We start from the raw sequence: 144,179 nt of genomic DNA, 5'->3' as shown, positions 1-144,179 counted from the left end.
AACTTTCTTATATTTGATAAAGGGGCTAAAAGCATGCAATGGAGAAAGGATAGCATCTTCAACAAATGGTGCTGGGAAAATTGGAAATCCATATGCAACAAAATGAAACTGAATCCCTTTCTCTCGCCATGCACAAAAGTTAACTCAAAATGGATCAAGGAGCTAGACATCAAATCAGAGACACTGCGTCTGATGGAAGAAAAAGTTGGCTACAATCTATATACTGTGGGGTCGGGCTCCAAATTACTTAATAGGATGCCCATAGCTCAAGAGTTAATAACAAGAATAAACAAATGGGACTTACTTAAACTAAAAAGTTTTTTCTCAGCAAGAGAAACAATAAGAGAGGTAAATAGAGAGCCTACATCCTGGGAACAAATTTTTACCCCTCACACTTCAGATAGAGCCCTAATATCCAGAGTATACAGAGAACTCAAAAAATTAGACAATAAAATAACAAACAACCCAATCAACAAATGGGCCAAGGACCTGAACAGACACTTCTCAGAGGAGGACATACAATCAATCAATAAGTACATGAAAAAATGCTCACCATCTCTAGCAGTCAGAGAAATGCAAATCAAAACCACCCTAAGATACTATCTCACTCCAGTAAGATTGGCAGCCATTATGAATTCAAACAACAACAAGTGTTGGCGAGGATGTGGGGAAAAGGGTACACTTGTACACTGCTGGTGGGACTGCAAATTGGTGCAGCCAATTTGGAAAGCAGTATGGAGATTCCTGGGAAAGCTGGGAATGGATCCACCATTTGACCCAGCTATCGCCCTTCTCGGACAATTCCCTGAGGATCTTAAAAGAGCATACTATAGGGATACTGCCACATCAATGATCATAGCGGCACAATTCACAATAGCTAGACTGTGGAACCAACCTAGATGCCCTTCAATAGATGAATGGATAAAAAAAAAAATGTGACATCTATACACAATGGAGTTTTACGCAGCACTAAAAAATGACAAAATCATAGAATTTGCAGGGAAATGGATGGCATTAGAGCAGATTATGCTAAGCAAAGCTAGCCAATCCTTAAAAAACAAATGCCAAATGTCTTCTTTGATATAAGGAGAGCAACTAAGAACAGAACAGGGAGGAAGAGCATGAGGAAAAGATTAACATTAAACAAAGACGAGTGGGGGGAGAGAAAGGGCGAGAGAAGGGAAAGCATATGGAAATGGTAGGAGACCCTCAATGTTACACAAAATTACATATAAGAGGTTGTGAGGGGAAAGGGGAGGAAACAAGGGAGAGAATTGAGCAACAGCAGATGTGGTAGAGAGGGAAGATGGGAGGGGAGGGGAGGGGGGGTAGTAGGGGATAGGAAAGGTAGCAGAATACAACAGTCACTAATATGCCATTATGTAAAAATGTGAGTGTGTAACCGATGTGATTCTGCAATTTGTATTTGGGGTAAAAATGGGAGTTCATAACCCAATTGAGTCAAAAGTATGAAAGATGATATATCATGAGCTTTGTAATGTTTTGAACAACCAATAAAAAAAAACAACAACAACAACAAAAAAAAAAAACAATTAATCAAAGTCACAGAGAAACCTAAGTCAGCACAGGCATTAGAAATTAGTTCTCTCTGGCTCTAAAGTCCATTTTTACATTACAGTGTGGGATAGAAAATAAAATCTGCACTTGTACAGCTCAGAGCCTTGTTGAAATGATAATTGTTCTCTAGTTGTTTCATGTAAAAATCTTAAGACATAAATTGCCTCTGCCCCAAGGGAAGTGACACCCATATTTGCCAACTAGGAGAGAGAAGTGTAGTGATTCCGCACTCTGACTATGGAATCAGAGAGTGTTGGATGTTTCATCCATCCTTCTGTACAACCATCAGATATATGATAAGTGCTGACCATGCATTAGGAACAATACAGATATATGAACAAATATATGAAATCACAATCTCTGAGGAACTTACAGTCTGGTGGGGGAGAAAAGCAATAAATAAACCAACAAATTCAGACACTTGTATGAAATGATAGTGACTATGAACAAAAATAAAGCAGGACCAGGCAGAAGAGAGTGTTAAGAGTATGTTATATGCATGCTATTTGGTATAAGATGGTCAGGGAAAACCTCAAAACAACATGAGAGACTTGAATGATATGAAGGATTCATCCATGAAACTAAATATAAGAGAACAGAGTTCTTGGAAGAGGAAATAGCACATGTAATGACCATGAAGTGGAAACAAACTTGATCCATCTGAGGAACACCAAAAAAAGCCACTGTGACTAGGGCAGGTGAAAGACGGGGGAGGCATACTAGATGAGATTTCTGTTATAAGCAAGAGCTAATTTTCTTCTGGAAAATGAGGATAAGAGTAATATTTATAGGACTTGAGTAAGAAATAAATGAGATAATGTACGTCAAGACCTTGATATAAGTCTGGCACATGGTAAGTGCTCAAAAACTGATATATGCCATCATTGTTATTATTATCAGGCTGATCATGCCAAGTTTTGCCACACAAGTGGCAGAGTTTGAATTAGAGGCATGAGTCAGAGCAGGAGACTCTTGGTGGAGCAGGCAGAGACAAGAGCATTAGCAGAGAAGAGTCAGCCTGAAATAAGAAGCAAGATTCACATCCTTCACTGGCAGAGATAGACCAGGGTGGTATTGCAGAGTGACTGATATTAATATGGGGAGAAAGAATGGAACATTGACTTCAGGGCAGAAAACCACTAAATCATCCTTGTCACATGAGGAAGGGCATTGGTCTCAAAATTAGCAGGCTTTGTCTTCTCATTTGTAAAATAGGAGTAATAACTGCTTCAGAAAGTTGATAATATTAATGAAAGCACCTAGTGCAGAACTGGCTCAGAAGAAAGAAAACATTTTTGTTCTCTTCTTGCTTACTCTCATTCTCATGATGAAAAAAAGCTAGCTGGATATTGTTAAGAACTAGGGTGCATAAAGAAGCATCTTGTGATAGATAACTCTGTTATCCATGCCATATCTGACCCACAGATGCACATCACAGTTTCTAGATGGCATTCATGATGAATGTTTCAGACTTACTCTTTGCTCATTCTCATTTATTTGAGAATCTCACGACTCTCTACTCTGACTCCAATCCACTGAACTGACCCCACCAGAATTCAGAATTCTTACATAGTTTCTCTTCCTGCATTTTGGCCCCTGACTTGCCTAACATTTTGATTTTGCATACATCTCTGTTCCCTTGTGTTATCCTATTGTTCAGGGAGAGGAAACCTACCCTGACCCTTCCTTCCATAATAGGTCAAGGAAGGGACTGGGATGCAGGCATCTGTCCACACAGGGTCCCCACTATCAGCACAGAACCTCCATTCCCTGAATATTTGCTGCCTTTGGATCCATCCAACAAGGAGTGACTCTACACTGAGCCCCCACTCTCTATGCCTACTCCCCACACATAAATTTAATTTATTTTAAAAATTCTTCTTTGGTATTTGTTTCAAACCAAAATTTTTCTGCATTATAGGCAGTGTTCAGCCGAAATATGAAGACATTTATAGGACAAGCTATCACCCATGTTAAAAGAGTAGAGCTGAGACATGTCATTTTAAACTACTCTCTGGAAATAAGTGAGGCATAAATAATAAATAATTAGAAAGTATTTTGTATTAGGTGATTTAGTTTGTGTCTAACCTCTGATCAAACCTCCTTTTTGCCCTCCAGGTCAAAGTTAATCTGATCTTGGCTTAACATGAAACCCGTGGAAAAAGAAATTAACCAGCTGGGTCACTGGTGCTTGGGAATATATTATGACAAGAACCAGAATAATTGAGAAGAATGCATCAGCCACATCATTTTGGGAGGGCTTCCATTTGTGGTTTGAAAGTTTTATGAAAACAGTAACCAGTGGACTCTGGGCTCTGACAAACAGACTCTCAGTACATCATACAAAACTGAGGAAACTATCTAGCATTTTGAGGCTGAATAAGAAAAAGAATTTCTGTAAACTCATTTTTCTTATTTTCCTGTTCTCCACTTAGGCTGTTTATGTATAAGGTTGATGTGTGTAACTTTAGCTTGGATGGTCAAAAGTGTTTATAAGTAACGTTCACTTCGATATGGAATTCATGTCAATATGAAGCAAATGGTTGGCTATGTGTCATTTTGTGAAGAGAGACAGGACTGGAAATTCAGAAAATGATGGAATGAATGGGATTCTTAAACAAGAGGGGAAATGTAAATATAAGTGATTTTAAATTCCATTAAGAACTGACTGGAATTCAAAATACACTAGAAATCAGTCAACAGTTTCGAGTTACATATAACATAATCTGCCTAGTAATTTCAAAAAGTAACAATTCATGGTATAGCTAATACTTGGGAAAATATAAAATGCTGTCTCCTTTCCCTTGCACTATTTCTGATCCTTCCTCCAAATTTAGACCCTTTGAGTAGAAGAGTAATTTTTCCAGGTTTCAGAAGTGACTGTGATTCAAACATCTCACTTTATTACAAAGCAATATTGCCAGCACCCATTTTCTGGAAGGCAATTTTGTAATATGTAATGAAAATCTTAGCAACGATCATGGTCTTTGAACTAATAATCCCCATTTTGAAAACATATAGTAAGAAAACTTAAGAAAGATAAAGAGAACAGGAGGAAACTTTTGGGGGTGATGGGTATGTTTATGGCATTGATCGTGGTGAGAGTTTCATGGATATATACTCATCTGCAAGCTCATAAAGTTGTATACATTAAAAGTGTACAGCTTTTTGGATGTCAATCAGACTTCAATAAAGTGAAAGTAAACATTTACAAGCATGACTTTATGCATAAAATTGTTAATTACAATGGTGAAATTTATCACAGTAACATAATATACATGATCTCATTGTCTAATAATTGGACATAAATAATAATTATTTAAATAAACCATGGCATGATGAGATATACAGTCAGCTAAATGTTCACATGAAGTTTAAAACCAAAATTAGACCATTTTTCTGATGTAAGGTTAAATAAAAATTACTCCATTATAGTATGAAGTCAATAACATAAACACATTTATGTGTGAAAAACAGATCACAAGGAAACAGACATAATTGTTAATGGTGATTATTATTAATACGATTATGAATGATTTTTATTTTCTTCTTTGCTTTTTGTATATTTCAAGTATTCTATAGTGCATATATACATATGCATATATATGTGTGTGCATATATATACTGATGTTTTATATATTGATGTTTAGGAAAAATTTGTATGAGTTTTCATGTAAGTAATGAGCCATTAACATTTTCTTTTTAAAATTGGGTATGGAAAAATCTGAAATGGAAAATAGGTGTTCATAGGAAAGAAGATTCTAAAATGGAACTGGTTAATAGCTATAATCTTTCCCAATGAATGGAGACCTCAGCCTGCACATATAAGGAGGCACATATAAGGACCTGAAAACACTGGCACAAGTTGTATATGTACCACTTCAGCTTTTCCGTTGTGAAGAAGGAAGGAAAAAAAAAGACTTGTTCCTTGTGAAGTTTGAAGAAGACACAATTTAATTCATTGGTTATCTATTCTAGCTATTATGAATATGTATTAGAGGATCCATGTATCATTCAAATGAAACTCAGGTGTTTGTCCTGAGATTAAACGGCTCATGACTCATATAAGCAGTATGAGAGACTGATTTTTCTTACATGTCAAGCACCAGAGCATAAGATTTATACTATAAAGAGTCCTGATTCTGTTTTACTCTCAGAGTGAATGAACTAGAAAACTGCTGTATCCTGACCAAGTATTATAACTGGCCAAAGAATCATTGTGCCCGTGTTATGATCATGATGACCATCTTCCCCGATCCTTTTTAAAAAAAAAAAAAAATTAGCTGTCAATGGACCTTTATTTTATTTATTTATATGTAGTGCTGATAATCAAACCCAGTGTCTCATGCATGGTAGGGCAAGTGCTCTACCACTGAGCCACAACCCCAGCATCCCCCCATCCTTTTTTATAGCTAGAGCATGACTAGATAAAACAGCCTAGTCAAGTTATGGGTAGAATTTTAGCACAATCTGTTAACCATGCACCCTATGACCTTCTGGTTTTGAGCTCCATGGTCATTGCCAAAACTCAAGGTGCAATATTATCTCTGCCTATGTAAATATTTGTAGACTTCTGACCCTAAAAGAACTTTATTCATCAGACTCTAATCATTTAAGAATATATTATGCCACCTGTCCTAAAATGGAAACAGTAATAAAACAAAGATCAATAATGTTCAGATGAACATCCTTTGATGGTTGGATCAATGAACAAAATACCTCATTCCCTTAAGATCTGGGTGGGCAGGTAGGTAAATATGTTCACTTTTAAATCACATAATTGGAATGGGATGAGAAAGGAAGGTTTTCTTTTTCTGTAAACAGAAAAATACACTAATAAATAAAAAAATATAGAATTAGAAAATAACCACCACAATCACCATAGTACTAACTGCATAATCAATAGATGCTAAAATCACTGGGTGGCAGGCTATTGAAAAAGTTAGTTATACAACCTTAAATTACATATTATTTATTAATTATATATGGGGTGGGAGAAGAAGAAGGACATGGTGAATACAACCATAAGGTACAATTCTGTGAATTCTAAGAGGACCTCTAATGCCTCTTGCCTTTGTTTAATGCCTTCTCCTTATGTGAGGGAAGAGTCTATGAATAATATGAGACAGAATTATGTTACTGCCAAATGATATGGTAATTTCACCTGTAGGCATATATCTAAAAGAAATAAAAATCAGTATGTGAAATAGATATCTGCACTCCCATGTTCACAGCAACACTATTCACAATAGCCAATAAAGGGAATCAACTTACATGCCCATAAATAGATAAAATAATACAAATTATGGTGCATGTATACACAATGAAATATGTTCAGCCTTTAAAAGAGAGAGAAAATCCTGTTGTTTAAAACAATATGGAGGGCTGGGGTTGTGGCTCAGTGGTAGAGCGCTTGTCTCGCATGCGTGAGGCACTGGATTCAATCCTCAGCACCACATAAATAAATAAAATAAAGGTATTGTGCCCATCTACAACTAAAAAAAGTCCTCAAAACAATATGGATAAATTTGGAGGATGTTATATTAAGTGAAATTAGCTCAACACACAAAGACAAATGATAACATGGTATCACTTATATGCAAAATCTAAAAGAGTCAAATTCATAGAAGCAGAAAGTAGGATGGTGTTTCTCAGGGGTCAGGGGTGGATACTGGGAAGATGTTTCTCAAAGGTTTCAGCATTTCTATTAGGAAAAGTAAGTTCAAGAAAGCTATTGTACAACTTGGCTATTAAAACTAATAACAATGTATTGTAAACTTGAAAGTTGCTTAACAGTAGATGTTAAGTGTTCTCACTACAAATAATTGATGAGTATTTGAATTAATGCATATGGTAATAAGCAGAATCTAGCCATTCAACAATGTGTACACAATTCAAAGCATCATGTTGTACAACGTAACTATATACATTTTAAATTACTGTTTTAAAAATAAGAAATATTAAACATTGCTACTAATATAATCTCATGAATATATTATGTTTTTATCAATATAAGTAATATCTCAAATCAGTTGATTCTTAGTTATTCAAAAGGGACATTATTCTCAGTGGGCTTACCATAATTAAGAGAGCTCTATCAAAGTAGGAAATATGAATAGGATGTGGGTCAGTTATGTTTGAGTTTGAAAAACAAAACATAACAGACCCTTAGTTCTAATGAACTGCAGGTGAGAGCTTGTCACATTCAGGAGAGTCATGAGGGCACAGTGCTTGCAGATAGACAGGCATCTGGCAGAAACCCAGGTATGACAGTGAAAGAAGAATTACAGGAGGAAAACAACCGTAGCTGCAAACAGAACATCCATCCTGCAGGGAATGAGCCTAAATTTGATTTCTTACTCTTCTATACACATGCTGTATGACCTTAGGTACATGAAGCAACCCGTCTCAGCCTGTGTTCTCATCTTTAAATTGACACAATAATGCCTGTCCTAATTAATTCACAGGATAATGTGACCAGTCTAGATTAGAATGAAATGCTAACAAAATACTATACAATATTTTAAAAAGTAGCAAGTGTTCTTCTTTGTTTTTGGAGGAAGAAACAAACCCCTTTCATGTGAATGGCTTAAGGAAAGGAAGCTTTGTGTACACATAATAAGAATAGGACATCTGCTTTGCTGAACATTGAGGACTCATTGCTTAGGGCTATGTTACAGAAATATTATAGCCTTTGACATTCCAACTCCAACTACCCCTGTCCATAAATCATCCATCATGTCCCCTGAACCATCAAGTCCTTGTCTTTAACCTCAAAGAATTGTGCCCAGCCCTACCAACACAAAATGGAACAGTAGAGTACAAAGTATATTCCTTTCCATTTCTATCATTTCCTCAGTTCCTGATTCTTGGTTTCTATATGCCAGATCTAAAACTAGACTAGCCTTCTTCAGTTTTATATAACTCTTGGACCCTGATATTCCTACAATCTTTTGGCTTTGGTCACATCTTCACTTGTTATTTCTAATTTTATTCACTTTTATTTATATGAGGAACATATTAATTAATTTGTGTTATGTTTTGGATAATGCAAGTCTCCCCAAAAGCTTATGTTAATGCAGAAATATTCAGGGTAAAATTATTATATTGTGAAAGCTGTTACCTAATCATTCCATCCAGGTTTAAATGGACTGATTGGGTTGGAAGTGCAGGCAGGTGAGGTAAGGTTGAAGGAGGTAGGTCACTGGGGTATGCCTTGGAAGGGTTGTTCTTCCACGTGGTCCTTTCTCCCCTACCTTTCTGACCAGTCACAGAGACGAAAAAGCTGACTAAAACACCTTCATTTAAAAAATTCAAACATTTAAAATATACTCCTCTTTAACCACCAACTCAATGCCAGTCCCCTCTCCAGAAAATAATACTATAACACTTAAGAAATGTAAATATTTGGCAAGAGTCCTTCCAGACCTCTCTCTGTGCATTTACATGCATGCATACACACATACCCACTCTCCTTGTTTCTCATGGAAAATTTGTAATTGTGTAAATATTTATATAAATGGCAGCATTCTCAACATATTGCTTTTCAACTTTTCTATTATCCTCCTTACTATGTCTTACTACAGGCACTACACATTACTTTTATATTTTCCATAGGTCCCAGAATATGAATGTACCAAAGTTTGTTTAGCCTTTTTATCATCTATGAACATTTAGATTGTTTTTACTTTTTCATTATTTCAAACGTGTTATAGTGAAAGAACATCCACATCGACATCTCATTGTGTACATCTTTTAGTTATGCTCTAGGGAAGATATTAAGAACTGAATCTAATCTGTCACAGAGAATATTACTTAAAATACTAATAGACAATGCTGAACTGTTTCCCCAAATATGGCTATAGCAATTTTTATACTCACCATAGTGTATCAGAGTATGTATTCCCAGACTCTTCCTTTACATAATATTGTCAAACTTTAAAAATTTTTTCAGCTATGAATAAAGATTGGTATCTTATTTTAGCCTTTATTACTCTTAATATTAGTGAGGTTGGATATATTTTCAAATGTTTATTAGGCTTCTTTATTTCCCCTTCTCTGAATTATCTATTCATTTCATTTGTATTGTTACTATCTGTTTGTAAATTTGCTGATTTGTTGATAAAGAGTTAAACATTGGTATAACAATGTTTCTAATTTCCAGCAACATTGAACCATATATATATGATGGTGGTTCCATAATATAGTATCACCTAGTGATGCAGTAGCCATTTTAGTTTGTGAAAGTGAACTCTATGATGTTCTCATGACAACAAAATCACTTAACAATGTATGTATATGAAGCAGATCATCTCCCTGTGGTTAAATGATGCATGACTGTCTCTCTGTGTGTAATATATATAATACACATACATGTATGCATATTATGAGCATTAATATTTAATATTTTATGTTTGCTGAAGATACTTTTCCTAGTCTGTTATTTGTCACTTGTATTTTATATTCATTTATGGTGCATTATTATTTTTGTTTGCAGTATTGGAGATCAAATCCAGAATTTGCTAAAAAATTCTGAACCACATGTCCAGTCCTTTATAAAAACACTTTGAGACAGGGTCTTGCCTAGTTACCCAAGTTGGCCTAGAACTTGTAACCCTCCTGATTACTGGTGTGCACCACCACGCACAGCTGCTTATGGTGTCATTAAACACACATGACTTTAATGATCATTTATATAATCAAGAGTTGGGAATGTGTATATACACAATGGAGTTTTATCCAGCCACAAAGAAAATTGAAATTATGTCATTTGCCGGAAAATGGATGGAACCAAGAACATTATATTAAGTGAAATAAACCACATTCAGAAGGTCCAGGGTCATATGTTTTCTCTTATAGGTGTAAGCTAGAGAGGAAAAAGAAAAGTGGGGGGATCTTATGAAAATTGAAGGGAGATCAGTAAAATAGACAAAAGGGACGGGGGGGGGTGGAGGAGGGAAGGGAAGGGGAGCAATATTAACCAAATTATATTGTTATATTGTGTGCATGTATAAATGTGTAACAACAGATTCCACCATTGTGTACAACTATAATGCACCAATAAATATATGTGGAAAAACTAAAAAAAAAAAGAGTTGGGTGTCGGGCGGGGGTTGTGACTCAGTGGTAGAGAGCTTGCCTAGCATGTGTGAGGCACTGTGTTAGATTCTTGGCACCACATATAAACAAACAAATAAATAAAGGTCCATCGATAACTAATAAAAATATTTTAAAAAAGAGTTGGATGTGGTCAAATTGGTGGCTTATCCCAGACCAGTAATGGGGCTGAATCCCATTCTTTCCTCAGCTACCCCTGCGGGGTTCTGCACCTTCTCCCTGAAGAGGTGGAACAAGGGTACACTCCTCTCTTTTCCTTGGGTGGGTAAGTCTGGTTTGTTAGAACCTTTGGGTCCTAGTCACCACAGCTAATGGCTGTAAGGGATTGAGAGAGGATATCAGAAAGAAATTCAAGTACTTAATGAAGTCACAAGACATCAGCCAAGGTCCACTTTAGTTATGGGAATCCAACAAAGAAACAGACAAATCAGAGAATTATGAGAAGAGAAAAAATAATGCATACATCCCTGAAAGAATATCAGTGTTCCTTAGAACTTACAATAAAAGGGTATCAAGAAAAAATATTTAGATGCTAGGGTTATATTTCAGTGGTAGAGCGCTTGCCTAGCACACAAGATGCGCTGGGTTTGATCCCCAGCAACACATTAAAAAAAAACAACAACAACAAAAAAAGAAAACTAAACAAAAAAGTAAAGGTATTATTATTTTTATTTAAAAAAAGAACAAATGTTTAGATTTTTCATGGCTAGCAATAAAGATGATCTCGGTATAGTAATGAAACTAAAGGAGCAGCAATCCAAGAAGTTATAAACATATGTTGACCAGATAACTGAAATGACAGCAGTCATAAGGAAAGTTATTGAAATTGATGAAAGTGATTCTCAAGTTATTCGAAGAATCTCTTTCCAGTCTTTGTTTTCTTGTAGAAATATTTGTTCCTTTTCCATGTAATCCATTATCCCAACTTCGAAATATAAGTTTTTCCCATGGTTTTCGGAATGGAAGATCCTCAGACTGCATTTAATCCTTCCTGTTTGGTGTCAGTCTTAACAAATAGCTTATATAATACAAGACTTCAGTTTTCGAGATTGCCTACTTTCCCACTAATTTAAAATTTTTGTCAAAGAAATTCTACAAAGAGGAACAGTAGAAATATTTTAAGTGCATGACCACAAATAAAGGAAACAATTTAAGTATAGTTAACTTATCATAACAGATACTTAGTTCACAATTGTTAATAATTTGCTAAAGTGTATGTTGTATCATTTCAGAAATGAAAGAGAAGGAATATTACTTTCTAATAAAGATCTTATAATAGACATATTTAGTAGGTTCAAGTACTCCTCTGAAAGAACAAATTTTTGTTCTCAGCCAATAATTAAAACTTTTTTCTCTTTTTCCAGTTGATATTTAAGGATATCATATACTTTATTTAGCTAATAGAGCTGAAAAGTTTGATATAGTAAGATAGGTATGATAACTCTTTTTTTGGGGGGGAGGGAGGTATCAGGGATTGAACTCAGGGGCACTCAACCTCTGAGCCACATCCCTAGTGCTATTTTGTATTTTATTAGAGATAGGGTCTTGCTGAGTTTCTTAGTGCCTCACTAAATTTCTGAGGCTGGCTTTGAACTGATGATCCTCCTGCCTCCACCTCCTGAGCCACTGGGATTACATTTTCAAGTAAATTAAAAATTCCTCTGGCTTATATAACTCTGTTTTTAAGCAATTACTCTCGAGGTGTGAAAAAAGTAGACTCAAATTTCAAAAAAAAAAAATTCTGTATCTATTTTTAAGCTCCATCTGGTCTTCATAACCTGAAAGATTTTTCTTATTACCTTTAATTTGGACAAGGGCTTGGAAATATAGAGATTTATAAGTACTAGGTTTTTTAATATTAAATAAATAATACATAAATTTTCCAAAAGCCACCAGATAGAGAAATTAACTTTACAACCTATTGAAACCTATTTTTCTTATTTTGTAGTGATTATAGACTAACAGGAGAAGAGTTTCAGATATGATTAAATGTATTATACTCATTTACATTAAATAAACATTATATATAGCATACATAGAAATTCGTACTCTCTCTCTCTTTTTTTTTTTTTTTTTTTTTGGTACCAGGATTGAACTCAGGGGCACTTGACCACTAAGCTACATCCTCAGCCCTATTTTTTTTTTGTATTTTATTTAGAGACAGGGTCTCACTGAGTTGTTTAGTGTCTCAATTTTGCTGAGGCTGACTTTGAACTCATGATCCACCTGCCTCAGCCTCCCAAGCCACTGCGATTACAGATATGTGTGACTGTGTCTGGCTTCGTGGAGTAATTTTTATGTATAATTCCATATATTGGTAATAGTAAAAACTACTTTTCACTTCAGAAATTTTCTTCCTTAAGTTAGAGGGTGAATGAAGCTGATTAGAAAAGGGCTATTGGCCCAAAACATTAAATAGATTTCATCAGAGGCCTTAATTGATATTTTATAAGTAAATGGTATATTTTTACTTTTTAATTTTTCTATGGTTTTATGAAATTAGACCTTCCTTCAATGGCACATTCATTCAAATATTTATGTACAACCACAAGAATGGGATCCTAATTAGAATAAGTTATACACCATGTATGTATAATATGTCAAAATAGACTTTACTGTCATGTATATCTAAAAAGAAAAAGAAAAAAAATACAAAATAAGCTACATAATTGAGATTAAGTCTGAGGCAATTCATTCAGTATTTCTAATTATAAAACAGTACTTGATAAATATTTTTGTAAACAAAAAATTGAGTAAATTCATTCTTGGTCTTCTTGTTTGGATAAAATTTTAAGGTTTTAGGTATTGTAAAACATTATTTTTTTTAATGGCAGCCCCCTCTCCAATTTTTAAGAACTTTAAGTTTATGTCTGAGAGTACATATTGCATAGGAGACTATTTTATCAATAAAGATAAGTGATTAAAGTTGGAAAAATATTTATATAATCAAATTTCTCAATCTTTTCACCTATTACTTTTTGTGTTTGTTCCTTATGAAATTCTTCTCTACTCCAAACTTATAAATATGTTATAATATATATTCTATCAGTATTTTATAAGTTTTAATTTTTACATTTGTGGTGCATATGTAGTTTATTTTTGTGAATGATATGAGGGGGAGAGGGAGAGATTGAACTCTTTTTTCCTAATATAGATGATCAATTGTCTCAACAAAATTTAATGAAGTGGAAAATATACACTAAGTCATATAATTAATAAAATCAAATATTATTATTATTATTATTATTATTATAAAATCCTGTTTTATACAGGCTATCTTTTCTTCATTGATTTGAACTTCCATCTTATTCTAATTGTCTAGAAACACATGGATCTATATCTTGACTTTGTATTCTGTTTCCTAACACATTAAAAAATCTCCTTTGTGTTTGTACCCATGTCTATCTAGTATGTTGTTACAAATTCTGTTTATCTCTATCTTCTCCTTTTATTTCTTGAACATTCCTGTCAGAGCCTTGTGTATTTTAAAATTTTTTAATTTGTTCTTTTTAGTTATACATGACAGTTGAATATATTTTTTTATATTTTCAGTTGTAGATGGACACAATATCTTTATTTTGTTTATTTAGTTTTATGTGGGGCTGGGGACTGAACCCAAGGCTTTACATGTGTTAGGCAAGTGCTCTACCACTGAGCTACAACCCCAGCCCGAGCCTTGTGTATTTTGTTAGTCTGTTAAAAATGCAACTCTCTTAGACTTTTTGTGCTGCTATAGTGGAATATCACAGATAGGGAAATTAGTAATGAGTAGGAATTTATGTTTCACAGTTCTGGATCTAGAAAGTCCAAGATTAAGGCACTGTTATCTGATGAGGGCCTTTGTGCTGTGTCATTCCATAGCATAAGGATGAAAAGAGAACAGAAGAGGGTTGGATGCTAGGTAACAGGAATAAAGGACCCAAACTAATCCTAAAGAACTTACTCCTATGATAACACCATTAGTCCAATTATGAGGGCAGAGCTCTCTTGGCCTAATCACCACTTAAAAAGCTCATTTTTAAATACTGTTACAATGGCAATTAAATTTTATATGATTTTGGGAGGTGACAAACACTTGAGCAATAATAATAACGTTTAATTTTAATAATTGTATGACTTAATGTATGCTTTTAAATTCATTAATTTCTGCCAAATATAATTCTTCTTTTGTTCTTTTATCCTCATTCAGTTTTTAAAATTTCCTGTTACATAGGGTTAATAGTCCCTGTTCCCAAACCTAAATTCAATAAAACTCTCTCTCAAAAGCAGGAAAAATCAAATAAATGCTGTAACATTTCAAAACTATTGGCAGGCTTTTAGTAGTTGAGTGATATACTCAATTCTTGGAAAGCCATACATTATCTACCAAAATATCTAACTCATAAATTAACAGAAGGTTGTTGAGGAGACACCAAGACAAAAATTATTTTTGAAAGAACATGATGTTCAGGGTTCATTTTCCATTGCAGCTAGATTTGAGTTAGAAGAATCTGTAGGCCCCAATATCTCCTGTACTGTAGGTTCTGTGGTGGAAAATTATGGGGTTAAGAGAAAAGGAAAAAGTTCAAGGAGCTGCAGATCATGAAGAAGATTACAGATGTGTTATAAAGTCAATATGTCCCCTCTGTGAGACTCTTCTCTATCTGATAAATAAATTATTTTTTTCTATTCTCAAGTAGAGGTAAGGTATAAGCTCCCAAAGGGAAATAATAACTTGTCTGCTAAATAAGTGTCTTATCAATTATTTATAGTATATTGGCTGGCACACAATAAGTTTTCAATGATTAACTACTTAATGAATGAATAAATGAAATACTTGTTGAGATGATACAACAGTATGAAAAAAAAAAACCAGTATGGTGATGAGGGAAAACAATTAGACTTTATATCCCTTATAAAACCTAGTAGTGTGCCTGACACATCATAGGATCCTAACAAATTTGTTGATTGAGTGAATTAGTGAATTAATTATAAAAGATTCAGGACAATAATTCACATTTCCTGGTTCCAATATTTTAATGATAACAACATTGGGAAATTCAAATTCGATAGTTCTCCCCCCAACCCTGCTCCGTACAAACACACAATGCATACACAGTGTAATACTATTCCTTATGGTCATTTTAGATATAATGTAGTTCATTTAATTTGGACACTAACACTCTCCATAAACACAATTACATTTGGAATATAATAGAATTGTCCATAAAAATAAATAAGTACACAATGAAAGGAAAATGTGGCCTTCTTAGATCTTGGACTTTTCAACTGGTATGTGGAGTGTTTGGAAGCTGGAATGCTTTAATGGGGGTAGATTTAGGAGAAACAGGACAATGTAGTATTTGACCTTGTAGGACATAAGGATAGGTAGTGTAATGGTTAATTTTAGCTTTCTACTTGACTGCATTAAGAACACCTAGAAAATTGGTAAAGCAGTATGTTGAGGTATATCTATGAGTTTTTTTTTTTTTCAGGTGAGATTAGCATATAAGTGGAGTGTGTTGGGAAGATGAACCCTCAATCTGCAGGCATCATCAAATCAATAAGGGGCCCAGGGATAACAAAACAGAGGAAGGAAAAATATGTTTAGATGTCTCCTGAAGTGGGAAACACTTATTCTTCTGAATATTGAAATCAGAACATAAGGCTTGTCAGCCTTTAAATTCCAGGAATTACACCAGAATCTCCATGAGTTCTCATGCCTTTGACTATGGACTAACAGTTAAATCACTGACTTCCCTAGTTCTGAGGCCTTCAGACATAGACTGAGCCACGATACTGGTATTTTAGGGTCTCCAGCTTGTGCGGGACTTCTCAACTTCCATAATGGTGGATGTCATGTCCCTTAATAAATCTCTTCTCCTATACCTATATCTGTTGTTTTGATTCTCTTTGGACAACCTTGACTAATACAAATGGTGAATATCACTCTAGAAAAATTGGTATTTAACTCCAGAAGGAGGACGGTTTCACAGAGTTTAGGGAAATCTTAGGTGCTTTAGGGAAACTAAAAGCACTGGAAGTGGCACCTGTCTCTGGTGAGACAGCAGGAGACAAGAGGCTAATGAGAGAAAGGATGAGAAAAGGGGAAGAGACTTTAGAATTCCTCTCTGATGGGATGTGGCTCAAGCGGTAACGCGCTTGCCTGGTATGTGCGGAGCGCTGGGTTCGATCCTCAGCACCACATAAAAATAAAATAAAGATGTTGTGTCCACTGAAAACAAAAAAAAATATTAAAAAATTCTCTCTATTTAAAAAAATTCCTCTCTGAGAATTACTATATATTATACAGTTTACCTCATTTAATTTAAATATTGATATATTTAAACTTCATAATCATTTCCTCTGTGGAAATTTTTGTGTCTTGAAAAATAGTTTTTTTTCCTTGTCAGTACACTTACTATAGGCTAAGCACAGTGTGTGGCACTCACCATCTGCTAAGGGTGACAAACATACCAGCAAATAATTACATTATAGTATATTTGATATAAATATAGAAATTTGTACAAAACACAGAAATAGTAGAGCAAGGTAATAAAATGTCTAAGGGATTTTGAAAAGTTTTTTTTTCTTTCTTTCTTATTTATTTATTTTTGTACTGAAGATTGAATCCAGGGGTGCTTTTAAAACTGAGCTAAATGCCCAGCTCTTTGTATGTTTTATTTTGAGACAGGATCTCACTGAGTTGCTTAGTGCCTCACTAAATTGTTGAGGCTGGCTTTGAACTCGCCATCCTCCTGTCTCAGTCTCCTGAGTCACTGGGATTACAGGCTTGCGGCACTGTGTCCAGCTTGAAAATGTTTCAAAAAGGAGGTGATGGCCTGAAAAGGGAAGAAAAAGGAATTTATTAGGCAAACTAGGTGAGAACACGGCATTATAAGAAGAAGGAAAAAGTAGGTTGAAGGCAAATAAACAAAATAGCCTGGTGTTTTCACAGAATTGCAAAAGGCAAGGGCAGGCATGATGCTGAGAAAAGGTCCAAGAGTTAAAGATCAAGAATATTCCTACATTTTGTATTGCTATCCCTTTTGAACCTCATGTTTAGATTTAACTGTCATTATTATAGTATTAAGAGGTGGCTTTTGTGAGGTAATTAGATTATAGGAGATCACGAGGTTGGGGGACTCATGATTGCATTACTGGCTTTATAAGAAGAGGAAGAAAGACCCGAGGAAGAAAGCTTGCTCTGGATTGCCATGTGATGCCTTCAGAATGTATGGAGTCCCCAACAAATATATGTCCCTTACCAGATGTGATCCCACAACATTGGACATCCTCAACTGTGAGTTGAATAAACCTTTATTCTCTATAAACTACCCAGTTTGGGGTATTCAGTTATAGCCCAGGAAATGGGATAAAATAGGTATTGTCTTGCATATGCTGCAGAATCATTCAAAGATATAATGTAAGGGAGTTACATGGACAGGTCTGGGTTTTAGACAGACTATTCTGGCACCAGTATGAAGAATAGATCAGGAAAGGCAGATCCATAGAATCTGCAGAGAATGCTGTTACAATTGTTCAGGCAACAGCAATGAGGGCCTGAACCTATGTAGTTGCAATCAAGTCTCAGAGAAAATGATAAATTTAAGGAAGCTCATTAGAAAGTAAAATCAGGATTCCATATCTCCCTCTGAAATCTTCCATTTTTTCCTCTGGTTTTCAAACCTACAATTTTTTTTGTTAAATACTTATTTTTTAGTTATAGTTACACACAATACCTTTATTTTATTTATATATGCTGCTGAGGATCAAACCCAGGGTCCCGCACGTACTAGGCAAGCACTCTACCACTGAGCCCCAACCCAGCCCGTACACCTACAATTTTTAATAAACTATCTATACTTGGTAGATGTACTTCCCTACTTTTCATGTCCTTTTCACTTTCCTAATATGACTTTGCCTCCGAAGCATATCTAATTTCAGTTATTGAAAACTATCCAATGATTTCCATGTCAATAAAGCCACTGGACTTGTTTTTAGTCATTTTAGTTGAACAGTCTTTCTTCTTAGAATACTCCCTTCTCTTGGCTTCTGTGATATTAGACATTCCTAGATTTCTCCTATCTCTCTTCCTGCTTTTCCTCAATCTCCTTTGCCAGTTCACATCCCTCTACCGGATGTTTAAATTTGAATAATCCTCAAGTCTCAGGCCTTGGATTCCATCTCTTCTAAATCTATATTCTTTCTTTGGATAAGCTCCTGGTTTCCACAAGCAAACTTAACTAAAATTAATGTCCCATTCATTTAAATAAGCACAATTTTTATGTAGTAACAAGAAAGCAAAAAAATATTTCAATTAAATTGCAATATTTCAAATTGCATTAATCATTTCATTGCACTTCACACTTGTTCCTCTTTATAGTGTTCCAATTCAAAATAGCACTACCACCATTCACTTAATGGTTCAAGCTAGAATCCAGTAACCTGGCACAACCTTTATTGTCCACCTCACATACTTCCTACTCTTTGTATCTAATCAGTCTGTGTCCTTCTGCTTTACCTCTTAAATAACCCCTGAATATCCCCAATTCTCTGTTAGGAACCTAATAGGGGCCATAATCTCTTTCCTGATTCACTTCAAATCTATCCAAACTGGTCTAATTAGTCCTCTGATTAGATGTACAGTAGGTTGAATGATCTTTTCAATACCCAAATTTGACCAACTCATGTCCCTGATGAAAACCCTTCAGGGGGCTGGGATTGTGGCTCAGTGGTAGACCACTTGCTTAGCACATCAGAGGCCCTGGGTTCAATCCTCAGTTCCACATAAAAACAAATAAACAAAATAAAGGTATTGTGTACAACTAAAAAATAAACATTTTTTTTTTAAAAAACTCCTTCAGTAGTTCCCCATTATTTTAAATCAAAAGTCCAAATTATTGTTATGGTCTACAAATTCCTGCCCACCTCTCTAGCCTTGCCTCATGACACTGTGTTCTGTAATCTGCAAATGGCAACCACACACTGGTCTTCTTCTCCTTCCTCAAATGTGGCTGCCTCCCCACTGCTTCAGGATACTCTGCACATACTGTCTCCTTTGCCAGGGCTCTTCTATTTCTCATTATTTGGTTATTTCCCATTAAATCCTCAGCCCTTAACTTAAACATTACCTCCTGAGAGAAGCCTTCCATGATTCCAAAGAAGGTCAAAGTCTCTGCTATTAGTTATATCATAGCACACTACTTTTATCATTTTTAGAATTTTAAATTGTAATTAATTAGCCCAAGAAATTGCATATTAAAACAACAATGAGATCCTACTACAAACTTGGTAGAACGGAAAAAAGCCCCAAACAGTGACAATAGAAAATGCTGATGAGGATGTGGAACAAAAAGAACCTTCACTTCTCATTTGATGTGAAAAGGCATACCCCACACAGAAATGACATATCTGGGGAATATAGTTTGGAAGTCTCTTAAAAAACTAAACATTGTCTTATCACATAATCCAGCAATCATGTTATTAGATATTTACCCAAACGAATAAAAACCTTATGCCCACACAAAACTTTATGTGAATAAATGATTATATTTATTCACAATCACCAAAAATTGGTGGTAATCCAGATATCCTTCAATAGATGAATGTAGAAACAAGCTGATACACCCATATAAAGAAATGTTATTCACAGATGAAAGCAATGAGTTACCAAGCCACAAAAGACAATAAAACAATCTTAATTGCATATTGCTAAGTAAAATAACTCAGTTTGAAAATGCTACATATTGTATGATTCCATATATGTAACATACTGGGAAAGAGAGAACCTACACTGACTGAAAAAAGATCAGTAGTTGCCAGGGGTAGAGGGACAAATAAGTGTAACACAGGATTTTTAAGGCAACAAAACTATTCTGTATTATAATGTAATGGTAGATATGTGACATTATACATTTGGCAAATCCCATAGAACACTATAATGAAAACACATGAACCCTAATGCTTACTTAAGTTAAAATAATATATCAGAGCTGGGGTTGTGGCTCAGCAGTAGAGTGCTTGCCTAGCATGTTCGAGGCCCTGAGTTCGATCCTTAGCACCACATAAAAATATATAAATAAAATAAAGATAATGTATCCAATGACAACTAATAAATTATATATCAATTCTTATATATCAGTTATAACAAGTATACCTCAATAATGAAAGATGTTAATGATAAGAGACCTTAAAGGTATTGGGCAGGACAAGGTATATATACTGGAAGTCACTGTATCTTCTACTTAATATTTTTATAACATAAAGCTGGTCTAAAAAAAGTCTATTAATTAAAATACTATTTACAACTGAAAATGTAACTAATTTAGCATTTAATATTGGCTTGGTGCTGGGATAAAAGTTTCATGAAGGCAAGAACTGAGCTAGGGAGTGAGCTCAGTCCTGTATCTCATCACCTAGTATAATACTGAGAATAAAATAAGTTCTCAGTTAGCATTTGGTAAATAAATAGATAAATCAATGAATGATGGGATATAGGAGTTAAGGGAGAAGAAGGAATCAAGAATTAGAGTCAAGGGAGAGGGGAGGGGGAAGCACTGGGGAATGAAAATATGCCAAATTATGTTATGTCCATGTATGAATATACCAGAATGAATGTCGGTGTTCTCTCTCTCTCTCTCTCTCTCTCTCTATATATATATATATATATATATATATATATATAGAGAGAGAGAGAGTATATATATAATATATATATAGCATATATATAATATATACAGTATATATACTCTATATATTATATATGTATATATATAATCTGTATACATATCTATAACATATATATGTAATATATATGTATGTGTATGTATGTGTGTGTGTGTATATATATATATATATATATATATATATATATATATATATATCACTAAGAACAAAAAAGACAACAGATATCAGTAGAGTACAGTAAGCAGATGGAGGATGGAGGAGGAGATGGAAAGGGAAGGTACTAGGAAATGAGCTTGGTCAAATTTGCTTGTACAAATATGGCATAACGAATGCCATTATTATGTATAAGTATTATGCACCAATACAAACTTAAAATTAAAAAAATACTGCCAACTTTCAGGCTTTGTTAACTAAGTTGGATACTAGCACCTCAGATCTGAGGCAAGGGGAAAATGATAAATTCAATTTTAAGAGGAATGATAAATTCAATTTTAGGAGGAGTTAAAGGTGTTTGTGAGACATACGGTAGGCAGTTTGATATGTGGGTCTGGAGCTGGGAAAAGAAGCCTGGGCTGTGGACATAAATTTAATAGCCATTAGCTCCAGGTGTTGGTTGAAGCTGAGTGAGGGGATGAGATCATCCAGGGATTGAGTGTAACATTAGAAGGAGAGAGAGCCAAGGACATATCTTTGTAAAACATCAACACTTAAAGGATAGGCAGAGGAAAATAAACCACCGAGGGAAAGGGAGAAAGAAAGGACAGAGAAACTAAAGAAAAGTGAAAACAGTATGATACTTTAGAGGCCAAGGGTCAACAGGGTTAAAGTAATAGATGGTTCAAATAAGACAAGCACTGAATAATGTCAACTGGTTTTGTAAATAAGAGGACACACTTACAAGATTCTTGGAAGCAAGCTGATAGGAGAAGCAGAACTGAAGGTTTTGAAACCGTGAATAAACAATCCTCTTTCTCAAAGCTTGCTGAGAAGGGTAGGAGAGCAGGGCTGGATATGAATATCAGTGTTAAGGGAAAACTTTTCTTTGAACATGCAAAAAACTTGAACAAGTCTGAATGTTTACAGGGCACATCATAATGAAATTACCATTCTATAAATTGTATTGGATTGTCTCAATACACAATTTGCTCCCTGTCACATGTGTTTAAGTCCAGGCTGGATACAGAACAAACTGAGGATGTTTTTTTCTCAACTATAAAATAAGAGTCAGGGTTAGAAGACTTTAAGTTTCCATAAGTTGATTGCTCCAGTGACCCATGGTAAAATGGAAAGAGCTCTGGGCCAAGAATCTGGCAAACCTGTTTCTAGAATCCCACTTTGTCACTGAGTAGCTGGATGATTTCATAATATTTATTTAGCCTGTCTCTGCATCAACTTTCCTTATATGTAAACCAAGTTTATGAAATCATATCTAACATCAAAGCAGATAATGGATCTTAGAGTGTTTGTAACAATATGAGATATTACAATGCTGCCAAGGGTTGCTGTACTCTTTGGGAAGTCTTTAGATTATTTTTAGCTAATAAGCACTTACAATAATTTTTACTTAAACTCATTTTGTAATAACTATGTGAGGTATGAATTGCTATTATTCCCATTTTATAGATGAGGAAAGTGACTCACAGACAAGTTTGGAGACTTGCCTAACATCACATAGCTAGGGATTAGTGAAATAAAGACAGGAAACCAGATAGTATGGTTCTAGAATTCTGTACAATAAATATGCAGCATTATCCTTGGCACAAATCCCTGTCTCCTAATGTAAACAGTCATCAAATCCTTTGGGAAAAATCTGATGAACGGTATAGACTATATCTTCTCCAAAATGCACAGAAATTCTAATTCCAATGTGCGTTTTTACGTAGTATTTGAAGAAATTCATTTCCTGATATTCACCACTACCTAAAACCTTTGCCATTGGGCTCACCCAGGGATCTCAGATTAAAAATCTTATGTCTAAAGTTCAATTCCACCATCCCAAATTTCTGACTCTATTTCAAAACATTGAAAATTCTAGAAAATTGCAAGTGGCTTCCACTCTCATGCTGCCCTCTACTGCCGCCTGCTGGACTGTCCGCAGTAATGACAACAACACCGTCATACCTTTCCCTTAGACTTCTCACTTTCGGAACCACTTTCACAAGAAGGTGTTCTCATGACTCCGAGAATTGAAACCCCAAACAGCGATCACGGTAGTGACTAGCCCTAATTTCGTGCCCTAAATTTTCCCGTCATGCTCTTCGGCACAGCTTGTGGGGCGTCGCCGCCATTTTAGGTTTTTTTCCTCGGATTGTGTGAGTCACCAGAACTAGGGAGACGACAGCCTTTGGAATTCAGCAGAGGGCGTTGGAGTACATCTTTTCCTGTAAGAGGCTGTGCTCGGGGCCAAATATGCCAGACATTCAACTTTCTGACCTATTCTTTCAGGGGCACTAAACAGCGTGTTTCCTTCCTAGACTGGACACACTTGAGCATGCACGTCTTCCAACCATTTAAACATTCACTGTTCCTTGGTTTTCTAACTTTTTTTTTTTTTTTTTGGAGGGGGGGGTTTCAACTGTAAGGTTTACAAAACTTTGTCATTACACATGTAGGGTGAAAAAAGAGTCCTCCCACCCCAGTTTAAAATCCCTTCTTTTAAAACTTCAGTATTTTGCTGTTCGCATTTGCCACCTTCCCTGTAGTCCTTGCTGACCTCCTTCCAGTTCCAAACAGGGAAGTGGTAATCATAGAACTACTGGAAATCAGAACAGACCTGCATTAGATTTAAAGGTTTACCACTTTATCAGTTGTATGACAAGTTACTTTACCTCTTTGGTGGTGTCCGTCTATAAAATTAGAAAGGAGTTGGTTAATATTGGAGGATCTCTATGGGCCTTTTCTGTTTTGGTGTGCTAGAATTTTAGATGTATTTTCTTTTCTTTACAATCCACCCATAATCTAGTCCAGTATATATATTTTTTTTTTACCAGAACCATCTCTATTGGATCACACACCTTTAGTTAAATCTCATAAAGGCATCCTTTTGCCTGTAGTAAAGAGCTGAAACTCACTGTTGTGACACCAAGGACCTTCACACTCTGAGCCCCTCTTTCTCTGATCTGTACCCATGCCATTTTACTCCCAAATGCAACATAGTTTTGGTAACATAGGTCCCATCACCAAGTTAGATGGGTTAAATGCGGATTTAATCTCCATCTCTGCTTTGTCAAAAATGTACTATTAATTGTCTATTTAGTTATCTTTCTCCCAGTCTTTGCTGTGAACTGTTTGAGAGCAAAAACCACCATTGAATCTGCACTTCCTAGAAAAATGCATGGCACTTTGTCCTTGCTCAATAAATATTTTGACTGGATAAATGATTCTATGATATTGTTTTCCCAAATGCCCATCATCATGCCTGGCATATAGCATATGTTTAATAACTATTGAGTGAGTAAATAAATGTATTTGCAAAGTCTCATCAACTTCTCAAATTTGCATCCTTTCCTTCCTTCTTCAGTACTTTGCCAAATCCTGATCATTTTTATCTGAAAATTGGGAAATATCTTAAACTAGTTTTTCACACATATTATTTCTCCCATTATATCAGTTTTTCTTAAAATACAATTCTGCACTATTATTCTCTGTTCCAAAAGTGTCCAGGACTCACAATTGTCTATAGGATCAAGTCTGAACAGCTTTAGCAGGAATTTAAGACACTTCTCAAATCTGATCCTTAATTAACCTAATGTCCCAAGCAAACACATTTACTTCCTATTCCTCAATCCTTGTCCCATTCCATGTGCAAAACAACGAGATGAAATATAAGAAGGGCTAGCAGAAAGTCTGTTGTAGTGGGGATGAAGAGAAGAGGGTGGATTTCAAGGTGTACGCACTAAAAAGGTAAGTTTACTTTAGTAGTGTCTGACTCCTTCCTTTCCATAGTCATTGACAAATTTCTTTAATTCTTCTCTTAGTTCTAGAAATAATAATCCTATTCAAAATGGTTGCTTTATTCTTGTGGGAGACACATTTTTACTTAAGTGTGTTGTATGCATTGATGTATTGAATCCTCTCAATAGACTTTGGGTAGGTACTATTGTCCTCTCTTTAAAGACATACACTGAGGCACATATAGGAAGAAGTAACTTTCTCACTGTTATATAACCAGTTAAAAAAGCAGACTTAGGTAGGGCTTAACACAGGTAGACTCACCTGGGACCTGTGACTTAAATTATATAGTACATTACAGTTCCCTCTCTTGTCTACCATGATATTATTTCTACTCCTCTATTGGTTTGGTGTGATAACATTGTATAAGTTCTTCTTTATTGACTCTATTCATTCCCAAATATAGAAATCCCACAAAATTCTGTACTTTGTTTTTCTTTCTCTAGCTGTTTGAATAGGTAATATTTTTTGAGCACAGCATGTATTAGAGATAGCCTTTAACATACTTATATACTTTACTTCATTGCCTCTTTCAACATCCATTTGAGTTATGCATTTTTTTTGATTTCACAGGTGAAGAAAACAAGGCACAGAGAAGTAAGGTTACTTGAGCAATATCACACAGCTGCCAAATGGAAGAGTTTGAATTGGAACCCAGGAGGTTTGACTTAGAGGCCACACTTTGTGGTTCACTCATTTGTGCTGTTTTGTTTTGTGATTAAAAGCCAGATTCTAGAATTGGACTGCAGGGTTCAAATCCCAACTTAACTTCTTTTTATCTGTATGACCTAAGGCAAATTTCTCATTTCAGACCCTCACTTCCCTCATTTCTAAAATGGAAGAATATTAGTAAGGCTGAAGTGATGATTAAATGAATTCATTTCTGTGAAACACTTAAAATAGTGTCTGCACCAGATAAGAAGTATGTAAATATTACCGATCAACCTTTCCAGTTTCCCAAACTGTTGATGGCAAATCCAAATTCATATTTTGTTGTTGTTTTCCTTGGCTGATTTCTAAGATTACACAGGACTGTTTAATTTAAGCAGTACAGAAAAATAAAAGATGAGGCATGTAGTCTTCACTAGTTCCTCATGGCTGCCCTCTGATGCTTCCTGCTCCCCATCCCAAGTGTTCCATTATAAGACTTGACAATTTTCCTCTGATGACAAGCACCAAATAGAAGCTCACACTCATTTACAATGCTATACTGCCCCCTTCCGTGGAATGTAGGTAATAAGCTAACTATGGGCTTTACAGGCTGAACATGCGAAATACATGGTAGTGATTTTGTTATATTCCGTCCTCACCTGGATGAGGATGACTCCCAACCCTAATTGTCACCATGAGGATCTGGAACAGAAGGAATAAGTATAGTACTCAAGGACACATAGATAATGATCTATGAAAGTATGGATTTAAACCTAAGCCTTTGTAATTTTTACATTCCTAGTCTTTTTCTTTTATGCTTCTTTTTTATCCTTATGAATATGTTTAGGGAAATTACTGCCTATTGCCTACTTAAAAATCTGTTTCTCCTTCAGAAATTTCCTTGTATCCTAACATATGGTGCATTTCTAAGTTGTATATATTTTTATGTTGTTTGTTGAGGCATGTATTATCCTCCTTATGAAAGATTTAAAGTACCTAATATAAGGAATGGATTTTCCAATTCGTTATTGAATTGACTTCTAGGAAAGTTATTATTTAGTATGATCTTCTAAAATTCAAGTAATTTAGTTAAAAGGAGAGTGAAGTAGAGATCTAAGATAAATAAATCATAGTCCTGAGTAAAGAATACTTCCTAACAATAGATGTTTAAGAAAGTCAACATCTCAGGATCAGGATATGCTTTATTATAAAGCATTAGATTTTTTGCAACCTAGGTCAGAGCCTGAAGGACTCAGTAAATATTTATTGAATTACTTGCTGATGGCCTTTAGTCACTTCATCAAGTAATAATACATTCCCCTCGTATATCCAAGAAAGGAAATGTTCTACTAAGTGCAATTTGCATGTCATGAAAATTTAACCATTTCAATGCTACATGCTAAAGTGTATTTTGATATTTGCAATGAGAATTATTTACTAATTATTTATTAATAATACAGTTCCCTATGTTAATTTACTTAAAGATCTGTGTAATTTGATGTTTCTTAATAAATTTCTGATCATCTATAAGAATCACATTGTAGTATGCTGCTATAAACAAAACCAAAGTTGTTGTACATGTGTACATCATAGTGCTAATCAGATAATCAGCCTGAATTATGTAGCTTATTTCATTTTTTAAATGTTTTGCTTTAAATAAAATATACAGTATTATGTTAACTTTGTGTTCGAGTATAATACACAGTAACATGATTGCTTTTTTTGAATCTTAATGTGCAAACCAAAAGCAAAGACAGCTGTCTACAAAGTGATAATTTCATTTAGAATATCTATACTAATATCAGATGCTAAGTAGTGTAGTGAATAAAACCACTAAACTCAAAGTCAAAAGTACTCCATACCCCTCCCAGTTCAACTGCACAGTTGTGTAATACCTGACTAATTCTATGATACTCTCTGAATTTTAGTTTTCCAATTGTAAATGCAGATTATAATCGCAAACCCATAAGGTTATCATGAGAATTAATGAAGGAGTTTTGGTAAATATCCAGTGCTATACAAATTAGCAATACTGTGTTAAGGTATCATTAGTGTTCTTTTTCTCATCAGGAGTACTCCTGATGTTATCAGTTATGTTAATATCAGTAATATAAGTCACCACATTGGTCTCTTTGTCATCTTTAATCTACTCTTTAATTACATCTGCAGTAAGTTGAATAATGGGGGATGAAGGAACAATATCCTTTACCACTTCAAGGAATTGTGTCAGTATGTAGTAGAGAGTGCTCGCTCCTATCCTCCAAATTCATCTTTGTTGATGAATATCTGCAAACACTACACTGAGTCATTTATTTCACCCTATTTATATGCTTTTATCACTTTTCTCCTAACTCCACTCTTAAGTTTGGATCTTATTTTTAAATAAATGAAGAGTTACTAAAGAATTTTGAATGATTAGTGTGCTAACAGATCATTCTGGTTGCCATAAAGACATTGGTTAGGGAAAATTGAGAGCAGAGGCAAGGAAACAACATAGAAGGCTGGTGCATTAATCCAGGTAAGAAATGACAAAGTGCTGTACTATCAAAGTGGCAGTAAGAATGGTAGAACTGACCAGATATAGCAAAAGGTCAAATGTGAGGGCCATTCCCAGGTTTATGACTTTTAGTGTCATGTATTTTATCTAGTACTCACCATTTTCATATAAATGGTCTCCAGCTGTGCTTCATGTAGCTTGATAATTGAGAACCAACTTGAGGGCACATGAGTCACTCGAAGATTTCAGGTGGTTTCTCCATTTTTCTCAGCATAATTCTCCAGAGATTTATGAAAGTTATCTTGCGTACTACTAAATGATTGAAAGGAAAGTCTAGTTCATTCCTTCTTATTGCTGAGTAGTATTCCAAGGTATATGTGCACCACAGTTTGTTTAAACAATTCACCACTTGAAAAATATCTAGGCTGGGTTGGGGTTGTGGCTCAATGGTTGAGTGTTTGCCTGGCACCTGCGAGGCACTGGGTCCAACTCTCAGCACCACATAAAAATAAATTATACATTTTTTAAAAGAAAAAATATCTAGGCTATTTCCAGTTTGGGGCCATTACAAACAAAACTGATATGAACATTCATATACAAGTTTCAGCATTGGCATAAATTTTCTTTTTCCTGGGATAAAATCCTGTGAGTGCATTTAACGTCATGTGGTGTTATGGTTTGGATGTGAAGTGTCCCCCAAATGCTCACCTGTGAGATAACACAAGAAGGTTCAGAGAAGAAATGATTGGGTTGTGAGAGTCTTAACTCAATCAGTGAATTAATCCCCTGATTGGCTTAACTGAGTGGTAACTGAAGGTGGATTGGATGTGGCTGGAGGAGGTGGGTCATTGGGGACATGCCTTTGGGGTATATATTTTGTATCTGGAAAGTGGAGTCTCTCTATCTGCTTCCTGATCATCCTGTGAACCACTTTCCTCCACTATACTCTTCTGCCATGATATCCTGCCCCATCTTGAGCCCCAGGAATGGAGCCTGATGTCTGTGGACTGAGACCTGGAAACTGTGAGTCTCCAACAAACTTTTCCTCCTCTACAATTGTTCTGGTCAAGTCTTTTAGTCACAGCAGTGAAAAAAAAAACTGACTAAAACATATGGTAAGTGTATGTTTGTATTTCTAACTGTCAGACTGTTTCTAGTGGGGGTTTATCATTTCACATTCACATTGCAGTGTATAAATGATTGCTTTTTTACTTGCCAGCATGCCACTGTTATTTTTTCTTGTTTGCCTTCTGTTACGTGTGTAGTAATATCATATTTCACTTCTAATTTGTATTTACCTGTTGCCCAATTTGCTAAACATCTTTCTCTATGTTCATTTTTTTCATCTGTACATTCTCTTCATTAAAATGTCTCTTCAGGACTTTTGCCCATTTTTGAATTGGAATTATACTTTCACTGTTGAGTTTGGGGGGTACTTCATAAATACTAGTCCTTTGTTATGTATGTCATTTACAAACATTGTCTCCCAGTTTCTCTTTCAATTCTGTTCACATGATCTTACACGAAGCATAAGTTTTAAATTTTAGTGGTGTCCAATTAATCAAATTTCATTTTATGAACTGAATTATTCACATCAATATCAAAAACTCTTCCTAGTTCTAAATTCAGAAAAAAACTTTTTCTATGATATTTCTAAATGTTTTATAATTTTACATTTCCATTTCCATCCTTTATCTATTTTCAATTAATTCTTAAATAATGTGTGAATATGGGTGTAAGTTCAGGTTTAAACTATATATGTTCAGATTATTCCAGCACTATTTGTTGATTTTGTTATTTGGTTTTAATCGTCCATGAAACAGCTTTTGAATTTTCATAAAAAATCAATTTTGCATTCTTGTGCCTATTTCTAAATACTCTATTCCACTGATCCATGTGTCTGTCAACAAGTACCACACTGTTTTGACTATCGTGGATATATATTAAGCCTCTATATCAAGTGGAATGATCCTCTTACACATTTTATTTTTCATTGTCAACATTCTTAAAGTTCATTGTCACAAATCTTAATACATTGTTTTAAGTATTCTGGAACTTGTGTTTTCCTGTATACATTTTATAATAAACTTGTCTGTAAACAGAAAATCTTCCAGCGATTCTAATGCATTAAGTCTATTGATTAATTTGAAGATAACTGATATTTTTATCCATGAATACAGTATGTCTCTTGTTATTTTGGGATATGAAGTGTTCCCACAAAAATTGATGTTAGACAATGCAGGAATATTCAGAGATTAAATAATTAGTTTATGAAAGCTGTAACATCTTTAGTGTATTAATTAATGTGCTGGATTAATAATTTGAAAGAATTCCTGGGTGTTAATTGAAGACATGAGCATTATGCCTGGAGGAACTAGGTCACTGGGGGCATACCTTAGGGGATTGTGTCTTGTTCCTGGCTCCTCACTTGCTTCACATGATTTCTGGTTGCCATAAATGGAGCTGTGGTCCTCCACCACACTCTTCCACCATGATTTTCTACCTCAGCTTCAGTCCAGTGCAATGGAGTGAGTTAAACATGGACTTAACCTCTGAAACTGTGAGGTCAAAATAAATTCTTCCTCCGCTAAGTTGCTCTTGACAGTTATTTTGGTCACAGCAATTGGAAGCTGACTAACACATCCAATTATTTAGATATTCTCAGATGTCTGTCAACAGCCTTTTGCAATCTTCAGCAAACAGATTCTGTACATAAGTTGTTTAGTGTATACTGAAGTATTTTATTTTAATTAATTGAAAATGTAATTTTGCTTTTATTATCTCTTCAACCATATTTGTGAATTTGTTTCTTTTTCATTTTAGTTGTATCAATTTCGGTTTCATACATTTTGAAACCATTATTATTACATATACACTTAAAATTGCTATGGTTTCTTGGTAGTTAATCATTTTGTCATTATATTATGTGTCTCTTTTTCTCTTTTTCATTTCTCTTTTGCCTACTCTCTGGTATTAATATATTTCTTCCTACTTTATTATGATTAATGTTTGTCTGGCATACATCTTTCCATCTCTTTATTTTCAATCTACACAAATCATTATATTTAAAATTATTCTTTTGTGAAATATTGTGTTTCATGTTTTTACAAATGTTCTGCCAATCTTTGTCTTTTGAATAATGTATTTTGATCATTTACATTCAAGGAAAATATTGGTAACTTCAGATGCCATTTTAAAATTTGAGTTAATTTTTCACTGTTTTTATTAGAATTATTGTTTTTTTTAGTTCTAATACTCCCGTTTTATTCTCCTTTATATCTTATGTTTTTGCTGACAATTATTATTTTTAATTTGTTGCAAGAATGGTTTTGCCTGTGGAAATATTAAAAGGATGGCTATTTTAAAATCTTTGTCAGATAATGCTGATATCCATGTCATATTTGTGTTGGTAAATTAGTTTTCTAAAGATACCATCGATTGCTAAAATACCATATATTGAGTGGATTAAACAAAAATAATTTTCTTGCAATTTTGAAGGCTAGATCTCCAAGATTATGGTGTCAATAGATTGTTTCTTTTGAGACTTTCTCCCTTTGGGTTGCAGTTAGCCAGTATTTTCCTGTTTCCTCCCATGTTCTCCTCTTACTCTGTGTTGTCTTTGTTCTAAATAACTTTTAATTTAATAAGGACACCAGTCATATTGGACTATGGCCTACCATAAAACCTCATTTCATCTTAATTGCTACTATATATTAATAATTATTAATTAATTAATAATATATAATTAATAATATATATAATTATATATAATACTATTATATATTAGTATATAATTAATTATATATATATATATATATATATATATATATGTATATATATATATTCAAATACAGTTACATTTTGGTTTACTGGCCATCAGTAATTTAGCATATGAATTTTGGGGGAAACACAATTGAGACTAAAACAGTTAGATTATTTGGTTGCCTTTTCTCATTCTATTTAAGATTTTTGGGACAGATTTATTGAGTTACTCACATAGCATATAATTTAGCCATTTAAAGTGTACAAGTTCAATGAATTTTAGTAAAATCACAGATTTGTAAATACATAACCACCTCAATACCCTATCCTTTTTTAGCAAGTATCCCTAAATTCAACCAGCCTAAAGCAATTGCTAATCTATTTCCATCTCTATTGATTGGCCTCTTCTGGATATTTCATGTATACAATTATGTGGTCTTTTGTGATGAGTTTCTTTCATTAGGCATAATGTTTTCAAGGATCATCCTTGACTGCTTTGATTTTGTAGCCAGTTTTAAAATTGGGAAAATCCTCCATTTTTTTTTTTCAAACTTGTTTTGGATATTCTGGCTCCCTTTTATTTTCATATGAACTTTATTTTAAACTTTACTGGCATATAATTGACAAAACTGTACATTTTTTATGTATACATTTTGATGAGTTTGGGTATGTGAATATACACTTATGATATCACCATAGTTAAGGTATTAAACATATCCATCATCTCCCCCAAATTTTTGTGTTCTTTATGTTTGTGTCTGTAAGTTAAGACCTCTTAACATGAGATCTACTCTACTATGCATTTTAAAGTGTGCAATACCATATCACATAGTATAGGTACTAAATTTATAGCAGATTTCTAGAAATTATTTATAATGAATAAAACTTTGTATACACACTGAATAAAAATTTTTGTTATTGAACCTCTGTATTACATTTTGAAATTTGGTATTGTGATACCTCCAGCACTGCTCATTTTGATCAGGATTTCTTAGTCTATTCTGGGTTGTTTTGCTTCCATATGAATTTTATGATTTAAAAAATAATTTTGTAAAGAATTCCATTGGTACTTCGTTGGGATTTCATGAAGTCTGTAGATCGCTTTTGGTCAGATTACCATTTTAACAATATTAATGCTGCTAATCCATGCACATGGGAGGTCTTTCCATGTTGTAGTGGCTTCTTCAATTTCTTTCTTCTGTGTTTTTAATGTTCATTACAGTTTTCAACTCATTGATTAGGTTCACTTCTAGATATTTTATTTGATTTTAAGCTATTATGACTCTATTTGTTTTCTTTCTCAGTGGTTTGGTCATTAATGCATAAAAAAAAACAATTATTGCCTGGGATTCTGGCTTGGTGGTGCAGTGCTTGCCTAGCATGTGTGAAGCACTGGGTTTGATCCTCAGCACCACATAAAAATAAATATAAATAAAGGTATTGTATCCATCTATGGAGATCCAAGATGGCAGGTCAGAGGAAAGCAGCATTCTGTGTTGCTCTGTGACCCAGGTCTCAACTAGTGGGAATACTGCTTTTCTGAGAGTGATAGAGGACCCCTATACAGCTGCTTTCACATGGAAATCACTGGTGCTGTGGCCCTGCACAGGGCTCTGGGCCTCAGCTTTTGAGCAGGACTCCCACTTCCCGACACCCAACTCCCCAGGTTCTAGCCCACACACAGAGCTCAAGCACCATAGCAGGGTCACCTGTCAGTACCGCTGCAGATCTCTCAGATGCTGCTCCACTCCCATGCAGGGCACTCAGTTGCTACCTACCCACAGGAATTTTGGCCCCCACTCCCCTGTGGACCCTCATGTACCAATGAGGAGATTCCCCTGTTCGCCTTCATCTTGCGACTCAACTCAGCAGCTACAGCCATAGTCCTCTACAAGGTAATCTACCTGTACCTGGGAGCATCTCACAGGCTCTGGAGGCAAAGCTGCAGTGCTGAATGTTATGGAGCTCATCTCTGAACACATCACACAATGCCATCGCCTGGCTCCCCTCCCCCCTGGGTTGGAAACAGAGTGCCTCCATCTTGACTCACTTTCCACGTCATATTTGGTGGGGGCAGCTCCCAGATTGGAACTCCAGCTGGCCATGTACCTGGTTTCCAACTCCCCCCACCCCCTAGCAGCAGTAACCCAGCACAGTAACTTTTGAACACAAAACAGATCTCAGAGGGACGGGTGTGCACTGCAACTAGGGAGCCACCCATGGGAGCCCAGGGGAGAGAGGTCCCTCAATTGGGAACTGCTAAGGGAGAGGGAAATGGGGCAAAAGTTTGGGGACTAACAGAGAGACCAGAAACTGGGAAATCTTTAGGCAAGATAAGGGAGAGAGAACCGGGTGCTCAAGTCATACAAGCGGACCCAAAAAGAGAACCTTGATGTGCAGTCTCCCTTCAGGGACTGGGGGGTGCCACACCTCACTTCCAAGCACCCTGCACCAGGACCAGCCTACCCACCCTGGTTACCTTCACCAACCTGAGGGCAGAGACACCAGCTTACAACAGACAACCCCACCTATTGGATGAGAAGGGAACAAGGAAAGATACTGATCTCTAAAACTATCAATAATCCTGGTTTCTTCTTTCAAGATTTTTTTCTCTTTCTCTTCTCCCCCTGTATCCTCATGCCCTCACATCCCCAACATATGTAAAACCAAGAACTTTGCATGAATTAGGATTTTGAGGACTGGGACATCTGAATAGTATATTATAGGTGTGTTGTATATGACATTTTTTCTTTTCTTCTTCAATTTGTCTTTTCACCTCCAATTTTTACTATTTTAATATCCTTAATTTTTTTTGAATAGATTTTTGTGTTTGTTCTATGTACTCTACTGTCTTCCCACTTACTTGTATACCCAAAATTACTTCCTGTCTATTCTGTTGCTACTAACCCTCTTCATTAGATTTCTTTTTCACACTTCCTAAGATATATTAATTCTATATCCTCACATCCTACCTCCTCAGCATATCATCCTACGCCTCACCACCAGATCATTGTCCACTGCCAGAAACTGTAAACCCTTTTACAAACCTACTGATTATATTATAGATAATAATTGAATTCAACATTTCTGTACATTGTGGCCAAACTATAAATGTCTTAATAGCAATGAATTGTTCATAGATGTTATATTGTTGATATTGAGATTTGTTAACATTAACCTTTCCCACAAGAAAAGGTATTGGAACCCTACAGGAGCACTACAAACCTATAGGGTAAAAACAATTACACCCCAGGCCCACAGAGCTAGAGGAGAAGACACATGAGCAACATGAAAAGACAAGGTAAGAAAGTGCCCCAAACAAATCAAGATATCACATTATTAGAATCCATGGCAACCACAGCAGAAGAAATTACAGAGAAGGAGTTCAGGATATACATGATTAAAATGTTCTGTGAATTATAAGAGCAAATACAGGCAGCAAAAGATTATTTCGACAAGGAGCTACATAAACAAATACAGGAAGCAAAAGATCACTTTAACAGGGAGATAGAGGTTCTAAAAAATCACACAGAAATCCTATAGATGAAAATGAAAATAAACCAAATTAAAAGTTGAATTGAAAGCATCACCAACAGAGTAGACCACTTTGAAGACAGGACATCAGTCAATGAAGACAAAATATATAATCCTGAAAAGAATGTAGACCACACAGTTAAAATGGCAAGAAACCATGAGCAGAACATTCAAGAAATATGGGATAGCATAAAAAGACCAACTTTAAGAGTTATTGGGATAGAGGAAGGCATAGAGTTCCAAACCAAAGGAATGAACAATCTATTCAATGAAATAATATCAGAAAACTTTCCAAACATGAAGAATGAATTGGAAATCCAATTTCAGGAAGCCTACAGGATGCCAAATGTACAAAATCAAAACAGATCCACACCAAGGCACATTATAAGGAAAATGCCCAACATACAGAATAAGGAGAGAATATTAAAAGCCATGAGAGAAAGGAGTCAGATAACATATGGGGGAAAACAATTAGGATAATGGCAGATTTTTCAACATAGACCCTGAAAGCTCAAAGATCCTGGAACAACATATATCAAGCTCTGAAAGAAAATGGATGCCAACTAAGAATCTTATATCCAACAAAATTATACTTTACATTTGATGATGAAATAAAAACATTCCATGATAAACAAAAGTTAAAAGAATTTTTTAGCTAGAAAACCGGCACTAGAAAACATTCTTGGCAAAATATTCCATGAAGAGGAAACAAAAAACAATAATGAAAATTAGCAGAGAGGCAAAACTAAAGGCAAAACTAATCAAAGAAGAAAAGAAGTCAAGTTAAATAACAAAAATAAATAAATATGGCTGGGAACACAAACCATGTCACAATAATAACCCTAAATGTTAATGGCCTAAACTCACCAATCAAAAGACATAGGCTAGCATATTGGATTTTAAAAAAAGACCCAATAATATGCTGCTTCCAGGAGACTCATCTGATAGGAAAACACAGATAAACTGAAGGTGAAAGGTTGGTAAAAATCATACCACTCACATGGACTGCAAAAACAAGCAGAGATTTCCATCCTCATATCAAATTTAGTAGACTTCAAGCCAAAGTTAATCAAAAGGGATAAAGAAGGACATTGCATACTGCTCAAGGGAACCATACATCAACAAGACATAAAAATTATAAATTTATATGCCCCTAACAATAGAGCATCTATGTTCATCAAACAATTTTTTTTTCAAGTTCAAGAGTCAAATTGACCACAACACAATACACATGGGTGACTTTAACACACCTCTCTCATCACTGGATAGATCTTCCAAACAAAAGTTGAATAAAGAAACTGCAGATCTCAATAATACAATCAATAACTTTGACTTAACTGATATATATATAGAATATTTCATCTTTCATCAAGCAAATACACTTTCTTCTTAGCAGCACATGGATCCTTCTCTAAAATAGACCATATAATATGCCACAAAGCAACTCTTAGTAAATATCAAAAGTAGATATACTACCCTGCATTTTATCAGATCATAATGGAATGAAATTAGAAATCAATGACAAAATAAAAAATAAAAATTACTCCAACACCTGGAGACTAAACAATATGCTACTGAATGAACAATGGGTTACAAAAGGCATCAAGGAAAATATTTAAAAATTCTTAGAGGTAAATGAGAACATGGTCACAACATATGGAAATTTCTGGGACACTATGAAAGCAATACTAAGAGGAAAGTTCATTGCATGGAGTTCATTCCTTAAAAGAAGAAAAAGTCAAAAACAAATGACATAAAATTACATCTAAAAGCCTTAGAAAAAGAACAAATCAACACAAAAAGCAGAAGGCAGGACAAAATTAAAATTGGAGCTGAAGTCAATTAAATTGAAACAAAGGAAACAATTGAAAAAATTGACAGAACAAAAAGTTGGTTCTTTGAAAAAATAAATAAAATTGACAGAACTTTAGGTATACTAATAAAGAGAAGGAGAGAGAAAACTCAGATTACTAACATACATGATGAAACAAGGAATATCACAACAGACACTACAGAAATAGAATAATTACAAATTATTTTGAAAACTTGTACTCCAATAAAAGATATTGATGGCATTGACAAATTTCTTAAGACATATGATTTGCCCAAATAGAATCATGATGATATGCACAACTTAAACAGACCAATTTCAAGTGATGAAATAGAAGACAGCATCAGAAGCCTACCTACCAAGAACAGCTCAGCACTGGCTGGATACACAGCCAAGTTCTACAAGACCTTTAAATAAGAACTAATGCCAATACTCTTTAACTTATTTCAGGAAATAGAAAAAGAGGGAGCAATTCCAAACTCATTCTATGAGGCCAATATCACCCTGATTCCAAAACCAGGCAAAGACACATCAAAGAAAGAAACCTTCAGACCAATATCTCTAATGAACATAGATGCAAAAATTCTCAATAAAATTATGGCAAATCAAACACAAAACATACCAAAAAGATTGTGCACCATGATCAAGTGGGATTCATCCCAGGGATGCAAGGTTGGTTCAACATACAGAAATCAATAAATGTAATTCATCATAACAGTAGACTTAAAGATAAGAATCATATGATCATCTCAATAGATGCAGAAAAAGCATTTGACAAAATACAGCAACCATTTAATGTTCAAAACACTAGAAAAACTAGGGATAACAGGAACATATCTCAACATCGTAAAGGCTATCTACACTAAGCCTCAGGCCAACATCATTCTAAATGGAGAAAAATTGAAGGAATTCCTTCTAAAAACTGGAACAAGACAGGGATGCCCTCTTTCACCACATCTATTCAACATAGTTCTTGAAACACTGGCCAGAGCAATTAGACAGATGAAAGAAAATTAAACGGATACATATAAGAAAAGAAGAACTTAAATTAGCATTATTTGCTGATTATATGATTCTATACCCAGAAGACCCTAAAAGTTCCACCAGAAAACTTCTAGAACTAGTAAATGAATTCAGCAAAGTAGCAGGATATATAATCAACACCCATAAATCAAAGGCATTTCTGTATATCAGTGACAAGTCCTCTGAAAGGGAAATGAGAAAAACTACCCCATGTACAATAGCCTCAAAAAAAAAAAAAAAAAAAAAAAAACTTGGGAAATCAACTTAACAAAAGAAGTCAAAGATTTATACAATGTAAACTACAGAATCCTAAATAAAGAAATCAAAGAAGACATTAGAAGGTGGAAAGAATTACCTTGCTCTTGGAATGGCAGAATTAATATTATCAAAATGACCATACTACCAAAAGCACTATACAGATTTAATGCAATTCAGATTAAAATCCCAATGGCATTCCATATAGAAATAGAAAAAAGCAATCATGAAATTTATCTGGAAAAATAAGAGACCCAGAATAGCTAAAGCAATCTTAGCAAGAAGAGTGAAGCAGGTGGCATCACTATACCAGGCCTTAAACTATACTACAGAGCAATAGTAACAAAAACAGCATGGTATTGGCACCAAAACAGACTGGTAGACCAATGGTACAGAATAGAGGACACAGAGACTAAGCCACAAAATTACACTTATCTTATATTAAACAAAGGTGCCAAAAACACACATTGGAGAAAAGATAGCCTCTTCAACAAAAGATAGCCAGGAAAACTAGAAATCCATATGCAACAAAATGAAATTAAACTCCTATCTCTCACCATGCACAAAACTCAACTCAAAGTGGATCAAGGAACTAGGAATAAAACCAGAGACCATGCATCTAATAGAAGAAAAAGTAGTTCCTAATCTTCATCATGTGAGATTAGGACCCAACTTCCTTAGAAAGACTCATATAGCACAAGAATTAAATTCAAGAATCAATAAATGGGTTAGTTTCAAACTAAAATATTTGTTCTCAGCAAAAGAAACAATCTGTGAGGTGAATAGAGATCCTACATCTTTGGAGAAAAATTTTACCCCTCACACGTCAAATAGAGCACAATCTCCAAGGTATATAAAGAACTCAAAAAGCTAAACACCAATAAATAAATAAATAATAAATAAATAAAACCCAGTCAATAAATGGGACAAGGACCTGAACAGATACTTCTTAGAAGAGGATATACAATCAATCAACAAATATATGAAAAAATGTTTATCATCTCTAGCAATTAGAGTAATGCAAATCAAAACTACTCTAAGATTTCATCTCACTCCTGTCAAAATGGCAGCTATCATGAAAACAAACAACAATAAGTGTTGGCGAGGAGTTGGGGGAAAAGGTACACTCATACATTGCAAATTGGTTGGACTGCAAATTGGTGCAGCCAAAATGGAAAGCAGTATGGAGATTCTTTGGAAAGCTTGAATGGAACCACCATTTGACACAGCTATCCCATATGTTGGTCTATACCCAAAGGACTTAAAAACAGCATACTACAAGGACATAGCCACATCAATGTTTATGGCAACACAATGCACAATAGCTAAACTGTGGAACCAACCTTCATGTCCTTCAGTAGATGAATGGATAAAAAAATTAGCAAATATACACAATGGAATATTACTCAGCACTAAAAGAGATAAAATCATGTCATTTGCAGGTAAATGGATGGTGTTGGAGAAGATAATGCTAAGTGAAGTTAGCCAATCCAAAAAAACAAATGCTGAATGTTTTCTCTGATATAGGGAGGCTGATTCATAGTGGGGTAGCAAGGGGGAGCTTGGGAGGAATAGATGAACTCTAGATAGGGCGGAGGTGTGGGAGGGGAGGGGAGGGGGCAGGGATTAGAAATAATGGTGGAATGTGATGGACATCATTATCCAAAGTACATGTTTGAAGATACAATTTGGTGTCAATACACTTTGTATACAACCAGAGATATGAAAAATTAAGCTCTGTATGTGTAATAAGAATTGTAAAACATTCTGTTGTCATATATAACAAATTAACAAAAAATTTAAAAAATGTTTCCATGTACAACCAATCAAATTAAAAAAAAAAAACTATTGACCTTTTTATGTTGATTTTGTGTCATGCTACTTTGCTTAATCAGATATAAGTGTCTAAGATTATGCAAGCATGGAGTATATCTTATTCTTATTAGGACCAAATTCTTGTGGGTGAGAGTGATGATGGGATTCATTTAAGTATTGTCATATGTGTACATAGAAAAATTATGTTGACAAGATGGCCGCTGCGCATGGGGGTTGCTGAAGTGCTGAGCGTGGTGCTCAGAGCAGCGGCTTTAATCGAGTTTTCGTGCAGCATGTAAGAGTTCCTTTCACTGTTAATCTGTAGCGGACCACTTTGCCAAGCAGCAGGAAGAACAAAGAGATCGAAAAAGAGACGCTTGGCTCCCGGACGCTTTGCCGCCCAGAGCCGCGGGAGCTTTGCTCCCATCTGCTTCCGCTTTCGCTTCACTCCGGGCAGAGAAGGTGAATGTGTAATCAGCAGTGGATTGTAAGTACCCTAGGCAAAGAAAGCTCAGTGCGCCCTGCCTTTTTTTTTTTTTTTTGAATATTTTTTATACAGGGAGAGTTTGTGGATTGGGATTGTTGGCTGGGCTGTGGTTTCTGTGCCGAAAATCCACTCCGCGGGAGCCGCCATATGCTCTCAGCTTGCTGTCTTGATGGCTATGTCTACAGTGTCCGGCAGCCGCACCTAGAGGTTGGAGCTGGGCTGCGTGCCGAGCCCTGTCCTCCGAAGGCTGGACCGCAGCCTTGAGCGCCTGGGTCGCCTGTTCGCCGCTGCACCCTCGGGCAGAGCCTGCTCTGGGGTCGTTTTGCATCCCCCTGCGAGGGGACCCGTGCTCCAGAGGAGGGGGCTGGAGAGCCGCGGCGGCAGCCGCTTGGGCCCCGGGGGCCAGGCACCGGGCAGCGGCGCAGCTACGGTCGTGGATGAGCGCGGCGCCCCGAGCGTGGCCCTGGGGAAGAGGCGACGGTGGCAGGGTTTAATTTCTAGAAATCTGGACTGGAAACAGAAGCAGCAGTTTGTATAATCCCAAGAACTTGCTTATGCCAGGAAGCTGTAAGGGCAACATGAATATCATTGAGGAGATCTAACATGGCAGCGGGCGGGGAGAGATCAAGTCTCTGACCTCTTCAACTGTGCGGGCATAGGGAGCTGTAAATTGTATAAATGCTGTTTGCTCAGGATCACTAGGCAATTCTGAGCTGACGTGGATCTGGGGCGTACAGTCTGGGCCCCTCAGAACACACACACCGAGCCCGGATCGGCTGCATTCAAGCTCCAGTTCGCCTGCTTCTCGTGACTCAGCACTAACAATCCCACTGAAATAACTGGTTGGCCCTTATGAACTTACAGAGGTAAAAACTAACCGAGCCTTCATAGGCAGTGGCCACAGGATTGAAACGGGGATTGGGAAAGACAGTCAGGACCCACCCGTTGCATTGGTCACCCGGCAAAGGGAACGAACGGTCACCATTTGCATGGGATACCACCTTGGCAGAGAACTGACGTCACGGGCGGAGGAGATAACTGCATTGAAACCAGCGCGACAGGGCTCCCAGGAGCAGCAGACATGGCGTGTAGCCAGTATTGTGGTGAGCGTCACAGGTGAGAGCGGCCTGGCTTGAGGAAACACAAGAGAAGGCCCTAGGCACTCAGGATTGGAGACCCGCCCAGTCTGTGAGGAAGAGCTGCTGCACAGTGATTGGTTCCCACCTAGTGAGAGGAGAAGCTTGACCCAGTGGGCACAGCTCCACCTACTGGAAGAGAAATTAATCGAACTCTATGACTGCATTTATTATTATTATTATTGTCATTTTTTTTCTTTCATTTTCAATTTTTTGTTGTTGTTCTTTAACTTTTTTTAATGTTTTTAATTTTTTTTATTTTATTATTATTATTTTTTTGATTTTAATTTTCATTATTTTTATTATCATTATTATTTTTGTAAAAAATTGTTTCTTCTTTTCTTTCTTTCTTTATTTTCTAACTTTTTTGTGTGTGTTTTGTTTTTGTTTCTTTTGTCTTTTCATTTCTTTTCAATTTTCTTATTCCCCCTTCCTTGAATTCTACCTGCCTACTCTCATTCTCTTTAGTGACTTCTTCCCTTCCCTTCTAATATCTTTCCTCCCAAGCATCAAATAAATTTATAAGAGTAAACAGTAACTCAGCAGTCAAACAGAACAAGAAGTAACATGAGCAGCATAAAAAAGCAAGGAAGAAAAGGGGTACAAACAATGAAGGACAGCCTAAATATTCAGGAGGACCTAGGTCAGCAGAAAAATGGTCATATAAAGAACTCAAGGAATACGTTAGACAGATGGTATGGAACCTTAAAGAGGATACAAGACAGCAAATCCAAACAGTGAAAGAACACTTTGAAAATGAATTACATAAACAGACAAAAGAAGAAGTTAAGCATCTTTATCAGGAGATAGAGATTATAAAAAAAAAAATCAACAATAATTCTAGAAATGAAGGAAACGATAAACCAAATTAAAAACTCAATTGAGAGTATCACTAACAGAGTGGAGCAAGTAGAAGCCAGAACGTCAGATAATGAAGACAAAATATATCATCTTGAAAAGAGCCTAGCCAACTCAGAAAGGCTGGTTAAAAATCACGAGAGAAACATTCAAGAGATATGGGATAACATAAAAAAACCAAACCTACGAGTCATCAGGATAGAAGAAGGTACAGAGATTCAAACCAAGGGAATGAGTAGCCTGCTGAATGAAATAATTACAGAAAACTTTACAGAAATAAAAAAGGAAATGGATATACAAATTTTAGATGCATACAGGAAACCGAGCACACAAAATCACAGTAGACAAACGCCAAGACACATTGTTATGAAGATATCCAATATACAGAACAAAACTCTAGAAAAACTAGGGATAACAGGAACATACCTCAATATTGTAAAAGCAATCTATGCTAAGCCTCAGGCTAGCATCATTCTGAATGGAGAAAAACTGAAGACATTCCCTCTAAAATCTGGAACAAGACAGGGATGCCCTCTCTCTCCACTTCTGTTCAACATAGTTCTCGAAACACTGGCCAGAGCAATTAGACGAAAGAAATTAAAGGCATAAAAATAGGAAAGGAAGAACTTAAATTATCACTATTTGCAGATGATATGATTCTATACCTAGAAGACCCAAAAGGGTCTACAAAAAAATTCTAGAACTAATAAATGAATTCAGCAAAGTGGCAGGATATAAAATCAACACGCATAAATCAAAGGCATTTCTGTATATCAGCGACAAAACTTCTGAAACGGAAATGAGGAAAAACACTCCATTCACAATATCCTCAAAAAAAATAAAATACTTGGGAATCAACCTAACAAAAGAGGTGAAGGATTTATACAATGAAAACTACAAAACCCTAAAAAGAGAAGTAGAAGAAGATCTTAGAAGATGGAAAAATATACCCTGTTCATGGATAGGCAGAACTAACATCATCAAAATGGCGATATTACCAAAAGTTCTCTATAGGTTTAATGCAATGCCAAACAAAATCCCAATGGCATTTCTTGTAGAAATAGAGAAAGCAATCATGAAATTCATATGGAAAAATAAAAGACCCAGAATAGCAAAAGCAATTCTAAGCAGGAAGTGTGAATCAGGTGGTATAGCGATACCAGATTTAAAACTATATTACAGAGCAATAGTAACAAAAACAGCATGGTACTGGTACCAAAACAGGCGGGTGGACCAATGGTACAGAATAGAGGACACAGAGACTAAACCACAAAGCTACAACTATCTTATATTTGATAAAGGAGCTAAAAGCATGCAATGGAGGAAGGATAGCATCTTCAACAAATGGTGTTGGGAAAACTGGAAATCCATATGCAACAAAATTAAACTGAATCCCCTCCTCTCGCCATGCACAAAAGTTAACTCAAAGTGGATCAAGGAGCTAGATATCAAATCAGAGACTCTGCGTCTGATAGAAGAAAAAGTTGGCTCCGATCTACATATTGTGGGGTCGGGCTCCAAATTCCTTAATAGGACACCCATAGCACAAAAGTTAATAACAAGAATCAACAAATGGGACTTACTTAAACTGAAAAGTTTTTTCTCAGCAAGAGAAACAATAAGAGAGATAAATAGGGAGCCTACATCATGGGAACAAATTTTTACTCCTCACACTTCAGATAGAGCCCTAATATCCAGAGTATACAAAGAACTCAAAAAATTAAACAATAAGAAAACAAATAACCCAATCAACAAATGGGCCAAAGACCTGAACAGACACTTCTCAGAGAAGAACATACAATCAATCAACAAGTACATGAAAAAATGCTCACCATCACTAGCAGTCAGAGAAATGCAAATCAAAACCACCCTAAGATACCATCTCACTCCAGTAAGATTGGCAGCCATTATGAAGTCAAACAACAACAAGTGCTGGCGAGGATGTGGGGAAAAGGGTACTCGTGTAAATTGCTGGTGGGACTGAAAACTGGTGCGGCCAATTTGGAAAGCAGTATGGAGATTCCTGGGAAAGCTGGGAATGGAATCACCATTTGACCCAGCTATTGCACTTCTCGGACTATTCCCTGAAGACCTTAAAAGAGCGTACTACAGGGATACTGCTACATCAATGTTCATAGCAGCACAATTCACAATTGCTAAACTGTGGAACCAACACAGATGCCCTTCAATAGATGAATGGATAAAAAAATGTGGCATTTATACACAATGGAGTATTATACAGCCCTAAAAAATGACAAAATCATGGAATTTGTAGGGAAATGGATGGCACTAGAGCAGATTATGCTTAGTGAAGCTAGCCAATCCCTAAAAAACAAATACCAAATGTCTTCTTTGATATAATGAGAGCAACTAAGAACAAAGCAGGGAGGAAGAGCAGGAAGAAAAGATTAACATTAAACAGATACATGAGGTGGGAGGGAAAGGGAGAGAAAAGGGAAATTGCATGGTAATGGAGGGAGACCCGCATGGTTATACAAAATTACATATAAGAGGTTGTGAGGGGAATGGGAAAATAAACAAGGAGAGAAATGAATTACAGTAGATGGGGTAGAGAGAGAAGATGGGAGGGGAGGGGAGGGGAGATAGTGGAGGATAGGAAAGGTAGCAGAATACAACAGTTACTAATAGGGCATTATGTAAAAATGTGGATGTGTAACCGACGTGATTCTGCAATCTGTATTTGGGGTAAAATTGGGAGTTCAAAACCCACTTGAATCAAATGTATGAAATATGATATGTCAAGAGCTTTGTAATGTTTTGAACAACCAATAAAAAAAGAAGAAAAAAAATAAACAGTTTGATAAAAAAAAAAGAAAAATTATGTTGAATTATTCTACTGTCTTTCCTATTATAGTCCCTCCTTCACTTCATTCCCCTTTGTATACTCTTTATTATGCTGAGTAATATCATTTTATATTTATGTTCTTCAAGCTTTAATTATGAAAGGATGTTTAAATTTGTAGAAACCTTTTCCTGCATCTATTGAACTGACTATGTGATTTTTATGCTTGATTCTATTTATGTAGTATATATTTATTTATTTTGTATGTTGAACCATTCCTGCATTGCTAGAATGAACCAGCTTGACCATGGTATATGACCTTGTTAATGTGCTTTAAAATTTGTTTTGCAAATATTTTATTGTTTTAATATCAGTTTTCATCAGCAATATTGTTTTGTAGACTTCTGATTTTGGTTTTTTTCTTATCTGTTTTTGACGTAAAGGTAATACTGGTTTGTATTTGAAGCAATCTTTCCCTTTATTTTTCCTGGAATAGTTTGAGAAGCATTAGTGTTAATTCTTCTTTAAAAGTCTAGTAAAATTCAACAGTGTATCAGTTTGGTCCTGGGCTTTTCTTTTTGGTAGACATTTTATATGCTTGTTGTTGTTTAGCATTATAAATATCCTGTTGGCTCAACTTAGGTCTTTAGGTGTATAAATTGTCCAATTTATTGAAATATGTGTTTTCAAAATAGTCCTTAATAATTCTCTGGATTTCAATTAGTTATGCTGTAATCTCCATGTTTTTGTGTTAAATTTTTATTAATCTGGGTATTTTCTTTTGGTTATTTTTGCTGAAGTCTTATCAATCTTGTTTCATGTTTTCATGGACACAATACCTTTACTTTATTTATTTCTATGTGGTGCTGAGGATTGAACCCAGTGCCTCACATGTGCTAGACAAGCACTCTACCACTGAGCTACAATCTCGGTCCCTTATCTTTTTATGGAACCAACCATTTGTCTCATTGATCTTTTCTATAGTTCTTTTAGTTTCTATTCAATTAGTTTTAGCTCTGATTTTATTAACTTTCCTTCTATTGCTTTTGGGTGTGATTTCTTTTTGCTTTTGTTTTTTTTTTAGATATTGGAATATGTGGGTGAAGTCACCCAAGTACAATTATTGGGTGTTCTGATATTCAGTGTCTATATAGTTACAACTCTTTGATTATTCCTTTTACCTATATGTAGTGATCTTCTTTGTCTGTTATGACTAATATTGGTTGGAAGTATGCTTCGTCATATATGACTATAACTTTACCATGGTTGCTTTCAGATTCAATTTTTATGGAATGCTATTTTTTATTATTTCACATTTAGTCTGTGTATGTCTTTCTTGCAGGCAAGAAACCATTGGATGGCGTTTTTAAATCCAATCTGCCATATATCTTTCAATTTGAAAATTAAGTTCATTTACACTTAGAAATATTACTGAAAGGTATGTACTAATTCCTGTCATTTCATTCTTTTTTATTGTTTGATTCTTTCCTAATTCTCATTTGCTGATGTATTGTAGTAAGATTTATTCCTTCCCATGGTCTCATAGTTGTGTTTATAGTCCTCTTCTGTGTGTAGGATTCCTTTAAGTTTCTTCTGCAATGCTGACTTAGTTACCATGAATTCCTTTAGTTATGCTTATCTTGGTGGGTCTTTAAAGTCTCCTTTGATTTTGAAGAATATTTTTGCTCGCTATAGTAATCTTGTTTGACTGTTATTTTCTTTCAGAGCTTGAAATTCATCTTCTTATGTCCTCTTGGCATTCATAACTTGTGTTGAGGAATCTGCTGTTATTTTGATGGGTTTACTTTTATGAATGATTTAGTGTTTCTCTCTTGCAACTTTTAATATTAATTATTTTTAGAATATGACATAATTTTATTGAGTTGTTTCTAACATGTGTTGATGTGGTGTGAACTGAAAAGAGTAAGCATTCACCGTTGTCTGCAATAGAGGTAAGGCACGCAAACACACAGGGCTACAGAGAGACACATAATGGGTCTCTTTCACATTGGAGCACATTTGTGTATCATCAGTTTAATATTTTGTTAATAAATACGTGAAGAAAATAAAATAGCATCATAAATTATTCAAAATGGCTTGGTCAAATACCTTTTTGCTAGAATTATGCATTCTATAAAATTATGCATTTTAGTCCAATTTAAGAAAAGAAGCAAGATTTTCCCTTCATAAAGAACTAGAATATTTTATGGATCTACAAAGTGAGAAAGACTAAAGACATTGAACAGTGTAATGGCAATAAATAATGTTTTCCAACAAGCTATTTTAACTATTATAACACTATTTTTTTCATTCATTTATTTAAAACACATTCAAAATATTTTTAAAATCAGAAAATACATAAGGAAAAAATGAACTCTCTATAGTATACCTCCTGGAAGCTCATTTCTCTGGAAAGAGGCATCTGTACTTCAGTCTCTTTTCTGTTATGCAAATGCTCATATGCAGACAACAGCCAATTAAATGTTTTGCATTCCTTTCTAAATCACAATTAGTTTACATTGCTTTTTTAGTGAATTTTAAATATACCTTCCTTATATACCAGTACATATGAACTCAGTTTGGACTCACCCATTCTTTAACAAGTTCAGTTAAATCCAATGGGATGGATGTAAATATCTTTTTTAAAAATATATTTAAATAACAAGTAAAATGGCCCCTTTACTGGGCATTTTGTCTGTTTTTAAAATAACCTTGGAATCTAAAATATTTTTATTCTGTATTTGACATGAGCTTTTATATCAGCAACATAATGTCTTACACATAAAGTTACTGGTCAAGGGTGAACATGTAAGTAGTTTTGATAAATTTGCCAGAACAATTTTCTGATTCTTACTAGCAGAAGTGGTGGTATGAAAGAGCCATCTTACATGCATGAGAACATCAGCCCCTTCCTGAAAAATAGTAGGAAGGAGAATGGGATGGTGGCTGTGTGCCTCCAGCTTCTGATGAACTGTGTCAGCTCAAGACTGACAGCAAGTTTATGGTATGAGGATGCACCTCTGTATGATTCACCCATTATTACTGGATTTTGCGTCACATACAGCAACACAAAACTAACATAATTTCAAACTTACCAAAAGAATCAATGAAATAGATAAAGTTTTCATATCTTTCTCTGTTACTGAGCATGACAACATGCAGCCAGATGTCCACCTCTGTGAATCAGCACAAATGGGCTGAGCATTGCATAGCCAAGGGTCAGAAAATCTTGTGCACTTATTGCTATGGAATCCTTCTTTAAGGAGAAAACTGAACATAAAGAAATAAAACTATCTGTACAATAAAAGAATAGAAAACAGAATATCAGTGTATCTCTGTTGAAAGCACTTCACTTCAGCAATTTTGAGAATCTGGATGGATAGTAGAGCTGACTCCATCCAATTATAGGAACTATTCCTATTCCTTCTTCTGTGACATCCTTTCTGTTTCATTCCATGGGCTCTGAAATGTCACCTTAAAGGTTGTATTCAAAGTTCTGAGCACCCCTTGATTCTTAAGCTTTGCCTGAGCTCACAGCCACATCTGCACCAGAACTATGGTGCACGGAATCCCAATCTTTAGAAGATTTAGGGCAGAGGTTCGGTGACTGGGGGAAGTTTTGCAACAGGTATGTAAGGATATCACTGTTTGGAGCCCTCAGGGCAGGAATCGTCAAATTGAATATGCAATGGAAGCTGTTAAACAGGATTCAGTCAAACTTGGTCTGAAATACAAAACCCATGCAGTGTTGGTTACACTGAAGAGGGCACAGTCAGAGTTTGCAGCTCATCAGAAAGAAATTCTCCATATTAATAACCATAGTGGTATCTCAATTTATTCTTTGTTTGGAAATTTTACCATCTTAACTCCATTATCTAGTTAAAAGTTTGTTTTCTGGTTATGTTTACTTGGGTTACTAAATGCCTCCAGTATTGAATGTCCTTTACATGACTAAGATTTGGGGGGGGGGGGTTTCTGATAATATTTCACTGAATGTGTTTTCTATGCCATATTAGGCATCTACTTCTTACTCAATACCTATGAGACTTGTTAGGTCTTCTAATGTTTTCCAGAGATTTTGTACATTTTGTTCATAGTTTCTTATTTTTTATTACTATCTGAATGTTTTAGTTCATCCACCTTATCTTTATGAAATTCTGTCATTTGATTTTTCTGGTGTATTGCTTAGGCTTTCCACTGAGCTTTTCTTTGACTTATTAAGTTTTTTATTTCCAAGTTTTCTGTTTGGTTCTTTTTCAAAATATCTATCTCTTTATTGAATTTCTCATTCATATTCTGTATTGTCTTAATACATTCACTTGCTTTTCTTTGTTCTCTTGAAATTCATTGATGTTTTTATAATCATTCTTGTGAATTCTTTTCCCAGATTTCATCATCTTTATTACTGTTATGGTTTGGATGTGAGGTGTCCTTCAGAGCTTAAGTGTGACAAAACACAAGAAGGTTCAGGGGTAAATGATTGGGTTACAAGAGCCTTAAACCAATCAGTGATCAATCTCCTGATAGAATTAAAGAAGGTGGGGTGTGGCTGGAGGAGGTGGGTCATTGGGTGCATGCCTTTCGGGTATATATCTTGTGTCTGGCAAGTGGAGTCTCACCTTCTTTGCTTTCTTATCATCATGTGAGCATCTTCCCTGTACCATACTCTTCCACCATGATGTCCTGCCTTATCTGTGCCCTGAAGAATGGAGCCAGGTGTCTATGGACTAAGACCTCTGAAACAGTAAGCACCCCAAAAAACTTTTCTTCCTCTACATTTTTTCTTGTAGTTACATGAGTGAAAAATCTGACTAAAAAAAGTAACTTTGGAGTCAATTGATAGAGAATTATAAACTTTAGGATCAAACATGTTGCCATTTTTAAATTTTTTTTCAGATTTCTTATAATTCTATGTTGAGATTTGCATATCTGTTAAGTTGAATTTCTCTTTCACATTTATGTGAGGACCTTTTGGAAGGCACAGCCTTCTCTTGATGTTGTGTCCTGGCATATTAGATTGTTGGGAAGTATTTAACATACCTCTTAGTAGCTTTTGTAGCATAGTTTTCACGTTACTTCTTTGGTGGTGATAAGTGTATTTTGACAGTGCACATTGTATCAGAGCCTGAGGAGCCCTCATTCTCAGTTGGTCTCACAGGAGTGGGGTCCTTCTAGTTTATCAGGTAAATGGGTTGTAGAAAACAGTGTCTATGAAGTATACCCTCTGTAAATATTCTTCTGGTATGGTCAACCTTATGTTCTGGCAAGGGATGGGAGTGATCTTTGCTGAGGTCCCCTGCCCCAAATGTGTTGTGCCTAGAGTTTTTTTTTTTTTTTTTTTTTTTTTTTTTTCTCTCTGTTTTTGCTGTACGAATGGATGTGTGGGAGTGGATCTTGAGGTCCCACCCTAGCTCTACTTACTAGGGGCCTGAACTCATCTGAGCATTTTTTTCCTCCCCTATTCTTTGTGTTAAAGTTGTTGCTGAAATTCAAGCCATGCAGGGTTGTATATGGAACAAGGTGTATTGATTTTTAGATAGGCTGTGAGTGTAGCTTCACATAAGTGTATCTACCTGGCAAATTCAAAGGGTCATACTTGATCCCCAGTACCTCACAGAGAGGGAGAAATAATTAACAGCAATAAAAACAAATGGCACACGAATTGGTGTGAGTATACTATGTATACATTCTGTTGTCATATATAAATATAAACAAACAAATAAATTAATAAGTTGGCATTTTATATTTGTTGTGCATGTGGTTGGGAAAATAACTTTTGTTTTGTTTTAGGAAATAATTCTATGAAAGAGTAAACATCATTAAATTTAGTTTTCAAATGGTAAAAAATTAAAAACAATAGCAGTTATCAGATGCAACATTAATATAAAAACAGGTACCAACTAGAACATTCACAATATTAACAAAACTGTAATTGTAGGGAAAATTATATAAACAAATGAGTTTTAAAAGATGATAAAATATGCTGAAAATGGTGGCACGTGCCAGTCATCCCAGCAGCTTGGGAGGCTGAGGCAGGAGAATTGCAAGTTTAAAGCCAACCTCAGCAAAAGCGAGGCACTAAGCAACTCAGTGAGACCCTGTCTCTAAATAAAATACAGAATAGGGCTGGGAAATGTGGCTCAGTGGTTGAGTCCCCCTTAGTTCAATCCTTGGTACTCTGCCCCCCCCCCCCAGAAAGATACAATTTGAATCATTAAGGAATAAAAAAAGAGAAAAGAATAAAAAGTTAGAATATTCAAAAAGTTAAAAGGAAGAAGCTAGAAGAAAAGTAGAAAGTAAAGGCCACAAAGAAAAAAAAGGAGAGAAAGAGTATTTGACTATTAAAAGGAGAAGAAAAGAAAGGAAAATTAACTAAAAAGAAAGAAGAAAAAGGGACAGTAAAGAGAAAAACATATAGAGGCATGTGTGTGTCTTTGTCAGTGTGTGTACACAGAAATCATTAACTCCTAAGAAAGTCTTAATGAAAAAATAAAGAATTGTCTGCTGAGGTGGTCAAAACTGTATACCAGACTGGATATTCACTTTGTCAATTTAAATTTTTGTCACTGTCTTCTTGGGCTATGCAACACATAGAGCAAGGGCTGTGGGTTACTTACTCTTTAATCCTCTAGGGTTGCTTACCAGTTGCCACTGGGACTTATTTGGGATTGTAGCTCTTTAGAATAATTCTCAGCTTTCTTGCTCACCAATAAAAATATAGCATAGAATGGAAAGTCCTTTCTGTTGGAGTTCACTACAAATGGATTAGATCAGTACACTCTTAGGGCTGGGCTGGTGCTGATCTCTGCTGCACAACAGGTTATAGGGCACCCCCACCAGAGGTCCAATTGGAAAGTGGGGTACACTGACCACCCTGGGTGGAGGGAGCATGGGAGGTACTACTCAATCATCTGACCATGTCTATGACCTTCCAAGGTCCATTCTCTGCATGTAAATCATGGGTGCCTGTTCAGTTTCCCAACTCTCTTCATCTGGTTGTCGAAGCTGACAGACTCAAAGGGAAAGCAGTCCCTATTCTCTTCTGTATCTCTCATCTGAATCTTACTGCATATATTCTTCTGTGCCTGCTTCAGTGGTATCTCACAAGGGCCACACTGAGACACAAAATATGCACTGGCCATGAGAACATGGCAATGTTTGCTGCAATCTCCAGGGTAAGAAAAAGGTAGGGATTTACATTTCCTAAAGAAACAAGTTCAGGGGTTATCTCCACAAGATGGCTTCCCTCCACAGCACCTCACTTGTAAGAGGAGAAATGAGCAGCTTTTCTCAAATGCCAGCCTATTATGTAGTTCTCAGTTTAGCTATGTTCAAACTACCTTTCTGATCTACAGCTATTTCCACACTGATTTTGTCTGCTATATCTCTGTCTCCCTTTTGCCTTGCATTTCTCTTCCCCTCTGGTATCCTGGCACCATCTCTGCAGGCTTGGTGCTAATACACGTTCTTGCCATCTGTTATGAAAATCAGAATCTCTGGGTCTTTCCAAGTCTCTGACTGTCCAAATTTAATTCCACTAAATTTCCATGATTTAGCACACCTTGATGAGTAGCTGTCCCACAGCTGCTCCAATTCTGAATTGCAGAGAATCTGGAAAGTGCTACTTACAGTCTACTCCACCATCTTTCTTTCTGTTTATTTGTCTTTGGTTTTAGAAACAAGTGCATAGTCTTACATGTGTATTTCAATTAAATTTCTTTTTCTTGATTTTGGTCCATCATCCTGACTCCTTCAGAACTTTTTTAGTTACTTAATCCTATCCAAACCCTTTGTTTCACCATGAACTCTACAAAGTGGGTGCTTAATAAATGATACTTAATTGAATGAGTTTGGATGGGATAGGGAAGAGTTTCATGTCTATCGCAGCTGAGATGACATCAGCTAGTTCCTTCTTTGGGAGTACAGTGAATATTTGATTGATGATGCTAATAGTGACCGTTAGGTACAGATCTAGTAGCTAGTTAGAAAGAACCTCTCTGGGGCCTTGGAGGTGCAATTAATAAACTTCTTAAGACTCATGTCAAGCTAAGGATTCTGTAAGATTGAGGCTATAATCTAAAATAATGATAATAGCAATACTTTTCCAAGCTGTTACATTTGCACTGCCCTTGACAATTTTCAAAGCATTTTTACATTGATTTCTAATTTGATCTTAAGAACAACCAGTGAAACAGACAGAGTTGATTACAATTGGGATGGATATTGGATAACACTTTTTCCTCTTGAATACTCAAATTAGATGAGTCCTATATTGGTTATTTGGATCAAACCCCTGCCTTTGTGTTGGACCCACTCAATCGTAACACACATGGGTATAAAGTAGTAATTGATAACATTAGCTCTGCTTCATTTAATTATTTTAACCAAACAGTGGTTATTTAGTACAACAATTGAGATTGACTGCATCTGTTTTTGTACCACCTCTCCTAGTCCATATTTTTTAATAGTAGAGTTTGTGATCTGAGCCTTTCCTCTTTCTCTGATCCTTTGTTTCATATTCATCATAAGTATGAATTCCAGAATAATTTGTTATATAAATCTTAACGAGTCACTTTAGCCATTTGGACTTATGTTTCTGCATATAATGTCATTGGAAGTATGAATAGCAGGGAATTAGACTCGTCACAGAACATGGATGATCTTGGTGGAAATATTAGGGAGCAATTGGAGGCTGACAAGGTGAAATTCTGAGTGCTCCCTTGACCCACTTAAACCCAAGCAGAAATGCTTTTTAAAATCTATTTTTCAAAAGGGGGTTCCATTTCTTGAAAACAATAAGAAACAAATACTCAAATTCGACACTAGACAATTTTATAAATTCTGTTCACCTTTGACCTTTTGTGATTTTATGATCTAGAATCTAGATGAAAAGTAATTGAGTGGAAAGAAAATGGATTTTAATATCTACCGAGTTTGTGTTCAGACACTGTTATGGTTTAGATTTGAGGTGTCCCCCCAAAACTCAAATGTGTGAGACAATGTAAAAATATTTAGAGTTGATATGATTGTATTATGAGAGTCTTAACATAATCAGTGCATTAATCTATGATAGGGGTTAATTGGGTGGTAACTATAGGCAGGTAAGTTGTGGTTGGTGGAGGTGGGTTCCTGGGGGCATACTTCTGAGTTATACAGTTTGTCCTGGTTGAGCGGAGGTCTCTCTCTTCTTCCTGGGTGCCATGTTCCCTACTCCTTTTCTCTGCCACACACTTCGACCATGATGTTCTGCCTCACCTCATTCTCCAAGGAATGGAGCAGGCTGTTTATGGACTATGGACCAAGACTTCTGAAACTATGAGCCCCAAATAAACTTTTCCTCTGTGAAACTATTCTTTTCAGGTCTTTTAGTCACACCAGTGAAAAAGCTCACTAAAACAGATAATAGAATTTATAGTTGTGTGTTCTTAAGCAAGTTATTTAACTCACTGACTTCAGTTTTTTATCTGTAAAATGGGTTGTTGTGAGGTGGTGTCTGTTGTTCATTTAATCCTTATTAATGTCAGTGTACCAATTGAGTCACACAAACTGCATAATTTTTCTTCATAGCATTCAACACTACTTGACATTTTATTACATATACTTATATTTTCCACTATCTCATTCAATGAATTAATATTGAATTAATATGTACTTTAAATTTATTTAGCATTATCATCTCTTTAAATAAAGAGATATATAAAATGAGGGGTACAATAATGTTTTTCCAAATGACACAATTGGTAAATAGGGGACATGGGATTCAAACTCATGGCTGCATGACTCCAAAGCAATACTTTTAACCTTCATGTTTGTTTTTTTCTCTACCTAATGGTGCTAAAACTGTCTTTTTTGTAACTTATGTAAAATCTGTCCCATGATCCTATTCCCAAGTCTCATTGGAACTCTTTGCATGTCTATCTAGTAACAAAGTCCTCTCCCCCCGTTTTTTTTTCTTCTACTCTGTGTATATGTTGCCTGCTTGAGATTTTTCCCCTCATTTTAGAACACCAGTGTAATTAAAAGGCTTCTTTTACACAAGTTGTTGAAGATTTTGGATTATGGTGGACAATGATTTCAGTACCAAGAATAACCTAAATGACTGCCTTTCAAAATTTGGCTGGGGCACCTGGAATTTAAATTTATTCCACTGGGCGGGGACCTTTAACTAGTTTTCATGTGATTTGTTGTATCACTGGTGGGATTTCTCCCAGCATAGATCTAAATAAATTGTGGATGACTGAGGGAAAGCTGTAAAAAGGAAAGAGTAAGATTGATAACACTTAGGAATGTTCTTAATACCAGGGAGGTCGGAAACACCAGAAAGTTCAATAAAAATGATGAAAGACTTTGATGGTGGTATGTTCTTTTTTTTAACTTTTTTATTAGTTGCTCAAAACATTACAATGATCTTGACATATCATACATTTGATTCAAATGGGGTACATAATCGTATTTTTCCACGTGTACAGATTGCAGGATCACATTGATTATACAGCCGCGTTTATACATAGGGCCATACTAGTGTATATTGTATTCTGCTGCCTTTCCTATCCCCCCTCCCTTCCCCTCCCCTCCCATCACATCTTTCTACCCAATCTTCTGTGAATCATTTCTCTCTCTCTTTTTTTCTTCCCCCTCACACCATCTTATATGTGATTTTGCGTAACAGTGAGGGTCTCCTACCATCTTCCGTGCAATTCCCCTTCTCTCTCCCATTCCCACGCACCTCTCGTCCCTATTTAATGGTAATATTCTTCTCATGCTCTTCCTCCCTGCTCTGTTTTGAGTCGCCCCCCTTATATCAAAGAAGACATTCTGCATTGGTTTTTAGGGATTGGCTAGCTTCACTTAGCATAATCTGCTCAAATGCCATGATATTGCTATTTTTTTAGTGCTGAGTAATATTCCATTGTGTATAAATTCCACATTTTTTAATCCATTCATCTATTGAAGGGCATCTGGGTTGGTTCCACAGTCTAGCTATTGTGAATTGTGCTGCTATGAACATTGATGTAGCTGTGTCCCTGTTGTATGCTCTTTTTAGGTCTTTTGGGTATAGTCCGAGAAGGGGAATAGCTGGGTCAAATGGTGGTTCCATTCCCAGCTTTCCAAGGAATCTCCATACTGCTTTCCAAATTGGCCGCACCAATTTGCAGTCCCACCAGCAATGTACAAGTGTACCCTTTTCCCCACATCCTCGCCAGCACTTGTTATTGTTTGACTTCATAATGGCTGCCATTCTTACTGGAGTGAGATGGTATCTTAGAGTGGTTTTAATTTGCATTTCTCTGATAGCTAGAGATGGTGAGCATTTTTTCATGTATTTATTGATTGATTGTATATCCTCTTCTGAGAAGTGTCTGTTCAGATCCTTGGCCCATTTGTTGATTTATTTGTTTTCTTATTGTTTATTTTTTTTAGTTCTTTGTATACTCTGGAGATTAGAGCTCTATCTGAAGTGTGAGGGGTAAATATTTGTTCCCAGGATGTAGGCTCCCTATTTCCCTCTCTTATTGTTTCTCTTGCTGAGAAAAAACTTTTTAGTTTGAATATGTCCCATTTGTTGATTCTTGATTTTAACTCTTGTGCTATAGGTGTCCTATTAAGGAATTTGGAGCCCGACCCCACAAGATGGAGATTAGGGCCAACTTTTTCTTCTATTAGACACAGAGTTTCTGGTTTGATTCCTAGCTCCTTGATCCATTTTGAGTTAACTTTTGTGCAAGGTGAGAGAAAGGGATTCAATTTCATTTTGTTGCATATGTATTTCCAGTTCTCCCAGCAGTATTTGTTGAAGATGCTATCCTTTCTCCATTGCATGCTTTGGCAACTTTGTCTAATATAAGGTAGTTGTAATTTTGTGGATTGGTCTCTGTGTCCTCTATTCTGTACCATTGGTCTACCCCCCTGTTTTGGTACCAGTACCATGCTGTTTTTGTTACTATTGCTCTGTAGTATAGTTTAAAATCTGGTATCACTATACCGCCTGTTTCACTCTTCCTGCTTATAATTGCTTTTGTTATTCTGGGTCTTTTATTTTTCCAGATGAATTTCATGATTGCTTTTTCTATTACTGCGAGGAATGCCATTGGGATTTTGATGGACATTGCATTAAATCTTTAGAGTACTTTTGGTAATATGGCCATTTTAATGATATTAGTTCTGCCTATCCATGAACAAGGTGTATCTTTCCATCTTCTAAGGTCTTCTTCTATTTCTCTTTAGGGTTCTGTAGTTTTCTTGTATAGTTCTTTCACCTCTTTTGTTAGGTTGATTACCAAGTATTTTTTTTTTTTTTTGAGGATATTGTGAATGGGGTGGTTGTTTTCATTACCATTTCAGAGGATTTGTCATTGATATACAGGAATGCCTTTGACCTCATCTAACAATAGAAACTCATTTACATCTTAATGTAGTATAGTTGAATTTAGACTTGAGTAACTTAACTGTCTGCACAGTATTTCACTAGAGTCTAAAGGCTTGACCTTATTGAAAAGATAGCTATTGATATATGTATAAGTTTTTTTTTTTTTTTTAGGGTGGGGGGACACAGAACCTTAAGGTCAATGATGTGTTTCTAATTTTAACAATGGGAAGAGAGACAGGGCAATAAGGCTTGAAACTGGATATAACAGAAAATCTATTGCTTTATGAAGGGTAGAAAATACTGGGAATGGACCTGGTTTTAGGCTATTCAGTGAATGTAAATCTAACCTGTTTTGAAAGAATTAAGGAAAGGCTACTGAATGGCCAGTGCTGGGATGAAGAGCCTATAGCCTATATGGCATTATTCATGTGATACTGGAATGCTATGGGTGCCTAAGGCTTCTCCAAACTACTCACACCTGAACCACTGTGCCTAAAATTTAAATCATTAATTTTTTTAGATGAAAAATTCATTCTGTATTATAGCACACTCACCTCTGATATACCATTTACTTTCAGATGCACTTGTTTCAAACAAACCATTAATCATTTTTACTGTTTTTTTTTTTTATTCTCACTTCATTGGTGCATTATGGTTGTACACATTTTTTTTCTAGTTGTCAATGGACCTTTATTTTATTTATTTGTATGTGGTGCTGAGACTCGAACCCAGTGACACACACATACTAGGCAAGCAGTCTACCACTGAGCCACAACCCCAGCCCCTGGTTGTACATATTGATAGATTTGTTTCTACATATTTGTACATGCACAAAATATAACAATATAATTTGGCCAATATTAATTCTCAGCATTCCTCCCTGTCTCCCACCTGTGGGTTCCTTTCCTCTACATATTTCCCTTTAATTTTCATGAGATACACCCCTATCTTTTTCCTCTCCAGCTTCTGCATATTAGAAAAAAAAACTTAAGACACTTAACCTTCTGAGTTTGACTTATTTTGCTTAACATAATAGTCTCTACTTCCATCCACTTTCCTGCAAATGATATGATTTTGCTTTATGGTTGAATAAAACTGTGTTGCATATATATATATCACATTTTCTTTATACATTTCTCTGGTGATGGACACTTAGGCTGGTTCCATAGTTTTGCTATTGTGAATTATGCTGCTATAACAGTATTTCTACAATCTCTCTCTTCAAGGTGCTGAGTACAAGGGGCATGGAGTAGAACAACAATTTGAGGAATATCTGAATGGGCAGGATCTGCCACCTATCCAATAATGGGCAAAGACTGGATCTTGAATAATGGCTTCAGGAGTGTAACTTGTTTCCTGGATTATAAATGCTTCATTTTCTTGTATCTGGTTTGAATGTGGATATACTTTTGCCTCTAGAAGCTCAAGGAGACAGATCTTGGATTAATACCAGAAATAAATTTCAAACTCCTGTAGTAGATTAAAGAAAGCTACAGATTTCTGATACTCTTTCAATTGAGAGATGAAGTCTATGTCCCCTTTGCATCTGGGTAGGCTCTAAGATACTTCAATGATGATGAAAATGATGAAAGCATTTCTATGTCAATTTTAGGAACTAGGTCCTAATAGACAGGCAGCTTTCAATTCATGTCCCTTGAATACTTTCTAGGAATCCTGATGAAAATCAGGATTTCATGTAAGAAATTTAATTAGCCTGAGATCACCATACTGGAAAGACTTCATGTAGGCAATCTAACTTATCATCCAGCTGAGTCCAGCCTTCTAGCATTCCCAGACATGGAACCAGATGAATAAAGTCATCTCAGCCCTTCTGCACAAGTCCATGTCACATCTGAATATTACCAGATTATCTCAGACAGTACCGAGGGTAAAAGAATGAATCCCAATCAATAACAACCACAAACTATAATAAATTGGTTGTGTTTTAAGCTGCAAAGTTTTAGGGAGTAGTTTGTTATACACCACTACATAACTGGAAACTTCAGTGATATGAAAAGTTAAACGGGACTGCCTTTGGCCCCTGAAAGTGATGAGATTCCTGTTCCTAGAAAAGTCAGGCAGGGTTTGGATAGCTACTGGAGGAAATGTTTAATAAGGGATGTGAGCAACAGAAAAATACTACTTGACTATGTTGTTAAATTCTAATCACGATTTCCTCTTAGACTCTCCTGTAATGTTTGTTAGAAGGCAGCTTTTGGTTTCCCTATATTTGTCAGGATTCTCCATAGAAAAAAATATATGATTTTTGTTTGTTATTTTACTTGCATGCTTTATGGAATTGGTTCATGTGATTGTGAAGACTCGACCAGTCCAGAATCTGTTGCAGGAGCCTGGCACACTTGATAATCAGGAAAGAGTTGCAGTCTGAGTTCAAAGGCACTCTACTCTAGAACACAGAAGGGCTGATATTGCAGATGAAATCCCAGGAACTGATGTTGAAGTTGACATCCAATAGCAGTCTACTAGAGATTTTCCTCTTGTGTGATAAAGGTCAGCATTCAAGCCTTCAATGGATTGGGTGAGGCCCACCCACAGTATGGACAGCAATTTTTCTTACTTAAAGGCAACCAATATAAATGTAAATATCATTAAAAAACATCCTCACAAAACATCCAGAATAATGTTTAACCAAATATCAGCACAATGGGCCAGGCAAAGTTGACATGTAAAATTAAGCATCATATCCTTTTCCCTCTCTCCACAAATTCTAATTCAGTAGGCATGGAGTTGGCTTCTACAATCTGTATTTATGTGGTGCTAAGGATTAAACTCAAGTACTTTTACATGCTAGGAAAGCATTCTACCATTGAGATACATCTTTAGCCCAGTAATATGTATTTTTAACAAGCTCTTTAGATGATTCTGATCCTAGCCATGTTTGGCACCCAGTACAGAAACCAAACTCTAGGGTTTTTTTTCCAACTCTGAGCCCATGAATGTATAAAAAGTTTTATCTAACTCCAGTTGGAATGACAATTATCAAAAATCCACGCAACAATAAGTGTTGGCAGGATGTGGGGAAAAGGTACACTCTTATACATTGCTGGTAAGAATTGCAAATTGGTTCACCCACTCTGGAAAGCAGCATAGAGATTCCTTGGAAAACTTAGAATGGAACTACTATTTGACCCAGATATCCCACTCCTCGGTTTATACCCAAAGGACTTAAAATCAGCATACTATAGTGACACAGCCACATCAATGTTTATAGCAGCACAATTCACAATAGCTAAACTGTGGAACCAACCTATATGTCCTTCAGTGGATGAATGGATAAAGAAAATGTGGCATATATTCACAATGAGATATTACTTAGCAATAAAAGAGAATAAAATTAAATTTAAAATAAAATTTGCAGGCAAAGAGATGGAGTTGGAGAATATCATGCTAAGTGAAGTAAGCCAATCCCCAAAAAACAAAGGCTGAATGTTTTCTCTGATATGTGGATGCTGATCCATAATGGTGTGTGGGGGGGGAATGGAGGAACTTTGGATTTAGCAGAAGGAAGTAAGGGGAGAGGAGGGGATATGGGGGCAGGAAAGATGGTGGAATGAGACAGACGTTATTACCCTATGTACATGTATGATTGCATGAATGACGTTACTCTGCATCATGTACAACCAGAGAAATGAAAAGCTGTGCTCCATTTGTGTACAATGAGTTGAAATGCATTCTGCTGTTATGTATAACTAATTAGAACAAATAATTAGGAGGATTGTGAGTTCAAAGTCAGCTTCAGCAATGGCAAGGCGCTAAGCAATTCAATGAGACACTGTCTCTAAATAAAATACAAAATAAGGCTGGGGATATAGCTAAGTGGTTGAGTACCCCAGGGTTCAATCCCCAGTGCCCCTCCAAAAAAAATTGGTGCAGAAGTAATCTGGTTCAATTTCATTGCCATTCCTACCGGGTTATTTCTTGGTAAGGCTATTGCTACAAAATGTTGGTCCATGCTCAACCTTGGGGAAAATCCTTCAGGGATACTCACTCAGTCCCTGTGATGTGATTCTCCAGAGCTATTATTTCAGATGGACATCTGGGCCAACTGATCACCTCTTTGGCCAGTTCTTCAGACATGGGACTTGGGACTTTACTGTGAAGTACTTATTTCATACATTCCTCTGTTTATAGAGAAAACTTCATTGTAGCCCTCAGAAAATGTATAGCCTTCATCCAATGAGAAATATGACTTTCTGTTAACTCAAGCTATGATGGTCTGTGCATTAGTCTTCTCTCCTGAATACCAGCTGAATGTCTTTACTGAACCTTCCTATTCAAAGAATTGGAGATCATAGTTAAAATATCAATTTTAAAAGCTAACACTTCTTATATATTTAATATATGGTAAGCAGTTTCAGAATTTACTTAACATGACATTAGTGTGATATATGTACTCATCACTCCCATTTTTCACTTTAGGAAACTGAGGCACAAATAAGCAATGTAATTTTCCATAATCACACAGCAAGTGAGTGATGAAATTGAGATTGGCATCCAGGCAATGAATATCAGAAGTCTGTGTTTTTCGTTAAAGTCATTTCTGGTTTCAGATTCCCACTTCTGAAGGTAGATCTCCCTAAGGAATTAACCAGGCTAAGTTGATTTCCATCAGCTTTACTTCACCAGCTTCTGTTTCCTGGAAGAATTCACAGGTCCTTGTGACTCTTAGCCTCTCCTGTTTTAGATTTCTTTGGAATTCTTATTGACCATACCCACTAAAAGCCAGAAAATCGTAGACTCTTTAATGCTAAATTCATCCAGTCCAGTGACTCCAAGCCAGAATGACTATAAAAATGAAACAGGTTAAAATGATGGTTCCTGGACAATGCTGTAAGCATCAAGAATATTTGCAGATAAGGATCAAGAGCTTGTACTTTTAGCAAGTTACTCTGATGATCTATAAGTTCTAGGAAATGACATACTTCAATGTTCTCTCCTTTAATCCTCTGTACAATATTCCTAGTGCATATTATTTCAGCTCCTGTTTGTGCCCTTTGCTCTTTACCACCCCCCAACCACCAAAATACATGTGTTCTTACAAACACACGAGAAATGTGAGTAATCGGAGATCAGCAATGCTAGCAGGGATCACCTTTCTTTGTTAATCTGAAATCGCCCTCTTTATAACATTTATATTGGTAGTCCTCATTCTGCCATCAAAAGTCAGAGTTAGCAGGTAATACATCTTGAATTAAATAGTTTTTTTCTCTCTCTATGTAACTATATGTATATATATATATATATATATATATCTACATAGAGAGCTATATATGTATAAAACTATTATAGAAATATTTAACTTTTATTGTTGTGGTTGCAGTACTGGGGCTTAAAACCAGGGTTCCATGAAAGATAGGTAGGCTAGCACTATATCCCTTAGCTACACCTATACCTGTTCCAGTCCTCTATTATTTTTTTGAGGAGTGCAACCAAATTTTCACTAAGTGTTCTGTTATCTGGGAGTGAATATTCTCAGTTTACTCACTGTTTCTCATATGAAAGTTTGAATTCTTGCATCTGTCTCATCTTCTCTAGGCATGTTACATCTTACAGTTTGGTCCCACTTAGAATATGAAATCCTTATCAAGACAAAGTAATTCAGATATAGTATTACCATTGCTGACAACTGTTTCCTCCTACATTCTGAATATTCTATATCTATAAATACAGCCTAAAGTGGTGTTAATATTTGGAGCAACCCTCTGCATTTATAAGGGCTAGAAAATATCTGCCACCTCCTTTATGTCTTTCTCACATTAAGACATAAGTGTTGCTGGGTACCATGGCACATGCCTGGGATCCCAGTGACTCAGCTGGCTGAGGCTGGAGGATTGCTATTTCAAAACCAGCCTCAACAACTTAGCAAGGTGCTAAGCAACTCAGTGAGATTCTGTCTCTAAGCAAAATACAAAAATAAAGGGGCGGGGTGCTGGGGATGTGGCTCAGTGTTTAAGTGCCCCTGGGTTCAATCCTCAGTACAAAAAACAAACAAACAAACAAACAAACAAACAAAAAACAGAAACAAACAAAAAAGACATAAATGTCATCTTCATATGTAAAAATGTAGTAGGATGAATAATGATCCTCCAATGATATGTATATCCTGATTTCTTGAAACTTTGAATGTTACTTTATATGGCAAAAAGCATTTTTATTAACTTAAGTATCTTAAAATGGGAATATTCTCTTGTATTACCTGGGTGGTCTTACTGTAATCACAAGGGGGAGACAAAAGCATTTGGAGGAGAGAGATTTGAAGATTCTATTCTGTTAACTTTAAAGATGAAAGAAGGGGAAACATGCCAAGAAAAGTTGATGACCTTTCAAAACTAGAAAAGGTAAGGAAACAGATTCTCCCACAGAACCTCCAGAAAGTAAATGAACCCTGACAACACCTTGATTTTAGTACAGTGAGCTTTCTGTTGAACTTCTGATTTCTAGAACTATAAGATAATATATTTTGTTATTTTAAGCCATTGCATTTGTGATAATTTGTTACAGCAGCAACAGGAAAGTAAATAAAGGTCACTTATTTTGTAGGAATTTTAGAATGACTGAGAAGGAAGATGAGATCATCTAGTTCAACCAGCAGGGACACAGAGACTAAGAGAGAGTCAGATACTTACCTGAAGTCACACAACAAGTTATTGGTAGGCCTGAGACTAGAATCATATCCTACATTTTTGGCTGGGGAAATTTCCCCCATCCATTTTGTTATGTAAGTATCTGCTTTCATGGAACAGGACAGAGTTTAAAGGGCCCTTACAGAGAAATATGGCATTGAAAATCCAACACTTCCAGAGCATGAACCTGTGGCAAAATTAGGGAACAGAACTAGCAAGGAGTGGCAGTGAGTCAGTGCCAAAGCCAAGTATATGACCCAGGTCTTTAGATTCTTGTATCTCTCCAATACACCATGTCGCCTGCCACCTATCTTTGGACACATGTCTCATTTCCTTTAACTACTTACAGCCACTTCCCCACTCTAGCTCCCTATGTAGCTCTGAGTTAGTGACAGGAGATTATTGAGAACAGAAATCACTCATGGTTTCTGTGCCAACACAAGCAGGGAATTTGACAGTTTGAAATATTTCACTTTGCAGTCAACATTTGTAAATGTCTATTTTGTGCTGGTTTTGTTTAATAGGAAATTAAAAATCTAATTTTAAACTCCAAAGTTTATTTTTGATCACATTTTGTCTGTAAGAAATGAATGTAAATATTGTTATTATTTGCTCATTTTCCATACTACTGGCTCCATCAGAAATGGAGAAAATTTAAGTTAGTGGGGGCTTATGATAATTTTCAAATGATGTAGAGATGGGGAAAGAGGGCAGGACTCTCAGGACTTCTATTGAGGATTCTATAACAGGCCCTGAATTGAAACAGACCTAGGTTCAAATCCTAACTCCATGGCTTTTTAGGCATGTCTGTTTTAATAAGTCACTTCACTTATGATGAGTTTCCTCATCTTTTACAGGTGATAATAGCAACAGTATTTATCTTTTATAGTTGAAGAAAATGTTAAATAATTTATTACAGATAAAATGTTTAGTGGAGTATTTGGTACAGAGGAAACACTCGAGAAATGGTTCTGGTTATAATTTTGGTAATAGTATTATTTTAACATTGCAGGAATGAAGTTTGGGATAGCCAGAGAAACCTGGTGAGACTAAGGAAGCCACTTTATTCTTTCCTGAGATCAAGAAAATGGTGAGTTCTCTGGGCCTGGACTCACTAGATATTTGCTCCAATGCTTGGCCCAGAGTTAGAAGATATAGTAGATAGTAGATAAACAGAACTCTGGTCTGGGGATCATAAACCCTAGGTTCTAGTCTCATATACACCATTGACTTTCTTGATGACCATGAACAAATTACTACCTTTCCTAGGCTTCAATTACCTCATCAATGAAATAGAAGAACAAATTTGGTTATTAGTTCATTCATTCATTTATTCTAGCACTAACAAGTGATACCACACCCTGGTTGATAATATATAAGCAATGAGAAGCCCCTTATCAGGTGAGTGAAATGGTCAGCTTTAGATTTCCTAGACAGGACACTCAGTGAAAAGTGGAAAATAGTCTGAAAAAGGAGAAAATGTACCATAATGGTGAGCCCTTGAACGAGGGCAAAAGCAGCACCACAAAATAGCCTTCTAACAACCGTTTGAACTCTTTAAATCATGGCAGCACTAGACTATGCTTTCAATTCTTCAAGAGGTATTTTCAGATCGTGTTGACCTCATTGTATATATCTCATATATTACCATGTCGCTTTTGCACATTTAAAAAATGACGTCAGTGATGTGACACACACTGGGAGGTCTGGTCTCAGGAGTGTGAAAAGCACGGAGCATTTCAGCTTGCAGCCAGCTGTCATCCTGGCTTCTACTCAGAGGAAGCCAAAAAGTACTGCAGTTCAAAAAAGATTTTTCTTTTTTTTTTTTTGTACAAGGCCAATGTGTGCAGGGTTGGTGCAGGATGGGTGGTGTAGGAGTAATGAGGAGAACTTCAAAGGTTACTACAATTATTGTCTATGTGAATGAAAACTAAGTCCCATTTTTCACACCAGTATTTAGTATTGTCTGTGCTCTACCTCAAGGCTATAATGTAGTGTGATACATTTTAAAATTTATTTTTAAGATTTAAAAATTTCTACTCATTATTAAAGAAATGCACTTTCATTGTGGAAAATTTATAAGTACAGAATGCTAAACATTTATAACAAAATTTATTGAATCTCACAATGTGACACTGTGCTAAGGAAATTGCATGCATTATCTAATGTAACCCCATAAGAGTCCTGTGAGGAAGATACTCTTAAGTTGTCTTTTTTTACGTTATAAAACTTGTCAAGTTCATAATGCTAACACATGAATGGTTAGGATGTGAGACTCATTTTGTCTGACTCTAGAGTTTCTATTTTTGATGTTCATTTTAACTAAAAACACACACACAGAAAACCCATTTACTATCATAGTATCCATAGTCTAGCATTCCTAATTTTCTGGCATATTAAAAAAATACATATTTGAGAGACAGCAGACTTTAAAGGAAGTGTGAATTCTTACCTATCAATTTGATAAATGAAATTATAAGGTTGTGGAATTACTCTAGTGGGTGAAACATTATTATAAAAGTAAATAAGTAATTCCAGAAAATATGAAGATAAACATAAAAAATATATAAATTCCATCATTTGAACTATAGTATTCCATCATTTGAACTACTATAGTATTTGGGCACAGTGACATTCTTTTAAAGACATGTATTTGTAAAAAAAAAAAAAAAATATATATATATATATATATATATATATATATATATATATATATATATATATGTGCTTGTTAATATATTTATAATCAGAAACTTTTTTATTAGTTTCTATTTATGCCATAAGCTTTAAAAATGGCAGCAAAATATTCTATTAAATATGCTATTGCATCATTTGAACTACTATAGTATTTGGGCACAGTGACATTCTTTTAAAGACATGTATTTGTAAAAAATATATATATATAAATATGTGCTTGTTAATATATTTATAATCAGAAACTTTTTTATTAGTTTCTATTTATGCCATAAGCTTTAAAAATGGCAGCAAAATATTCTATTAAATATGCTATTGTTTGACATTTATATTATTTTCCATTTTCTAGCATCTTAAAGAATGCCACAGTGAATAGCTTTTTGCACACAGACATATTGGTTCCATAGAATTTCATGCGTACTTATCATTTTCTAAGAATTAATCATATAGTTCTAGATGATGAAACACAAAGTTATTTAGAGCAATGATGTCTTCTGAGATTGAGTTGACTGTGAGGAAGACATCCCAGCAAAATGTCTTTAACATGTTGTCATTGATGTCCTGATTGCTATAGACAAGATCTTATTGATCAAAAAAGAAAATAAAAATTTGGCTGAGCACAGTGTTGCAAGCCTGTAATCTCAGAGGCTCAGGAGGCTAAGGACAGAGGATCACAAGTTCAAAGCCACTCTCAGCAATTTGGCAAGGCCTTAAGCAACTTAGAGAGATCCTATCTCAAAATTTAAAAAAAAGAAAAGAAAAGAAAAAGAAAAAAGATCTGGAGATGTGGCTTAGTGGTTAAGTGCCTCTGGGTTCAATCCCGAGTTGAAGAGAGGAGGGGGAAATTCTAAGACTGTCCTTTGGTACTCTGACAAAGACATTTTAGTGTTTTCAAAGTAAATTTGGAGGAAGTTCACAGGATCCAAAATAATTCCATTATTCATAAATGATGCAAATATTATAAACACTTTTTAAAAATATATAATTAATCCCCATGTCAAAACCTGGACAAATATTCACTAAAATTTGGTTCTTCTCTTTTTTCTGAGCACATATCTATTTCCCAGCTTCTTTTGAAGTTAAATTGCGGCAAAAAGACTGAGCATTAAGAGAATGTGAATGAAAATGGTAGGCTCCATATCCAGATCTTACCTAAAATATTTTCCACATTTTCTCTTTCCACTGTTTTGGTACATATGGTCACAATAACTTTGAAAGTTATGAATTGAAGATGGTAGAGTCGAATACAGAGAGAGTTGAGGTCTCTAAGTTATTACTTGGAGGAAAGCCATTCACTAATAACAACACCCATTTTGCATATTTTTGGGAATAAGTAATAAACTTCTACCGTGTTTGAGCCATTAAACATTTTGGGTTTATTTGTTACTGTAGATAGCATTGCCTTAACTAATATATGATCTTTAATACAATGCATTAAAAATTCTTGTAATGCCAAATATCTTAGCTAAAAGCTAATAAGTCACATTAAATACTGAAAAAGTACAAAAATTAAAGCAGAATTTTAGTTGAAAGAATCATTAGATAAATTTGCCTGGTACTGAAATCAATGGTGGTGAGGAAGCAGGGAAATTTCCCACTACTTTTAGAGAGAGAAAATAGTTTAGTTAAGAGGATTTCAAATGGAAAAAAAAAAAAAAAAAAACTAAAGTTAATAACTAGATAAAAAGATTTCAAATATATTTAAATTCTATCTTACAGACAAATAAAGGGGAGTAAGAAGGAGGGAAGAAGTCAAGGAATGGAGAAGACATAAGAGACAAATACAAAGAAATTGGAATGGAGACACAGACAAGTTATGAGTAAAACTTCTATTCTAATGATCATGCCACTTTAGCCCACCTTTGCCCACAGCAGGCCTTTTCTAAGAAGATTTTCCTTGGCTTTAGCTTCTTGTTTGGAAATTAAGCCAGAAGTCTTCACCATAGTTTGTTCCCATGAGACCTTGGCATCACATCTACAGATAATTAGATCCAGAATTTGAGCCACTTGAAGCATAGGTACCCATTCACATGCTATTCATGGGCAATGACATAACCTGATAAGAGAACTTCATCTAATCCAGGTATTCTAACCCTGGTTTATAGCTGCCAAACCACTAATATCTTATTCTTGGGACGTTTGAATTTAAGACAGGGAAAGTTCAGCAATCCTATCAAGATTGGTAGAATTAGAAACATTGTCTCCTTATGGCAGGATACCAGATCAGAAACAATGTACATCACTGAGTCATCTTCTGTCCTGACAAATGGGGTGGTTCCTATTCTACTTTATACTCCATATGTCCTTAAAATAACTTTCCATTACCTGAAGTAAGGCAAACATATCTCTATGCCTTGTTAACCAAAACAACTACTAAAATATCCATTTCAGCATTTAAAAATGCTAAATGATCTTTAGAGTGAAAGCTGGGATTTTTAACTTGGACTGTTATTATATAATGTAAACAATATGACTTATATGGAATACTTCCCTCAAAATGAAATGGATGTCAATAAAAAAATGGGTTTATGCTTCATGTGTGCCATATTCCATACAATAAAAACTCCCAAGAGTTATCTCCAAGTAGCACCTCTTCCCTGAACTTTAGACTTATATATACAACTACCTATTTCACAACTCAATTCACATATACATTAAACATCCCAAACTGACTATATCTCAAACTGAACTCAAATCTCTTCTACTCAAGATTATTCCTACCACAAGTTCCCCATCTCAATGAATAAAAACCGCATACGTCTAGTTGCTTAAGACAAAAGCCTGAAATCCATGATTCCTCTCACACCAACCACAGCCAATTTTCCAGTAAGACCTATTTGCTTCACTTTCAAATATATCCAGAATCTGACCACCTCTAATCACCTCCAGTGCTACCACCCTGCTTCAAGCCATCATTGTCTCCTACATGAATTTATGCATTAGCCTCCTTATTAATGTCCAAAATTTAATACTTTTCTTTTCACAATATCATTTTTTGCAGAGTAGCCAGAAGATAAGTTGGTCCAGAATGATGTATTTGCTTCTCCTGGTCAAGTACAAAAATAAATGCTAGATATAAAGAGACTTATAAAGGGAACTGGGATAGGCGGAAAGAGGAAGCAACCCAGTTAGCATTGAATCATGGTATCTTAATATACCCCCTTATCCAATAGAAGAAGGTAACCCAGTCCAAGTTTTTCCAGCCCCAATAGATACATATGTTTGTCTCCCTAATCGAAAGGAACTCCACCAATAATGCACAGAGAGTTTGGTAGCACTAGTATGAGGAAATTATGAGGAATTTGGTGGAAATAAGTGCCAAAAAGAAAATCTTTCCTTTCCCATCAGGCTTGAACTTTCCCTCCTCCATCAGGAGACACCAAACAATTGGGAGGCACTGAAATGACACCTCTTGATGCAACTGGTCCAGCCTCAGAAGTTCTTTCTCCCTGAGGTCCAGAGACCCTTGCCCTCAAACTAGATATTCTAGGTGTGTTGACCTGGAGAAAGTATCTTCTTCTCCTCAGCACCAACAGAAATCAATGGGAGCTTTTCAGCACCAGATAAATAAAGCAAATAAAAATAAAAGCACAAAGGTCCTGGAAATTTAATTATCACAGGAATCAGTCCACAAAAGTAGGCCAGGACTTGTGGGCTAAACCTAAATGGGATAATTGCGTGCTAAAAATGATTTTCATAGAACCCAGAGGTTCGTAACATAATGGACAAAATGTACAGGATGCAATAAAAAATTATCTGTCAAACCAACTAAGAAAATCAAAATTTGAATGGGAAAAATAAGCTGGCATCAATATCAAATTAACCAGATGTTGGAATTATCTGATAGGGATTTTGAAGTAGCTACCATAAAATGTTCCAATAGTCAAATACAAAATTTCATGAAATTTATGAAAAAAATAGAAAATCTCAATGAAGAAATAGAAGTTATAAAAATGAACCTAATGAAAATTATAGATGAAAAGATACAATAAATTAAAAACCAGTTGGATGATGAACTTAGAGTAAAACAAGAGCTAACAAGAAATAGAATTAATAAACTTTGGGGCATATTAATAGAATTTACCCAATAAGAAGAACAGACGGAATTTAAAAAGAGGACTGAAAAAATTGAACATAGTATCAGAAACCTATAGGACATTAACAAAATGTCCAATATTTGTATCATTGAAGCCCAATAAAGAGAGAAAAAAAGATAATGGAACTCAAGAATTTTTAAAGAAATATGCCAGATAATTGGTGAAAGACCATCAAATTTAAGAGATTCAGGCAACCTCAAGAAAATGTGCAACATGGCACCAAAATTAAACTTCTGAAAATTAAAGGCAACCAAAGTCTTGAAGGTAGTGAGATAATCAACACCTGATGCATAGAGGAACACCAAATTAGACTGATTAAATTTTTCATCAGAAACTATGGAAATAAAACAGATGTGGCACAACAAGTTCTGAAGTAAAGGAACTTTCAAAAGGAAATTCTACGTCTGACAAAACTATCCCTTGGGAATAAAGTAGGAATAGACATTTTCACATAAGGGAAAACTAAAGGAGTTTGCTGCTAGTAGACTTCTCCTTAAACAACGGCAAGAGGAAGTTCTTAAGACAGAAAGAAATAATAGAAGGAATCTTAGATAATCAGAATAAAGGAAAAATAATATAAATATATGTATAGACAATGGATTACAATTCTCTTTATGAATTTTGTAAATCGTATCTGATGACCGAAACAAAAATGTAACACTCTCTGATTCTCAAAGGCCCATATAACCTTGTGCCCCTGTCGCATTATCACTTACCCTTCCCACATTGTCTTCCTACCACTCTTCATGATATTCACTTACTCCACTCACATTGACCTCCTTACTTTTTTCTCAAATATATCAGGCATGCTCCTGTCTTATGATTTTGGAACTCACAGTCCCTTATGCTTGGAATGCTCTTCCTTTAAACATCCACATGGTCTTTGCTTAAAAGTCACTTATTCAGTGAGTTTTTCCTGAAATTTTCTTTAAATTCATCTCCTATTTCTAGTCCTCTGTATCCTCATTTCATGCTTTTGATTCCCTTGCAAGAATGACATTTTCATGAACACAGAGATTATTGTTTTCTTTATATTTGGTTTAGAAGTACCCAAAGTAGTGTGTTACAAAGAGTAGAGACTTATATGTTTGCATGAATTAATAAATTAGTTAGCAAATTCAAGACATTTTTTTCTCTTGGGTACTCTGAGAATGACATAATGCCACATTTTGAAAAGCATTCAGGTCACCATTTTTTTAAGACTGAGAGATATATTATCAAAGTCTAGAGGGCATAAGCAAAGGGAAAGAATTTAAAACTATAAATGTTTTTCAACTCATGATCTTTTCACTTTCCAACCTGCTGATTTAATTAGTTATGTACTGATCACCTACTACACATTATTTTATATAAAAGGTCATTTAATATTTGCAATAGCTTATAAAGTAAACATTGTCATTTTCTTTATTCTAAGATGCTACAGATTGAAAATTTCCCTATTAATTTAATAAACACTTGTTAGAAGAAAGAAAAAGTTAGAAAGGCAGGCAGAAAGTAAATATAGCCAGGAACCTAAAGAAAATATACATATAGATTGTAGGATACTTTTCATTTTCAGAAGCTTGATTTCAGAAATTGATTGTTACATTTGAGGCAATAGGTTATTAGTTCCTTTTCACAGTCAAATGAACTGAATATCAGAGAGGTTAAGTAATAACCTTGAATCAAATAGCCATATAAATAGTATAAATTAAATACAGTACTACTTGATTCCAAAGCCTGTACTGTTTCCATTGTACTTCCCTGTCTCTGCTCAGAGGTTATCCCAGTGTTGCTCAAGCAGGTTGTTACCAGTCCATAAAGATGTTTTAGAGGGTGGGTGATACTGTAATAACTTAGAAATACCACTGGTATTTACAAGACAGGGCCCAATAAGACTAAACACTCATACAATGCATCAAACCAGTTCCATTTTAACAAAAACTACACCAGGAAAAAGTCAGATGATGAGTTATTAACATCTACTGATAGCCCACCACATGCTAGTGCTAGGCTGTGAATAGTGTTGCAAATATGAAAAAGACACTATTCATCCTCTCAGGAAACTCACTGGCTAGTGAGAGATACATAATTGTCTCCCATACAGCATAAGTAATTTATCAAAATTATGGAAAATTGTATAAGGATCAGAAAAAGAGTAAGGATAATTCAAGAAAGACTCCCTGGAGGACATGGAATTTGAGTTGGGTCTTGAAAAACAAGTATAATGTTAAAAAAAGAAAAACACATGTATATATATATATATATAAAACATGTATATATGTATATGTATACATAACTTTATTTTGAAATGACTAATAATTGTACATATTCATGAGTACAGTGTGATATTTCAATATTTATATACAATGTGTTATCATCATATACCTCATCTGAAATACTTATTGTTTGGGGAACACTCAAAATCCTCCCTAATATGTATTTCAAAATATGCAGTTATTTGTTATCAGCAATAATTATGCTATTAAGTGCGACTTTCTAAATTAGAGAAAGGGAAGTGTATACTTCAGTCGCAAAAGGCAGCATATATGAAGGCATTAGATGTAGAAGGAAATGTCTGTAAAACTAGTTATAGGTACTATCTGATGTTACAGCCCTAGTGCTTAGTTGCATTCATATTCAGCCTCTGCTAGTTATTAGTTATAAATGCAAAGGAAAACTACCTAACCTGCGTCTGCCTCACTTTCCTGCTATATAAAATTGGAATAGAATCTCGTAGGATTGGTGGGAGAATACATGTATTAAAGCACATGAAATATTTAGAATGGTATCAAGTACAAAATTATAATCCTTCAGTTTACATTAACTTGGTTATTTGAAAAACAGACTTGTTTGTTTTTTTGTTTATACTCTGTTCCAGCATGGATTTAAGATAAATGCCTGATAAATATACATATTAGATAGATAGATGGGTAGAAATAGATACAGATGTATAGCTATAGAGAGAGGTATTATAATTTTGGGAAACTTTATGATTTCCAGTTTAAAAAGCTTGAGTTGTGATACGTAAAATATAAAGGTAGGGCATAGATCAGGTCATAAACATCACTGTATTTATACCTGATATAATATTTTATCTTATATAAGAAATGGGGAATAATAGGTGGATCTTAAACAGAGGGTTAGCATCATCTGATTTGTGTCCTTAGACGGACTACTCTTGAGTCTCCTGTGAAAGATGGACTGGAGAGGAAACACTGCAATCAGGGACACCACCAGAAAATGGTTAAAAAGTTCCATGATAGAAGTGATAATATCTAAGTTAAGAAAGTGTTAGAGTGACAGAAAATGAGATAGATTTGTGAAAGAATCACTATCTACAAGACTTGGTTATTGATTGATTGGGTATAAGTGGGATTGGAAAAGTGTGAAGGAAGAGTGGCACTTAACAACTTAGATCTAGAAATCTCCTGACTCTTGTCCAGTGCTCTTACCATTTCTCTAAGTTATTTACTTTTCCCTGCTGCTGCTATTAGCTTGTGTTGGACCTCTTCCATGGCACAGGAGCCTGCTCTTTTAGTGGAGTATCCTGTGTATTCTGCTTGTCTCCATTATTATACTAAGGGGCTCTAAACTGAGAGTAAAACTTCTATCTTTCCTTTATGTCCAGAGATGCTCATTTATAGAGCCATTCCTGGAGGTTGGCCATCCCCTACACAGGAGCTCCTATGGCCCTTGGGTGGCCTGGACATGGGCACAGGAATTGAGGAAGGTGCCTAGAGCCCTCTGTTGTTTAATGCACAGTTCTCTGGGATTCACTTCTGAGTCTCCGTGGGAAATCTTCACAAATACTATGATTCCAGCCACCCTGGGGGCTTTGCCCAAGCAGAGAGTGCTCTTGGCTGAGCCTGCACTCCTTCCATTTCTAAACTTTGTGTATTTCAAGGGAAATCTGATCTGGACCCTTCTGATTCATTTACACTTAAATCATCCAAGGGCTCTGTTGTAAGAGTGAACTCAGCTCCAAAAATGTCTTATAAGCTTTGGTTATAAAACTCCCTAAGATTTTGTGAGCTAGAGTTTTTTTTAACTCCCCTTTTCTTTGAAACAAGATGTTGTGACTTTGCCAAGAGTAAATGGATTTCCAACCTCAAAGGGGTCATGTTTGGTTCAAGAGTCAGAAATCATGAAGCTCAAAGGCCCAAATGCATTCTTCAAGATTTGGCAATAATGAACCCCAGGAGGATGGGATAAAATGATAAATATAGGAGAAGCTGGGTGAGGGGGTGACAGGAAGCATACATTCTACCCTTTTGGCTCAATGCCCAAAAGCCTTAGGATTTTTGTCCCTTAACTGAGAAATGTGACCATGAGGCAGCACACTCCTATAAGGCACCAGCAAATTAGACAGACAATTCCCATTTTGAACAAGTGCCTGAAAATTTAGAGTGCTTTTTACAATCTTTCCTTTCACTTAGTTCTGCAACAGCTTTGTGAGCTATGAACAATCATCCCCATTTTTCAGCAGAACAGAATGAGTCTAAAGAGAGGTGAGGTGATATATTCAAGGCATTGGCATTGAACTTATAGTAAAATTAGTAATTCTTTTAAATTAACTCATATTGCATTAGTATTGGAGAAATAAGAGGTGGCAACTTGCTGTTGTGCTGGCACATACCTGTAATCCTGGCAATTTGGGAAGTTGAGCAGTAGGATCCCAAGTTTGAGGCCAACATAAGCAACTTAGCAAGACCCTGTCTTAACAAAAGGTAGGAGATGGGGACATAGCTCATAAGTAAAGTGCCTCTGGATTTAATTCCCAATCAACCGCTCCCTGCCCCCCGCCCAAAACAGGAAAAAACAATAACAATGATATAACAACTTACCTTGTTCTGCTGCCAGACATGAAACAACAATGACAGAGTTCCTATCCAGGGAGTTCTCTTTGAAGCTTCCCTGCTAAGAGTTGTCCCTCATCCTGTTGGAGCCCCATGGAAAGTTTACCCATGCACCTTTTACCTTTTGTTTTCCAGTTTTCTGTGTATTTATCTTATAATATTCCTTCTCATTATTCTTCACACTTCCCTGAAATATGAACATCTCAAAGGCTGAAATGTGTGCTACTCATTTTGGGGCTCAGTGTGTAGTTCAGTGTCAGACACCGGATGGGGTAATCTCTTAATAAGTGTTGAATTATGTGTGGAAGGTGGATCTGCGAGCATGTGCAGGCTTGCATGTGTGCAAATGATTGGGTATGAGATACATGCATTTTAGAGGCATATATATCTTGATAGGGGTAAGTGGTATTGATGTGCACTGGAAAAGTGAAAAGTTATAAATGCATGTACTGTGTGTGCACTGGAAAGGTGCAATTCTGTGAGTGGTTTAGAAGTGAGGTCTGTCTAAATTTTACTCTGGAACTACATAGGAAAGGAGATTATGCTTGTTGAAAAAATTCATTGACAAGTGCATGGCTTTTATGGCTACAGCTCAGCACTGAAGGTTACAAAGTCCAGAACTAAAGGCATTCTAACATGTCTTCCGGTACTGTACCACAGGGGAATGGGTCACAAATCCAGGAATCAGAAAAAAAAATGAAGTCAGAAAAGTTCACAGTTGAAGCCCTCAACTTCCCCTTTCTGTGGCCTTTTGTGCCCTTTCTCTCCACACCCAGCCCTTAGGGCCCTCAAGTTAGGGCAGGTCTCCTTTGAACAAGGAAGATGTATGTTAAGTAGGGTTGAGCAAGAGAACCACAAGGCCTTCCTTTCAGAACCTAAGTCTCCCAGGGTCTTCTTGGCTGCCTGCTGCCACCATTCATATAATCCAGGAGCATGTAGAGATTTTCTAAAACCTCTGTACTCTGGTACATACATCAATTGGACTGGAAGATAGAATCCATTAAACAGAAATGTCCTTCTTTCTGCATAACTAAATCTATAAATGTATTTGTGATTGGACCTAGTTTTTACACCTTCTATTACAATGAGGATATTATTCTCTTATATGAGGCCAATTTTTCTACCTACATTTTAGATCCCAAACCCTCTCATTTTTTCAATGACATCATCTCGATTTCCATTCTTGCCCCCTCCTACATTTTTTTTCTAATGGATCATCCTACAAACATGCTGTAGTATCTCTCCATTACAAAAACTTTCTTCCTTGATCTCACAGTCCCCTTTATTTACCTCTGTGGCTATTTCTGTGTTCAACTTGAAGAAACTTTAAAAAGGGTCATTTAGAAATACTGTCCTTTTCTTTCATCTGTAAGTCACTCCAAACTGGATTCTGTTAAAAATACTTAGCCATAAAGAATGGAATTGAGGAATTTACTGCTAAATGGATGGAATTGGAGAACATCATGCTAATTAAAACAAATCAGACTCAGAAAATCAATTGTTGAATTTTTTTCCCATATGTGGATGTTGTAAAAAATAAGGCAAAAGTGGGAGGAATCCCATGAAAATAAAAGAGAGATCAGTGGAATTGAGTAACGGGGTTGAAGGGGAGGGAGGAGGGACAGGAAAAGGGAAGATCAGTAGAATGAATCTGTTAAAACTTTCCTATGTACATATATAAATATACCACAGTGAACTTCACCTTTATGCTATTATAATGCATTGATTAAAATATATATAAATAAATAGAAAAAAGAAAAAATGAAATTACAGTACATAATGTAGAAGAGTTGGACAATTTTCTGTGTTGCCCAATCATATACTTCCATGTAATACAAAAAAAATATTTGCCATTCTGGTAGAAATAACTAGCCAAATGCAAAATGGGCCCTTTCTATAATGTTCCTATTTTTTTTTTTTAAACTGGAGTAGAACAGAGATTTTGAATATGCATCCTTAAGTATGCTTTTGTTGAACACATTTATCCATTTTGTTAAATGGTTTTTTATGAGTTTGGGGGATTGCATAGAATCCCAGCTCTGCCAACTTAGTTTGGCCAAATTATTCATCTCCCTTGGCCATATTTTCTTCATCTTGTATGTGGCAAAAATAATAGTCCCTGCCTTACAGATCACTGTGAGAATGAAATGACATAACATGTAGAGCACTTTTCATGTTAATATTAATTAAAAAATAAAGTCTGCTTATTATAAATACTCTCATTCAGATCATCAATGATCTTCATGTTGTCAAATCCAATGGATATTTTTTGACATCAAATTTCCTGTCACAACTTTTAAATTTTGATCACTTTATTTTCTAAAATTATATTGCTATAGAACACTTACCATGAAATTTATTTTACAATATATTATTGTTTACTATAAGTACAATGCTGTCCAGCAGATCTATGGAATTTATTCATTTTGCTAAACTGAAACTTTAACTTTATGCCTGATGATTAGCAACTTCCTGTTTCTGCCCTCCCATGGTGACCTCCATTTTATTTTTTGATTCTATGGTTATTTAAGTAACTCTGATAAATGGAATCATTCAATATCTATGGGACTGGCTTTTTCATTTAGTATAATGCTCACAAGATTCATCCATATTGTTGCATATTTCAGAATTTGTTTCTTCTCTAAAGGGTAAATAGAATTACATTGTACATATAGAACAACCTTTTAAAAAGTCTATTCATCTGTAGATCAACATGTTGGTTGTTTCCATATCTTAGCAATTATGAATTGTACTGAAGTGAAATAGGAGTAGTGTTACTCATTAAGGTCCTGATTTCAGGACTGGGGATATAGCTCAGTTGGTAGAGTATGTTCCTTGCATGCATAAGGCTCTGGGTTCAATCCCCAGCACCACAAACACACACACACACAAACACACACAAAACCCCACAAGATCTCGATTTCAATTTTTTCAGATAAAAACTTGCATAAGTGGAATTATTGGATTTTTTTTTTTTTTTGTATTGGGGATTGAACCCAGAGACACACTAAACCACCGAGATGCATCCCCAGCCTTTAATTTTTTTTTTTTTAATTTTGAGGCAGGATCTTGCTAAGTTGCTTAGGGTCTCATTAAATTGCTGAGGCTGACTTTGAACTTGAGATCCTTTTGCCTCAGCCTCCAGAGCTGCTGGGATTATAGGCATGTGCCACTGTGCCTTGCTGAATTTTTAATTTTTTGAGAAACCTCCACCCTGTTTTCTTTAGTGTTTGTACCATTTTCCAGTCTATCAACAGAGTTCAAGGGTTCCATTGTCCCACATCCTCTCCTATATTTGTTTACCTTTTGTGTATGGCTAATCTCACATATCATAATGTCTTCCAGATTCACCATTTTTGTCACAAATGACAAAAATTCCTTATTTTTTTAAGCCAAATAGTATTCCTTTGTGTATATGTTCCATATATTTTTTATCCATTGATATACTGATGGATACTTAGGTTGATTCTATTGGCTATTGTGAATAATGCTGCAATGATGATGGAAATGCAGATATAGCTTTAACATGTTGATTTCATTTTCTTTGGATATATATATCTAGTAATGAGATTGCTATATCATATGTATTATGTGGTTGTTTTAGTTTTAAATTTTTGAGGAAACCTCCATATTGTCTTCCACAATGGTTATATTATCTAATTTTATTCCTTTGCATGTGGTTTTCTTGTTAGCCATACATCGTTTGTTGAAGTACCTATACTTTTTCCAATTTTTTAAAATATTTATTTTTTTAGTTTTTTTAGGTGAACACAATATCTTTATTTTACATTTATGTGATGCTGAGAATCGAACCTAGTGCCTCACACATGCTAGGCGAGCGCACTACCACTTGAGCCACATCCCCAGCCCCTACTTTTTCCAATTTTTATTGCTACCACATTTGTTGAAGATCAGTTAATCTTATATGCATGGATTAATTTCTAGGCTTTGTGTTATGTTCCATTGGCCTATATCCCTGCCTTCTGCCAATATTATTCTGTTTTTTAAAATGATTTTTTTTTGGTACCATGGATTGAACTCAGGGGAACTAGACCATTGAGTCACATCCCCAGCCTATTTGGTATTTTGTTTAGAGACAGGGTCTCACTAAGTTGCTTAACAACAACTTGCTTTTGCTGAGGCTGACTTTGAACTCACGATCCTTCTGTCTCAGCCTCTGGAGCCACTTTCATGCTGGTTTGCTAATTTGTATCTTTGTAAAATATTTTACATCAAGAAGTGGACACTTCTTAACTCTATGAGGACAGCATTATCTTCATAACAAAGCCAGAAAAACCCATCACAGGAAAAAAACCTACTGCTCAGTATCCTTAGTGAAATTACATACAAAAATTCTTTAAAAAGAATCTACCCTGCTTTGTGAGGATCATCAATATCCATGTTGGATTTATCCCTGGCATACAAAGGTGGTTCAACATGAAAATTAATATCATATGCCATGTTAACAGTATGAAATCTAAAAATCATGTGGTGATCTCAATAGATGAATAAAAAAGAATTTGACAAGTTTCAATACACTTTTATGATACAAACTCTATAAAAATTAAAAATAGTGGGACATTACCTCAACAAAATAAAATAATATTTTACAAACACACAGCAAACATCATACTCAAGGGTGAAAACCAAACTTTTCCTCTAAGATGAGGAATAAGATTAGGATGTCCACTCCCATCACGCCTATTCAACGTAGTACTGAATGTCCTAGTCAGAGAAACCAGCAAGAAAATAAATCACGAAATAAAAGGCATCAAAATCAGAAAAGAACATGGAAAATCATTTGCTTGTATGTGACATGCTTTCAAATGTAGACTACTTTAAAGATTCCACCAAAATTGTTATGACAAACAAAGATAATTTCAGGATCAAAATCAACATAGAAAAGTCGTTTTTATTCTCTCTTTTTTTAAATACACCAATGACAAGCCATACCAAAAAAGAAATTAGGGAAACAATCCCATTTACAACAACATTAAAAAGAATGAAATGCTTAAGTATAAAGTTAACCAAGAAGCTGAAAGGGATGTATATTGAAAGCTACAAATTAATAAAAAAATAAAGAGTATACAAACCAAGAGGTCTTACATCCCATGACCATCTACTGGACAAATTAATATTTAAATATCCTGGGTCTGGGGTTGTGGCTCAGAGGTAACACACTTGCCTATCACACTGCGAGACTTTGGGTTTGATCCTTAGCACCACATAAAAATAATTAAATAAAATAAAGGTATTGTGTCTAAGTACAAATAAAAAAAATAAATATTTAAAAAAATATGTAAATGTCCTTACTAACTAAACAGATCTGCAGATTTGATACCTTTGCTATCAAAATATCAAATGGAAATTTTATAGAAATAGAAAGAAAGTTTTAAAATTCATATTGAACCACACAGGACCATGATTTACCAAAACAATTTTGAGGAAGTACAACTCCATTGTTTTTTCGTTGTTTCTTCTTTCACCTTCCATGATGCTGCATTATCTTGGTTTTCTTTAACTTTCAATTATTGTTCCTTAGAATTATTCTTAGCATATTGGTTCTCCTTAAACTCTGGGCTAATACAGAACATGTACATGAATCTGCTTCTTTTGTTTCTTCCTAGTTGATGATTTCCATGGTTTCAAGATTCATCTGCATTTGCAACTCACAAATATATATATCTTCAAATTTAACTTTGCCCTGAGATCCAGATTTAAATATTTCACTAAGTACTTGTCACCTAAATATAGATATCTCAAAGACATCTCATATACAAACCTGGCAAAATAAAATCTCAATCCCCTCCCTAAACCTGTTCTGCAAAGTATTCATCATCAGAGTAAATAGCACATATCTATCTATTTGTGTAAGCTAAAGAAATATATTTCATCCTTTAATGCTCTCTTTTCCTCATCTCAAACATCCAGTCCTTTAGCATGTTCTATTCATTGTACCTCCAAATATAAAGTTCAAATCACTCCAATTCTCTGTGTATCCATTTTCATTATATCTTTTATCTGGATTACTGCAATGGCTTTCATCCATCTTTTAGTTTGGCCCACTCCTCCTCAAAAAGTCCACTCTCAACAGAGTAGGATGTAAAACAGACATCAAACTTTGGTGTAAAACACTTTAAAATATCTGAACATATTTGCCGCAGTCCAGCTGCAGCAAAATAGCCGGGGGGTGACGAACAACTTGTGTACGTTGATACAGCAGGAGTAGGAGCCATTTATTGCAGGACAGGAGCAGTATTTATACATTCCACACAGCTTATCTAATTAGCATAAACTAGATACAGCAGTCAACCAATCAGGAATCTCCACACTTAATGGCTTGCTTTTGTTACTTCTCAAACCACTCCCTCTGGCATTTTGCCAGGCACCATCCAGACTTGTTTACGAACTCTAACATTCCCCTGGCAAAATGCCAGGTGTTATTTTGACTTGTTTACAGACTCTAACACATATTCAAAATAAAATCAGAATTCCTCATTAAGGTCTCTGACCTACTTCTTAAATATCTTCCCATCCTACTCTATAACATTCACTGCTACAGCCAAAATGTTCTCCTGACATTTCTGACATGTCTAGAAAGCTTTTTACCCTTGATATTTACTATTCTTGGAATGCTATTCCTCCACCTTAGCATGGTTGACTCCTTTTCATCCAAATGTCCCATCTTATATGTACTCCTTAGAATAAGGCTTCTCTGGGATATTTATTTAAAATCTTAGCTCAGCCTCCACCATGACTGCCTCTCATATCACTCTTTATTTCCTTCATAGTCGTTACTGTAATGTATGTATGCTACCATTTTAATATGTCCCTGAGAAGCTGATGCATTGGAATATTAATCTTTATATTTATATATTAATGGTATTTAGAGGTGGGGCCTTTGGAAGCAATTAAGATTATATGAAATCACGAGGGAGGGTTGGGACCACTTGATAGAACTGATGGATTTTTAAGAAAAGCAAGAGACTGGAGCTAGCACACACGTGGTGTCTTATCATATGTTATGGTTTAGATATGAAATGTCCCCCAAAAGCTCATGTGTGAGAAAATGAAAGAATATTCGGAGATAAAATGATTAGATTGTAAGTGGTATAGCTTAATCAGTAGATGAATTCATTGATATGGATTACCAGCATGGTAACTATAGGAAGACAGGGTGTGGCTGGAAGAAGTAGGTCAATAGGGGCATGCCTTTGGGATTAATATTTTGTGCCTGGTGAGCACAGCTCCCTATCTACTTACTGGTTGTCATGCCCTTAGCTGCTTTCTTCTATCCTGCTCTTCTGCCATGATCTTCTGTATTACTTTATGAATATATGGAGTTGACCCACAGTGGACTGAAACTCTGAAAGTGTGAGCCAAAATAAATTTTTCTTTTTGGGTCTTTTGGTCACAGACATGCAAAGCTAACTAAAATCTATTATGCCTTCTATCATGTTATCATACAACAGGAAAGTTCTCAGCAGGGGCCAGGACCATGCTTTGGAACTTCTCAGTATCCAGAGCCATGAACTAAGTGAATGTCTATTCTTTATAAAATTTTGATTGGCACATAATAATTATACATATTCGTGTAATACAAGATACTGTTTTGATACATGTTGACACTGTGCAATGATCAAATTCTATCATTTCAGCACACATTTGTGCATTATGTAATTATCAAATAGCATATCCATCATTTCAAATATTATCATTTTTTGTAGTAACATTCAAAGAGAGGATTCAAAATCCTCTCTTCCAGTTATGTTGCTTATTTTTTCCTCCAAATATTTCATTATTTATAAAACAATATAAGTGACAAAGATGTGGGAAGAGCAACATAAATTTACACATCACAAATAATATTTTAAAATATTTTTATTAGTGTATTATAGTTCTGCATAATAGTGGGGTTCATTTTGACATGATCATACATGCATTAAATATAATTTGCTTCACTTCACTCCCTAGTTCTATGTCTTTATCTCGCTTTCTCCAACCCATTGTTCTCCTCACTCTGTTATACTGGTCTTCTATTATTTATTGCTTTTTACTTGACACATTATAGATATACATAAAGGTAAAATTCAATGTGGTATATTCATATGCATACATAGCATAATTTGGTCAATTTCATTCTGTATTTCCTCCTTTTTTCCATTCATCCCCTTAATCTTCTATGCCCTTCTTCTACTCCCTTCTATTTTCTATTTTTATGATATATCTCACCCCCTTTTTGCTTATATTGTTCTAACTTCCACATATGAGAGAAGACATTTGACCTTTGACTTTCTGAATAGCTTATTTTATTTACCATGATTTTGTCCACATCCATATATTTCTCAGCACAGGCCAAAATATCACTCATTTTTATGGCTGGGTAAAACTCTTTTGTGTATATATCCATATTTTCTTTATGCATTCATCTGTCAATGGGTACCCAGTCTGTTTCTATAACTTGTCTCCTTTGAACTGTACTGCTATAAACTTTTAAGATCCTGTGCCATTATATTATGCTGATTTTAGTTATTTTGGATAAATACCAATGAGTGGTATAGCTGGGTGATATGGTGATTCCATTCCTAGTCTTGAAGAATAATGCTTTCCAATGTGGTTGTACCAAATTTATGCCCTTCCAGCAATGTGTAAGTGTACCCTTTTCTGCACATCTTCACCAACATGTATTATTATTTGTAATTTTATTTTATATCTGATTTAGATTATATGTTAAGTACACCTTGGATTTCAGACTTTTAAGTTGTTGCTGGTGTGTAAGTTAGAACTTATGGAGCTATTGGAATGAAATTAATGTATTTCACATGTAAGGTCATGCATGTTTGGAGCCATGATTTATGGCCTAAATATTTTGAATCCTCAAAATTGGAATTAGTACCCATATGAAAGAGATCCCTGAGATCTATCCTGACCCATCTACCATGTGAGGACACAACAATAAAGATGACCATTTATGGTCTAGTAAGCAAACTTCATCAGGCACCAAATTTTCTAGCATCTTGTCCTTGCACTTTCTAGTATTTAGAACTGTGAGAAATGAATTTCTATTGTTTATAAGTCACCCAGTCTATCATATTTTTAACAGCTCAAGCAGAGTGAGACAGTGTCAATAGATATTTGCCCACCTACTTCCAGAAAAAGCCTTGGTTTTTTCACACTTCAGGGCACCATATTTACTTGGACATCCAAACACATATTTTTAGCATTCCTGTGCATGAGAGTCACACTCACAGAATCACAGTCTCAGATAGAGGGGACTTTGGAGTCCAACTGAGTATATGACCTCATTATAGAGGGAAAATTAAGTCAAAATAAGAAAAGTACCTTGTCCACAGGAAGTTAGAGGAAATACAGAAAGACTGTGGTAGTTGAAGATTTAAGGATTGCCTACTGCTTGGAGGATTAAGTTTAAGTTGGGGTAGGTGAGTATTGAGAATGTTGGGCTTGAAGATAGCCAGAACACCAGAGTATCAAAGTAGTTATAGAGATATTGCTACCTAGATGGAAGAATCAAGCAAATCACATAATTAATCCATTCAACCTACCTCATATTCAATAAGCATTAACTGAGACTTAAATGCTATTCTAGTGTTATGTTGTGATATGTGAGGCACACACAAAAAAAAAAACCAGCATAAACTCTGTTCCCTGGGAGTTCATAATTCATAAGACCATACAAAATCTATATGCAACAATGATGTTATAGAAAAGAAAGTGACCATATTTTAAAGTTCTGATGTGAATTAACTTACACATATAGGTTGGTCAAAAAAAAGTCTTCAGAGTAGAGATGCCATTTTAATTGAGTTTTAATGGGTGAATAGGGTTTTGACATGCATAAAAAAGCATTCCATGCAAAAGAAACAGCATTGAAAAATGAAAGAAAGAAAATGTATTAAGTTTGGTAGTTTGGCTAAAGCATAGGACTTTAGAGAAAATATTTGGACTTTGTTTTTCTATAACTGATTAGAACAAATAAAAATGTAAGTATAAAAAAGAAATAAACCTAATAACTATTATCTATATATCAATTTATTTCATACTCATGACATCCCTTTCAGATAGGTAACATAATTGCTTATGCTTTACAGATGAGGAAATTGAGGCTCAGAGATGGTAATTTACCTGATGTCTCACAGGTAAAAACAGTGGTGAAATTAGAATCTGAACCAAGGAGGATAGTTTTATATAACATGTCTTTAACAGATGATAAATGTCTGCACTGCACTTTGAGCTAGAGGGCCAATCAGAGAGTGTTCAATAATGAATTGTATCAAACTAAATTAGCATTTTGGTAGCTTTCCCTCGTAACTAGATGAGGTTGGATTGGAGGGAAATTGGAAATAGTTTGATAATTAGGAGGTTGCAGTAATGTGGGTAGCCTCAATAAGGCAAATGGAAGAAAAGATGAAAACAAATAGATGAGCTTGTGAGACAATTAAGTATTCAATAGAGACTCAAGTTTGAATGATAGATTGAAGATTAATACATTAAGGCCAACGCAGTTGAAGTCTTCAAAGTCTCTGTATGTAAAATCATTTTTTTATAGACTGCACTCTTCATTTTCTTCAGAATTTAGGCAAACAAACTCGGAAGTCCAGGACAGAAATAGTTTACACTCCAGATATGATGGGTTTTTTTCTCCATTTGCTTTCCTACATCCATTCTATATACCCTCCACCAGGTTGCTAGTGTCCTGGGACTCTCACTACTATGGACTGCATTGCCTAGGATCCCCTGTTTTTTCACTTCTGTTTTGGAAAAAATCTATATATTATGTTAGAAGCCTAATATAATAGCATCTGCTGCTATTTATTATGCATTTAGTACATAGTCCTAATTAGATACTAGATACTTTCTATATACTGTCACATTAATCACACAAATTTTTGTAAGTTGTTTTGGTTTGTATGTGAGTTGCCCCCCAAGAGTTCACATGTGAGAAAATGCAACAAGTTTTGGAGAAAAAAATGAGTGTGTTATGGCCTTAACATAATGAAAGAATTAATCTCTCATGGGATTAACTGAGTGGTAACTGGAGGTGGGTAGGATGTGGCTAGAGGAAGTGGTTCATTGGGGGTGTGGCTATGGGCTATATATTGTGTATCTAGAGAGTGGAGTCTCTCTCTCTCTCTCTCTCTCTCTCTCTCTCTCTCTCTTTTCTGATCATCATGTGAGCTGCTTCCCTCAGCCACACTCTTCCGCCATGATGTCCAGTCTCACCTTGATCCCCAAGGAATGAAGTCTGCTGTCTATGGCTTTAGACCTCTGAAACTATGAGCCCCCAAATAAATTTTCCTCCTCTACTGTTGCTCTGGTTGGGTACATTTAGTCACAACGGCACAAAAGCTGACTAAAATATAAGGTAAATATTATAATCTATTTTACTTATGTGGGATCTGAGTCTCAGATAATTCTTCCAGCTAGAAAGAGTCTGGTTTGAATGTGTCTCTCAAATTTCATGTGATGGAGACTTAATCTCAATGCAACAGTGTTGAGAGTTTGGATCTTTGAGAGGTGACTGGATCTTTGATAGGTGATTGGTAATGGGTGTTTGGGATTAAATTACCATGGAACTAGATTTTTGATTGCAAAAGTAGGTTTGTATCTGGGAGGGTGGTGCACACCTGTACTTACAGAAACTTGGGAGGCTGAGGCAGGAGGATCTCAAGTTAAAGGTCACTCTCAGCAACTTAGTGAGGCCCTAAGCAACTTAATGAGACCCTATCTCAAAATTAATAATGAAAAGGAATTGGGATGTAGCTTAGTGGTAATGTACCTCTGGGCTCAATTCTCACTCCCGCCCCCCCAGTAGATTTGTTACAACAGTGATTTCGGCCCTCAGTTGAGCTCTTGCCCTTTTTCACTCTCTCACGTTTTACCATAGGATGCCACAGAAAGAACACTCTTGCCAGATTCCGACACCTTAATTTTGGACTTCCCAGCCTCCAGAACTGTGAGGAATAAATTTATTTTCTTTAAATATCATCCAGTATGTGGTATTCTGTTGTAGCAACAGAAAACAGATTATGGCAATTGCGAAATCATTATTTAAATTAACATTAAATCACTCTTTCAACCCACACACTTTCTACTACCTTGCATAGCAAATTACAGTATGTAAGTATGGATGACAACACAAATCTGAGCCAACAATTCTGGACTTCAGTTCTGGAACTGCTGAGTGAGATCAAACAAGTAATTTAAACACTGTAAGCTTCATTTACCTCACTGAAGGAGTGAAAATGGTACTATATACTTAAATAGGGTTTTAAAAAATCTTTTTAAATATTTATTTATTTTAGTTGTACACAGTGCCTTTATTTTTATTTATTTATTTTTATGTGGTGCTGAGAATCGGACCCAGGGCCTTGGATGCACCAGGCGAGTGCTCTACCACTGAGCCACAACCCCAGCCCCCCTTAAATGGGTTTTATTTAGCTAAAGATCAACAGAAACAAAATAAATGCATGTCATATGCAAAGCACAAGGCATAAAACACACCCATGGGTTTAAGATAATTAGGATGTAGTAAAGACTCTGAGTTCCTAGCCCCTTCCATGGGTTTAGAGTCTGGTGATTTTCTATTTTTTTCTTTTATCCCTGTGTATTAGTCATCTTTTCGCCACTGTGACCAAAATACCTAAGAACAACTTAAAGGAGGAAAAGTTTATTTTGGCTCACAGTTTCAGAGGTTGCCTGACTCAATTGCTCTGGGCCAAAGGTGAGGCAAAATATCATGGTGGAAAGGTATGGTGGAGGAAAGCCACTCACCTCATGGGAACCAAGAAGCAGAGAGAATGAAAAGAGCCAGGGACAATGTATAATCCCTAAGGGCACAGCCATAGTGACCTACTTATTTTAGCCATGCCTCACTTGCCTACCATTACCACTCAGTAATCAATTTCAGTGATCACACAATCAAGTGAATTAATGCACTGATTTTGTTTTGTTTCACTTCAATGGGTGTATTTTTTTATATGTGTGTATGTGTGTGTTTGTGTGTGTGTGTTAGGTCAAATGTAAAGTGTATATTATAGTTATAGGGTATGAGCATTTGAAGATAATTTATCTTGGGAACTCTACTGAATTATGTTTTTAAACCATGTCTTAATAGATGAAGGAAGAGTAGTATATAAGCAGCTATAACACAAAGGGAATAATTACAAATTTAATATAGTGACCTAGCATAAATCTTTCAAAGCACACAGGAGAGTGTTATTAGCCTGGAGATAGGTTTGACCTCAACCTTGAGAAATAAGTAGGGGCATCCTGGAGAAAGGTGGTCAGGGGTAGAAGATGAGGGCAGCATTCTTGCCATCAGGGCAGAATGATATGAGATTATACAGAGCATGAGGAACAGGTGATGGATCTCATGAGAACCTGCATAATTTTTCTGTGATATCCCACTTGGAACCTAAGGCTATGTCAGAGATGTTCTTATCACAGCAATCAATAAAAAATCCTTTCTTTTCTCATGTTCCTGTGTGTTTCCCTGGCCCTGTAATAGAGGATTATGAGAGGAGAGGATACAGTCCTGCCTTCAGAAACCTCATACCAACCCTTGTGGTTGACAACAGACCTCTCCAGTAGGTACAAAAGCAGGGTATTACATTTCAAGGACACAAACTTAAACCCCAAATGATTGCTTCACTTAAACCACAATGATTGCTTTACTTAAATCTCAATGGTTGCTTTACTTTCTTTGTGTAAATTCAGCCTTGTTGCTGAAGAGATATAGAGATTATGGATATGAAGGTGGAGCCAGACTCATATGCCCTCCCATTAGGAGAAGCCATGTGGTGACCTGGATATCTCCAGTCTCAAGAACCAGGAGACACAGACTCTAGGGGATTTGGGAAAACACTTTTGGAGTTGGGTCCTGGTTAATTTATCCTATCGCCCTGAATCTGAGTTTCATCAAATACATGAGCTGTTATTTATTGAAGACTTGCTATCTACCAGGTAGTGTTCTAATTTACTTTCCTACATTTTCTCAATGAATCTGTACAATGATCCATTTAATAGATGAGAAATATTGGTGATTTTACAGATGATAAAGTGGTGACATGGAGGAGTTAAGAGGCCCAAGTTATACAACACTAGATAGAGGGTTTGAACCAAGATGAGCTACAAAGAGGATGGAAATTCTTTATCTGGATGCAGATTGAACCCAACCATGTTTATTACAGGGAATTAAACACGTTTGGCCAATATGTAAGGTGGACCTGGTAATAATGTATTTGTATGAAAGACATGGAGGAACTTCCCGAGAAGTCACATTCCAAGAGAAAAGATACTAAATATCCCCCCTTTATTGGTGGAAAGGATATCATTTTCCTATTTCCACACAGTAGTGCCAAATATATACTTTATTGTTATCTAAATGGCAAGTTTTTTTTTTATTTTTATTTTTATGATACAGCTTATGTGGTTACAAAATTATATTTTTTCATATTATTATAAGATATATACTGTTTTCTATAACATCATAGCATACAGAAATGTGTATCAAAATAATTTGTTAGAGGGTGGGAGGGGCAAGGATGGTTTATGAGGTTAGAAATAATGGTAGAATATCATGGACATTATTATCAATAGTACATGTATAAAGACACGGATTTGTGTAAATATACTTTGTATACAACCAGAGACATGAAAAAATGTGCTATATATGTGTAATAAGAATTGTAATGCTGTCTGCCATCACATATAAATAAAAAATAATTTAAAAAATTTTAAAAAAGAAGACAGTTTTGGCCTATTCACAAAACATTCCTTGAGCCTTTAACATAATACCACAACATCTAGAGATTGAAGAAATTTCTAGTTAAAATTTTTGGCTGTTAACACTATTCAGAGAGCCATGGTAGCAATATTTGCAATCATGAAACATTTGCAGTTAGGTGACTTCACTAAATGATGTTGGAGGGAAAGAGAAGAAGAATGGTAGTTTGCTACATAACTGAGAATAGAGGTATTTATAAACTGGTATGAAACTATTTTAACATTTGTGTGTGTGAATTGGTACAGTGTTGCTAAAAGGGCATGAGTTTAAGTGTCCAGATGATGTAATCAATAGAGGTAAGTGCCCTCTGCAGAGGAAGATAAGGAAAAGAGTGATTCTAGGAGAGCTAATATAGAATAATTAGCACAATGGAAGTGCAAACCTTTTCATCCTAGAACTCCTGATCTGTTTGATCTGAGGTGGAGGAATAAAAAGAGAAAATAGTTTATAGAAGGGTTTTATGGAAGTGCTGCATATTTTTTGGCCAAGTCTTAGTCACACAATGACACCTAACCATAAGAGAAGGTTTAAAATGTAGAAAAGATATGTGATCAAGAGGAAAATAAAATATTTTTGGTGAACAGCTATCCAGTCCCTGGCATAGCAGCCTTCTCAATAAATTACATGTACTATCTAGTCCAGTGATACATGTATAACCATGTTTACAGCAGGAGAATTCACAATATCCAAGTTATAGAACCAGCACATTTGCCTATCAATAGCTGAATGAATAAAGAAAATGTGGCATATATATAAATGGAGTTTTATTCAGTTATAAAGAAGAATGAAATTATCTCATTTGCTGGAACAAGAGAACAATATACCAACTGAAACAAGACAGACTCAAAGTCAAGGATTGAAAGTTTAATATGCAGAATCTAAAGAAATAAAAAAAATAAAGGGGATCTCCAATAATTGTTCTGAGCTGAGTACTATTATTATCCCCATAGTACACATGACTAAACTGAGAAAATTCAGAAATTTGATCAAGATCAATCAGCTAGTACATGGTGTTATGGTGTGAATACAACATATTCCTCCAAAGCTCCTCCTGTGTTCATGCAGGAATGCTGAAAGTTGAAATGATTGGATTGTGAAAGCCATAATCTAATCAGTCCATAGTAATTAGAAAGGACTGAATGATAACTTAAGGAGACGGATCACTGGGGGATGCCCACGTTAAAGTTGTATCTTTCCTAAGACTTCTTTACTCTTCTCTCTAGAATTTCCAATGTCATTTAAAATGAGTTATGAAAGTTGTTGATCTTTGCTTTATTCCCAAAGATGAAAGCATCTAATCTTTCCTTAAAGTATGAGGTTAGTTGGAGGATTATGGAACTATTCTTTATCACATTCTAGCCAGTGCTATTCTTGTTGAGAGTTTTTATTATGAGACAGTTTTAGATTTTGTTAAATGCCTTTTCTGCATTCATTGATATCATCATACACTATTTTTCTTTATTCTCTTGATATGGTGCATCACACTTATTAACTTTTAAAAATTCAACCAACCTTGGCTGCCAGTAATGAATCCATTTGGTCACATTGTTGTATGTAGTTAGTTTATATTTTTATGTACATTATTGTCTACATTCACGAGAAATATAGCCGTGTGGTCTCCCTTCCTCCCTTCTTTCTTCCTTTCCATTCATTTCCCCTTCCTTCCTTTCTTCCTCCCTTCCTTCCTTCCTTCTTCCCTTTTTAACTTACTTTTTTATACATTATCTGTCTAATTTTGGTATCAGTGTAATTCAGGACTCATAAAGTAAGTTGAACTATGTTTTCCAGTCTTCTATTTTTTGGAAAAGTATATGAAGAATTATTTCTCATTCTTTTTCATTGTTTGCTAATAATTTTACAGTGTAACCACCTATATGAGGAGATTTTTGCTTTCAGAGATTTTAAATTATTAAATTAAATTAATTTAATAATTGTACAGCATTGAAAATACCTACTTCATCTTTGTAGAGATTTTATAGTTTGTTATTTTCAAGAAGTTGATTCACTATTTTCTAAGCTGTCAAATATTCAAATGGTGCTTTATTCATAACATTTCCTTATCATACTTTTAATAGTTGCAATATATATACTGATATTGCCTGTTTCATTCCTAATATTGATGACTTAGTCTTCTTTTTTAAGTTTGTCAGTCTTGTTAGAAGTTTAGTGATTTTATTGATGTTTTTCCAAAAAAACTTTTTTTATACCTTTGATTTTGTCTATTGGTTTCCCAACTTTAATTTCATTGGTTTCCTTTCTTTATTATTATACTTTTTCTCTTTTCCCTAGGTTCTTCATATAGGATTTAGGTTAGTGCTTTGAGACTTTATATTGTTTCTAATGTAGGCATTTATCATTTTGAATCTTCTCAGCATTGACATGTGCACATCACACACATTTTTAAAATTTTTATTTATTTATTTTACATGAGCTCTCTTATTATTATTATTATGTGATTTTGGTGTCAACATCACACACATTTTGTTATGTTGTATTTTTATTTTAAATCATTCCACTATATTTGTTATGTCCTTTGAGACTTTCTTTTACATCTATGGATTGTGCAGAAGTATGCTATTTATGCTTACATAACTTCCTCTTGTCTTTCTATTATTCATTTTTAGTTTGCTTTTATGCAGATCAGAAAACAATTTCTTACAAGTTCAAGTCTATTATATCTTTGAGGTTTTTGTTGTGGTGAGATATATGGTCTATATTAGGGAATATTACATGGGAGCTTGAAAAAAGCATATTCTGCTAATTTGGGGTAGATTCTTCTCAATATGTCCATAACATCCTGCTGATTGTGTTGTTCAGAACTGTTTTTGCTGGCTTTATTCTCTATCATTTCTATCAGTTCCTTAGAGGGGTTTTGAAGTTTCAATTATAAGCGTGGATTTGTCTATCTCTCCTTTCAGCTCTATAAGGTGTTGTTTCATTTTTCTTGAGGATCTGCTGTTTGAGGTACACATATCTATGATAATTTATCTGCCTTGTGACCAATCATTTTATCTTTTTTATTATTATGTAAGACTATTCATTGTTTCTATTCATTTTCTTTACTTTGAAGATGAGATAACAGGTATTGCTGGATATCACTTCAGCTGCTCCTGCTTTTATACAATTAATGTCTGGTATATCTCGTTCCATTCTTTTATACTTGACTTACATATTTCTTTGTTTTCATTGATTTTTTTAGTAAAGAGCAAAGAATTAGGTCATGTTTTTAAACTAGTATGAAAATCTTTGTCTTTAAATTAGTATATGTAGGCCATTTCCATTTTCTGTTATCACATTTCTTATTCCCATCTTTCTTCTTGTTTTCCTGTGGGTTACTTGAACATTTTTAGGATTTCATATTGGCTGATTTGTGGTAGTCATGTTTTAGTGTAATGTCTTTGTTTTTAGTCAACTTTTGTGCCGTTAAAAAAAAAAAAACACAGAAGAGGAAAAGTTCATTTGAGAATTGTAGTTTCAGAGGTCTCAGTATATATGACTGACTCCCCTGCTCTGAGTCTAAGGTGAGGCAGCACATTATGGGGGAAGGACCCAGCAGAAGAAAGCTTCTCAGTTCATGTTGGAATTAGAAAGGAGAAAGAGAGAGAGAGAGAGAGAGAGAGAGAGAGAGAGAGAGAGAGAGAGAGAGACAGGCCACCCGGAAGATGCACCTACCAGGGCATGACCCCAGTGATCTACTCCCTCTAACCATGCCCTACCTACCTACAATTACCAGTCAGTCCTTTCAAATTAGAATGCAGTGATTAGATTACAGCTCTCAAAATTTAATTTTACCTCCGAACTTTCCTGCAGTTCAGAGCGTTTGGGGGACACCTCACATCCAGTAGCCTTGTATATTTTTTTTATAATTTCTTCTATATATTACTATAAGTCTATCAGTGTACTGATTTTATGAGTGTTAACATTTCACCACTTAAAGTGTAGAAAGTTTTAATTTAGGTCTCTTTACTTCTTTTTTATTTTTAATTGTCGATTGACCTTTATTTTATTTATTTTTATGTATGCTGAGAATCAAACCCAGTGCCTCACACATGTTGGCAAGCACTCTACCACTGAGCTACAACCCCAGCCCCCCATTTACCTCTTATATTATTGAATATTAATATGTTGAATACCAGATGGTTTTATAATTTTTTGTTTCAATGATCAATTATGATTTTAAAATTAATGAAGTGAAGGATAATATAATGTCTAAACTAAAATTTCTCAGGTTTCTGTGTCATTTCTTTACTGATATCTTAGGATTAAAAAAATTTCCATTATGTTTGAAGAATTTTATTCATAAAAAACTTTAGGGGTATGTATGTTACTGCCAAAATGATTTAGTTTTCCTTTGCTGAGCATATCCTAATTTTTCCTTTTATTCCTGAAGGATAGTTTCACCAGAGGTAGAATTCACAATTGATATTATTTTCCTTCATCACTTGAAATGTTATGCTACTTTTCTCTCCTCTCCATGATTTCAGATAAGAAATATGATGTTTTCCAATTGGCCTTTCCCAAATTCTTTATTTCTGTCAAGCTGTTTCTCAAGCTGTTTTCATCTTTTCTTTAATTTTCAGATATTTAATTATTTTATCATATATTTCTTTGGGTTTCTCCTGAGTTATGTCATCATCTTTTTTTCTTAAAATGTAACTGTAGTCAAATTTATGAAATTTTGAATCTTTACTTCTTTTTTGTTGTTATTGATATATGATAATTGTCCATATTTATGGGTACAATATGATGTTAGGTACATGTATATATTGCATAATAATCAAATAAGAGCAATTAGAGTATCCATCACCTTAATGATTTATCATTTCTCTATTCTGAGAACATACTAAATCCTCTCTTTTCCTCAGAAAACTTGGAATAAAACTATCATCTGACTCAGCTATCCCACTCCTCATTATATACTCAAAGGCCTTACCTTAAATACTATAGAGACATGGCCGCATCAGTGTTTATAGCAGCTTAATTCACAATACCTAAGCTTTGGAATCAACCTAGGTGTATTTCAAAAGATGAATGTGTAAAGAAAATCTGGTACATATTCAGCCATAATGAAGAATGAAATTATGCCAGTATATGAATGCAACTGGAGACTATCATGCTAAGTGAAATAAATTAATCCCTCCAAACCAAAGGCCAAATGTTCTCTCTGATATGCAGATGGTGACTCACAATAGGTGCTAGGGGCTGGTGTGAGAAGGGGAGGTTCTCCAGATTGGACAGGGTGGAGTGGGAAAAAGAGAGGGGGATGGGCAGACAGTAGAGGGAATTGGACTTAACTTTCCTATGTTCATATATGAATACATGACCAGTATGACTACAAATCATGCGGAACCACAAAAATGGGAAGTTATACTTCATGTATGTATGATATGTGAAAATACATTCTACTATCATGTATAACTTAAAAGAACAAATAAAAAAGTTTAAAAGACTTTTCTCATCTAGCTATTTAAAATATACAATAAATATTATTAGCTATAGTCACTTTAGTGCATAACAGAGTACCAGAACATTTTCTTCCTATCTGAACTGACTGTAACATTTTATACATATACCATTGTGTGTGTGTGTGTGTGTGTGTGTGTGTGTGTGTGTGTGTGTATATATATATATATATATATATATATATATATATATATATATATATTCACATTTTCTTTATCTGTTCATCCATTTGTAGACACATAGTTTATTTCTATCTCTTGGCTATTGTGAATAGTGCTGCAATAAACATGGGAGTGCAGATGTCTCTTTGATATACTGATCAAATTTCTTTCAGAAATATACCAGTAGTGGTATTACTGGATCATATGGTTATTCCATTTAAATTTTAAATTTTAATACCTACAAAATCTTCATACTTTTTTCCCAGAATGAGAGTAATAATTTATATTCCCACCAATACTGTATAAGAATTCACCTTTCTTTGTATCCTCATAAGTATTTATTTTTTCTTTGTCTTGATTGTAGTCATTCTAAATGAAGTATGATGATCATAACAAACTACTGTGAATGATTATATACCAACACATTGGAAAACCTTGGTGAAATGGATAAATTCTTGAACACATAAAACCTGCTAACTTTCAATCAAGAAGAAATAGCCATTTAAACAAACTTTAATTGAAAAAGTTGATATCCATATATAGAAGAATAAAAGTTGGTGCTTACCTCTGTGCACAATATTCAACTCAAAGTGAATTGAAGATCTAGGAATTAGACCAGAATCTTTGCAACTGCTAGAAGAAAATACAAGGTCAATACTCTAACACATTTGTGCAGGAGCCCATTCCTTTAAAAGATACCAGAGGAACAATAAATAAAACCAAGAATGAATAAGTGGAAAGGCATCAAATTTTAAAGGTTTCTGTACAGCAAAGGAAACAAATAAGAACATGAAGAAAGAGCCTACAGAATGGGAGAACATTTTCCCCATCTGTTCCTCCAGCAGGAAATTAATATATAGAATATACAAATAACTCAAAAATTTAATATTCCAAACCCCAATAATCTTAATAAATGGGAATAAGAACTAAACTGACAATTCTGAAAAGGAGAAATATACATAGTCAACAAACTTACGAAAAATGTATGACATCCTTTAGACATCAGGGAAATGCAAATCAAAAATACATTAAAATTCTGTCTCACTCCAGGTAGAATGGAAGTTCTCAAGAATTTAAATCATAATGCTAGTGAGGATGAAGGGGAAAAGGTACACTCATACACTGTTGGTAGAAATGCAAATTAGTACAAACCACTCTGCAAAACACTATTGAGATTCCTCAAAAGCCTAGGAATGGAATCACCATGTGACCCAGCTACACCACTACTTGGTATTTATCCTGAAGAACTAAAAGAAACAGTCTGTAGTGATAGGCACATCAATATTTATACCAGTGCAATTCATAATATTCTAGTTATGGAATCAGCCCAGATGCCCATGAAAAAATGAATGGATCAAGAAAATGTAATATATATACACAATGGAGTTTTACTCAGCCATAAAGATGAATGAAGTTATGGTATTTACTGATAAATGGATGGAACTGGTGGACATCACACGAAATGAAGTAAGCCAGACTAAGAAAGTAAAGGGTAAAATGTTTTCTCTCATATACAGACCAAAATAAGTAAAAAAAAAAAAAAAAAAAAAAAAAAAAAAAACATGGGGTACCAGATGTCATGAGGATAGATGGAAGATCAGTGGAGAAGAAGAAGGAGATTAAGAGGCAGGGAGGGGGGACAGAAAAGGGAAAAGATGGGGAATTAATATGACAAAATTATGCCATGTGCATGTGTAAATATATCACAATGAATTCTGCCTTCATGTATATCTATAAATTACCAATTGAAAATAAATAATAGAAGAAAGACCAGTAGAGTAGAATAAAGGGAATGAGAGGTTGAAGAAAGAGAGGAAAAGAGGAGGTTCCAGAGCCTAAAATGGAGCAAATCACATTTTATGTACATATGATTATGTAAAAATGGCAACTATTATTATAACTATAATACACCAATATAAACATTTTAAATGTAAAGATAAAAATATATAAAAGAAGAAATAGAAAATCTCAAGACATGAATAATGGATGACAAAATTGAAGCAGTAATAAGAATTCTACTGTCAAAGAAAATTCCAGGACCTGAAGGTTTCTTTGCTGAATTCTACGTTATTTCTAGTAATACTTTATAAGTCTCATTCTCTTTTTATTCTGTTTTATTTATAAAATAATTAGATATCTTGTGCTTTTTGCTATTATTCCACAAGTCATTTAGAGTTTGCTCATTGTTTTTTATTTCCTCTCCATTAAGATTGAATATCTTCAATTGATCTTTCTTCAGATTAACCACTTTGATTCTCTGTTCTCTTCATCCCACTATTAGCTAGTTGAGAATTCTTTTTAATTCTCTTATGGGATTCTTTTTAGTCCTTTAATATGTGTGTGGATCTTGAGCATAGTATGTCATTTTATTCCTTGTTTCCTGTTCTCTATTTCTATAGTTCATGTTTCTATATTCTCATTGTTTCAAGAGAAGTTTTAATTGTTTATCGAAACAATTTAATGATGGCTACTTTAAAATCCTTGTTAAAAGAGAAAAGTGAAGCAGGGGGCATCACAAAATCAACATGGTGTTGGCACCAAAACAGACATAAAGACCAAAGGAGCAGAACAGAAGATACACACACACACACACACACACAGTTATCTCATATTACACAAAGGTGCCATATACATTGGAGCAAAGATACCATCTTCAACAAGTGGTGCTGGGAAAACTGGAAATCCATATATAGTAGAATGAAATTGAACCCCTTTCTCTCACTCTGCACATACTCAACTCAAAGTGGATCAAGGACCTAAGCATTAGACCAGAGGTTCTACATATACTGTAATAAAAAGTAAACCCAACTCCTCATCATGTTGGTTTAGGACCTAACTTTCTCAACAAGACTCCTAAAGCATAAGAAGTAAAATCAAGAATCAATAAATGGGATGGTGTCAAACTAAGAAGCTTCTTCACAGCAAAGGAAACAATCAAGAACATGAAGAAAGAGCCTAAAGAATGGGTAAAAATTGTTGCTGCTTACACCTTTAATAGAACATTAATCTCTAGGATATACAAAGAACTCAAAAAACTTAACACCAAAAAATGAAATAACTTAGCTGGGTATGGTGGCACACACCTCTAATCCCAGATGCTTGGGAGGCTGAGGCAGGAGGATCTCAATTTCAAAGCCAGACTCAGCAACAGCAAGACACTAAGGAACTCAGTGAGACTCTTGTCTTTAAATAAAATACAATATAGGGCTAGGGATGTGGCTCAGTGATTGAGTGCCCTTGGGTTCAAGACCCAATAACTCCCCCAAATAAAAACCCAAGTAACCCTATCAATAAATGGGTAGAGAAACTGAACAGACACTTCACAGAAGAAGAAATAAAAATGGTCAACAAATATATGAAAAATGTTCAACATCTCTTGTAATTAGAGAAATTTAATTAAAACTACACAGAGATTCATCTCACTCTAGTCAATATGGCAATTATCAAGACAACAAGTAACATTAAATGTTCACAAAGATGTGGGGAAAAGGGTACATTGCTGGTAGGACTGTAAATTGGTACAACCAGTCTGAAAAGTAGTATGGAAATTCGTCAGAAAACCTGGAATGCAAACACAAATTGACCCAGTTATCTCACTCCTTGGCTTGTACTGAAAAGACTTAAAATCAGCATACTATAGGGACATGGCAACATCAGTGTTTAATTGCAGCTTAATTCACAATAGCAAAGCTATGGAATCAACCTAGGTGCTCTTCAACAGATGAATGTCATGTGTCAAAATGACAACAACTATTATTATAACTATAATACACTAATATAAACATTTTAAATATAAAGATAAAAATATATAAAAGAAGAAATAAAAAACAAAATAACCTATTTCTAGATTCTATATACAATGTAATATTACTCATCCATAAAGACGAATGAAATTATGTCATTTGCCAGTAAGTGGATGGAACTCAGAATGGCATGCTAAGTGAAAGTCAATCCTCCAAAAGCCAAAGCCTGGATGTACTGTCTGATATGTGGATATTAACATGCAACAGGGGGATGGAAAGAAAGAATAGAAATTTATTGGATTAGACAAAGGGGAATGAAGACAGGAGATGAGGATGGGTTTGGGAAAGACAAGTAAGGGTTTGGGAAAGACAGTAAGGTTTTGGGAAAGACAGTAAAATGAGTCAGACATAACTTTCCTATGTTCATATATGAATACATGACCAGTGAAACTCCATATCATGTACAACCACAAGAATGGGATTTTAGGGGCTGGGGTTGTGGCTCACTGATAGAAGTGCTCGCCAAGCACATGCGAGGCCCTAGGTTCAATCCTCAGCACCACATAAAATTAAATAAATAATATAAAGGTATTGTGTCCAACTACAACTAAAAAATAAATACTAAAAAAGAATGGAATGTTTATTAGAATAAGCAATATTCTATGTATGCATATGTCAAAATACACTCTACTGTCATGTATTTCTAAAAATAACAAATAAAAATATCCTTGCTAAATAATTTCAATATTCACTTCATCTTTGTTTTATCATCAGTGGGTTATATTTTCTTATTCAAATTGTCATTGTTTTAATGACATGATTTTTAATTGAATTTTGGACATTTTGGATACTATTTTAGGACACTCTGGGTCTTCTTTAAATCTTTGTGTTAGCAGGCACTGGCTGTTTAGCTTCTGCAAACAAATCTGGTCTTAGTGTTGTCTGTGATTTCAATGTTAGCTTAATTTTCAGAGCCTTTGCCTGCTATTTTGTTGATAGGTTTCATTTGTTCCCTTTATTTCTGACAAAGGGTGGTGGAATGTGTTTTTCCAGACAGCATCATTTATTCCCTCTCTTTGGGTGAAAAAAGTGTCAGGGACAGAAAATTGCAGAAACAAAGAGGCTTTTTTAGGGGGAGGGTAGGGAACCTCAGACTCTGAATGCAGATAGTATTTTCCAGGCTCATGTTTGTTGTAGCAATGTTCCTATTTCTAGATGCCAGGATGGTCTGGTAAGTCCTGTAGGGAAAAGAACTTCTCAGGCTGGGCTTCTCTTATGGCAGGGTGGGCGTGAAGAGCTTGCCAATTTCTTACTCCACACTTTATCCTTAGGAGTTTTTTGATATGCAATCATGGCTAATGACCCCTAGACTACGATCTCTGAGACTCTTCCATTTGTGATTACCTGAAAGTTTATGAAGGAAACATTGACCTTAATAGAGGATTTGGGGAATTAGAAGAAGACTTTATGTGTGATCACCTATTTCTCTGTGTTTAGGAGCAAATAGCAGGAACTCACAGGCTCTCACGTGATGGAAGCTGTCACTTTGTGATCTGCACTGTAGACTGAGAATGGTTCTTCATAAATCATAAGACAGATATTTATACTGCTTTGAAAACAGTTATGAGGTTGAATTAAGATCAAGGATTATGAAACCACTCTGTAAATGTTCACAACTTAAGAAATAGCAAATTGAAAAACAGGAATATTAAATTCTATATTACAGGGTGGCAATGAGAATGAAGTTGAATCATAAAAAAGTGGAGGGCAGGAATTGGATTCATGTAGATTGCATAACAGGATTGTTGGCACATATCACACAATAGTGAGTGAGGTGTCTACCATGCATTTATATCTCAATTAATATTGTCCTCAGATTTAGGGATTCCTAAATATCTCCCTTGAAATGTAAAATGGATAGCAAGCAATAAATTTGCCAATTGTACATGGAATCAGAGCTAGAGAAATTCCATAAATTTATGTAATGTTGCTAAAGCTGCTATTGACAAAATTAGAATTATTTTCCAAATGAAACCAAAATATGTAAAATTCTTGGACATGCACATATGCATGGACATAATGAAGGGGTCTTACTAGAAGATAGCCAACTTATGTTTGGAAACACTCTCTCATATTACCTCCATTCTCTGTCACCATCACTTTTGTTTTTTGTCTCAAGGTTTATTACTCCTTCCTCTATGATCATTCTTTTCTTTAGTTTCTAGGACACCACATACTCCTGATATTGCTTCTGCTTCTCTCACCAGTTGTTCTCAGTTTTCTTTTGTTGGTTCTTTTTTTATTATCCAAACCTCTTAATGGTAAAATATCCCAGGATTCAGTCAGTCTTCACATCTTTTCTTTTTGCCTATGCTCCTTTCATTGAAAAACCACCACTTGAAATTTCAAATAGTAATTTTATTTCCTCCCATCTAGTATTCTCAGGAAGTTCTTAAACAATGTCCAAAGTCACATAGCTAAGAAACAAGAATTGGAGGTTTAAACTCAACTGTCATGGTGTTAAATGAAGTTCAGGAATGATTCTTGGGGAAAAAACTCAGGTCACTTTCACAAAATGCTATTCTAGAATGATATAAGGGCATCTTGCCAGCTGCTGGCTCATCTTTATCCTTCCTCATATAGGGTTAGGCCTGAGCAGCCCCAGACTTTTATGTTGCTCAAATTGAAATGTTCTCACAAATACTGATCATCTCACCAAGTTATATATCCCGGAATTTTTTAGAACATTGTTAAGTCTATTTCCACTGTCACCAACTGTACAGGTTGAAATGTCAGACATTTTCTAAAATTTTCTCTGGATGCATCCAAAAACACCAAATGCTCCTAGTTTATGTTGTTTTCCTATGAGTTTAGCACTTCCTTTGAATCTTAGAATGCCAGAACCAAGGAGGGCCTACGCCTTTGCCATCTGATAGGCAGAGGTAGGAAGATACTTACCCGGGGTCATGGAGTGTGGCAGTGGCACACCAACCAGAAACAAGGCTCTTTTACTCCCAGTCAAATCATTATAACCAGGAGAAGGAAGATGGCGGTGAGGGGAGTGCATTGCCCCCGTGTGCTGCTTCACTGTGTGGGAGTATGACAAGTCAGGACGGCTAAAGGCTATCTTGTTAGGAATTTCCAGCAATAGTGGGGTGCTCCGGAACCTGGAGGAAGGATTTCCATCGCACGAGGATCGGCTACGGGGACTCAAACGCGAGAGGTTTGTCGCACGGAGGGTAACACTGCTTATTCAGCAAATCGCCCCGCGGCTAGAGTCTGCATCGCGCGCTGGGAAACGAGGAGATAGCAACGCAGGGATACAGCGCTGCAGTTTCTGCCAGCCGTGCAAGCACCGTAATCAGGGCTGAATTCTGGGTTTGAGACGGGGGAAGGAAGCGGTCCATCTCGGTTCTCCACACCGGTCAGACCACAGAGGAGGCCAGCAGCCACCATGTTAGAAAGCTGACGTCACCATCCCTGTTTTCGACTGACCGCAGCTCATTCAGCCATAGAACAGGTAATTTCAGGCTGCAATTCGCCTGCGGCTTGCAGACAGATTGCTAGGGTTCAGTGCCTGGGTGCTTCTTAGAACCTGATCTTATTGGAGCGAACACCGAGCGCGGGGCGGCCGAGTTCCGGCTCTCGGAACCGTCCCGGAACCGCCCTGGCCCAGGGCTGCGGAGCCTGCGGAGGCTGCTTCTTGGACCCTGCTCCTATCAGAGCATACACCAAGCACTAAGCGGCCGAATTCCGGCTCCCGGAACTGAGCCCGCGGGGACTGCTTCTTGGAGCTTACACTTATAGGAGCTTACACCGAGCACGGAGCGGCCGAGTTCCGGCTCCCGGAACTTCCCTGGCCCGGGGCTAGGAGCCCGCGGAAACTACTACTCGGTCCGGGTCCTGCTGAGGGCCGGTCAGGACTCACCCGTTGCTTTGGTTGCCCGGCAAGGGGAACGAAATGCTGCCATTCGCATAGGATACCAACATGGCAGAGATCTGATGTCATCAGAAAGCGGCGGAGGAGAGAACTTCTACAATACCAGCGGCGACATAAACAGTTGGTCTCCTGGTAGGGGGGGTGAGGCACAGACACCCGAGTCTCCTCAATATGTCGTCGAGCCACAGGGGAGGAGCCGGGCCGCTGCCAGCACCCGGAGCAGGCCCAGCGGCTCGCCAGTGTGGTGACCGCGTGACCCCAATTGGAGAGGGGGCGGATCGGAGCCGCCACCTGCACCCGCAAGGTGGGCAGACCCGCGACCCAGTGGTACATGGGCGTGGTAGGGGGGGCAGGGCAGAGCCGCCGTTCGCGCTTGCAAGGTAAACAGACCTGTGACAGCCTAGCGGGTCAGGCCCAGTGGCCTGCCAGTGTGGTACACACGTCACCCCAACTGGAGTAGGGGCAGAGCAGATCCTTCTCCCACGCCCGGATCAGGCCCTGCCGGTGTGGTGGTCACGTGACCCCAATTGGAGTGGGGGCGGAGTGGAACCGCCACCCGTGCCCGCAGGGTGAGCAGACCTGTGACCAACCTGCAGATCAGGCCCAGGGGTCCGCAGGCGTGGTAGGAGGGGCAGGGCAGATCCGCCGCCTGCGCCTCCAAGGTAGGCAGACGTGCAACAGACCGGCGGATCAGGCCCAGGAGCCTGCCGGCGTGGTACACACACCACCCTAATTGGAGTAGGGGCAGAGCAGAGTCGCCGCCCGTGCCAGGAACAGGCCCAGCGTCCTGCAGGCGGGGTAGTCACGACACCCCAATTGGAGTAGGGGCAGAGCAGAGCCTCCACCCGTGCCCGAAAGGTGGGCAGATCTGCGACCGACCAGCGGGACAGGCCCAGTGGCCTGCCGGTACGACAGACACATCACCCCATTTGGAGTAGGGGCAGAGTAGAGCCGCCGCCCGCGCCTGCAGGGTAGGCAAACCTGCAACCGACCGGCGGATCAGGCAGGTGGCCTGCCGGCGTGGTACACTCGTCACCCCAATTGGAGTAGGGGCAGAACAGAGCCGCCGCCAGCGCCCAGAACAGGCCCAGTGACCTGCCGGCGTGGTAGCCACGACACCCCAATTGGAATAAGGAGAGAGCAGAGCCGCCACCCGCGCCTGCAGGAAAGATACGCAAGCAGTATGAAAAGACAAGGAAAGAAAGGACCACAAGCAATGCAGGTCAACGCAACTTTAGAAGAGGTAACAGCTGCAGCAGATGGAATGTCAGATAAAGAATTCAGGATATACATGCTTCAGATGATCTGGAGTATCAAGGAAGACATTAAACAGCAAAATCAGACAATGAAAGATCACTTCGACAATGAATTACACAAACAAATCCAGGAAGCAAAGGATCAACTATACAGGGAGATAGAGGTTATAAAAAACAAACAAACAGAAATCCTAGAAATGCAGGAAGCAATAAACCAACTTAAAAACTCAATGGAGAATACTACCAGCAGAGTAGAACACTTAGAAGATAGAACATCAGACAATGAAGACAAAGTATTTCAACTGGAAAAGAACATAGACAGCTCAGCAAGACTGTTAAGAAACCATGAGCAGAACATCCAAGAAATATGGGATAACATTAAGAGACCAAACTTAAGAGTCATTGGGATACAGGAAGGTACAGAACTCCAAACCAAAGGAATGAGCAATCTATTCAATGAAATAATACGAGAAAACTTCTCAGACTTGAAGAATGAGACAGAATCCCAAATCCTAGAAGCCTACAGGACGCCGAATGTGCAAAATCATAAGAGATCCACACCTAGGCACATTATAATGAAGATGCCCAACATACAGAATAAGGAGAGAATTTTAAAAGCTACAAGAGAAAGGAAGCAGATTACATTTAGGGGTAAGCCAATCAGGATAACAGCTGATCTTTCAACACAGACTCTGAAAGCTAGAAGATCCTGGAATAACATATTTCAAACACTGAAAGAAAATGGGTTCCAACCAAGAATTGTGTATCCAGCGAAATTAAGCTTCAGGATGGAAGATGAAATTAAAACCTTCCACGATAAACAAAAGTTTAAAGAATTCGCAGCTAGAAAACCATCTCTTCAAAACATCCTCGCCAAAGCATTACAGGAAGAGGAAATGGAAAATAACAATGAAAACCAACAGTGGGAGGTAGGACAGTAAAGGGGGGGGAAATAATCAAAGAGGCAAACAAACCATGTTTAGTAACAGAAATAAACAAATATGGCTGGAAGAACAACCCATATCTCAATAATAACCCTAAATGTTAATGGCTTAAACTCACCAATTAAGAGACACAGGCTAGTAGAATGGATCACAAAACAAGACCCAACAATATGCTGCCTACAGGAGATGCATTTGTTAGGAAAAGACATACATAGGCTGAAGGTGAAAGGTTGGGAAAAATCATATCACTCATATGGACTTCGGAAACAAGCAGGAGTGTCCATACTCATATCAAATAAAATAGATTTCAAACCAAAGTTAATCAAAAGGGATAAAGAGGGACACTACATACTGCTTAAGGGAACCATACACCAACAAGACATAACAATCATAAATATTTATGCCCCAAACAATGGTGCAGCTATGTTCGTCAAACAAACTCTTCTCAAGTTCAAGAGTCTAATAGACCACCATACCATAATCATGGGAGACTTCAACACACCTCTCTCGCCACTGGACAGATCTTCCAAACAAAAGTTGAATAAGGAAACTATAGAACCCAATAACACAATTAATAACCTAGACTTAATTGACATATATAGAGTATACCACCCAACATCAAGCAGTTACACTTTTTTCTCAGCAGCACATGGATCCTTCTCAAAAATAGATCATATATTATGTCACAGGGCAACTCTTAGACAATATAAAGGAGTAGAGATAATACCATGCATCTTATCTGATCATAATGGAATGAAACTGAAAATCAATGATAAAAGAAGGAAGGAAAAAGCATACATCACTTGGAGAATCAACAATAGGTTACTGAATGATCAATGGGTTATAGAAGACATCAAGGAGGAAATTAAAAAATTCTTAGAGATAAATGAAAACACAGACACAACATATCGGAATCTATGGGACACATTGAAAGCAGTTCTAAGAGGAAAATTCATTGCTTGGAGTTCATTCCTTAAAAAAAGAAAAAACCAACAAATAAATGATCTCATACTTCATCTCAAAATCCTTGAAAAAGAAGAGCAAAACAACTGCAAAAGAAGTAGAAGGCAAGAAATAATTAAAATCAGAGCTGAAATTAATGAAATCGAAACAAAAGAAACAATTGAAAAAATTGACAAAACTAAAAGTTGGTTCTTTGAAAAAATAAACAAAATCGACAGACCCTTAGCGATGCTAGTGAAGAGAAGAAGAGAGAGAACTCAAATTACTAGCATACGGGATGAAAAAGGCAATATCACAACAGACACTTCAGAAATACAGAAGATAATCAAAAACTATTTTGAATCCTTATACTCCAATAAATTAGAAGATAGTGAAGGCATAGATAAATTTCTTAAGTCATATGATCTGCCCAGATTGAGTCAGGAGGATATAGAAAACCTAAACAGACCAATACCAATTGAGGAAATAGAAGAAACCATCAAAAGACTACCAACTAAGAAAAGCCCAGGACCGGATGGGTATACAGCAGAATTTTACAAAACCTTTAAAGAAGAACTAATACTAATACTTTTCAAGCTACTTCAGGAAATAGAAAAGGAGGGAGAACTTCCAAATTCATTCTATGAGGCCAATATCACCCTGATACCTAAACCAGACAAAGACACTTCAAAGAAAGAAAACTACAGACCAATATCTCTAATGAACCTAGATGCAAAAATCCTCAATAAAATTCTGGCGAATCGGATACAAAAACATATCAAAAAAATTGTACACCATGATCAAGTAGGATTCATCCCTGGGATGCAAGGCTGGTTCAATATACGGAAATCAATAAATGTTATTCACCACATCAATAGACTTAAAAATAAGAACCATATGATCATCTCGATAGATGCGGAAAAAGCATTCGACAAAGTACAGCATCCCTTTATGTTCAAAACTCTAGAAAAACTAGGGATAACAGGAACATACCTCAATATTGTAAAAGCAATCTATGCTAAGCCTCAGGCTAGCATCATTCTGAATGGAGAAAAACTGAAGGCATTCCCTCTAAAATCTGGAACAAGACAGGGATGCCCTCTATCTCCACTTCTGTTCAACATAGTTCTCGAAACACTGGCCAGAGCAATTAGACGAAAGAAATTAAAGGCATAAAAATAGGAAAAGAAGAACTTAAATTATCACTATTTGCAGATGATATGATTCTATACCTAGCAGACCCAAAAGGCTCTACAAAGAAACTATTAGAGCTAATAAATGAATTCAGCAAAGTGGCAGGATATAAAATCAACACGCATAAATCAAAGGCATTCCTGTATATCAGCGACAAATCCTCTGAAATGGAAATGAGGACAACCACTCCATTCACAATATCTTAAAAAAAAAATAAAATACTTGGGAATCAACCTAACAAAAGAGGTGAAAGACTTATACAATGAAAACTACAGAACCCTAAAGAGAGAAATAGAAGAAGATCTTAGAAGATGGAAAAATATACCCTGTTCATGGATAGGCAGAACTAACATCATCAAAATGGCGATATTACCAAAAGTTCTCTATAGGTTTAATGCAATGCCAATCAAAATCCCAAAGGCATTTCTTGTAGAAATAGAGAAAGCAATCATGAAATTCATACGGAAAAATAAAAGACCCAGAATAGCAAAAACAATGCTAAGCAGGAAGTGTGAATCAGGTGGTATAGCGATACCAGACTTCAAACTATACTACAGAGCAATAGTAACAAAAACAGCATGGTACTCGTACCAAAACAGGCGGGTGGACCAATGGTACAGAATAGAGGACACAGAAACCAATCCACAAAACTACAACTATCTTATATTTGATAAAGGGGCTAAAAGCATGCAATGGAGGAAGGATAGCATCTTCAACAAATGGTGCTGGGAAAACTGGAAATCCATATGCAACAAAATGAAACTGAATCCCTTTCTCTCGCCATGCACAAAAGTGAATTCAAAATGGATCAAGGAGCTTGATATCAAATCAGAGACGCGCCGTCTGATAGAAGAAAAAGTTGGCTACGATCTACAGTCGGTGGGGTCGGGCTCCACATTCCTCAATAGGACACCCATAGCACAAAAGTTAATAACTAGAATCAACAAATGGGACTTACTCAAACTAAAAAGTTTTTTCTCAGCAAAAGAAACAATAAGAGAGGTAAATAGGGAGCCTACACCCTGGGAACAAATCTTTACTCCTCATACTTCAGATAGAGCCCTAATATCCAGAGTATACAAAGAACTCAAAAAATTAGACAATAAGAGAACAAACAACCCAATCAACAAATGGGCCAAGAACCTGAACAGACACTTCTCAGAGGAGGACATACAGTCAATCAACAAGTACATGAAAAAATGCTCAACATCTCTAGCTGTCAGAGAAATGCAAATCAAAACCACCCTAAGATACCATCTCACTCCAGTAAGATTGGCAGCCATTATGAAGTCAAACAACAACAAGTGCTGGCGAGGATGTGGGGAAAAGGGTACACTTGTACATTGCTGGTGGGACTGCAGATTGGTGCAGCCAATTTGGAAAGCAGTATGGAGATTTCTTGGAAAGCTGGGAATGGAGCCACCATTTGACCCAGCTATTCCCCTTCTCGGTCTATTCCCTAAAGACCTAAAAAGAGCATGCTACAGGGACACTGCTACATCGATGTTCATAGCAGCACAGTTCACAATAGCAAGACTGTGGAACCAACCTAGATGCCCTTCAATAGACGAATGGATAAAAAAAATGTGGCATTTATACACAATGGAGTATTACTCTGCATTAAAAAATGACAAAATCATAGAATTTACAGGGAAATGGATGGCATTAGAGCAGATTATGCTAAGTGAAGCTAGCCAATCCCTAAAAAACAAATGCCAAATGTCTTCTTTGATATAAGGAGAGTAACTAAGATCAGAGTAGGGACGAAGAGCAGGAGAAGAAGATTAACATTTAGCAGGGATGAGAGGTGGGAGGGAAAGGGAGAGAGAAGGGAAATTGCATGGTAATGGAAGGAGACGCTCAGGGTTATACAGTGGAGGGGGTAGAGAGAGAGGAGGGGAGGGGAGGGGAGAGGTGGGGAGGGGGTATGGTGGAGGATGGGAAAGGCAGTGGAGCACAACAGACACTAGTATGGCAATATGTAAATCAATGGATGTGTAACTGATGTGATTCTGCAATCTGTGTATGGGGTGAAGGTGGGAGTTCATAACCCACTTGAATCAAAGTGTGGAATATGATATGTCAAGAAATTTGTAATGTTTTGAACAACCCACAATAAAAAATTAAAAATAAAAAAAATAAAATAAAAAATAAATGAGGTTGTCTTGAAATGTTAGACTTTGTCTTCTGAGACTTGACTTCAACTCATCTAAACTTGAAAATGTAAAAATTAAAAATGATTTGATTATGTGAATGTAGAAGGCATTGTCAGTTTTTCTGTTTTAAATTAAAGTTGCTTTTGCAGTTAAAAAAAAAAAAAGAAATAAAGTTGTACTGGAACACACACACACAAAAAAAAAAATCATTATAACCAGTTAAACATTAATCAAAGGATTGGTGGCATAGCCTCTTATTAACTTTTCTCTCTATCCTCTGTCCACCTTCTAATCCCCCAGGGTCCTATGATTTTTGCCAGTTTAGAGTGTGTTTATGGGAAAGGAAAAGATAACAATAATTAGCATACTATGTATTGGTCAAGAAAGGGGTCACTTTCTGGTCAGTAGGCTTTTTGGGCTATCAGGCCCATAGCTGTCTCTCAGGACTCCCTGGGACACTCTGACCTTAGTATACCTTAGTGTGACCATGCTTAGATCAGTAGGACATTTAGACAGTCATTTTCAGGATTGGGAGAATGTAGTCTCTCAGTCCAGATGTCTATGAAAAACTCTGGGGGCAAAAAAGTGGGCAGGGTAGTAATAATTTATAACTATTAGCATACCTATTATGTGCTGGGTTATGTGAGAGGTGCAGTAAATATATTTAGCTCATTATTTTTCCTATACCTAAATATTATTAATATATCAATAAGGATAATGACCTCCTAATTTACCCAATTTGGCTTTAGTGATTTACTTAAACCTGATTTACTCAAAAGTTACATAGCAAGTAGAAGCCCATATTAGAACTGAACTTGAAAAGACTCACTGCAATTTGCATGCACTTTTCTAGGAATAAGTGCAACCATGGATAAATTTTTGTACTATATTCCAGATACTATGCTAGGTTTTGGGTGTAGTATTAAACTAATTGCAACATACCTGTGAGTTAGTTATTATTCCCATTTTACAGGACAGAAAATAAAGGCTCAGAGACTATATGTGATTTAATTAAGGTCCTATATGTAGCAAGCCATTGTGTCAGTATTTCAAGCCAGCTATGTCTGATTTCATAGCATGCAATTCTCTGCCAAGCTGTCTCTTTCAGAGATTGGGAGATAATACAGAGAGGATGAATGAAGCTTTCAAAGGAGAGGTATTCTTGATGGCTTTAAAGACAACTTATAAATCTTACATATTAAATCTCTGATATTATAATTCTAGGAGGAAAGGACAAATTCAAGGTGTATGGTTAGGTTGCCATAGTATTTGAATCCCAGAGAACAGATTAGCCTTCCATTTTTAACCTCATTCTAAAAAAATTTGGATGCAATGAAGTTGATACTGATTGGAAAACGGAAGGTGCTCCCACAGGTGTCAAACTGAGTGAGCCTCTGTAAGGAAAGTAAAGATTAACCCTTCCCTTAGAGAGGTACACTCCATTATGCATCCAGAACCCCTGGAATGACTTGTCATTAGGAAGGAAATTTGGTGGTTTTCTACTACTTACATTCAGCTGCTTCTTTCCAGTATGTAAAAAGCACCATCTATCACTCCAACTGGCACAGTATAAGTCCAAATCAGACAGGTGTCAGCTGTGCTCTATCTGTAATAGATTGAAAATGAACAAGAGAGAGTTGCATCTGTGCTGCAGTTCTATAGACTTTTATCCTTCTGGTAAGTCCGGCCTTTTAAAACGTTGTAGGAATCTTTGGTTTCAGTATGATCCTCTATAAAAGTATTGGTGATGAGTTCCTGGCCTCATTATTAGCTTCATGTTTGGATCTTGTATTTTCACATATGTGCCCTAGGAGCTTAAGGTAGTTTCCAGCACCAAATCATGCCCAAGAGGTGTTAGATAAATGAATAAAATCAAATTCACAAAGAAGTTCCGCGTCCTTTGTCCAGTAGGCAGGACAGAAAAAAAAAAAGAAGAAGCTAAAAGCTTGGCAAAGCCTACAAAGTCAGCTAATCTAATCCTTGACCTGATTTCTTTTACATGTTTCTACCCAACTTCTCTTTCAAGCCCTGCTTGCACACTTCCAGTTACAGGAGATCATGAGTATGTAACTCACTTATAATTGTTTTCCTTGTGCTGAGTGAAATATATTTCTCCACAGCTTCCACCTCTGTGTTTTAGCTCTTTTTCCTGGGCCCTCACAGACCCAATCTTTTTCTCCATCTTCCTTGTCATAAAGTCTGAGCTTCAGCACATTCAATGATTCCACATGAAACCTGGACTCTTGCCTATTCTTCACCCTATCAACCTCTCCTCTACACCCATCCTATTTTCTCCATGTCAGTTGAGAGATATGGACAGACCCGAACACAAAACACTTACTTGACAGTACAGAATTAAGAAGAATAAGTGTCTTCATTTGAAACGTATAATTTCTATTTATAAAGCCTCAAGCAAAACTTCTCTCTCTTCCTTTTAAAATTCCTTCCATTTTTTCCTTTCTTTGTTTTGGAATAATTTCACTTTCTTTCTAGTGATATTCAAACAATGACCTGTGGTTTAAATGTGGCCCCCTGTCATTTTTTATAAATGAAATTATGTTGGAACATAACCAGGCCCACTTATTTACATATTGTTTGTGTCTGCTTTAATACTACAAGGGTAGAATTGAATAGTTGATATAAGAACTGTCTCACAACAGCTAACATATTTACTATCTGGTACTTCAGAAAAGTCTGCAGAGCCTTATACTTGATTTATAATAGGTTTTTTAAAATAATCACTGTATTACTTATTGTTAAAAAGAAAAATAAAACTTTTTACCAAAGTTGCTTAAATTCACTTGATTGAGCATGAATAGAAAGGAATTTTGAACCCAGGTCTGTTTGTTCACTGTCCAGTGTTTTTACTATGCTCTAGTCCCTACCCAATTCAACTCTACCCAACTCAGAATAACTCAGCTAAGTCACTCCCTTGATCCTTCCATGATAACCATGCCAATCGGTGCTGTGATCTCAAGTCTCTTTGGCCCATGAGCATGATAGGCATTCTAGACAAAAAGCCATTCAGGAGACTTTGTATACTAGGGTAGTGAAATTTGTCTGGCTGAATCTCAGGACACACCAGGGCAAGCAGAGATCCCTATCCAGTCTGTGCCATATTCTAGGAGTAGGAACTACTAGTGGTCTGACCAACGGGGTGTTCTAACAGTCACTATGCTTTATGTCCTTCAATCTGGCAATCTTTCTAAGAGAGAGAGAGAGAGAGAGAGAGAGAGAGAGAGAGAGAGAGAGACTTGATCACCAAGAACAAACTACCTTTGATTCATCCATTTCCTTATTAATTTTGCTTTTTGTAACTGATCACTCATTTTGAATATTTTATGGTTTCTATAAGAGCTGAACACAGATGCCTAGACTTTCCTGCCCATTTTGTGAGAGGACCTGGATGAGCCTCAAGAATGGGGCCCAGCTATGGACACTTCAATCAAGAACACACAGGCAAGTAGAAGGGCAAGGGTCAAAGCAGCCAATGCAGGCTACTATGAGACTTTCCCTCATTCTTGCCTCTACTAAACATTATCCCACAAAGCATGCAACAATGAGATGAGAGATACATAGTAAGCTTAGGAAGAAGGCATTTAGGTACACTTTTACCACCTGAGTTTTGATATTAAGAACAACATAACTCACTAGTCCCTTAGAGACCATCTTATCCAACCATCATTTTAAAATTGGAAAGCTGATGCTCAGAGTAGGTAAATGATACACCCATGGTCACACATAAGATCAATTCACATGCACATAATTATTGCAATCTTTAAGCTGAACTAGGCTTTATATATTGTTTTTCTAAATCTTCATTTTTAGATGAGGATACTGAGGTGCAATTGTCTCTAGTGTAACATTACACCTATTGGTATTTGACATAGAGTAAAAATTCAAGAAATTTTTACTGAAATAGACATAAATCATAAGAAAGGATCTTTGACAATATCTTGTTTGCCTATCTCCCATTTTGTAGGTGCATAAAACAGTGTCCAGGAGGAAAAGATATTCCCTACATCCTGCTAAGAATTAGAACTGAGACTACAACCCAACCATTTTAAAATTAAGTAATATACTCAAGGTCACCCAGTTAATATATGATACTGCAAAATGAGTTCATCTTACCCTGAAGAAAATTCACATTCATGTCTGCCTTCTTTCCTTCCTTCTTTCTTTTTTTATTCCTACCTTTTTTTCTTTATCTAAGATTTCCTGAACCCATGCCATCCATGAACTGATACAGTAATACATAAAACACAGTTTTTTCAAACAAGGTGTTCATGTCCTCTAGAAGAAAGAGTATGTAAGTAAGCATTTACAGAAAGTACTCCTGTTAAGATATGAAGGTCAGAATACCTAAGTCAGAATGAAAGAACAGTGGGAAATTTCTCAGAAGGATTGGCATTTGAGATGGCTCTGGTGAGAAAGTAGGAATTTACCAGGAATAGAAGTTAGGCAAGGACATTTTATATGGGGTTAATAGTATTTGCAAAGTCATAACATATTTGGAGAAGGCTGAATAGTAAAGCATGATTGACATAAGAGACTATGGAGAAAAGTTTTTAAGGGACGTTTATGGAGTAGAAAAATGAGAAAATGAAATTACTATGAGCCTTTAAAAAGACTAGGATCATAGAGTTTAGCCTGAAGGTCAACAGAAAATGTTTTAAAATAGAAGATTGATGTGGTCAGTTTTGTGACATTAACTGATCATTATACAGAAGTTTGGGCATCTCTTACCTCTGTCATAAGATATCTTAGACCACACTTTCATGTATTTTTCTGCAGTAACAAGTCCTTAGAACCCCCTAGGAGCTTAGTAGTCATTAAATCCAGTATTTTCACTCTACTTTTAAAGACTTTTCTAGCCACCTAGATATTTGTCTCTTCTTATATTCTCCTATAATTGTGTCTTCCTCTTAGTCTTGAAAGTGTGGTACAGCAGAACATGGTATAAGGAATGCACACTAGAAAGAAAAAGAATGCATGGCTCTATTACCATTTCAGTAATTATAGATGTAGCTAGCCATGGATGTTCCCTGGAAAAGAATAACTTCACAGAGGGCAATTTCAGGGGTGATAGAAAATAATGGATAAAAAGTACTTCTTTCAAAGAAGAGAACTTGTGTCTAACCAAGGAAGTAACTCCACTATCAGGACAGGGAAACTTACCCAGAAAGCTTTATTTCTCATTTTTGAGGAATGGTTGTTTGCACATTTCTCATGCTTTCATTTTCTGAAGGAAATTTTTTTGTGGTTATTCTGTCTCTACTTATTTCCTCATTGTATTTGGGATATTGGCAAGGAAAGATAATTTCTCATTTAGTTAATAGATCACTGGATCATGGGGAATCATATTTGAAGTTGATGGGGATGACTATTAAGTTATGAAGACATCCTAAATTTGACATGGATGCAGTAACTGGATGGGACTTTGGGTTTTCTCTCTTGGGGAAGAGATGAATATGTTCCATGTGGGCATAGAAGTGTATATGAGTGGTGAGGGTATGACTGTGGAATAGTCTACTGATTTTCCACCATCTTTTTTTGTCCTTTAAGGATACAAAAATTAGATTTTAAATGAGTCCATTACCACTACATTTTCTAGTTTTCCTGGGACATTATTATCTCTTGTTTTCAGAAAAGAACAATTGACTTAACAAAGTCATTTAGCTATTAAATGGCCAACTTGGGATCCAAGTGAAGATATATCTGATTGATTCCTTTATTCTCATCAGTATTTTTTACATGAGCATAAATTAATTTGGAGGGTTTAGAGGGTGAGGTAAAGTAAAGTTAATCTAATCCTGAGGGGATTTCTCATTCATAATATTCTTAATACTTCTGCCAAGTCCAAATTACTTAACTGCTTTCTTTCCAGATGGTGATTCTCAGTTATATGCTCTCTCAGAATAAAAGGGCAGGAAGAATTCATTTAATTGTCCCTGCATAGATGGTATTCTGGGGCTCAGAGAAAGGGAATGACTTACCTAAATTCTCAAGGCAGTTTTGATAGAGTGATAGCCATAATAATATCTTACTGCACAGCCTGGTCCTCTTTACCTTCCAGTTTAGTTTCCACTCTTAGAATTGTTAGAACTGAAAAAAAGTCTTCAAACCATTAAGTTTGGTATTCTCAAACCTGTATTACATAGAACTGGTAGATATCATAAATTATTTTTCTCAAATAATCTTTTGAAAGTCTAGGTTAAGCAAGTATTCTAGCCAAATTAAATAGGTTTTCTTCTAGATGCTGCTATATTGCCTTAGGCAAGTTGCTTAACCTCTCTGTCTGTTTTCCAATTCCAATGAGGCTAATAAAAGGATCTTCATTGCTTTGTTTTTGGTCAGATTCCATGAGCTAACATTTAAAAATGTATTTATCAATTAAAAGAAAATAATATAATATAAAATTAAGTTGCGGTATTTTCTTACAACGGAATACTACATGATGATGAAGATGGACAAGTATGGTATACACAATAAAATGGATGAATTTTCACAAAAAATGTTGTTAATGAAATTAGAAACAAAATATACAAAGTGTATAATTCCATTTGAGATATTTTCAAAAACAAGCAAAACTAATCTACAGTGACAAGATGAAATAGTGGTTACTGCTGGGAAGGGTAGAAGATATTACTGGAAGGGTGCTCAAAGGAGCTTCCAGGATATTCACAATGTTCTGTTTCTTGAAATAGGTGATGATTACATGGTTGTGCTCACTTTATGAACATTTTTAAAGAGGCACTCATGATTTGTGTGCATTTTGTATATCGCACTTTAACAAAAAAGTCGATTTAAAGTAGTACATTGGCATTTTCTAAAAGAGAGATATTGTGCATGATACTTGACCATAGAAGCACTATTGAGGGGTACTAAGTACATGAAGTGAGATAAAAGTTAAGACAGAGTTAGTAGTTTGAAGGAAGTCTAAGTTAAGGGGGAAGGTAGATACATGCTTTGTACCAAATTTTGGGCAAGCAGACAAAAACTATAAACAAAGCTCAAAAACAAGTGTGAAAGGGACAATATTAACTTTAGGCTTGGGCAGAATTAATGATTCTGCCAAGCAAAAGAAAGCATCACACATGGATTTAGTAGGATGCAAAATGTGTAATCCTATAAATGGTTGGGTATCCAATGGGGGTGGGGAATGGGTAAATATGGGACCAGAAACATGGCCAGTTGTACATTAGTACTTTTCTACAACAAACCATATGCAAATTATTAAGGAGACAATGGTGATAGGAAAAAAAAAAGTAATAAAATCCCAGTTATTGACCCCAAAGACCTGATACCATACGGGGTGGACTTAAATAAAGAGATAGTTACTGTAAACCAGTGATCTGAAAGAGAAAAATAGGTGCTTTGGGGTCTATATTTGGAGGGCATCTTTTCCCTCTTTATGGAATAAAAAGGCTTTCTGCCTCCTGAAAGAGGATAATATCTAATCTAACTACTTCTTACCACTACCATTGCTTCTACTTGGATCCTGTATCTCCTATCTTGTTTCTGTATTTCTACTCTAACCCCCTAAAAGTCATTTCTCGATGCAGCAACTAGAGGAACCTTGTTAAACTTTCAGATTATGTCATTTCTCCACTTGAAAACCTGGCATGGTTTCCCATCTTAAACAGAGTAAAAGTCAAAGTCCTCATATTCTCATACACAGACCTGCATGATCCTTAAACCTGTTCACTCATCAACTTAATCTCTTACCACTCTTTCTCATTAGTACTGGCTGCTTCTCCAACATACCAGATGAATTCCTACATTAAGCGTTTTGAACTTATCTATTTCCTCTGCTTAGAATACTCTTCCCTTAGATATCTTTAAAGACTTACTTGTTCAATTTATTCAGATGTTCATCAAAATGCCATTTCATTAAGGCTTTCCTTGACAACTTCATCTAAAATTGCAACTTTACCTCATATACAAAACTCCTCTCTAACTACTTTTTATGTATTGCTAACAATATATATTTAGCCTTTTTATATTTTCAGGTATGTTTTCCTCTATGTAGAATTTAAGCTCTGTTGTAGATTTTTCTAAGTTCACTATTATATCTGTAGGTACATAGTAGGTATTCAGTAATTATCTGTCAAATAAGAAAGAATGAATGAAATTGGGACATAATATTGTTGTTGAAGATGGGCAGTTCTGAGAAGGAGTTGAAAAAAGCATCTAAAATACAGAATCAGCATTTACAAAAGTCCAGAGATGAAAGAGGATACTGGGTGAAATACAGACAGTTCAGTCTGGCTGGGGCACATTAATATGAAAACAGACGGTAGCAATGAGACAAGAGACAAATATTGAAGGGAATTACAAATCACATTAAAGAGTGTAGTCTTAATCCTAAGGGCAGTATTGAGCCTCTACCAGGTTTTAAGCAGTAGAGAGACAAATTGAGATTTGCCTTTGCAGGATCTCATCCTTTGACTGTATTCTACCCTTAAAAGATGAGGATATTAATTTCCATTAGCAAAATTCTATAAGAAAATTATTTATTAGATGAAATTAAATTTAAAACTCAGTTTTCTCAACTATGACAGGGATCCAATAGTAATACCTAACTTATGGCATTATCATGTGCATTTAAATCAAGTGAAGCTCCTAATTCAAATATAAGGCATATAGTAGATGCTTAACAAATGCTTATTGACTAGGAAACTCTTCCTGCCCAGTTTTTTTTTTTTTTTGGTGTGTGTGTGTGTGTGTGAGAGAGAGAGAGAGAGAGAGAGAGAGAGAGAGAGAGAGAGAGAGAGACAGAGAAATAATACAGTGTCACCAATAGAAGGAACTCAAAAGGTTTGTAGTCAAACATACCTGGGCCCAAATTTGGCTTTGCCATTTCCTTACTGTGTAGCTTCTGTAAGTCACTTCGTTTCTGTAACCCTCAGCCTATCTCTCTTAGAAAGGGCTGTTAATACTTAACAACACTTAATGGAAGAGCTCAATTCACATGCCCCATTGAGTATCTGGGCAGGGGAACAATCCTGATGATGCATTAATGATGAACTTAGTCCATACAAGACAAAGACATATGAAACCTACCTCTCTTGGTCATATCTCCTGATTGCTAAGATCTTAACCCAGCCAGATACCCACCTCCACCACACTTCAGCACTTCCATCCTGAAAGAACAGCAACTAGAGATGAGGTTCTAAAACAGAGTTTTACTGAGTTTTTTTTTTTTCTCTCGTGACAAAAAGACCTGTCAATAACAATTTTAGAGGAAGAAAAGTTATATCTGACACTCACAGTTTCAGAGGTCTCAGTCAATAGATGGCCTGCTCCATTGCTCTGGGTCCAAGATAAGGAAGAACATCATCCATGGCACCAAGGAAGGAGAGAGAGAATAAGGTCAGCACGCAAAATACATGCCTCAAAGTTACACCCCTAAGGACCCATCTCCTCTAGCCATATCCAACCTTCCTGCAGTTACCACCCAGTTACTTCTTATCAGAGGACTAATGCACTGGTTAGGTTAAAGCTCCAATAACCCAATAATTTCCCCTCTGAATATTCTTAGAATGACTCACACATGAGCTTTTGGGAGACTCCTCCTAAATCAAAACAAACAAACAAAAAAGCATGAAATTCTGAAAATGGTTCTCTTGGAAAAAAATGTTTGGAGAGAATTTAAATTATTAGCCATAATTAGTGATAATTTTTGGAGTCAGTCCCACACATATATTTAGTCAGTTGTGATCAAAACTAAATGTAGGTTTTCAGAATTATCTTAAAGCTTTAAAAAGCATACATGTTTGGGCTGTACCCACAGAAATGCCAATTTAATTGATCTGTCATTTGGCCTGCACATTCATATTTCCTCTCCTCTGCCCTCAACTCCCATGAGTTAAATATTATATAGGGTAAAGAACCTATGTTCAAAGACATATGCTAGACTAGGTATGATCTCATTGAATCTTTAAAACAACTTTTTATTTATTTTTTTTTATTTTTTGGTACTGGGGATTGAACCCAGAGGTTGTTTACCACTGAACTACATTCTCATCTTTGTATTTTTTATTTCTTGAGACAGGGTCTCACTAAGTTGCCTAAGACCTCACTTAGTGGCTGTGGCTAGCCTTGTATTCAAAATCCTGCTGCCTCAGCCTCCTGAATTGCTGGGACCATAGGCATGTGCCACTGCACCCAGCTATAACACTTTTAATGTAAGTTTTATATATGTAATATTATGGATTATGGTACTCCAAAGATCTGAAATGCTTTTTTTTTCTGATGTCACATTGAGGTCAGGTGGCAGAGATGGAATTCGAACTTAGGTGTATCTGAATTCAAGTCTTCCAGGTACCTGTTTAAATTATCATGAATCCATTAGAAGAGAATTTAAGATTCCCCAAGAACTATTTGAAGTGGGCTTCATGGACTGAGAAGTTCCCTGTACCTAATCCTGTTACTTAGTAGTTATATGACCAGGCTAAATAATCTGTCTCAGGTATTGTAACTGAAATTACAATGATGCCAACTGCACACAACTGTGATGAATATTAAATGGTTTATTATTTGTAATGGGTTTAGAACAGTGTCTAGTGTATAATAGGTGCTATATGAAATACAGGAAAATAACTGAAATTAGAAATATTTGTACATGCAAAAAACTGTACATGAATGTATGTAGTAGCTTTATTCACAATTTTTAAACTTGGAAGCAACCAAGATGTCCTTCAGTAGGTGATGGATAAATAAATAAATTAATCTGTGCAATGGAACATTGCTCAATGTTAAAATTAAATGAGTAGGAGCTGGGGATGTGTCTCAAGTGGTAGTGTGCTCGCCTAGCATACAGGAGGCACTGGGTTCGATTCTCAGCACCACATAAAAAATAAAATGAAGATATTGTGTTCACCTAAAAAAACTAAAAAATAAATAGTTAAAAAAATTAAATGAGTATCAAGCCATGGAAAGACATAAAGGAAATTTATGTATATACTGCTAAGTGGAGGAAGGCAATCTGAAAAGGCAACATACTGTTTTATTCTGATGTTCTTGAAAAGACAAACCCTAAAAATATCAGAGGTTTCCAGGGTATGGGAATGGAAGGGGTGAATAGGCAGAGGAAGTAAGATCTTTGGGGCAGTGGAAATACTCTGTATGGTACTAAAATGATAGATACATTTGTTTAAACTTATAAAATGCATAACACCAAGAGTGAATCATAATGCATATTATGGAGTTTGGGTTATAATGATTTGTCAATGTAGGTTCATCATATGCCACAGTGTGCTATACATTCTGGTAGGAGACATTGATACTGGGAAGATTATGCATGAGTGAAGGCAAGGGTATATGAGAACTCTTTACCTTCTGCTCAATTTTTATATAAATTTAACACTACTCTAAAAATAAAACTTAGAAGCAACCAAAATGCAACTAATTATATTTGCTTTTAAATATAATTTAAAAGTAAAAAAAGAATGAAGCAACCAAAATAATTTATTACAAAGTTTTTGTTATTCAAGGGAATAGAAGAGGATAAAAATTGCAATCACAAATAAAAACCATTGGTATTGTTTATAATAACAACTGACATTTATAGCTAAAGGTAGTCACCTACCATGTTGTGAGCCCTAAATAAAAAAATAATCTATTGTAGTGGTTGACATTTCTTGATCACCATTACAGGTGGTGAAAATGTCTCAAAAATGTACATGAACTTGTTCAAGGTCATACGTGTATAACCATTGAATTGAAGAATAAGAGTCAGAAGCCAGGAGCTCTGACTTATTCCAAACTTCCATTTTTACTACTATATAATTTTGTTATAGTACTTTAAAAGACATTGGAGTGGTTCAAATGTAAAACCCAAAATTTCCAAAAATATAATATACTACAAGGTTTTCTTAGACATTATGTGAGAAAAATATTTTTCTTGGCCAAGTAAGCTTTGAAGTACTGGGTTAAATATTAAACATGTTCCTTGAAGAGTCCTTAGAGGTATTAAAATGTGTTGATTTTTCTGTATCCCCATGAAAGGACTAGAATATTCAGGCTTCCTCAAACATTTTACTGTAGAACCCTCTGCTCATGGAAAACATTTTGGCACATTGCCCCATGCCAGTGGTCACTCAAATAAAATTTGTGAAATGCTGCTCCAAATGAATGCCTCATATTTGCAGAGAGAACTTCTACCAGGCTTTTCCAAGTGAAAAATTTCATTCCTCAACTGGTAGGCATGATGGAGGTTGGAAAGAAAGGAGTGCTAAGATATTCAGACTGGATCCACAAATCCAAAAAGGGTCAGTCAGGTTCAAAACCCATGAGCATTTCAGAAGCTGGGTCACCAGAGCCAAGAAAGAGTGATTAGGAAATAATGCCAAGTGAAAACAAATAAGGAATCCAAAGTCCACAGCAGTCATTGGTAGCAGAGCTTAGGAAGACATGCAGGCCAAGTATGGGACAAGAATATTTCTGTAACCAATACAACCAAATTTATATAATTGTATTAATTCAGTTTTATAGTCAAGGTTGGTCAGACTACAACTATCTTCACTAAGAGAGGCATCTAAGATTAAATATGCTATTTGAGGAATGCAATGAGGAAGGATCCAGAAATATTTAAATGATAGGTTAATATAGGACATCTAGAGCTGATAAACAAATTCATCAAATTACTAGGATACAAAATCAATATAAAAACAGATTTTCTCCACACTAATATGAACCAATGGAGAAAGCCAAAAAAGGAAAAGGAAAACAATTCCATTCACAATAGCTTCTGAAAACACCTAGATATAAACCTAACCATGGAGGTGGAAGACCTCTACAATGGAAATTATAGAACAACAAAGAAATAAATTTAAGAAGACACTGGATTATGGAAAGACTCTTGTGTCCATGCATAATCAGAATTAATACTATTAAAATGTTCATGTTAGCAAAAGTTATATACAAATTCAATCCATATCAAAATACCAATTTTCTAGTTCTTTAAAGAACTAGGAAATATAATCCTAAAAGTCATTTGAAAGAACAAAAGACACAGAATAACCAGACATCTTGAGTAAAAAGAGCAATGATGGAGGTCTTTACAATACAAGATTTCAAATTATGCTTGTGATTCGTAGTAATGAAATGGCATGATACTGCTATAAAAGCAGATACATAGACCAATGGAACAGAGTAGAAGATTCAGAATCTAAAATACTCAGCTACAGCTATCTGTAATTGTAAAGGTGCCAAAACCTACATTAGAGGAAAAAAAAATCAGCCTCTTTAACAAGAGGTGTTGGGAAAACTAGATATCCATATGTGGAAAATGGAACTACATCCCATTTCTCACCTTGTACAAAAGCCAACTCAAAATGGATCAAACACCAAAATATAAGATCAGAATCTATTAGAAGAATCCATAAGGGAAAGACTTCAACATAAAGACATGGGAAAAGCCTTCCTTAATAGAATCCATATAGCTCAGGAAATAAGAGAAGCTAACTCAATGAAAGGGATGACATTAAATTTAAAAAAGCTTCTGAATAGTAAGGAAAATAATTAAAATAGTGAAAAGAGAACTAACAAAATTGGAAAAAAAAAACATTTGCCAGTTACTCTTCTGAAATTATTAAAATCCAGACTTTGTAAAGAGATAATAAAATGCAACATGAACAAAGCAAATATCAATTAATGGTCAAATGAACTGAATGGACCTTTCTCAGAAGTAGAAATGAGCAAAAACATATGAAAAATATTCAAAATCTTTAGCCATCAGTGAAATGCTACTGAAAACTACACTGAGGGCTGGGTATAGTACTGCATGCCTGTAATCCCAGAAACTCAAGAGGCTGAGGCAGGAGGATTGTAAATTCAAGACCAGCCTCAACAACTTATTGAGGCACTAAGCAACTTAGGGAAACCCTGTCACAAAATAAAAATAAAAAGGGCTGGGAATGTGGCTCAGTGGTAAAGTGCCCCTGGATTAAAACTGCAGTACCAAAAAACAAACAAACAAACAAAACAAAACAAAAAAAGCAAACACACACAAAAAACAAATTTCAGGGCATTTTAAAATCCATAAGTATAGAATATTTAACGCATTTCCATATAAGTATAGTTATAGTCTATATTTATATAAGCATGTATAAAACATTATGTATATTTTTATAAATACAGAGTACTTAAGACATTCTTACATGTAATAATATTTAGGAGATATTTTTATATTTGTGAAAACCCATCATTGATTTCAATTGATCTGCCTATTTTCAAAATGCCTATAGACACCATATTTTTAAATGGACCATCTTGAAATCTCAAAATTTAGTGAAATTTTGGGTAGCAGTATTGTAAGGGCCCAGCTAACACTGGAGGAAGAGACCACCAAGAGACTGACTTTATGCAATAAGCAGGAGGGGGTTTATTGAGATTCCAGCATGCTGGGGCTCCGTGCCCACTCAAGAAGGGAGAGCAGCCCAGAGCCCAGAGCCGGGGTTGAACAATGCTTAAGTACACTTTTTTGGGGAGGGCGGGGACTTTACATACATCACAGTCTCCTTTAACAAATCACCATACACCACGGGAAAGTCAAACAACAATTCTTAGACTTGATTAGTACATACATTGGCAGGAACAGGGCAGGCTGGAGTGATAGGTCATTCCTAAGGAGGGGGTTACATTCAAACTGATTGGTTCGGGCCCTGCATGCCTATGTGACAAGCTGCACAGGTCCCTAGGCTATTAATCAACTAAATGGCCAGTAGGACGTTGTCTTAACTGCCTCAGGAATTTCAGGTTCTGGGTGTAGCAGAGGAACTTAACAATTCCTGGTCCTTCACTTTTTAACTCAGGCCTTGCAGCTTAGAAACTTTACAATGCCCCGTCTTTTACATTTTAACTCAGGCTTTGCAGTTTAGAAGCAGCTTAGAAACTTTACCCTTTCAGTATCTTTTCTTAAATGTAGTTGTAAACAAAAAAGGATTAGGGCTGGGGTTGTGGCTCAGTGGCCGAGCACTTGCGACACACGTATGAGGTACTGGGTTTGGTCATCAGCACTATATAAAAAATAAATTGGTAAAATAAAGGTATTGTGTCCATCTAAAACTAAAAAAAAAATTAAAAACAAAGGTTTAAAATTAATTTCATTTTTGTAGATTATTCATCATATCACTTATATAAAGACATTGTAGTATTCTACCACAGTAAGAAAAAAAAGAAGAAATGCTAGAAAATACGTGAAGAGATGAATTTTTTCACATTGTTAGTGGGAATGCAAATTAGTACAACCATTATAGAAAACAGTATGAAGGTTATTCAAAAACTAGAAAGAGCACAGTCAGTTGATTCAATTATGCTACTCCTGGGTACATATTGGAAAAAATTATTTTATTAGCATAACAAAGAGATACGTGTATTCCCATGTTTATTGCTAACTATTCATAGTAGCAAAGATAAGGAATCAACAAAGATATTAATCAATGGATGAATGGATAAAGAAAATGTGATATATATATATATATATATATATATATATATATAATATATATATATAAAATATATATATATATATATATATAATATATATATATAAAATATATATATATATATTTTATATATATATATATATATAAAATACGAAATGCAATATATATATATATATATATATATATATATATAAAATACGAAATGCAATATTATTCAGTCATAAAAGAATGAAATCCTGTTATTTGCAGCAACATAAATTGAACTGGAAGACATTAAATTAAATATGTCAGGCACATAAAGACAAATACCACAGATCTCAGTAATTTGTTAAAACAAAAAGCTAATCTCATGGAAAAAGAGAACACAATGTTGTTCAATATAGATCAGAAAATAGAGGGAAGATGGGAGAGAGAGGTTAGATAATGAGTACCAAAATACAGTTAAATAGGAGAAATTAGTTTTTGTTGTTGTTATTGGTTCAGATGTGAGGTGTGATACAATGCAAGAAGATTCAGAGGAGAAATGATTGGGTTGTGGGAGTCTTAACCCAATCAGTGAATTAATCCCCTGATAGGGATTAACTGAGTGGTAACTGAAGTGGTAAGGTGTGTGGCTGGAGGAGTGGGAATTTGGGAGTGGCTTGGGGTGTATATTTGTATCTGAAGAGTGGAGTCTCCCTTTCTGCTTTTTTATCACTATGATGTGAGCTGCTTCTCTCTGCCACACACTCCACCATGATGTTCAGCCTCATGGACCAAGACCTCTGAAACTGCCTCAAATAAACTTTTCCTCCTCTACAGTTCATCTTGTCAGATCCTTTAGTCACGCAGTGAAAAGGCTGACTAAAACAGTTGTTCTATAGCACAGTAGGGTAAATATAATCTACAAGAATTTATGATATATTTCAAAACAACTACAAAAGAAGGGTCTAAAATTTCAAATGCATAAAAATAATAAATGCATTAGGAGATGAAAATGTCAATTACCCTTATTTGATAATTACTTAAGTTATACATGTGTCAAATTGTCAAATTATCATATGGTGCCCCTTAAATATGTACAAATGTTATGTGCTGATTAAAAATTTGAAAAAAAATGCTTTTTTGTTTTTTACACCTGAAGGAATTCACACTTAGAAAGTTGAAAAGACAGACAGGATTCAAACCCTGGCATTTTAAAATTCTGTACCTGTGATTTTATATGCCACCATACTATATCTTTGAGCATGTGTGCCAGTTTTGGTCCTGTATTGCATAGTAGAGCCACATAGATTATTCAAAATTCGTCTAGTTCAAAATTCTGCTCAGCCCTTTTTCAATGGTCTCCTCAATTTTCTTTTTGGATTAGGTAAGGTTTATTTCATCAAAATATTGGTTGTATCTACCAATATTAGGACTGCCAACATTAGGACTCTTGTCTTGACTGGTTTGACTTTATTAAACAGCAGGGAATGCTCGACTCTAAAAGTATATCTCTTCTTCTTTTCTCATTTGGGTTATGCTACTTTTACTTTTTTGGGTATTCAGAGGCTATTTTTCTTTCTTTCCCAAGATCTAACTCCTCTATCTGCTCTACCCTGATTTTTTTTTTTTAATTTATTGGTTGTTCAAAACATTACACCCTGATTTGTACCACTATCCCAATCCCCACCCTCAAGTATTATAGAAATGTTTCAAATGCAAAAGAGATTAGCTCACACTTCTTTGCATATAAGGCTTTTCATGATTTGAACCAAGATTATCTGTCTAGTCTTATCTCCTACCACTCTTACCTTCCATACACCCCACCCTCTAACCAAACTGATCTTCTCACTTGCATTAGTCAGCCTTTTATTACTGTGACAAAATACCTGAGAAAAACAGCTTAATGAAAGGAAAAAGTTATTTTGGTTCACCATTTCAGAGTTATCAATCCATGATTGTTTGGCCCCATCATTTTGGACTTGTGGGGAGACAGAACATCAAAAGGACCTCGTGTAACAGAGCTGCTTATCTAATGGCAGCCAGAAAGTTGGGGGTGTGGGGAGAGCGGTGGAAAGGGCCAGGGACAAGATATACCCTTTCAGGCCACATCCTGAATGGCCCACTTCCTCTAAGCAGGTCCCATGTTATACAGTTTCCACCATCTCTCAATAGTCCACTCAATTATGAACTCATCAATGGATTAATCCATTAATGAGATCAGAGTCACCATATTCCAATCACTTTCCAAATTCCCCACTTCTAAATATTGCCACATTGGGAACCAGGCCTTCAACACATGAGCCTTTGGGTACATTTCAGATCCAAATTATAACATCACTCTTCTCATAATGTGCCAAGTATTCCCAAGTCTCTGCCAGAAATTTGTTCCCTTTTTACTCATGCAAGCTGCTACTCATCATTAAGGACTCAGCTGAAAAACGGATCCTCCTATCTCCAGCCTCTCCTACACTCCATATATTGTACATTTACAATTCCTTACACACCACTGTTGGGGCTAAAAGTATTTAAAAATTTAGAAGATTCTGGATTTTAGAAATGTAGTATGGTGTCTTCACTGTCTATTATGCAACATTCCAATTGGGGTCTGGAGAAGCAAACATTTTAATATCAGTAGCAAAATATGAAAAGTAGGGCTGGGGCTATAGCTTAGTTGGCAGAGTGCTTGCCTTGCACGTGTGAGGAACTAGGTTCAATACTCAGCACCACATAAAAATAAAATAAAGGTATTGTGTCCATCTACTATAAATTATTTTAAAAATTTGAAAAGTAACACTAATTAGTATAAATAAACTTGCATTAGGTCAGATTGGTCTATTCAAAATAGCCAGATGCACTATTTTTTTACTTTTAAATTTTAAAATCCTATATAAAATCAGAAAATATGATAAAATAATATTTTATTTATAATTGTGACCAAAAAAAAGTAAAATTCTTAGGAACCAACATAAATGTGTATTATCTATTCAAAGAACAAAAAGAGTTTTAAATGAAAATATAAGTAAATGGAAAGAGACTATTGTATCTTTTGGGGGGGGGCAGTACTGGGGATTTATTTCAAGGACACTTGATCACTGAGCCACATCCCCAGCCCTGTTTTGTATTTTATTTAGAGACAGGGCCTCACTGAGTTGCTTAGTGCCTTGCTTTAGCTGAGGCTGGATTTCAACTCCTAATCCTCCTGCCTCAGCCTCCTCAGCTACTGGGATTATAGGTTTGCACTACCTAGCCCAGTAAGACTACTATATCTTTGTAAAAAATTTTAATAGAGCATTAAGTGTGATTAACTGATCAAGGTATTGAAAGGATTTTTTAAAATGCTAATATATTTTATCTTCAAAAGAAGCAGAAAAATACTGAACCAGAAGATTAAAATTGTGGATATGAACAATGTGGGAGAGAGAACAGTATTAAGTGAGACCTATCAAGAATTTGTGAACTTATAAAGATTAAACTGATTTGATGCTGAAAAGGTAATAGAGAAACAAATCAGTAAGATAAAAGTTTCCAAAATATGTTTTGGAAATTTAACATAGTATCAGGGTTACTTTTCTGATCAGAGGTGATAATAGTGTTAATGAATGGTTTGGAAAAACTGAAAAAATCCCTCATTACTTACACCAAGGTAAATCCCAGATGAATTAAATACCAATGTATTAATATATAAACATAAAAATGTAAGCCCATAAAATTATTTGAGAAAACATTAATATTTATAATCTGAGAGTGGTAAAGAACAAAACAGAATACCTACATATGAAATGATTGATATAATTTGCCATATTAAAATAGTCATTTAAAAATCTCTGTGTGGCAAAATATTCAAATGTAGAGATGAGACGAAGTTAAAAATGATAAAATATGGAAATGTAAATGATGGAACTTATGAAATAGACATAGTATTTGCTATTATGCACAGCAGATAAAAGACTATAAAGAACTCATGCATCAATAGAAAATGGCAATCAATCTGAGTTAGTTTTGCAGTGCTGAGACAAAATAACTGAAATAAAACAGCTTAAAGGAGGAAAAGATTTATTTTGGCACCTGATTTTAGAGGCTTCATTCCATTGATAACTGGCTTCATTGTTTCTGTGCCTCATGGTAGAAGGGCATGGTGGAATAAAGCTGCTCACTTCATGGTGACCCTGGAAGCAGAGAGAGAGAGAGAGGGTGGGGCGGGGGATGAAAGGCCAGGTACACAATATATTCCTCAAAGGCATTACTCCAGTGCCATTTCTTTCAACTGGAACCCACCTCTGAAAGTCTCCACCATCTCCCAACAGCACTATCAGCTGGGAACCATGTTTTTATTACATGAGACTTTGGGGGACATTCCAGATCCAAACAAAAATACAATTCAACAACAACAACAACAAATGGGTAAAAAGTAAGAACAGAAGAATCATGAAAAGGAAATCTAAATGGCCTTTAAACATTGGAAAAGATGCTGTAATGTTTATAATTTAAAAGATGCTAATTAAAACAAGATGATATTTTTTTACATCTCATATTGGCAAAAATAAAACGATAATAATATTCAGTGCTGGCAAACATATGAAGAAAATGTGTACTCTTCTGCCCCTGGAGCTCTCTAGTCTTGGGTAATCTCTTGTCAGGGAGGGATACAAGAGTTTTATGTAACAATGGAATCCAACATTTACATAACACTTTATGACTTACAATTTTGCTTTATGACTTTACAAGTGTGATCATTATAATAGTCATCATACCACATGAGAAAACAAAGATCTGTAAAAATTATAGTGACTTAATGATTGATAGAGCCAATATTTAAACTCATATTTCATGACACACAATTCAGGATTCTTTTTATTGATCCATGCTAGAGGGTGCATTCTGTGGGTATTTGAGCATCTCTCAAATCTAAATCCTGTCCATTCATCAAACAAGTATTTACTGAGCATCTTATATGTGGCAAGCACTATTCTAGGTACTGGGAATGAAAAAGTGACTAAAACAAATTCCCTGCCCTCATAAAGCCTACATTCTAAGAGGAGAGAAATAATAAATTTGTGAATATAAAGTGTGTCAGTTAGTGATAAGTGTGATTAAGAAAAATAAAGTGGGACAAGATAAGAAGTGCTAGTGGATTGTGTATTTCAGTTTTGAGTATCAAGAGTAGATATGTCCTATAAAGTAGCTTTTGAGCAAATAGCTGAAGAAAGTGAGGTAATGAGCCGTGTGGATATTTGAAAGAAGAGCCTGGCCCTGGCCTGATGTGACAGCATTTCCCGTGTGTTTGAAGAACATCAAGAAAAAAATAAAAGCAGCAGCTGAAGAGGAGTGAGTTAAAGGGAAAGAAGCGAGGAATAAGTTCAGAGAAGTTAAGATGGTGAGGAAGACAGTGTAGGACATCTGATTTTGCTCTGATTGAGATGGGAGGTGGGTTTCTCTTCCTCGAATACTATGTAAGCAAAAAGGGTCATCATGTTACTGACTTTTGAGGACTCTATGCAGTCACCAGAACCAACCACAGCCTAACTTTTCACTTCCTAGCGTGCCTCATTACCTCTCTTCCAGTGATTGCTAGGCCCAGCCTCCCAGGAGCAAATCATCTGGCCCTTTTGCCCTCATGAAACACAGCTCCCCACCTGGTAAGACTTGTAGTCTGTTTGGCAGGCACAATGGCTCAAGCAGGTGGCAGCAATTTGATTGCAAGCACAGGATTCCAGAGAAACAAGCTGATGAAAGAAAAGGATTACTGTTTGGCTCATAAACTAGAGGCTTTCTGAGGGAAAAGGTGCTAATCTCGATCCCAGCTTGTGCTAAGGGACTGCAGATGAAGATATTACTTTTGCTGGAGAGCTGACAGTGTAAAGCAAAAGCAAAGATGTCCACTGAAGAGGCTAGGGGCTTCTGTAAGCACCCTGCTTTAAGGGGAGGCTGGCAGGATGAGAACAAATAATCCATTGGGACCCATGGGCACAAGGGTCTTTTGACACTTTTTGCATATTAATTGTATCCCATTTGCATCTATCCACTTAGCAAATCCCGGGATTCCTGGTGATTAGTTGTTAGTAGAGACATAAAGAACTGATCCCTCTGCTGGGCACAGTGGGGGTTAGCTCAAATTATTGCTACTATCATTTTGTTGTTAGAGCTGAAAGTGATTAGTGAGAAATTAAGTAAGCCTACAGATTTTTTTTAAGAGAGAGAGAGAGAGAGAATTTTTAATATTTATTTTTTAGTTCTCGGCGGACACAACATCTTTGTATGTGGTGCTGAGGATCGAACCCGGGCCGCACGCATGCCAGGCGAGCGCGCTATCGCTTGAGCCACATCCCCAGCCCCTACAGATTTTCAAGTTTATTTTTTGGAAGTGATCCTCTCTCTAAAAATTATTATTACAAAGTAGCCCAAATAAATATGTGAAAATAAAAATGATATTGTATTGTCTCTGACCTATTTTATAAGTTGAAATTTAAAATGTTTTCTTATTATAAAATTAAACAATGATAATGAAAGGTGTTTTGATGAAGAATAAAGTAAGATTATAACAATTTAATGATACTTGTGTTATCATTACAATTTTTAAATAGTGGAACACATTTTTAAAAACAATTCCAAACCAAGTATTTGTAAATCTCTTGAAATACCTTTATCATATATAGAGCTTTAATAAACACAAGTTAAAAACTACAGATGTGAAAGAAGACTTAAAATTATGCTCCTAACATATTTGGGTTTTGAAGAAATAATCTCAGGGCATCTCTGGACTGAAGGGCAGATAATGTTTTACATTCACCCCTCCACATTGCTTTAACTGGAGCAGTTCTATTTTTGTTTGTTATATGTGCTAGACTTCCAGTAAAGATTTGCTTTAATCAGTTGATTCTATCACTGTTAATGGAAAAATAATATTTCATTTTGTATGGGGAATGGGAAGCCCAGGATGGAGACTCCATTATAAAGCAAGTTTCCTTGGCTTAAAGGGGTTTTAAATGATTGTCTTCATCCTGCCTATTCATTATACAAGTGACAAACTGAATTTAATTTATGCAACTCTGATGAACCAAGGTCACATAGTGCTTCAGGGCCAGAACCTAGACTAGAGCAGTCCTTAGCTCAAAATTTTGCAAGGGCCCCATCTTGGAATAAAAGTCAAAACCGCCCCCTATATTCTCTCATTACTTCTCTGGCTTCTCCTACTATTCTCTTCCTTAGTCTTGCTACTAAAACCACCTACTGGGTATTTCATAAACACAAGGAGCATGCTCTGAACTTAGCCAAGAAATGCTCTTCCTACAGATAGCTTTATGGCTTAGTTTCCCGCCTCCTTCAAGTATTTGTTTAATTGGTACCTACTCAGACCTCATCTAGATGTTTTATACAGCACACTGACTGCACATCCAGAACTCCAGATGCCCTTTACCATCCCCTATGTTTTCCTTTTTCAATAGAATTTAATCATCTTCAATTATATGATATACCTTAATATTTGGGTTTTGTGCTTATTGTTTTTTTTTTTTTTTCTCTTTGGAAAGTAAACTCCAAAAATCAGATATTTTGGTTATTTTGTCCTCTTCTATATCCTAAGCATCTATAACAGTGCTTGACACAAGTAATCCCTGAATAAATATTTTTAGTTCAATGAAGATGTATTATCTTTGCTTAGGATATTGCCTAAAGTTTCCCTTCTACCTTGTGTTCCTCTCTCTTCTGCACAATGTCTCCTTGTTCCCTGGAACTTATGAGTTTTGAACACTGTTGAACACATAACTTTCACCTATATTGACAGGCCATGGAGTCTCCATCCAATTTTTGGCTTTAATCATATATGACTTGGATGCAGTATTGTAAATAGCTAACATGGACTGGAAATAAGGTCTACTATGGTTTTCCTATCTAAAAACAACCCCCAAATCTCCCTTTCTTTCTATAGAAGATAAAACTATATTTGACTAAGCAAATTAGTAGGAATTGCCATTACTCATTAGAAGGAAAAGACCTCACCCTCAAAAGTTGTCATTAATGGTACAGTGGAACTGTTAATTATTCTGTAGATTCTAAGGGTGAATCCTGAAATAAAGCAATCCCAAGATACTCTGCATAATAATGAATACCCATGAATTTCAAGGGTGAATTTGGCCTTGTGTTTTTCATTTCTCATTCTAACTTTAGTCCAAATTGGGTCTAAAAAATTGTCTTTTGGAAATGTGCTTACTTTATAATAGACATGTAAAGAAACCAGCATATCTGCATCTTTCACTACAGTAAAAACACAAAGCAAATTGGAATACATGGATACATATCCACCTGCTTCCTCTGTGGAAAGTTAACATTGGTGGAAAGATGCACAAATTTGAAAAGTAAATGATAAAAAAGGAGGGACCCTATAGTTCCCATTATTAATAGAGTGGTAAGATTGAAGCTGGAGTAGCAGATAAGGGTGTTAAGAGTGCAGTGAAAAATATGATGTCCTTGACTTTCTTAAGCATGGATGGTAGGAGAAATCCTAGGGAGTAGAATGCAAATGCTTCAACACTGTTATTAGGATTTTTCAAAGTCCTGGAAATAACCATAGAAATGATTGCAAGGCTACTGTGCCAATGCAAGAAGTGGCTTGATCTGGTAGAATTTTTGCAGTTATTCTTTGGTCAGAGACCACTTATCTCCATCATACACATAGCTGAAAAACTTCATGGTATTTGAAGACTCATATTACATATCAACTTCATTGGATCCACTTTGGTTTGAACAGTAACAGGAAAAGAAAGAGAGGAAAGATAATGACACCTGTTATTCTTTTGCTATCTTAACTCACTTGTTTTAGAGACACCTCTTACTACAGCAGAGTTGAGTTTTACTTAGTGAGCTAATCTAAATTTTTTTTTAGTTGGTGAATTAAACCTAATTACGTGTAATCATACAATGACTCTGTTGGTTCTCAGATCTGCCACATTATTTTATGTTGTGTTTATTTTGCACATTTGTCATATTTACTGTTTCTTTTAGAAACATGATTTTGGGGGTACTTTAAAATGCCTGTATTTATCAAAACTTATAATTTTATTCTATTGATTACCTTTGTGTCAATATACTTGTATGATGCCAAAAATAAAAAGACAACACAAAGAGAAATATATTTTCATTGTCCTCAGGTAAAGGCTGAATACAACCTCATTCATCTGTTGATCTCCCTGTCATTGTTGTGGGTATTTGTGTTGAAATCCTCACTCTGCATTCACAGAGTTTCCATGATAAAGCTTGTTCTCTTATCCTCATTGGACAAGAATGGAAATACTCCTACAACTTCTTGTAGTGGCAGTTCCAAACAATCCTTCTACATGTCTTTTGTCCACTTCCCATTAGCCTCTGCTCTATGAATAGCACTATCCCTGTGTCTTGGAAGGCTCCTTGAAAGAATCATACTTGAGGATATATAGGGAATGAATGTGTGGGTGTAACAGGTGGGGACTTGGGAAGCCAGGTTAAGGAATGGCTTTTGGAAGAGCCAAGAGAAGAAAAATCTTCAGTTTTGCCATTACAAGTCCACCGGAGGTCAAGCCGGTGTTTGTCAAAAACAGGCTTTATTTAAGATTTGAGACTGAATCTTTATTGCAAGGTAGAAAGAGTCCCCAAATATGACTGCTTTTGGATTACTTCATGGTTTAAACCAGGCATGAATTGATCACTGAGTAATAGGGGAATATTCCCTTAATGAAAAACAAAAGTGTGTGAGTGGGGGTGTATGGGCAGGGAATGAACTCTTCTGGTTAATTAAGTCTTATGGTTAATATGCAGTTTTTAAGCTCGTTTCCCCACCATTCCTGTTCTTGAGTCACTGATACTTATGATTTTATTTACTCCTCCTGGAACACTATAAGGGAATATTATTGTCTCAGTCACTTGCTGAAGGTAACATAACAAGTAATCGACAGAACTGAGACTTGAAATCAGTCTTTTGACTCCAAATCCAATTGTTATTGCTGTTTCTAAATCAGATATAACACTGCTCCTCTAGGATATGTTTGCTATAGAAGAAATTGAAAAATCAGAACATAAGATAAAGCTCTTAAAATAAGTTTGTCAAAACCATAGTGTAATCATAGATTCATAAAAATGGCTACCATCTACTGATTTCCTATATTCTATGTCTTTTACACTAATTATTTTGAACACTCCCAGTTTTATGGAGGAGAAACTGGTGGTTCAGAAATATTAACACACTGTATAATATATGTTATGTCAATTGTATTGCCTGTCTTGAAAATGCAATAGGGTTATATACTGAAAAATTATTTTTAAATTTATTTTAATTTTTTTTAGTTTTGGGTGGACACAATATCTTTATTTTACATTTATGTGGTGCTGAGGATCGAACCCAGTGCCTCGTGCATGCTAGGCAAACACTCTACCACTGAGCCATGACCCCAGCCCATATATTGTAAAATTCTTGAGGGCAATGATCTCCAGTTCCTAGAAAAGTCCACAACATATAGTAAATCCTCTATTGAAAATAGGTTTTCCAAATGAATGTTTTTTTATCAGTCAGGGTTCTCCAGAAAAACAGAACCAATATAAGATAATGTGACTTATTTTAATGAATCGGATGACATGATTGTGAGGTCTAATAAAGTTCCAAATTTGTAAAGTAGGCTGGTAGGCTGAAAACTTAGACAGGAATTGATATTGTAGTATTGACACAGAATTTCATCTTCTTCAGGACACCTCAGGTTTTGCTCATAAAACTTTCAACTGAATGGACAAGGATAAGACCATGTACATTATTAAGGTTATTCTTAAAGCCAACTGATTGCAGATCTTAACAAGTCTGCAAAATACCAACAACACCTAGATTAGTGTTTGGTTAAAAACTAGGTGTTACACATGCTCTTGGTGTGTTGACATGTAAAATAATTTATCACAATACTCAAAATCATACAATAAAGTGATAGTGCTAGGACTTGAATCAATGTCCTAATGATTCTAGAGCCTGTCATATTTCCAAAATACCACAAGAATGTCTAATATGGACAGAATTTTACTGATCATCTAGCCTGCTAGCCTGGCCCTACAATAGTTGTGTGTGTGTGTGTGTGTGTGTGTGTGTGTGTGTTGTGTATCATCAGTTAGGTGGGGGTAAGTTAAATCCCAGGAACTTGCCCAAATCAAGTTCAGATTCTCAAATAAGTTTTCCTTCTATGATGACTGATATTTTGTAGGGCCTGTTCTGAATCTGTAATATTATGACCCAGGACTGGGTAAGACACTAGAGAGTGTGTCACAGACTGGGTTGAATATGTACTAAGAATGACTTCAGGTCATACTCTAGAAATAGATTTTGTAAAAAGTCATTGAGTTTTCTCTTGTCATTTTCTATGTCTTTTAAAAGATGATCATAGATACTTAATGCTACAGAATGTTCCACTTTAAAGTGGTTAAAATGGTAAGTTTTAGGCTATGTTCATTTTTATACAATAAAACAGGATATAAAAAATTATCAAAATGGGGATAGAAACCCAAAACCATAAATCTAGCTATGTTATCACAAGATTATTTGTTGGATATTTAATGCATTCCAGGAATTTTACATACAATGTGATGTAGTATGTACTATAAAGCATCCAAGGCCTAAAAATTAAATGACAGATGACATATTCAAGAGAAAAGAGAGCGAGGACTGGAATCACTGAGCCAGTTGATGTCTTGTCTCCCACTCCAGAACTACTTTAGTAATATCATTAATATTAATAATGATGATTATCCACATATAATACCTTATTATATATGGTTAATAAGGTATTATATATGGATAATCCCTGTTCTAAGGTCTCTTGAGTGCAAGGCTAGAAACATCTTTTATCATTTGTCTATTTGTTATTAATTATATATCATTGATTATAACCATTTATTATGTTTATCATTAATATTTTAGCATAAATCTTTCTCAAACCTAGTAATTTACTGGAAAATCCTTGAAAAGATGGAACATTAGGGAAAAACTATGCATTGCAGAATGAAGGAAAGGACATTTCTTGACAGTGATACCTGGCGGATGGCTAGGAAGTCAGTGTGGCAGCTAAATACAACATTTCAGGGTCCAATGAATGAAGGCTGTTGTCTCACTCTTTTAGCAGGAAGGAAAAACATTGGTTTGATATTCAAAAAGGCATGATTTCAAATTCTCATCCTGCCTCTACTGAATGGACTTGGGTTAATTATTTCTTCATCTAGAGTTTTATTTTTCCCATCAAAAGAAAAGTGCTATAACTGGGGTTATTCTTAACCATTTTTCATCCCCAAACACACATAGGTTAAGAGTCCTTGGACAAACTGACACTCTGAATCCAAAATCCTAGCCAGAGAGTGAGTGTACAGGTTAACTGCAAAAGCTCAGAGAAATTAAAACCCTGTGTCTGGGCGTAAACTACCCTGACAGTCACCCTAGTTGCTTCATTCATTTGGAAACCTGGGCTTGTCTTCCAAACATACCCATATCTACACCTTTAATTCAACTGAGTTGCCTCCTTTAGAGTGGAACAATGTCAACAAGTTCCTTGTATCATGTGTAAAATATTATACACATATATTTTCTCTTAACAATGCCATAATATACTTAGCAATGTAAGTCTGCCTAATTTTCAATATATTTATGGTTCACCTACTCAGTAGCAGCCCTTTATGGTGGACAATTTAGTGTTGCTATTTTAAAACATGGATTATGGAGCCAGATGTCCTGGATTTGATCTAAGCTCTATTAATTACCTGATATGCAACCTTGTTGATGGTGCACAGATAATACCTGGGGTTGCCCCCTTCCCAAAGGTATTACTCAGTTGTCATAGTGGTTGTTTTCTGTTCTGGCTTGTGGGAACAGGTAGGAAAACAGAAGTATTTTTCAGGAAAATGACGGAGGTGGGTGAACAAGAAATCAACCGAGTTCACTGGCTAAAAGTAATTAATGTGATTTGAAATGGAGTTGTGGGAGGTAGAAATATATAAATAGGAGAATGAACTCAGTAAGTCAGGGCAAAAATAAAGATAGGGCACTGAGTGCAAGTCCAGAGATTCCTGATTGACCTCTCCGAGGTTCTGTTTCACCAGTAAGGCAATTTTCCTAACTCTGTTATTGATTGGCCATGTAGCTTTGGACAATGTGTCACCTCTGCTTGGGCCTCAGTGACTCTCTGTAAACTTAGAAAATTTGGGATTAGCTGATTAGCAGGCACCTTCATCTCTGACAGGAAAATATTTTAAGACTTTTTGAATATTTTGCCTTCTTCAATTCTGACTTTGAGATCTCAGAAACATAGGTAATCAGGACCCACATAAACAGCCCTGGTGCACAGTGGGCTCAATAAATGCTTCTTGAGTGTGTAAAATAAAAGTAGAATTACATAATACTAATTGAGCACTTACAATGTGATATAAATGAGTTAACTTTCTTATTTAGAGACCTGGAAAGAAAAGCTCCTGTCTGATTCTTTCAGAATTATATCCTTGAGGTCATCAACAAGGTGGCATACCAGGTAATTAACAGAGCTTAAACTCAAATCCAAGATACCAAGATATTTGGCTCCATAATCCATGCTTTTAAATAGCTACACTGAATTTTCATTCATAAAGGGCTGATACTCAGTAGGTGAACCATAAATATATTGAAAATTGGGCAGACTTACATTGCTAAGTATATTATGGCATTTTTAAGAGAAAATATTATTTGTGTATTTTTTGAATTTTTATTTGTTCTTATTAGTTATAGATGATAGTAGAATGCAGTTTGACATATTATACATATATGGAGAATAACTTCTCATTCTTCTGGTTGTACATGATATAAAATTATATGGGTTGTGTAATAATATATCCACATAGGATAATAATGTCTGATTCCTTCTAATATCTTTTCTATTCCCATTCCCCCTCCCTTCCCTTCATTCCCCTTTGCCTAACCCAAAGTACTTCTATTCTTCTCTATCCACATTATTGTGAATTAACATCCTCATATCAGAGAAAAAACTTTGGCGTTTGGTTTTGTAGGATTGACTTACTTCACTTATCATGATCATCTCTAGTTCCATCCATTTACTGGCAAATGCCGTAATTTCATTCTTCTTTATGGCTGAGTAATATTCCATTGTGTATATATGCCACATTTTCTTTATCCATTCATCAGTAGAAGGGCACCTAGGTTGGTTCCATAGTTTGGGTATTGTGAATTGAGCTGCTATAAATATTGATGTGGTTGTGTTACAACAATACGCTGATTTTAAGTCCTTTTGGTTATATACTGAGGAGTGGGATAACTGGGTAAAATAGTTGTTCCATTCCAAGTTTCCAGTGGAATTTCCATACTGTTTTCCAGACTGATTGCATCAATTTGCAGTCCCACCAGCAATTGTGAGTGTACCCATTTCCCCACATCCCCACCAACATTTAATGTTACTTGTGTTCTTGATAATTGCCATTCTGACTAGAGTGAGATGGAATCTCAATGCAGTTTTAATTTGCATTTCTCTAGTTGCTGGAGATATTGAGCATTTTGTCATATATTTGTTGACCACTTGTATTTCTTCTTCTGTGAAGTGTCTGTTCAGTTTTTTTGCCCATTTATCGATTAGGTTATTATTATTCTTTTGGTGTTAAGTTTTTTGAGTTCTTTGTATATCCTGGAGATTAATATTCTATCATAGAAATTGATTTTTTTTTCACACTGTAGTATTTTTTGTCCTGGCCATGTTAAGACCTCATTAAGCAAAGCAGTGATTTTTATATCATTGGAAATCTCAACTAGAGAATGAGTCATACATGCAGCTAAAATGAGTTCAACTCCCGGTTATGGAGTGCACTAGCTTTGTGAGTCTTGGGTAAGCAGTTACCCTCTCTGAGCTTCCAGTTCCTCATTTATCAAGTCAGGTGAGTAACTGCAACTTCACAGCATTGTCAACATAATGAAATAACAAAAGTGAAAGCCTTTAATATCGTGCTTGACAGATCAGGAGACTAATCCAGAACCATGAGTTCTTTTTCTTTGGTTAGGAATACAAAATCAAAGCCTTGAGAAAATGGAAGTCATCCTGCATAAATGTGGAATAGACAAGTATGTCAAATGAAGCCAGATAGCTAAGGAAACATGGATTTATGATCTTGTACAGGATGAAGAAATAAAATGCTTTCCATTATTGTACCCACTAAGCTTTTCAGACTCAGAAGCTGGTCTTTATCATGTCACACAGCTCATCCAGTCTATAAATTCTTCACATTTTTTTCCTTTAGTTTTGGCTACTCAGGTAGTAAGTAATCAAAAGGTCCCCTTCTGTCTGAAATATATGTTTTGCCTACATATAAAGTCAAACATTCCACAAGTTTCTACTGGGCCAGAATTGCAAGAAGCCAAAGTTCTTTCCTCTGAGGAAGGAAGGTTTGCTACTGTATCGTTTTTTGGTCACTATTATAGTGTCTGGCATATACGGGTCCAACAATTATTTGTTAGAGAAATTCAATTATTACTCCTTTTATTTCAGGAGGAGCAACCTGCCAAAGAAAAGTTTTTCTTTTCTTAATTGTTTTGGCTAGTATTACATAATTACAGCCACCAACTTTGCCCTCTAGGAGCCACTGACAGAAGGCAGACAGATTGCCAAAGGGAAAAATGACATATGAGCAAGCATTGAGCAAACACACATGTTAAGGACTATCTGTAAGCCAAGGAATAAGTCTCTATTTCTTAGTCTTCACTCTCTCTTCATGCAATTAATACAGAGAGGTTGGAATTTCATAATTCGATTCCTGGCAGCATTTTCCATGAGTCTGCTTTCACGGAGATGTGCAAATTAACTTAATGAAAATGCAGCCATTGATTCACAGAACATAAGGCCTTTAATGGCTTTTGACTTTAATACCTTTCATTGTGGTGAGCAAAAAAGAAGTGGACAATTGTTCAAGGTTAGAAAGTCAGAGGGTAATCTAGGACTTGAGTTTAGAACTTCACCACCAATACAGTTTTTCTTCTACACCATTGTCATTGATTTATCAGTCAATGATGTGGGGAGTATATATTCATAGTCATGTATCAAGGCAAAAAACCACAGAGATCTTGATTTTCTATTACTTTACTAACCCTATTTGTTACCTTTGATATTTGCAATTACTATCTGGATAATATCCTATAAAAGCATAATTTTCCTTCACTTTTCTAGACTACAATTATCTAACAGAACTTTTTGTGAGTCCTATATCCACACTATTCAATATGGGCAGTATTAGTCTCACGTGGATTCCAAGCACTTGAATTTTGGCTAGTGCAACTGAAAAACTAAGTTTTTAAAAAAAAATTTATATTTTTATTGGTTGTTCAAAACATTACAAAGCTCTTGACATATCATATTTCATACATTAGATTCAAGTGGGTTATGAACTCCCATTTTTACCCCAAATACAGATTGCAGAATCACATCGGTTACACATCCACATTTTTACATAATGCCATATTAGTAACTGTTGTATTCTGCTACCTTTCCTATCCTCTACTATCCCCCCTCCACTCCCCTCCCATCTTCTCTCTCTACCCCATCTACTGTAATTCATTTCTCTCCTTGTTTTTTTCCCATTCCCCTCACAACCTCTTATATGTAATTTTGTGTAACAATGAGGGTCTCCTTCCATTTCCATGCAATTTCCCTTTTCTCTCCATTTCCTTCCCACCTCATGTTGAAAAACTAAGTTTTATGTTCCATTTAATTTTGAATTATTTCAACTCAAATTGCCACAGGGGGATAGTGCCTACCATATTGGGCAGCACAGCTATATAATGAAAACAAATATTTCCCTTTTACGACTGATGAGTATGGAGATGAAAGACTTCTGTCAGTCTAGAATAGTAGAAAGAACTTGGATATCAGACAGACTTAAGTCTAAACTTTGTCTACATTATTCATTAGCTATTTATCCTTAAGAAATTCCTTTTATAATTGGATATTTAGTATGTAAAATGTGAAAAGTAGTCATTAAATGCAAAGGATTTTTGAAGCTAAACCATATGAGACTGTCTAGCAACAGAGCCTGGCATGGGACTAAGCTCAGGGACTGTGAATTCTTTTTTTCTCTCCTTTTATCAAAGGATATCAGTGAGCCAGAGCAGGAAGTACTGGTGACTGCAAGAGTGGCCTTGGGGGTAAGCACTTCTCAGAAAACAAAAGGGTACCTGGTGATAGTACAGGTAGAGAAGGAAGGTTAAAGGTAGAGTCTCGGCCAACAAGAAAAGTTGCTAGTTAGGTCAGTACTACATAAAGTCCCCTCAACAATAGGAAGTTAAACGGTGAGGCAAGTGTAGAACCTGGGCCTAGCAGTCCAGAGATGTGAGTTCTAGATGCCAATCTACTATTCCCTGACCACCTCTGGAACTTAGAATTGTCATCCATAAAAGAGTGAGAGTATGTGGTAGTAGTTGGGGAGAAGTATGCACTAAATTAAACATTTCTAAACTTCTACCAACCTTCCAGCTATCCCAATCTATTCCATCCACAGTTACTTTGATCATTAATGCCCATCCCTACCATCTGGATTCA

Source organism: Marmota flaviventris, chromosome X (genome assembly GCF_047511675.1).
Source record: "Marmota flaviventris isolate mMarFla1 chromosome X, mMarFla1.hap1, whole genome shotgun sequence".
Classification (NCBI taxonomy): Eukaryota; Metazoa; Chordata; class Mammalia; order Rodentia; family Sciuridae; genus Marmota; species Marmota flaviventris.
The sequence above is the reverse complement of the archived record's forward strand: the minus strand, read 5'-3'. Positions refer to the sequence as shown.